Raw genomic sequence first — 108,726 nt, forward strand, 5'->3', positions numbered from 1 at the left:
CCACGGGTATGTGACAGACTGGTCCTCATCCACTGGTGCGTGACAGGCTGGTCCTCATCCACTGGCCCCAACCAGTGCCTCTAACCTAGAGCATAACTAGTAAGGTGTTCAGGGACTTTCAAGTTAGTCACAGCTAATCAGATTGTTTCAACATTATGTTTTGATGTTGGAATTAAAATACTCTGACAAATTTTTCTTTTGTCAAAGAAGTAGGAAAATCACAAGAATAAAAATTCTAGACATCTCTATAAATTACAGAGCTATGGCTCAAAATCTTTGAAACAATTTCTCTATAAATGAAAGAGTTAAAGTATATATTTCAGTTAAAAACCGACATGTGCTCTTTTGTGTAAACAGCAGAATTATGAGGAAGATGTCTTATTTTGAGGAAGTTTATTGTTACATTTTTTGCAATAATAGATGAGGCACGAATACCTCCTGCTTCTTCGACATTGCAATTAAAAAAGACAACAGTCAAGGGTAACAGTGAAATTAAAATAAAAAAATACAAAAGCTTAAGGTTTTGGAGACAAAAAGAACTACAATCTATGTGTAGAAAAATTGTAAATGATTTCAGTTTGGCCTTGCAAACAGTTATCTCCTTCTCCAATGACAACACTTCACAGAGTTCATAGTAGGGATGTCCTTAAAGGTGTCCTAATCCACCCCAATTAGAAAGAGAAGGCCGTCCAGGCTCAGCTGGCGGGGGCCGTAGCCAAGGTGCCTGGACAGAGGCTGAGCTGCATGAGGACCCTGGCCTCTGGCTACCCATGGCTTTCTGTTCAGTGAAGCAAAGTTGCCCGTGCTATCACTCACATGTTTCCAGGTTTGAAAGTGACAGGCACACATACTGACTGCTGGAAGGGAACAGCTCTTGCTGCCCAGGCTGGCTATGGCGATGCCACTGGTTACCCTAGCCACGGCGGCAGAAGCCTTCAGAGCCAGGGAGAGCACCCCAACATCGTGGAGAATGGCTTGCTCCCCTCCTGGCTCTTAATCCTAATAGACGTGGGGCACACAGAGAACTGAGAAGGTAAGGAAAGCTCTCTGTGCCATGGACCAGGCCCTTCTTCACTGTGCCCAACTGAAGATGTGACCTGAGTCCATCCTGATGAGCCCTACCAAGGCTACTCATCTCCTTTAAATAAGGCCATCTGCACTATGTGACCCTGAGGTCACATCCTTTCAGCTTGAAGAGTTATAGAAAGCAGCACAAAAAAAGCAACTATTTCTTTTCAGCTAAAGAAAAGAGCCCAAACCCAGCAGACTCTGACACAGACCGTTGAGCACCACAAGGGAGAGTCTCATGTGGTATCATAATTGAAGTGTGGTGATAATAGGACGTTTCAAGCAGGCCTTCCCTCCCTTTCTGGTTTAGCATCTGCCACAAGACTCATATTATCTGGTTGCTGAAATGAGCCAAGCGTGAGAGGCAAAAGGGACACACGGTCAGGAGCAGCGTGGTGTCAGGACAGGGCTCTCAGCTATGTTAGTAAACCCCAGCAACGCTGGTGCCACTTTCACCTTTGCTTTAAGTGCCAAGAAAAGCTGTCCACCCCACCCCGACTGATGCTCAGAGGGGCAGTTTGGAGTACAGGGCATTCTGAACACAGTGAGTCACCGGGAGGCCCCTTAGATGTACCAGCCCGTCAACATGGCAGTCTTCTGTCCTCCTGGGCGAGTGTGCACTCTGAGCACTTGCTGCTCTGTGTGCACAGTCATAGGAGCTAGAGGCCCGGCAGGAATGAGGCAGAAAGAAGCCACTGCCCAAAGATGCTGGCGGACAGGCCATCTGCAGGGTCTGGGGGTTTAGGGGGGCCAGCTGACAGAACTCCCCGAGCAGCTGCAGCAGGATCAAAGGCTGCGGCTGCAGCTCGTACCTTTGCCAGCTTCCAGAAGGAGAAGAAGATCCCCACTATTTCCCAAAGAAGGAAACTCACATGCTAGCAAATGTTGGGTCAGAAGACGACTTGCAAGTAAGATGGAAAAGCCATCTGCAAGGCCACTTGGTTTATGTGTCTTTGTGCCATTAAGTGGGGAAGAAGGGTAAGGAGAAAAAAGCACCACTGTGAGCATGTGAAGGGAGTGACAGCCATGGCCCAGGGCTGCCCCCACTCCACACTGCTGCTGGGGCATTAAGGCAGGTCCATGGCTCTCAACCTCGTCCTCCATGGAAGGGAGTGGGGACCCTGACACAGATCCTCGGCTCAACCTAATATACCTGGACTGGGGGCGCTTAGGACATTGGCACAAGTTCTAAAGGCAGTGAGTTCACTTGGGAGGTGGCACTCAGGCCCTGCGCCAGAGATGGAGGGCCAGCAGGCACTGTGCCCAGCAGCACTGGCAATGCATCTCTACAAGCTACCACTAGGCGAAGCTTTTGGGTTAGTCTCAGTGAAGACTCAGAGGTTAGAGAGAAAAGCCATGTGCAAGGCCAGCTGGTTTTTGTGTTTTAGTCATTAAAGAGAGAATGTGTGCGCACACACCATCCTCGATTAAATTGTGTCAGGAAAGGAATGCAGTTCCTGTAAAAAGAAGGTTGTGTTATTAGGTATTGCAGATTAACACCAATGTGAGCACTGGGATTTTCAGTAGTTTCACTAGTCCCCAAATCAGTAGCTAACATGGAGTTCCCACGTCCTCTTGCCTAGAGCTCGTGGCTGGGCTGGAGCCCAGCGTTCTTGAGCCAGGTATTCGACGGCATGGATCTGAGAAGCCCTGCAGGACCACACAGGCCACAAGTGCCAACAGCCACGCAGGCTGCCTCAGAAAGGCACGAGGGGGCTTCCTCTCACTGCAGCATGATGTCCTTCAGGTTCTCCTGCAGGATCGTGTCTTTCACAGCATGGAACACGAAGCGGATGTTCTCGGTGTCTATGGCAGTGGTGAAGTGGTGGAACAGAGGCTTGCTGCGGTTCCGTCTCTTTCTGTCAAAACACTGGACCAGGTAGCGCTGGACATCCTCCAGTCGGTGAGGGTCACCCTTGAAATCTGGGAAGTGCTTCTTGATGCTGACTGTCTTCACCTTCTCCACCAGGAGGTCCATCTTATTGAGGAAAAGAATTATGGAGACATTGAAGAAGAGCTTGTTGTTGACGATGGTCTCAAAGATGTTCATGGACTCCACCAGCCGGTTGGTGCGCCTGTCCTCCATGAGGACCTGGTCGTATTCGCTAGAGGACACCATGAACAGGATTGATGTGATCCCATCAAAGCACTGGAACCACTTTTGGCGCTGGGACCGCTGGCCACCCACATCCACCATCTTAAAAGGGATTTTTTTAATAACGAAGTCATGTTCCACAATCCCCTTGGTGGCCTTCCTGGCCAGCAAGATGTCTTGCTTACTAGGGAAGTAGTTCTGCAAAATACAGGATGAGGGAGACATTTAGGAGAAAATAACAACAAAAACACAGCAAAAGGAAAAGGAGAGAAAGTTACGTGGACTTTGTAAGAAGTTTAGCCAAATATCAGAAGCAAGTTTCATTTACAGAGTTATGAACTTACTGTGCAACAAGGTGAAAGAATCAAATGCCTCATTTCAGAATGAATGGGGTCTCATCAATCTGAGGAGGAATGATCAGAACTCCTACTGCCAGGCCCCGGGGGAAAAATCTCATCCAGTTTCTTCTCCAGAGGAAACTATCTTTTTTTTTTTCCCCCCTGTATCATAGATATCTTTTATATTTTTAAATTCCAGAGTATAAAAGTTCTAAAACCTTACTATGAATTAATTTAATTTAGGTTTTACAATAGCATTTATGAAATGAAATCAGATGTATATGTGATGTGTTCTTCTTGAAAACCTTTGTTTTGGGTGATGGGATGGAATCCAGGCTGTGCACATGCTAAGCCTGTGCTGTCCCACTGAACCACACCCAGCCCTTGGAAGTCTTCGGCACCACAGACAATGTGGCTACTTAAACCACTGTGGTCCTGCACTGTGACAAGCCCTTCAGTGACTTGGGCACACTGCCACCCACACAGCTAGCCCAGGACTGGGCAGAAAGTGAACAGGCCTGGACCTGGAGGCTAACTACAGTTCACAGGGGATGGAGGCATCATTAACCACACGGGGGATGGGACAGAGAAGTCCAGACTAAGACCCTACAGGATGGATGATCAGTTAGTTCAGCCAGTAAATCAAAAAGAAAAAAAAAAAAAAAAAAGATGGGAGAAGAAACCTATAGATTAAAAGAAATTTAATCACATCAACTGATTGGGATGGTGGATAATATTAGGATGTTGATTCAAACTATTAAAAAAAAAAAACACCAAGAAAACCTTAAGGAGATGACTGAGAAAATCTCAGGGCTGACTGGAGACTGGCCGACAGGGATCCTTGCTAATTTTTCGGGAGTACAATGGTATCGTGATGATTTTTAGAGTCTTTCTATATAGGACAGATCTATGCTAGAGCATGACATTACGTGCTGTCACAGGACCCAGGCAGGACGAGCGGGCCCATCAGCATAGCCAGGGCCCTTGTTGCTTGCTTTGGGCTGCAGAGTCCTGCGGGGTGGTCACTCACCAGCTGGCCAATCCGGTCCAGGTTATCCAGGAAGTACTTCACTGATTCACCCTGTCACAGAGAAAAACATTCGCAGCTCAGTCTTAATGGAGGAACCCCAACTGGCAAATTAAAGGACTAAACAGGCAACAGCAGGGACACTTCACTGTGCAGACAGGAAAGCAAAGTAAAAAAGACAAAGAGTATTCATGTGATTTTTAAAATTAAAACCACAGAATTTCTACAACAATGCGGTTTCTGCAGCTCTAGCCCCAAGATACGAACTCTGTTTTGAATGCTCCTGCTCCAGGCCACACTGCCAGCGGGGGACAGGAGCTTAGTTCTGTCTGCAGTTCTGTCTCTGACAAACTTGGCCCAAGGGACCCAGACATTGTTTCTAAAGACAGTAAACCCTGAACAGAAGGGGCAGTCTTTCCAGTTTCCAGAAGCGTTCCATATGATTTCACACACTTTTATGACTTGGTGCAGAACAAGGAGCACCTTTAGGTTGGGTTTCCGAGGTGGATTGATACATCCTATGGACTGGGCCAGGTCCCATGGCTGGAGGCACACTTGAGGACACGCCACTTTCTGTTTCAGAATGTGCTTAGTGTCTAGGGCAGTGGCACTCACAAGGCACAAGGGGGCTCAGGGACATTCCAGTGCTGGCTTTGGCTCCAGTGGAGCTATTGGAGGAAGGAGTAAGTGAACAGGCAAGCAAAGGCCTCTCTTAGAAGGCAGAAATGAGTGCTCCCAGGTACGAAGATCTCACCAGAACCTCACTCTGAAAGCTGGGTGGCAGTGAGGCAGGCCTGGGCTTCACACACTGCCCCTTGCGGGGTTTGTGCAAGAGCTGCTCTGTTCAGGTCACTGTGCACCTTCCCACAAAGTGTACAAGAGGCAAGGTCACCCACACACTCGGCCAGTTGACACTCTAGATTCCCAAGGAGGAAAGATCACTGGAAAGGCACCAGATTACAGCTTGTGACTTCATAAGAAAAAGGGGGAGGACCGATGGGAGCCACCAGCTCTCAAGTTAGTTTCTTATGCTCCTCTGTCTCGGATGGCCCAAAGGCAGAAGAGTGACTTCCTTTACTGAAGAGTCAGCCTTCTGCTCCAGAATGTGAGGATGACTCAAGAGAATGTTTTGTTTAAAGGGGTGGGAAGGCCCCTTTCCGGCATTACAGCACTGATGATAAGCAGTAAAGGCGATTTTCCTCCTTGCTGGTTCGGGAACACAGGCTGCTCCAAAGTAGGAAGAGCCACCCCCGTGCCTCCTGGGGTGCCCAGGGCTCTACGCAGGGTGGCTCCCGCCCCCACTTCCCCTCCCACACCAGACCCTTGCATGAGAGGAAGCCATCGTCCAACAGAGTGAGGCAGCACAGCCCTTCTGCTGGCTGTTCTGGTCCTTGGCTTTGTTTGCAATCTGCCTCCCCCATGCTCGGACAGGAAACAGCTGGGCAGTGAGAAAGCTCTGCAGGGACCGCAGTGCACCTGATTAGGACATCCCGCTTCCCTGAAATGCCCTTCTCTTCTCCCTCCTACCTCTCACCAGAATCTTGGAGGTGTGGAGACCCTGTACCTCACAGGCCCTCTGCCACTGCTGGCCACAATGGTGCCCACCATGCTCTCCAGGCAGGTTCAACAGGGACAGCACCTCAGAGCCAGGGCTGCTCCTGCCTGGTTCCACTGGGGAAGAAGGAAGCACTGGGCAGAGGAGGGCAGATGAGCTCTCTTTGCAGGGGGGTGGCAGGTTAGGCATAAAAAGTCACAGCAGCTAGGCATGGTGGTGTACGCCTGAGATCCCAGTGACTCAGGAGGCTGAGGGAAGAGGACTGATTAGGAGTTTGAGGCCAATCTTAGCAGTTTAGTGATACCCTGAGCAACTTAGGAGACCCTGTCTCAAAATAAAAATAAAAAGGACTGGGATGTAGCTTAGTGGTAAAGATCCCCTGGGTTCAATCTCTAGTACCTAAATAAATAAATAAATCATAGCAACGCAAACCACAGCCCCTACCATTCTGGCCACCAAGAGATAGGAAGACCCGGGTGCAAGTGTTTTACCCAAATGGAAGTGCCCAGACACACAACCAGAGATGAGGTAAAATATAAAGATTTAGACGTAAGGACATTCTCCCCCAGTTTAAATTTAATTTAAATATTCCTTTTGAATTTGAAATCAAGTTCATCTAACTCCTGTAAAATGTATCAGATGCCAAGATAAAAAAGATCTTTCTCTACCAGGATGGCTTCTCCCCATCTCATGGCTGCGTCTCTTTGTACTTATTTGTGATCCTTGGCCATTCTGCACACGTGGAGACCTCTATCCTCCTAGGAAGAACAGCACAGGAGGGAGGGGTCAAATCCAGTTTCAGGCCAGGTTGCCTCGTCAGGATGAGAAGGTTGTTAGAACTGCGCTGTCGACCACCCTGCTCTTCAGCAAGGGGCTGGAGGAGAGGAGGCAAGGAAGGGAGCACCAATCAACCTTGCTGAAACCAGAACTTTGGTGACTGGCATCCACACTCTGTGATGCTGTGCTGGGGCAGATCTAATTGCTTCCAGGGCAGTCATTTGCAACAGACTTCTTAGTTCCCACAGCATCAGCTCATTAACACGCCGGTTTAAAATCCCAAGATGGTCTCAACACACAGAGTGTTTCTTTGGAGAACTAGCGTGTGACAGCCATGGAGATGTTAAAATGAAATTGGCAGACAGAAAGTGCACACGGGCATGCTGAACAGGACTGCTCCTCTCAGGACAGCAGCTGAATTCATGGCCTCGCAAACAGGAGGAAGGCCCAGACTGTTTTTTTCATTCATTTGAAAATCTAAGTCACTTAAGGTGAGTAAGAACGAGGATTCATGGATTAAAACAAGAGGAAACAGTTCATCAGGTTGGGATCCTAGGCCCTGGGGCCCATGCTTGCTGGGGTCCTGCCTTCCTGAGTCAGCCCTCTCAGTGAGGCCTTCCCCTCCTAGCGCTGAGACCACTGGGTGGAGAAGCGGGTGGCTGTTTCAGGAAGCACAGCAGGTATATTTGGGGTTATGCACCTATGATAGGCACAGATAGGCGAATGGAATGAAGCTGGCTGCATCCTTCATAAGATCACCTCGGGAATAACCTGCCACCTACCCTGCAGTGGGCACATGCCCAGGCCTGCCCTACTGCAGTCTGTGGCCCCTGCTTCGATGTTGCTGCACCAGAGAAGCTGCCGTCCATGCCATCTGCTGGCCTCACACAACTCCCTGGGGCTGCAGGACCAAGAGAAAAGAACCAAGAGGGCCCTCAAAGTCAACACACTAGAGCTGACTTTGGTTCCCCCAAAGTGTGGATGGTCTACAAGGTGGTGGTAAAGTGGCTACAGAAAGCACACACCAGCTTCTAGCCTGGGGCCATAGGTTTTGAAGTCTGAATCCTATCTACACGTGTGAGTCCTCTTACTGTTAGTGACTTAGTAAGCACAACTCTAAATTCTCAAGTGGGGCAGCCTGCCAAGGTGAGCCAGGATCTTCTACTGGAAGAAAAAAACAAAAAATCCCCCCAAAACCTAAAGGACAAAATCAACTCTTCAAAACTGAAGCCAAACTGAAATGAATTAGCTAAGAACCCTCAGGTTGGAAGTTCTCCTCACGCTTTGGGCCAGCACAGGGGCAAGTGTGGAGGAAGCTGCCTCTTTTGAGCTTGAGGGGCCTCGTGTCTGTGCTGTGAACACCCCAGGTCCGACTTAAGTCCTCGACCCTCCATCCACAAGCAGCTGTCCACGGCAACTATGGGATCCCCAGGAGAAGGGCCCACAGGGCCTCGCAGAGCTGTACCTCTCCACACCTGGGAACCAGGGTCTGCCAGTCAGTTTCCTATTAAAATTCCAATGATATGCTTCATAGAACTAGAAAAAGCAATCATGAAAATCATTCGGAAAAACAGACCCAGAATAGCCAAAGCAATCCTAAGCAAGAAAAGTGAAGCAGGAGGCATCACAATACCAGATCTTAAACTATGTTACAGAATAATAGTAACAAAAACAGCATGTTATTGGCACCAAAATAGACATGTAGACCAATGGTACAGAATAGAAGACACAGAGACCAACCCACATAAATACAGTTATCTCATACTAGACAAGGGTGCCAAAAATCTATATTGGTAGCCATTTCAACAAATGGTGCTGAGAAAACTGGAAATCCATATGTAGCAAAATGAAATTAAACCTCTATCTCTCACCATGCACAAAACTCAACTCAAAAAAGACCAAGGACCCAGAAATTAGACCAGAGACCTTATGCCTAATAGAAGAAAATATAGGCCCAAATCTTCATCATGTCAGATTAGGCCCCGACTTCCTTAACAAGACTCCTAAAGTACAAGAATTAAAATCAAGAATCAATAAATGGGATGGATTCAAACTAAAAAGCTACTTCTCAGGCAAAGAAACAATCACTGAGGTGAAGAGAGCCTACATGATGGGAGCAAAATTTTACCACATGCACATCAGAGAGAACACTAATCTTCAGGTTATATAAAGAACTCAAAAAACTTAATACCAAAAAAACCAAACAACCCAACCAATAAATGGGTTAAGGAACTGAACAGACACTTTGCAGACGAAGATATACAAGTGATTAACAAATATATGAAAAAGTGTTCAACATCTTTAGTAATTATAGAAATGCAAATCAAAACTACTCTAAGATTCCATCTCACTCCAATCAGAATGGCAGTTATCAAGAATACACGCAATATTAAGTGTTGGAGAGGATGTGGGGGAAAAGGTACACTCAAAGATTGCTGGTGGGACTGCATATTGGAAAGCAGTGTGGAGATTCCTCAGAAAACTGGGAATGAAATCACCATTTGACCCAGTTATCCCATTCCCCAGTCCATACTCAAAGGACTTAAAATCAGCACACTTAGTGACACAGCCAGGCCAATGTTTATAGCAGCTGAATTCACAATAGCTAAACTGTGGAACCAACCCAGATGCCCATCAATAGACAAATGGATAAAGAAACTGTGGTATATATATATACACAATGGAATATTACTCAGCATTAAAAGAGAATATAATTATGGCATTTGCAGGTAAATGGATGGAGTTGGAGAATATTATGCTAAGCGAAGAAGCCAGTCCCCAAAAACTAAAAGCCAAATGTTTTCTCTGATTAGTGGATGCTGATCTATGATGTGGGGGAGGAGGGCATGGGAAGAATGGAGAAAATTTGGATTGGGCAAAGGGAAGGGTGTGAAGAGGTTATGGGGGTAGGAAAGATGATGGAATGAGATGGATATCATTACCCTAGGTACATGTATGATTGCATAAATGGTGCATCTCTACATCATGTACAACCAAAGAATGGAAATATTGCACTCCATTTGTGTACGATGAATAGAATACATTCTGCTGTCATGTATAACTGAGTAGAACAAATAAAAAAAATAAAAAGAGCAAGTCATGAGCTGCTTTAGGCTGACAGACCCGATATCCACGAGGATTTGGACAAACAATTGTTTAAAACTCAGCTTGCCATGAGCGATGGTACATGCCTATAATCCCAGTGGCTCCCTGGTAGCCCCCCCACCCAACAAAACCCTCAGTTTACCTAAAGTGGCATGCCAGGAAACAGAAAATCTGAATAGAACTATATTTATTCTAAAAAATGAATTTGTTATAAAAGAAACCTTCCCCAAAGGTAAACTCCAGGCCTGGATGGTTTCCATCAAACACTGAGAGAAGAAAAAACACTAATCTTCTGCAAAGTTTTTCAGAAAAATCAAAGCAGAAGGGATAATCCCAGCTTCTTTTACGAGGCCAGCACAATCCTGACACCAAAACTGACAAGAATGTTACTGAAAAAGAAAGTATATTCCAATATCCCTCTTGAACATAGACACAATCAATATCCCTAAAACACCTTAGCTAATCAATCCCAACAATACACAGGAAGTATAATACATCAACAAAATAGAAAACAAACACCATTTTAACAAAATAAGAAAGAACATATAAACATTTTAATAGATGCAGTAGAAAGTACTTGAAAACTTTGATGTAAGCTGGGCACAGTTGCACATGCCTGTAATCCTAGTGATTTGGGAAACTGAGGCAGGAGGATTACAAATTTGAGGCCAGCCTCGGAAATTTAGTGAGGGCCTAAACAATTTAGCAAGATCCTGTCTCAAAATAAAAAAATAAAAAGGGCTGGGCAGGTACCTCAGTTAAAGTGCCCCTGGGTTAAATCCCCAGTATCAAACCAAACCAAACCAAAAACCTTTGACCTACATACATGGTTAAAAATTCACACCAAGCCACACATAGGAAGCTTCTTAGTCTGACGAAGGGCGTCTATGAAACACCTACATATAACATCTTAATTAATGGTGAACTTCTGAATTCTTTTACCATAACATTTGGTAGAAGGCAAGGGTGCTCACTTTTATAGCTTCCAGTCATTACTGTATGGGCAGGTTTACCGGCACATACAATGGAGACAGTAGGCAGGCGACACACAAAACAAGGAAAAGACGTGGGGACAAGGAGCAAGAAACAAAACTGAGTTTGCACATCACGGAACTGTGAGTACGAAATCCCAAGGAAGGAACCTATAAAATAGCTAACAATAGAACCATAAATGAGTTTAGCGTGTTTACAAGATAAATGGCCAGTATACAAAAATCAAGTGCATTTTCATATACTAGCAGTAAACAACTGGAATACAAAGTTTAAAAAAAGCTATTTCAGTCAGGTGTGGGGACACATGCTAGCATTACCAGTGACTTGGGAGGTTGAGGCAGGAGAATCATAAGTTTGAGGCCAGACTGGGAAACTCTCTCAAAATAAAAAATAAAAAGGGTTGGGGAGATATGTAGCTTAGTGGTAAAGCACCCCTGGGTTCAACCCCCAGTACCAAAAACATCCCCCCCGCCCCCCCGCAATTCTATTTACAATAGCACTAAGAAACAAAGTATTCAAATGAGAATAAATTTTCTTATTTGCTGTATGTTTTGTATTTTAAAATGGTTACATCTTAGAAACACTTAGTACAATATCAAAAGGAGGAAACTTACTGGATGACCTGTGCATTTTATGCACTTTATCACCTGTGTGAGCTCCTGAGACACCACTACAATCAAGGTGAGCTATCCCCTACCACAAGGGGCTCCCTCGAGCTAGAATTTACAGGCACACGGGCCCCTGCCTCCACCCTCCCTGCCACTGCTAACCTGATTTCCATCTCTTGTGTATGGTCTGTCCCCTGCCTTACCGTTTTGCCTTTTTCTAGACTGTACTTTAAATGCAAATATACAGCTTTCCCAAACTGGCTTTTTCTCAACTCAGCGTAATGCCCTTGAGGTCCACCCAAGCTGTCAACAGTTTGTTCCCTTCTGTTGCTGAGTAGGGATCCACCGTTAGGATGTGGCTAGAGACATCATAAGTAAAGCTGCTCTTGATATTCAAGGACAGGGATTTGTGGAATACGAGTTCTCATTTCTCTAGCATAAATGTCTAAGAGTGTGACTGCTGGGTCATAAGTGTATGTTTAGTTTTTAAACAAAACCACCCAACTATTTCGCAGAATGGCTGTGCATTTTACACCTTCACCAGTAATACATGGGGCATTCAGCTGATCAGCATCCCCACCAGCACTTGATATTTCACAAATTTTTATTTTTATCTGTTCTAAAATGTATGTAGTAATATTTTGAAAAGGCCTAAGTTTACATTTCCCTTAATTTGCAAAAGCCAGTAATGCTGAGTGTCTTTATTTATTTGCCATCTGTGCATTGTCTTTGGTAAAACTCCTCATACCTTATTTTGTACTTGGACTTTAGTGCTCCTGTGTACTACTTCAGTACAGTTCTTGGAGTTCTTAAAAGATTCTAGACACGAGTCCTTTGTCAGATATGTGGTTGCAAATATCTTCTCTCAGTCTCTGGATCATCTTTTTCAATCTTGATTTCTTTCTTTAATGGGTGACACTTTAGATGTTGTGTCTGAGAATTCACCAAGGTCTAGGTCCCAGGGAGTTTCTACTACATTATCTTCTCAAAGTTTTAGAATTTTACATTTAGATCTATGATTCAGTTTCAGCTAATTTTTGTATAGGGTAAGATTTAAGACAGGGCTTAGCTTTTTGGCCTGAAGATATCAGACTGCTTAAGCATGGTTTGTTCAGAGGCCTGCTTCCTTCAAGTTTGCTTTGTCCTTGTCAGAGATCAGCTGGACATGTGGAGGAGCTGCATGAGCTGCTCCACCCACCTGGGAGTTGTCCTTCACCAACACCACATCTCCAGTGCTATAGCCATACAAGACCCGAAGTCAAGGGGCGGGCTCCTCCTGCTGGTTCCCTCCCTCCCTTCCCTATTCCAGTGCCTTCCCAGATACATTTTTGAATCATCACATCTACAGCTACAAAAAATTTTGCTGAGATTTTGGTGGGAATTGTGTTAAATGTGCCCATCATGTCTAAAGAAATGATGTCTTTACAATGTTGATTTTTCCATTCCGTGAATGCAACATGTTTCCCCATTTGCTTGGATCTTCTTGGATTTCTTTTATTGTTTTTAATCATGCAAGTCCTACACATCTTGTTAAATTTACACCAAAGTATTTCATTTTTACATGACTGTTAATGGTGTGACATTTAAAATTTCTTTCCATGTGTTCATTACCAGTAAATAGAAATAAATTTTACTTTTGTGTATTGGTTGCATATCCTCTGTAACCTTCCTAAACTGACACTAATCTACTACCTTCTTGCTGGACTCCCTGGGATTTTCCAAGCCATCTGCACCAGGAACAGTTTCATTTCTCCTTTACTGTAGATTTCCAATAAGGCCCAGGCCTTACTGCATTAACTAAAACAGGATGTGTTTTTTTTTTAAATGTGACAAACCTCTTCACAGAAACTATCTGACCATTTGTGTAAAAAACTTAATACCTAAAAATTGGAGAAAGATGTCATGTTCATGAACTGAAAGAGTCAATATTGTTAAGACATCAACCCCCAAAATTGATCTACTGACTTAGGAGAAACCCAAGCAAAAATTCCAGCAGGAAGTCTTTTAATATACATGGATAAGCTTGTGTTAAAACATATCTTTTTAGGACAACACAGAAGAACTCAAACAATTCTATAAAAGAATAGAGTTTTTATAATGCCTGATTTTAAGACTTAATATAAAGTAATGCTAAGAGATTTTGGTACCGGTGGAAGAAAAGCTACATAGATCAACTGAAGAGAAATGCGCGTCCACAAAGTAGCCCAAATATCTATGACCAATATGAGTTTTGAAAAGTTGTCAGAGTAATTCAACGTGAAAGGGAAGTTACATGAGAAACCCAGGAGATCTTTATGGACAAAATGACAAACAAACACACACACACACACACACACACAAAACAAAGTCCCCAACCACTTCAGACACAAAACAGATGCAAAATGGACCCCAGATCTAAATGTACAAACCAAAACTCTTGATTGTAAATAGGAGAAAATCCTTGTGATTTTTCAGTTAGGAAAAAATTCTGTGCTGCAAAAATTCTCAGATGAACCTCAGTGATACATGCCCTGGTACTGTTTCATCCTCCAGAGTGTGGGAGGAGCCTGTGAACAAAAATCACCTTGACATTGTGCAGTCCTTGAAGGAGTCCTGGGACCCCAGAGCACACGCAGAGACCACTGTTATAGGGAGATGGGCACACGTGGACCAGACTGCCCTGCAGCAGGATCACCATGGTCCAAAGCAGAAGTGACCACTGTCTACCTCCAAGTGTGACAGATGAACTGCAATCCTGTACAACAGAACTGTAAAGAGCCAATGAGGAGATCATGACCACTTGTCCCAGTGTGTGGAGTCTCAAAATGCCACGGAACAAAGAAATGAGTCAGAATAAAAATTTCAAGTGATTCTTTATTTACATTCTTTATTAACTTTATTTATATTTAAAAAACAGACAAAGCTAAACACACTAGTTTCATTATAAGAATGAAAACACATACAGTGCTTCCTCTGTGGCAGATGCTACTGCAAGTGTCTTCTGTTACTAACTCTGCTGTTCCTCACAACACCTGAGGCAGGTGTCAGCCCATCTTGCAGAGGAGAGGAGACACAGTGGTCATCTGGCTCCTTAGATGACAATTTAGGTATAGACAGATGGCAAAAATACAGGAAAAGGAAAGAAATAACTACCCCAGTCTCAGAACAGTGGTTCTGCTGGGTGGAGGTAATGGGTACAGGGGTGTACAAGTTCCTGTAGAAGTTCTAAATCTGAGTGGTGGGCACTGACATGTTTGGTGTTTTTTTTTTGGGGGGGGGGTACTGGGGATTGAACTCAGGGCACCCACCCACTGAGCCACATCCCTAGCCTTTTTTTTTTTTAATTGATTTTTTAAAAATAATGACATGGGGCTGGGGTTGTGGCTCAGTGGTAGAGTGCTTGCCTAGCATGCGTAAGGCATTGGGTTCCATCCTCAGCACCACATAAAAATGAAATAAAGATACTGTGTCCACCTACAACTAAAAAATAAATATTAAAAACAAAGAAAGTAGGGAGTATCAGTGAGCAGTGTGTGATGATTGAATAAATATATTAAAAAAATGAAAATAAATGACAGTGGAATGCATTACAATTCATATTACACATATAGAGCACAATTCCCAGCCTCTTTTTTGTATTTTTATTTAGAGACAGGGTTTGAGTTGCTTCATGCTCCGATGTTGCTGAGGCTGGCTTTGAACTTGTGATCTTCCTGCCTCAGCCTCCCCAGCCTCAGGATTATAGGTATGCGCCACTGCGTCCAACCTTGGTTTGTATTTTAATCTGTGCATGTTTCAAACCCTCTTTTGTAGTCATATAGGATATGAGGAACACTTATATATTGTAATTTAAAAAAAAAGCAAGAGGTGGGGAGGAAAAAAATAACCCCAAACAAATTCAGAGTGAAGGCTATTAAAAACAAGTCCTTTAGGCCAGGCAACTCCTTCCAAGCAGCTTTTCAGAAGTGTGTGCAGATCTCATTAAACACAGTCCTTCCGCCTCTTCTCAAAGCCCCTTGATCGGCGAGCTCCTTTTATAAAGCCTTGCTCCTGGCTTTCTGCCACTCTCTCCACTAAGCACACTGCCCAGGCCAGAAGCAACTAGTAGCTTTGTCATATGACTGGGAACACATCAAAATGACTTATTTTTTTAAAAATAGAAAACCACCTGGTATCTCAAGGTCGAGGAATTAAAAGTTGACAAAATCACACTTGATCTTAGCCAAAAGGCCGAGAAGCGATAAAAGTTGACAAAATCAAAGACCTCTGTGTGCACCACGTAAACTGGGCACACAAGTGACTGCGGCAAGTCACTAGTTGAACAGAGGACTGCTCTTTCTTATTGCTCGTGTCTCCACCTTGGGCAAGGGGAGAACGCGGAGAGATGACTAAAGAGCCAGAAAATCACTAGCGGTTCAAGACTTCCAAGTAGGAGAAAGGTCACTTTCTACCAAAACAAATTGCTTGGGCTCACTTCTAAGCAGCCTGCCTCTCAGCATCCCCACACCGTCTGTTTGTGCCAGCCCCGAGGCCAGGCCAGGCCAGCATCGCATCAGCACAGCCCCACCAGAAGCAACCTGTCCTGAGCACGGGAAGCACCTGGGGCTAAGCCCCCCCCCCCCCCGCCAGCGTCAGCACTGGGTTTCCTCACTGCTGGGCACAGTGTATTCTTTAGTCCAGAGACACCAGGAATGACGGCACAGTGTCGGATCTGTGGGGTGTCCAATGGCCCTGTGGAGCAGCCCGTGCAGGCTCACACACACTCCGGGAGCCATGACAAACCTGCTGCTGTCCTTTTAAGCCTTCCCAGCCCCCTCCCTGAAATCCGTCTGCACTTCCTTCTACAGGCAGCTTATCCCCAGAGCTAAGTTTAGCTACTACCATTCCTAATCTTTCCTCCAGGGACCTGGCCGAGTTCCGCCTCCCAGAGGCACCAGCCCCTAGTTCACTCTGGGCTGCAGCTGCAGGTCCTCCCAGCAGCCCAGCTTCCTCGGGTGGGCGGGCGAGCTTCCAGCTGACCTCCCTCACCCTGCATCCATCCTGCCTGGAACCAGTCTTCACACTTTTTGGGAGAGCTTGTTTAGACCCCAGGCAACCCAGCTCTGCTCTTCCATGCTGTGGATGGCAGGTCATCTCTCCAGGCCTGTTTCCCCTTCTGTCAGGTCAGAATGACACCCCTGTTCACAAGACCCTCTTCAGGCTGAGGGTGCAGGGTGACCCGGGGCAGGCACTGGAATGGCGGCCCCACCATTTGACTGAAGCCACTGCTTTGGCTCCCAATTCCAGGATGGCAGACTTGATGACAGGATTTGGGACATTACAAGAGGAAAGTAAAGTAAGAGAAAGATCCAGGAAACTTTTATTTTTTAAATTTTTATTAACCTAATGTTACTCAGGTCAACTGGAAAGAGAACACAGGCAAATTGTCCTTCATGCCTACCGGAGCTGGCACTGTCCTCTGGAAGCACCGTTTTCTATTTGATTTCTAAGGACAGAAACAATTCCCATTTTACAGAGGATCCTGCTTCCAAAACCAGCCTCCAGCCCCAAATGCAAATTAAATTTCACTTGATTTACAACTTGCAGCTCTTGGGTCTGCTTTCACCATATGCTTGGATTTGCTAAAAAACAACAAAATGAAATGCTGCAATGAATAGTTGCCAGAACGGGCTGCTGGAAAGTGAGAAGCCTGCGGCACTGCCCTCACAGAAGAGAGCGCGGCCGGGAGGTGGAGGCTGAAGCCCCGGGAGCACCAGGCCTGCCTGGAAAAGAGAAGGTGGAAAAGGCGCTAAACCTTCTCCACCTTCTTTGAAGGTAATTAAGGCCAAGTAGCTCTTCAGATCACACCAAGTCCACGTTTTCCCACCTGTCAGGTCAACAAAATGCCAGGACCTGAGAAAACAACCTGCACGGATGCCCACTCCTCTCCACCTGCCTCTCTCCAGCCCCTCCACAAACACGTGAAAACAAGACACCAAAACACCAACTGGAGACACCAAATGGCTGTGGCTCTAAGGGTGGGGAGGCAAACAGGCTTCTCTTTAGGGAGTTCTGAGGGCTCTGTGCCAAGCCCTGCTCACAACAGACCTTGGTTCATGAAAGATGGCAGAGGGTAACAGACAGCTCAGCTCAATGGCAAAGTCCAATATTGGCTGCGAGGTGCCAGGCACTGGGAGTTTGCATACGGGACATATTTTCTCTCTTTAAATCCAATGGAGCACAAGGATTCTTATTTTCCTAGTTGAAGAAACCAAAGCTTTAGAAGTTAATTTGGCCAAGGTCAAAGTGCCTCTGGAGTCTGAGCTCTCGGCGGCTGGGGCACCGGGCTGCAGGGATGAGCAGAGGCTGTCAGCTACCAAAGACCACACGCCAGGCTTTCGACTCAGAGGCCAAGTGCAACTGTATTTCCTAAACATTAGACTACAAAATCCAAACAAGGACAGCCCTCCCCCTCCCAATGGGACCTGAATGCCACACAGTGAGAGGGAGCACAAGCTGCAAGGTGTCGAGAGGAGCAGGCATGTGGAAGGGACCCCCCAGCAGTGGAGGTGCGCCAAAGGGAAAGGGTCACAGTGCCCTTTGGCTGGAGACTGACCAGGCCTTGTCCTCCCCCACCACAGGCCCAACAAAAGGAAAAGAAAAGCGTTCAAAGCGGCTTCCGTCTGCCAAACACTGAGTCATCTGCAGTGCGGGGCGGCGGGCTCTCTGGAGCAAGAACAGGCAAGCTCTGCCCATGGAGCCACTTGTGCTGTGGCCACAGGGAGGTGAGGCCAAAGCAGGGATGCCCGACTCCGCTGTGGGCGCCAGCTGGGGCCTCCGCCCCTCATAAAACACCCTGAGCTGTCCCCCCTGGCCAACAGGCCACAGGGCACAGGAGCACAGACTCAGTGTGCCAGCTCTCCACCCGCGCTCTGAGCCTGGCTGCGAGAAGACAGGGGCCAAAAGTTCCTTCTTCGTTGCTGACCAGAGTTGGCAGCAGCCTGGGAAGTCCCTTCCTCACAAAGCCATCTCTTGGATTTTTTGCTGACAAGAGGTTAGCAGGATTTCTTCAGAGATCTGCCTCAGTACACACACTCAGGAATGGAAGTTCATGGAGAATTTGTGTCCCCACACCTGAAGGAGGAATGGCACAAGCACTAAAGGGGATGCTCAGGCTCAGCACAGGTCGCCCTGTGAGAACTCATCCTCTGCCTGACTAATGGGGGGGGGGATCAAAGCCTCCTCTGTACAGCTGCCTGGGTGCCCTCAACCCTGCCACCAAGCCACTCCAGGACACAGCTCTATGTGCATGTACCCCATGTATCAAGAATTGTTTCAACTTGAAAGAGCCCCAGAATCAAAGCTAGCTAGAAGATAAAGAATTATTTCAAGGTCTAAAATACCTTGATAGAGCTGCAATGAAAATATTTATTTTTCCCAATGACAGACACCAAGAAGATTCTGGATGTAGGCACCCCTGGTACCTGTGTGGGTTGCTTATTGTGCCATCATATTCAAAATTTGGCATTTTCACTAACTACTCTGAATTAACCTGAAATAAATCACACTGGTAATCTCCAGTCTTTTTTTTAATATTTATTTATTTTTTTAGTTATCGGCAGACACAACATCTTTGTTGGTATGTGGTGCTGAGGATCGAACCCGGGCCGCACGCATGCCAGACGAGCGCGCTACCGCTTGAGCCACATCCCCAGGCCCGTAATCTCCAGTCTTTAAAAAAAAAAATTGCCTTAGAAGGCAAATTAGACTGAACAAAATGATCTTTATGGAGGTCCTGGTGTGTCACCAAAGGAGATGACTTCAGTATAGAACAACCTGGCCAAGTCATCTGGCATGTCTAGACAGTACACAGGTCCAGGCAGAAAAGCAAAGTTTGAATGAAATTTCTTACGTGAAACCAATTTGCCAAATGATTTCGTGCTCAAACCTCAATCAGTAACCAAGCTTCATTTCCTTCCTTCCCTGCATTAGAAAATGAGATGAGAAATAAATATCCAGCCAGCTTTCCTCCCATGAGAACCGTGCCAGACACGCAAGAACTCAGGCTCCTGTAAGTGAAGTGCCACCTGGAGCCAGCCTTCATGGGACAGCCGCGGAGCCCATCCAGCCATGCCTTGGCACCGCCCAGAGCAGTGCCCAGCAAAATGTCAGCCACCAGCTTCAGCAGGAGCTTCTTGGACAGAGGGGACATTTGAAAGGTGTCAATAAATCACTTCTCAAAGCAACATGTTTTCCACCTTCTCAGAGAATTTTGCTTGATATTTCTAAAAAAACTCTAAATCTTAGTAAATAGGAGTAAATTGTAGGATTTCACAAAACTTTGCTTCTTAAAGCTGTTATTAGCTGGTATGGGAAGATATGACGTTCTCTTCTAAAAGAGAACATTCATTGATAAGTCAAGAATAGATTAAAACAACAACAGCACACCACATTTTGTTTTATCTATTCAGCAACTGTGGGTGAGCAGTTGGGTCTCCATTTTAGTGGAGTCTGAAATGTACAATCGCTGCAGGGAGGGGGCATTACCAGCACTGTGGTGGCAACTCTGCTCCCTGCTCACTGTCTTCACAGTGTCCCAACCTTTACTTGGAAAGACAAACTCACTCCTCTCCAAAGATCATTAAACCATCATTAAGAGACCCTGGTTCTGGTGCAATGTTAGATAAGAAGGGAAGAATGGGAAGAAAAAAACATTATTTATTGCAACACTCACCTCCAAAGAGTAAAACTTCAGCTCTCTCATAAGCACCATTAATATATTTATCTTTCATTTTAAAAGGGTGCTGAATAATATCCACAGCAGTATCATTTGTAATAGACAAAAAGTAGAAATGATCAACTGCTCATCCCACAATTGAAGAGATAAAACAAACTGTGATTTATCGGAGCCAGGGAATACCTTTCAGCAGTAAAAATGAATGAAATCCTGATACCTGATGATCAGTACAATCCAAGTGACCTGAAAGACATTCTGCAAAGGAAAGAAGCCAGTCACAAAGGCTATCTAACATACAATTCCATTTATAGGAAATGTCCAGAAAAATCTACAGAGTGGTTGAGTGGCTCTCTGGGGCTGGGAGCTGGGGTAAGTGCAATAGGCCTGGGAGACCTCAGTGGGATGATGGAAATGTTTTAAAAACAGGTTTATGACTGGGTATATAGCTCAGTGGTTCAGTGCTTGCCTAGCATGTACAAGGCCCTGGGTTCAATCCCCAGAACTGGAAAAAAAATTAAAAAATAAAAAATGGGTTAATGGTGATATCTGAACAATTTGGTACCTGTACTTCAAGTTATTGAATTTTGTACTTTAAAAAACTGCATAAAAAGAAAAACGTTTCTGTAAAACCAAGTTATTTACTTAATAATGGTCCTGTTTTGCTCACACTGAGAATTAATCATCCCCCATTTAGTAACACCCAAGTGGCTCAACACTGCTTCAGGTCTAAGATCCATTTCAGAGGCTCAAAGCGTTCGGGCAGGAAAGCTCCCACTGTAAAGTCTGTTACCGGCTGTTTTCATCTTTATTAAACCACAGATATTTAACCAAATAGCAGCAGGAAGTTAAACAGACCCCAAATGTCAATTAAAAGAAAACTGAGTAAGATCCCTAAGTGGAAGTACAGGCTCTGGCATGTCCCCTTCAAAGGTCCTTGCATGCTCCCAGTACAAGGAAGAAGGGGAGGAAGCGCCCAGAGGATGGAGCGGCCCCTCCTGTGCTGAGCCCCTGGAGAGAAAGGTGGGCACAGAGTAGGCTTGGTGCTGCTGGAGTCCAGGATTATTCCCCAATTGGGTCTGCAGAGGCACATTCTCAAAGAGAGGCCTGGAGAGAAGGAAGTGCACATCTCTCCTGGAGAGGCCCAGAGCTGCAGTGTGGGCCGGTGCCCAGAGGTCTGTTCTGCTTCCATTTGACCCATTTTCTCAAATTTATTTACCATCTAAATCCTTTTTCATCTAAGACCAAAACTACTCTACTCCTTCTTAAAAGCTAGACAGACAAACAAAAACAAAGAAACAAACAAAAAAACCCCAAACCCTTTTTATAATGTGCCTTATGAAAAAAGAGGGAAATCACTGTCTTTATAATTTACTGAAACACTTTAGTGCCTAACAGGAAGTCCCTAGCTTTCAGCTTTGACTTGGGACAAGGCAAGAGTTAAGAGAGACACCAGTCAGAAACAATCCTATTAAAGAGAGGGGTGGGGGAGAGGGAGGGAGGGTGAGAAGGAGGAAAGGAGGGGGTAGGGAGGGAGGGGAGGGAGAGGGGGAGAGAGAGAGAGAGACAGACAGACAGACACACCAAATACGCACATGCACAAATGAGGTAGGTGGGAAGCAGACTGCAGTTCTCAGTACTCTTACAACTTTTAGTGTGAAATTATTTCAATCTTTTTTTTTAAACAAGAGACATTATACATTCATAAACATGAGCATAAATATGACCACAAACAATATTTCAAAAAAGGAGTCAGTTAAGAGTCTGCTCCATGAAATCCTTGTACCAGATAAGGAAGCCCAGAATATCCAGTCCTGAAAGTGGTTTTCCCACACCAGATCTCCCTTCCAGTCTCTGCCTTCCCTATCGGAGGCTTGGGTGACAAGCTCCCTGGACTGGCCAGGCAGGGGCTTTGCTGCCAGATCCTACCTACTGACTTCCATGGATGATGCGCTCTGATCTGAAAGGTGAAATGGATCCTGTCTGCCCGGCAGAACACCCAGCTTTCCAATAAAGACATCACAGGAGGATGAGCACGAAGCTCTCCCTTGAGGGAGAACTGCAGGCATCTTCTAGAAGGCTCCCAGGCCCACAGCACTGGTGTCCTCCATCTGGCTTATTACTGACTGAGAAGTGTAACTGAATGCAACCTGGGATTTTTCTGACCAGGTTACAGTTGAGATTCTGTATGATGCTATTTGTTCAATTACTTCCACCCTCCAAACCATCCCAATAACAATTTGTCTTCACAATTACCAAGGTGGAGCTCAGCTTTGACTTCATAATGCAGACTTTTCTCTATTGGTATCTGGGTAGCAGGTTTGGCTTTTTTCCTAACAGATAAACAAATCATTTCTTAATCGTGGGTTAGGGATCCAGGCCTGCCAGCCAACTGAATCAAAGACAGGGCTGCTCTTGGGACTGGGGCACCATCCGAGTGCACTTGAGTTTTTCTTTGTTTCTGAGCAAGCCCTAATGGTTTCAGCCCCAGCTGAGCACTGGGGCTGCCTTGGGAAGCTGCCTCTCCTTCCTCCCAGCATGTGCCAGCGGGTCCTGTGGGGAATGCAGAGATTAATTACAGCTGGACTTGCTCAATCCTCTTAGAGAATGGAATCCTTAGAGACTTAAGGAAGTGTTAATTATTTTAAATGCGTCTGTCCAGGCAGAATGCACAGTGTGGAGGTAGGTGGACTGTATCTTGTAAGGCAGAAAAAGAATCCTCTGGTTGCTCTGTGTCATGAAGAAAATGAAAACCCTTCCTTAAGGAAAAGAAGCAAAATCCCAGAAACATGAATCCCAGGATCCCAAATTACTTCCCCAAACTCTAAGCCTGGATCTTTATAATGTGTTAAAATTTAAGGGGAAAATAACTTCTTGGTTTTGTCAAGTTGATGGCAAAAGTCAATACAATTAGACTTGTCAAATGAATGGGCAGAGAATAGTGGGTACTCTGTAAACCTGAGACTTCATTTCTGACTCAAATATTCAGTTAAAGGTCAAGAAAGCCAGCAACAAGTAGGGAGCTCTGCATTCTGTTTTCATCACGGTGATGTCTTTCCTGTGACCTGTTTCACATCTCCACATACATACTTTTTTTTGTGTGTAAAAAACACGTTGACATAAACTTCACCATCTCATCCACTTCTATGTGTATGTTTCAGTAGTGTCAAGTACATTTGCATTGTTTTGAAACATCTCCAGAGCTTTTTAATCTTGAAAATCTGAACCTCTATGTCCATTAAACAGAAACTCCCCTTTCCTTCTCCCCCAGGCCTTGGAATCACCATGAGCTTCTATCTCCATGATTTTGACCAGTTAGATACCTCACGCAGCTGGAACCCTATGGTATTTGTCTTTCTGTGACTAGTGTATTCCCCTCAGTATCATGTCCCACATATCCACTCCTGTTGCAGCATGCATCAGTACTTCTTTCCTTTTTAGGACTGAACACCATCCCATTTTATGTATAGACCACATTTTGTTTATAAATTCACCTGTCAATGAACACTTGAGTTGCTTCCGCCTTTTGGCTATTGCAAATAATGCTGTACAAAAAATGGACGTGCAGGGGCTGGGGTTGTAGCTCAGTGGTAGAGTGCTTGCCCACTACATGTGAGGCCTAACTAGGTTCAATCCTCAGCATCATGTAAAAATAAATAAAAGTATTGTGTCAATGTACAACAATTTTTTTAAATGACATGCAAATATCTCTCTGAGATCCTCTTTTCAATTCTTTTGCATATATATCCAAAATTGAAATTGCTAGACCATATGAGAGTTCTATTTTTTATTTTTAATTTTTTGAGGAACCTCACTATTTTCTACAGTGGTTGCACCATTTTTTATTCCCCACCAGTGGTGCACAGGGCTGCAATTTTTCCAGATCTTCACCAACACTTGATATTTTCTGGTTTTCCATTGACAGCGATCATCCTATTGGGTGTCTGGTGGTATCTCAATGTGAGTTTCATTTGTACTTCTCTGATGACTAGTGATGTGGAGGTCAGTTTCATAGGCCTGTTGGTCATTTTTAGATCATCTCTGGAGAAATGTCTATTGAAGTCCTTTGCCCATTTTTAAATCAGGTAATTTGATTTTTTTTGTATGGTTGAATCACAGGAGACTTTGTATATTCTGGATGATAATCATGTGTCAGATCTACTATTTGCAACTATTTTCTCCCATTTCCAGGCTTATCTGATGTAGTGCCACATTTGTCCTTGTTTGTTGCCTGGGCCTTTAGACTCACATCCAAGGAATCACTGCCAAATCCAGTAACCATGACACTTTCTCCTTTGGTTTTATTTTTGGAGTTTTATAGTTTTAGTTCTTATTTATTTAATGCATTCTGAGTTAAGTTTTGTAAGTTTTTTTATATGATGTAAGATAAGGGTCAATTTTTTTTTTTAAATAACTGTCCAGTATTCCATTGAATTAAGTGTGCAAAAGTTACTTGCCCCTACCAATAGCCATTTTGGTGAACTATTTCCAGTGTTGTGCTACTATGAGCAATGATGGCTTGATATCCTTTGTAGAAGCTTCTCATGCTTGAGAGCAATCATCTCCCAATCTGTTTAGTAGTTAAAAATCAACTTTGGTGGGCTCATTTTTAACTTTATTTTGAAATTTTTGACTGCTTTGTTGTATTGCAATTCCTTGCCTTGAAACCCTTGGCTCCAGGTAAATTTTGGAACTCAGAATTTCAGAGTTTGGAGAAGTAATATGGTACATGTGATATACATTACAAAATATCACCAGGTGGTTCTGGGGTAACAGCTCCAGTCAAATACTTCAGTATGTCTACAGTAACAAACACATGACTTCTGCTCCTACCATCAATGCCCTGGCAGCTACCCTCATGCAGCTGTATTTATGTGCCTAAGCTCGATACCTGTACATAGAACTGCTGGGTCAAAAAGTATGCACATTGAACTGGGTGCAGTGGAGCACACCCATAATCCCAGAGGCTCGGGAGGTGGAGGCAGGAGGATCATGAGTTCAAAGCCAGTGTCAGCAACAGCAAGGCACTAAGCAACACAGTGAGACCCTGTCTCTAAATAAAATACAAACTAGGGCTGGGAATGTGGCCCAGTGCCCCTGAGTTCAATACCCACTACAACCGCGACCCCCCCCCCAAAAAAAAAAAAAAAATTACACACATTGAAATTTTAAATATTTTGGCCAAATATGTCTCTCTCAAAATGGTGTGCTGATTTATATATCCCAAAGAACAAACGTTTAAGATATCTGTTTCCCCATACCCTCAGTACACTGGTATTATCTAATTTTACCCCAATTTGATGGGAGGCATAGTTTTTTTTGGATTGTTTTGTTTTTATCTTGGGGGTTAGGGGCCCATTACTTTTTAATATTTCCTTCACTTTTATAAATAATTTATAAGAAAAAGTCACATAAAAATGAATGATGGTGACATGCAGAGGTAAGATTCAATTCAAGTATTGTGTGGAAAATATGTTCTTGAGATAGATACCACAAAATAAATAAAAAATGCATGACTTTGCTGATGTTCATTGCCATACATATTACAAATGGGATAACCATTTGCCCTGGTGAGTTCCACTTTAAGCTTATTCTCTTGGCATAATTACTGCTAGGCAAATTTACTAAGTAATTTTGCTTAGTAACAAACATGCTATGATTTGGGTATCAAATGGTCACACAGAATTTAAATTTAGATCCAGTGTGCCTACACAGACTCTGAACTATATCAGGGAAGGGGAGTTCAAGGCTTGACAACTCAGCTGGGCCAGTTATAAGCAATGATGTTCCCTCCCACCTGGTTAAGTGTTATATTCAGATTTTCTGAGTACCAGAGCTAATGGGATGTGCATTTGTAATTTTGTTTCTTCATGCTGGATCCATACGAATAAGAATTGTTGAAGACACATGTCCTGCTGTACCCCCGAGGAATGGCGATGCCTATAAAGTGCTAAGACTTAGTCAACGTCTTAAGATCATAGGAATGTGGACCTGGTGGGACAGCAAGTGTTAGGTCCTGATAAGTTCCTGCCACAGCAATGAACAGTGAGAAGAATAAGTAAACCAAATAATTAAAAGCAAAGGAAAAAATCTAGAGGGCAAGATGTTTCAACATGCAACTGTGCTCTGCTCAGTTTTCTAGACAAACAAAACAAAGCTGATTCTCCTCTCCACCGGCAGCCCCCTGTGACAGGTTTCTTGGGTGTCTAGGTTTTATTTGAACAGCACTGATCAAGGCATCTCTTTTCTGGTGTTGGTCTACTGCTTTTTATTTCACAATCTTATTCAGTTAAATATCACCACAAAGTTGAGAATGAGAACCAGCCAGAATTCACCAGAATGAGAACCAGCCTGAACTGCCTTGGGAGATGAGGATCTAAGTGACGGAGTCTCCGGACACACCAGAAGATAAGAAGCAGTGAAGAATAACAGAGCACAGGAAAAACACTGTGAAAACACAGGCTTGACTCTCCATCTCTCCTTAGTCACCAGAGCTCAGCAGAATCACTGTGTCCAGTGTCTCAGGAAGCTCCGGGAGCCGAAGTGCTCTGCCAGCTCTATTAATAAACATGGCAGAAAAACAGAACTGCCTGGTGTAAGAGACCTGGGGAGCCTGGGGCACTGAAGGCCTGGGTCAGATCTGAACAGCCTGTTCTAGAGTGGGCTTTCTTAAGAAGGACAGCTCCCATCACCCTGCCTAGAGTTACAGCAGAAGGAACCATGCATCCAGAGGTGCATCTGTGGTCCTCCACACTGGCTAGGCATCCCAACCACCCAAGGAGCTTCCCACAGAGCTGGCTGGGCAACTGATGCCCAACTTCCTGAACCAGACTGCCCAGGTGTATATGGCCCAGCTCTGTACTCTGAAGAGTCTGTGCAGCTGAGCTTTGATGGCACTCCTAGGTGTGGGAGCTCTGACCGTGGCTGCCCAGTAAGACTGATGCTGGTGGCCTGGGATTACAGTGGATCTTGACTGAAGTGGACACAGACTCTGGAATGGGCTTTGTTTACCCAGTGGTGGATGCACATACTCAGTGCAATAATGAACCAGAAGAGGAGACAGTTCATGGATCTGGAGGCCGACCATCATTTCTTCAGAGAAAGGATGCACTGTGCAGCCTGTGATGCCCAACATGGGCAGAGAGGCTCCTCAGAGTAACACAAGGAGAAGCAGGGCAGGCGATGGAAACACTGGTCATCTAAAACAGGGAGACAGCAGAGGGCTGGCTCACACACCTTCCTGAGCATGCACACACTTGGTGTGGTGGGGACTGAGGGAGTGTCCCCACCAGACTTTCTTGGAGTATGCTGTGTGACTGCAGGTCTTGCCCAGGGAGGAGCATACTGGTTTATGATCATAACTTTTCTTTCTTCCCCTCATTACTTCAGTCCCCCCCCCCCACCTGGGGCAGTCACAGGGCAAGGGCTGGTTCCCACACATGAAACCTGGCTACCTTTTTAAACCTATGTCAGAATTCCTCAGGGTTCTGGCTTGTGTTTGGCCATCTGGCAAAACTGGGATCAACAGTGAGTGCTACGTACTGCCTGGTGGCAAAAACAGTTCACTAGTTCTGTCTCAGGTCACCCTATCTGAATGCAAGTGGACCGAGGGAAGACCCCTCTGCTAGATCACACTGCTGCCTGGAATCTGAACCAGCAGAGTGGCCCATCTGGATGTCCCAAAGGTGGAAATGTTTGGGTACAAAGGAAGAGAAAGAGCAACAGTAGCTGAGGGTAAAGTAAGGAAGAAGTGGGCTGGGCAGAGGAACTTCGACAGTCCATGCCCTGGAAAGCAGCTCCAAGCTAGAGGTGGCTCTGCCCATTGGCTTAATTATATCAGCTGCCTGAAGGCATGAGGATGTGTGTCTGGAAATGGGGATGAAGACCAAAGGTATATTTCACAACATCGCAGCAGTTGGATGGACAGAATGTTTTGTCCTCCTAGAATTCGTGTATTATAGCCCTTATCCCCAGTGGGATGGTATAAGGAGATGGAGCTTGTGGCAGGTTACTAGGATTAGATGAGCTGGGAGGGTGGAGCCCCATGATGCGGCCAATGCCCTTATAAGAAGGGACACAAAACAACAACAAGTGCTGGAGAGGATGTGGGGAAAAGGGTACACTTGTACATTGCTGGTGGGACTGCAAACTGGTGCGGCCAATCTGGAAAGCAGTATGGAGATTCCTGGGAAAGCTGGGAATGGAACCACCATTTGACCCAGCTATTGCCCTTCTTGGACTATTCCCTGAAGACCTTAAAAAAGCGTACTACAGGGATACTGCTACATCGATGTTCATAGCAGCACAATTCACAATTGCTAGACTGTGGAACCAACCCAGATGCCCTTCAATAGATGAATGGATAAAAAAAATGTGGCATTTATACACCATGGAGTACTACGCAGCACTAAAAAAATGACAAAATCATAGAATTTGCAGGGAAATGGATGGCACTAGAGCAGATCATGCTTAGTGAAGCTAGCCAATCCCTAAAAAACAAATACCAAATGTCTTCTTTGATATAATGAGAGCAACTAAGAACAGAGCAGGGAGGAAGAGCAGGAAGAAAAGATTAACATTAAACAGATACATGAGGTGGGATGGAAAGGGAGAGAAAAGGGAAATTGCATGGTAATGGAGGGAGACCCTCATTGTTATACAAAATTACATATAAGAGGTTGTGAGGGGAATGGGAAAATAAACAAGGAGAGAAATGATTTACAGTGGATGGGGTAGTGAGAGAAGATGGGAGGGGAGGGAGGGGGGATAGTAGAGGATAGTAAAGGTAGCAGAATACAACAGTTACTAATAGGGCATTATGTAAAAATGTGGATGTGTAACCAATGTGATTCTGCAATCTGTATTTGGGGTAAAATTGGGAGTTCATAACCAACTTGAATCTATTGTATGAAATATGATATGTCAATAGCTTTATAATGTTTTGAACAACCAATAAAAAAAATAAATTAAAAAAAAAAAAACTATTCCTGAAAAAGTGCTTGATAGATAAAAAAAAAAAAAAAATTATATTGTTTACACGTCACATTTTTAAGGTGATATTTCATTCAAATATATACATTTCCAAATTAGATGATTAAATGTATAGTTATTATTGAAAAGTATTTGCAGATGAACTATTAAGAGCCATATTATTGTTTTCTGATTAACTTATGGAAAATAGTTCATTTACTATTCACCCATCGAATGATTAATTTCCTTTTGGTATAAAGGCCCCAAATAAAATTTTCTTTTTGTGAGTAAAAAAAAAAAAAAAAAAAGAAGGGACACAAGAGCTTTCCTTCCTCCTTGAGGACACAGGGAGGGCAGTGTCTACAGGACAAGAACATAGCCCTCGCCAGGAACCCAATCTGCTGGACTTGCAGTCTCCAGGGCCGTGAGAAAAAGACACCTGTGTCCCAGGCACCTGGCCTGTGGTGTTCTGTTATAGCAGCACAAACTCAGAAAACATTACCACTGTACCACTGCACAGTTCAAAAGGCTCATAAATAATGAATCAGATTTTTTTTCTAAACTTTGAACTTACAAGCAAGGAATTAAAAAAAAAAAAGTTGATAAAAAGGTTTGAGGCATTCCTGACGATCCTAGCAAAGATGTTGTCTACTTCCAGAAGACAAGGCCCTCCAGTCCCTTGACCAATTTATCAAATGGTAAATCACAATTGCATTCACATTCACAAGGAATCCCATAGCAAACACTCTGTGCAAACCAAGCCCCACCACCTACACAGCATTTTTCCAAAGACCTTAGCTTGTTCAAATGTTAATGCTGGTCTACTAGAGAGGGTTAGTGGCTGGACATGTAAGAAAAAGGCATATTTCACCACAGTTTCAACAAAGAAAAAAGCTACAAGTCAATAAATATTTAATTTGGCTTAAATGCAAAACAGAACAGCCTCCTAAGGACAGCCAGGAGAAAGCAGCCCTCACTTTTCCTAGATGTTCTTCCTGGACTAACAGCCTTTCAGAGGTGAATTATCACTCAGTTTTTCTTTACTTTTCCCTTTCAGTACTAGAGGTGGAACCCAGGGCCCTATACATGCTGGGCAAGTTCTCTACCACTCAGCTACATTCCCAGGCTTTTTAATTTTGACACAAAGCCTCCCCAAGCTGGCCTTGAACTTGTGATTCTCAGCCTCCTAAATTGCTGGGATTACAGGCGTGCACCACCACACCACACCCGGCTACACACATTTAAACTCCAGCAATAATACTGATCTGTTTTCCAGAGCAGGCACACAGACCACATTCCATCAGCACTGGGTGTGTGAGAGCTCCTGCGTCCTTGCCACTCCTTGGAATTAACTGTCAGATGTCTTAGTGCTTGCAAGTCTGGAGAATGTACAAGAATATGATTTCTTCCTCCCAGAAGTGCCTATTCAGGGCTTGACCTCATTTTTCTCTTCAATTGCCTATTTCTTGCAGAACTGTAGAAGTTCCTGAAACAGTCTGGGTACTTAGGCCTTTGTAGGTCATGGATTTCAACCAAGTTTCTCACTCCCATAGCTGGGGAGGCCCCTGGCTGTGAAGTTCTTAATGTGACGGTACCCAATGTACTAGTCTTTTCCTCTTGGATTTGCCTTTTTAGCGCCTTAAGAAATACTTCCTTATACCAAGATCATGATTATTCTACTATATTGCCTCCTTAAAAATACAGTTTTGCATTTCATATTTACATCTCTGATCCATTGAAATTGGGTGAGTGTGCATGGGGTCCAATTTCAGTGCTCTCTAAGTAATTGTACTATTGACCTAATTTTATACACTTTGTGTGTGTGTGTGTGTGTGTGTGTGTGTGTGTGTGTAGTGCTAGGGATTGAACCCAGGGTCTCATGCATACTAGTTGAGATCTCTACCACTGAACTACATAACCAGCCCTTTACTTATCTAATTCTGTATCCATATCCCCATTGTATTGATGATGATGATGATGATGATGATGATGATGATGATGATGATTTGTACTGGAGATTGAACCCAGGGATACTTAACTCCTGAGCTACATCCTTAGCCCTTTATATTTTTTTATTTTGAGACAGGGTATTGCTAAATTGCTTAGGGTCTTGCTAAGTCACAGAGGCTGGCCTCAAATTTGTGATCATCCTGCCTCAGCCTCCCAGGCCACTGGGATTACAGGCATGTGCCACCATGCCTGGCTGATAATTAAATAAAGTTTTTAAAAAATGAATCTTTGTACCTGATTAAGAAGCAAACTTTTGGGTGGGGGTAGAGCTCAGTGGTAGAGAACTTGCCTACCATGTGTGAGGCACTGGGTTCGATCCTTAACACCATATAAAATAAATCAATAAAGTTATTGTGTCCATCTACAACTAAAAATATATTTTCTTTAAGAAAGAACAAACTTTTTGGTAAAGAGCCAATTGATAATTGTCTTAGATTTTGTGGGCCACAAATAGTTATCTGTACTGCATATTCTTTTTTTCCAATCCTTTAAAAATATCAAAACATTCTTAGTGGGAATTGAAGAGGCATAGAAAAATATGCCACATGACATTTAGTCCATTGGCCACAGTTTGCTGACCTCTGTGATAGAGCTGGTCCTGCCTGTTTTATTCTTTAAAATTAACTTGACATCATTAGTCCTCAGGGGAATGAAGATCAAAACCACAAGGGGAAAAAGAACACAGAACTGGAGACTCACACTTCCGGATTTCAAAACTTACTACAAAGCTACAATTACCACTGTAGTGTGGCACTGCGTAAGGAAGGACGCACATGCCAATGGAAGAGAACTGAGAGTTCAGAAACGGCTCAAACCCAAACATCTGTGGGCAACTGCTTTTTGACAAGGGAGATGGGACTGTTAAATGGGAAGGAATTGACAGCCAACAAATTGCGCTGGAAAAACACATGCAAAAGAATGAGTGGGATCCCTAACTCCCTCCATATACAAAAGGTATCAACAAACTAAATGTAAAAAGAAAACACGGGAGTAAATCCTAGTGACCTTACGAGTTGGCAAGGAATTCTTGGATTTGATACAGCAAAAGAAAAAACAGAAAAGTAATGTCATTCCTTAGGCCTCAAGCCTTCTTTCTGGAATTGCTGTCCTCCTGCTTTAAGTCTAGTCCTGATGATTCCTTCCCTGAGGACTGTTGCTGGCCAGCAGTCTCTGTCACAGTTTGAAAATGTCAACTTTTTTTTTTTTTTTTAGGTACTAGGAATTGAACCCAGGGCCTTGTGCAAGCGAGGCAAACATTCTACCACTCCACTGAGCAGTTGGTACAGTGCTTGCCTGACAAACAAAAAGCAAACAAACAAACAAAAAAACTTTTGGATACCCTTGTCTAGTATGAGATAACCATATTTATGTGGGTTTGTCTCAGTGTCCTCTATTCTGTACCATTGGTCTACAACTCTATTTTGGTGCCAATACCATGCCATTTTTGTTACTATAGCTCTGTAATATAGTTTAAGGTCTGGGATTGTGATGCTTCCTGCTTTACTTTTCTTGCTAAGGATTGCTTTAGCTATTCTGGGTCTCTTATTTTTCCAAATAAATTTCATGACTGCCTTTTTTATTTCTATAAAGAATGTCATTGGGATTTTAACAGGAATTGCATTAAATCTGTATAATGCTTTTGGTAATATGGCCACTTTGACAATATAAATTCTGCCTATCCAAGAGCATGGGACATCTTTCCATCTTCTGAATTTTTCCTCAATTTCTTTCTTTAGTATTCTGTAGTTTTCATTGTAGAGGTCTTTCACCTCTTTTGTTAGATTGATTCCCAGGTATTTTATTTTTTTGAGTCTATTGTGAGTGGAGTAGTTTTCCTAATTTCTCTTTCAGTGGGTTCTTTGCTGATGTATAGGAATGTGTTTGATTTATGGGTGTTGATTTTATATCCTGCTACTTTGCTGAATTAATTTATTAGTTCTAGAAATTTTCTGGTAGACTTTTTTGGATCTTCTAAACATAGAATCATGTCATCAGCAAAAAGTGTAGTTTGAGTTCTTTTTTCCTATACATATATCCCCTTTAATTTCTTTTGTCTGCCTGATTGCTCTGGCTAGAATTTCAAGGACTATGTTGAATAGAAGTGTTGAAAGAGGGCATCACTGTCTTAGTTCAGTTTTTAGAGGAAATGCTTCCAATTTTTCCCTGTTTAGAATGATGTTGGCCTTGGGCTTAGCATAGGTAGCTTTTACAATGTTGAGGTATGATCCTACTACTCCTAGTTTTTTCTAGTGTTTAGAACTTGAAGAGGTGCTGTATTTTATCAAATGCTTTTTCAGCATCTATTGAGATAATCATATATATATATATATATATATATATATTTTTTTTTTTTTTTTTTTTTTTTTAGGGGGGGTGCTGGGGATCGAACCCAGGGCCTTATGCATGCAAGGCAAGCACTCTACCAACTGAGCTATATCCCTAGCCCCTATCATTCTTATCTTTTAAGTCAATTGATATGATGAATTACATTTATTGATTTCCATATATTGAACTAACCTTGCATCCCTGGGAGGAACCCCACATGATTGTGGTGCACTATCTTTTTAATATGTTTTTGCATGCGACTGGATGGGATTGTATTGAGAATTTTTGCTTCTATGTTCATTAGGGATATTAGTCTGAAGTTTTCTTTCCTTGATGCATCTTTGTCTGGTTTTGGTATCAGGGTGATATTAGCTTCATAGAATGAGTTTGGAAGGGTTCCCTCCTTTTCTATTTCAATGGATACTTTGAGGAGTATTGGTGTTAATTCTTCTTTGAAAGTCTTGTAGAACTTGGCTGAGAATCCATCTGGTCCTGGGCTTTTCTTTGTTGGTAGGCTTTTGATGGTGTTTTTCTATTTTATTACTTGAAATTAATCTGTTTAAACCATGTATGACCTCTTCATTCAGTTTGGGTAGGTCAGATGTCTCTAGAAATTTGTCGATGTCTTCGATACCTTTTATTTTCTTAGAGTATAAATTTTCAAAATGGGTTCTAATTATCTTCTGTATTTCAGACATGTCCATTGTGATATTTTCTTCTTCATCCTGTATTTTAGTAATTTTTATCTTTGGTAGCATGGCCAGGGGTTTATCTATTTATTTTTTTCAAAGAACCAACTTTTTGTTTTGTCAATTTTTTCAATTGTTTCTTTTGTTTCGATTTCATTCATTTCAGCTCTGATTTTAATTATTTCCTATCTTCTACTGCTTTTCATGTTGATTTGTTCTTCTTTTTCTAGGGCTTTGAGATGTAGTGTTAAGTCATTTATTTGTTGACTTTTTATTCTTTTAATGAATGCACTCAATGCAATAAACTTTCCTATTAGTACTGCCTTCATAGTGTCCCAGAGATTTTGATATGTTGTATCAGTGTTCTCATTTACTGCTAAGATTTTTTTTATTTCATCCTTGATTTCTTCTACTATCCATTCATCATTCAGTTGTGTATTATTTAGTCTCCATTTGTTACAGTAGCTTCTATTTTTTATTTTATCATTGATTTCTAGTTTCATTCCACTGTGGTCTGATAGATGCAGGGTATTCTCTCTGTTTTTTTTTTTTTTTGTATTTATTAAGAGTTGCTTTGTGGAATAATATATGGTCTATTTTAGAGAAGAAGCCATGTGCTGCTGAGAAGAAAGTATACTTGCTCGTTGATGGATGAAATATTCTATATATGTCTGTTAAGTCTAAATTATTGATTGTATTATTTAGTTCCATAGTTTCCTCATTTAGTTTCTGTTTGGAAGATCTGACTAGTAGGGAGAGAGGTGTGTTAAAGTCACCCACTATTATTGTATTGTGGTCTGTTTGACTACTAAAATTGGGAAGGGTTTGTTAGATGTACATAGATGCTCCATTGTTTGGGGCATAAATATTTATAATTATTATGTCTTGCTTATATATAATTCCCTTAAGAAGTAGGGAATGTCCTTCTTTATCTCTTCTGATTAACTTTGAAGTCTACTTTATCTGAGAAGAGAATGGGAACCCCTGTTGTTTATACAATCCATATGAGTGATAAGTTTTTTCCCATCCTTTCACCTTCAGCCTCTGGATGGTTTGCCCATGAGGTGAGGCTCTTGAAGACAGCATATTGTTGGGTCTTGCTTTTTAATCAAATCTGCCAGTCTGTCTTTTGATTGATGAGTTGAGGCTGTTAACATTCAAGGTTATTATTGAGATATGATTTGTATTCTCTGTTGATTTATTTCTGGTTTTTTAATTTGTCTTAGTTTCTCATTTGGTTGAATGTCCCTTTAGTGAAGATCCTCCCTTTGCTGGTTTTCACTTTTTTTTTTTTTTTCCCCACATCCTCATGGAATATTTTGTTGAGAGTGCTCTGTAGTGTAGGCTTTACAGTTGTGAATTTTTTTAAATTTTTGTTTATCACAGAAAGTTTTAATTTCATCTTCAAATCTGAAACTTAATTTTGCTATATATAAAATTCTTGGTTGGCATCCATTTTTTTTTTTTTTTTTTTTTTTTCAGAGCTTGAAATATATTATTCCAGGGCTTCCTAACTTTGAGGGTCTGGGTTGAGAAGTCAGTTGAGATCTGAATTGGTTTCCCCTATATGTAATTTGATTTTTTTTCTCTCACAGTCTTTAAGATTTTATCTTTATACTGTGTGTTAGTTGTTCTCTTTATAATGTGTCTTGGTATGGGTTTGCTGTAATTTTGTATATTTGGGGTCCCGTAAGCTTCTTGTATTTGATTTCCAATCCATTCTTTAGATTTGGGAAATTTTCTGCTATTATATCATTGAAAAGATTGTGCATTCCTTTGGTCTGTATCTCTGCTCCTTCATCTATTCTGATAACTCTTAAATTTGGTCTTTTCATGTTATCCCATAATTCTTGGATGTTCTGTTCATGGTTTCTTACCATCCTCTCTGCATGTCCAACTCTACTTTCAAGATTATATATTTTGTCTTTGTCTGAGGTTCTGTCTTCCAAGTAGTCTAGTCTGTTGGTGATGCTTTCTATTGAATTTACAGTTTGGTTTACTGATTCCTTCATTTTGAGATTTCTGTTTTATTTTTTCACAATCTCTAACTCTTTATTGAAGTGGTCTTTCACTTCCTGTATTTTTTATTTGATTTTACTCCTTATATTATCCTTTACTTCACATATCAATTTAATGATATACAATCTGAACTCCTTCTTAGACATTTCTTCTACTGTGTTATCAGTAGCTTCTATTGTTGAAGCATCTTGGTTTGTTTGTGTGCTTTAATCCCTTGTTTTTTCATGTTGTTAGTGTGTTTTCCCATCTAAGGCAGGATAAATTCTACCCTGTAGACCTATAGTGTCCCTGAAGGTTTCCAGCGCTTTGCCTTTACTGGTGAGACCAATATCAACAGCACCCAGTGTACACAATACATGGCCTTAAACCTAATAGCTCCCACTAAGGTGTCTACTGCTTTCTCACATTAAACCAAAATGATGAGTTCAATAACTATCTACGGTACAAACAGAATATTTGTTAAAACGACTTATAATTCCAAATGGTGGATGAGAGAACAGAGGTAGTGTAGTATGCAATATTCACGAGGAAGGAAGAGAGAAGCTAGAAGTAAAAATTTACAGGAAGCCAACAGAGATTGGCTGTTGGTTGGAGAAAAACTGGAAAGAAAATCCAAGAAAACAGATGAGAGAGGAAGAATATGAACAAAGAGAAAAAATTAGACATAAGAATACAACAAAAATGCAAAATGCCATTCATATTTCATTGTCCTCCACACACTGATGCATAAAAAACATCCTATTCCAAATATGGTAGAGAGATTAGTGAATCAAAAAATAAAATAAAAAAATCTTTCTGTCAGTGTTCAACAGTTTCTCAGCCCTGTTTCTGAAGTCTCTCGGGATCACCAAACCTAAATCAGCCCTCTCAAACCCAATCTGTATCCCACCAATCTGGGCCTCATACCTCAGGCTCAACCACATTGCAGTCCCAAGATCTCAATGCTGCTCCTTGCAGAGGGACCATCAGGGATACACTCATGCAAAGGAGCAATTCTGAGATACAGCAACAAGACAAGGGCCACCAGCACTCTCAGCAGGAAGACCCCAGGCCACTCCAAATCTGCAGGCACCCCCACATTGGACCTGCAGGTCCCAGCTGGAGTTCCCAGACAGAGGCTCTTGTGGTGGTAAACCTGCTGGCACTCGGGCCCCAGGCCCTGGCTGGTGTCCCAAAATGGTGCAACCTTGTGCAACCAAACCTGAAGTCTCCCCTGAAGCAGTCCTCAAGGCCGTGGTAGCAGGCTAGTAGTGGCAGTGGTTGTTGGCAGCAGATAGTGGGTCAGCAATAGAGGTGGTTGCAATGGCAGCTGCAACTGCAGCTATTGGGGCAGCGTTACCATACGATCTCTGGGAGTCAGCAGCAGTGTCGGCTTCAGTTGCACCCAGGGCAGCAGTTCTTTTGGGGCAGCGGCACCCAGAAAGAAGACCTCCAGGGGATCTCAGGCTGGCAGCAGTGGAATCAGAGGCAGAAGCAATGGTGGTAGTGGTGCAGTTGGTGGCTGAGTGACAGGAGACTTCCGGTTAAGCTGCAGCGACCACGGAGGTAGCGTGGGCATTTGCACCAGAGGTAACTGAGGCCGGGCACAGAGAAGAGACCTCTGGGTGCTGCAGTGGCATCTCCGTCTGTGGCAGCGTTGTCTGCTGGGGTCACTTTTGCTGCTATTGTTGTTTTTGTAGTTGGACACAATACCTTTATTTATTTATTTATTTATTTATTTTTATGTGGTCCTGAGGATCGAACCCAGTGTCTCACACGTGCTAGCAAGTGCTCTACTGCCCAGCCACAGCCTAAGCTCCTTGGGGTCCCTTTTAAACTGAATCTATAGCATGGAGGTTACATGGACTGCTCTAGTGTGAATCCAGCTGACAAGTCCCCAGGGGAGCTAGCCCATGGGTCTTTTTTTGTCTCCCACCCCGCCTTGCTCCCACACCCTGACTCTCTACTTTTTCTCCTTTTGTGAGTTAACTTTTTGTTCATCCTTGCCTTCTGACGTCTCAGGTCACTACAGGGGAGTCTCCAATCAGATCCCCCAACTTTGACAATCTTCAATTTCTGTCCCAATTGAGACCCAAAAAGATTTATCAAAAAGCACAGCTCGGGTTCAGAGTTTCAACCGCCAAGTGTCTCAGGAAGGCCAGTTGCCAGGGCTCCACCACTTCTCAGGGCTCTCATCCCTTATAATCCTGCTGGTGTTTAGTGGCTTTTGTAAAGTTATTTTTAACACTTTATCTAGCAGTTTCAATTATTTGCAGCAGGTCTTTGGATAACCAGTCCACTATAACTAGAAGCCGGAAATCTTACCATTATTGTTTTAGATAAATTTCTTGGGTGACAGATTACTGTCAGAGGATAGGACACTGTATGTTTTGATGCACCTGGAGAACTTGATCCCTGCTTTCTCCTACCACTTGTGTAGGACAGGACCTACTTCCTGCAACCCAGTCAGCCTGGAGTAGGACTCTCTAAAATCCCTGCTGTTTGAATTGATAGAAGGTTACATCATTATTGCTTCAATTTGAATTTCTGTGACTAGGGGCAAGTTTGGGTATCTGACCTCTTCTTTCCCTCAGTTTTCAAACTGGGGGCAAACCCCTCACTTACTGATTCGTAAGAGCTTGTCCATGCAGCCAGCTGTTGTTTCACACACACTTTTAACATACAAAACCCTCTTTTTTATATGTTGCAATTTCTCATTTGCCAGTTTCAAGCTGACTTTTGCAACACAAATTAAAAATGCTTATGAATCAAGTCCATTGTTCTTCTCCTTTGGGTTTCTGGCCTTGTTATCATGTAGGAGATTTCACTATCAATTCTACTATGTATCCCATTCCCACCTGGGCCACTGTGTCACTGGCTGACAAACCCTCCAGTGCACAGATTAGAGCAATGTGTCCCACAGGACCTGTGTTGAAATGCACATGCTTCCACTGCTTTGTCCAGGAGGGGACTTCTGGCTTGCAACCATATACTCTTGGAGACTAATGAAAAGAGAAGAAAGGCCAACAACGGGATAGATGCACAAGCTTCTCACCCATGTGAGCACAGAGAACAGCACACACCTCTGGAGCCACTCATGGGAGGGCATATGTCCCACCCCTGCGGGGCTGGCTCAGGACCCACATGAGCACCTGACTTTGCAGCTGCTGGAAGCTCTCTGGGTGCTCATGTGTCACGCAGGCTTATATCCTCATCTCTCAGATTCGAGGAGGTCTCACATCAGAAGACTTGGATTTTCAAGTCCTTCTGACCTAACAGAAAGTTTTAAGAAAGCTAAGACCTTCCACTATGAATCACTAATTTAGTTTGAAGGTTCAAATTTTAGGTTCTAATTTAGTTTGAAGGTTCACATGAATACACAGCACAAAACCAAGACAGTAATTTTGGACACCTGACTATCTGAAATATAACTCCATTTTCTCTAGAAATTATTCACTAATTCTGATATTTCTGACTGAACTTCTGAGATAAATGCATATGTGTGGGTGTGTGTGCACGCATGTGTATAAAGGATGAACTGTGGTACCGCCGCTCCATGGACTACTATTCGAAAATAAAAAGGTAAATGATTGATAAAGATGACAACCTGGAAGCTCTCCTGTGTGGCATCACTTACATAACATCCCCCAAAGGAGGAGACCTGGATAGAATGGTGGGAGTGGCCACCAAGGGGGAGCTCGAGCAAGTCTTGGTGGTGGACAGCTCTGTACTCCATCTATGGGCTAATAAAACAACACAGAACCACATGCTGGACCAATGTCAATCTCCTGGTTTCCTATGATACCATGATCACACATGATGTAGCCAAAGGGTGGCGGGGGGCTGTGAAGGAAACTGGAGACTGTCTTTACAACTTCCTCTGCATCTATAATTATTAAAAAATAAAAAAGAAGAACACCTGGTGTTCTGGTGACAGACTGGCACAAAGCAAAGGAAACTTGTTCCCAACAGAAAAACAAGAAGAGAGTGCCAACAGCCAATGGCCAATAAACGCATGAAAAGAATCTATTGATTCATGGGAACTTTTCTGATCAAGACAGTAAAATTTTAGGGTGAAAGAGCCTGGAAGGCTGGGGGCTGGCGTAAAGGGTGCATCTGGAGGAGGTGTGCACTGGATTGGTCCTATTGGTTGGCTTCAATTCTTGCTAATCAGGGAGGAGTTGGTACTTCAGGCCTGGGCCTCTCAGCTGCTCTAAACTTGCAACCTCCACCTGAAGCCTCTGCTCTGAGCATTCCCAACCAACACCCCTACTCGGGACCTGAAAGTCATGGAGACACTGGGAACATTAGGTCTAGAGCGTGTCTCCAGGCAAAGAGTGAGCTATGCCCACGACATGGTATGATGGTATGAGCTGGGGTTCAGCTCCATATGCTCTGCATTCTGGGGGCAGTTTCCCAACACGTGAGGTAGCTGGGAGCTGCTCACACAGACCTCTTCATTAAGTGTCTGAAAGTAAGAACATAAGATAAAAAAACGGGGGCTTGAACCCACCATCAGGGCTGGCGCCAGGGATCCCTAACCCAGGTGAGCAGTGAGCCTCAATGCCCTACAATCCCCTCTCCAAATCTGGACTCCCAGAAGCAGGCCACGCCCAGTGCTTCTGCAGTGCCACCTAGGCTACTGCCACCTTCCTAGTGGCTCTCCTCACTTTATCATTGGTGAAGCTGCAAAAGCAGTCCTATTAAAACGTAAACCAGACCACATCATGCCTCTGCCCGAAGTCCAAGCCTTTCTAGGACCATCCAAAGCCCTCCACAACACACAGCTGCCACTGGGACCTGGCCCCTCTCACCGATGTGCTCCTGAGGCCCCATCTCCACTGGCTCTTTGCTGTGTTCTGGCACACCTGGCCCACTCCCAGCTCAGGGACTTTGCACTCGCTATTCTCCCCCTGGGACACCTCCTCTGCAGCCTTCCAGGAAATCCAACGCAGAGGCAGGCTGGGCGCTCTGCCACACGCCATATGCCACTACCACGTGTGGGTTCGAACTGACTACCCAGACCTTGACACTGGGCAGGAAGGGGCAGAGAAGCTGGGGCAAATGTGTCTGGCATCTTTTTAAGAGCAAGTCCCAGTAATTAGTCCCATGGCTCCTTCTAGCTGTAGAGAAAGCTAGAAGTAGCCATGGATCTGGGGCTGTATTCTCAACTCTGTCACCACGAAAGAAGAGAAAACTAAGGTGCAGGAGAACCAGAGACCAAGAACCTGCTGAAGAAACCTCTCACGGCCACCCTATGTGTCCACGTGTATACTCCCAGCTTCTCCCACTCCACACCCTTTACCCCAGTGCCTGCTTTGATTTTCTCTAGTGACATAATGCACATGTAGGTGCATGCACATATGCGTGCCATTACTTTATTGGTGCATGCACGTGTGCGTGCCATTACTTTATTGTCACTTGCTCTCTGCTTACCAGAAAGTCAGCTCCACACAAGAAGGGGTCTTGGTTTGCTTCTATTTGCCCAGCACCTACAAGAACACCAGATACAGGAGAGCAGATCCACAAAATTTTGTGGAATCAATTCCATCAAACTGAAATAGGTGCACAAAACTGAAAGTACACTTGTGATTTATCTCCACTAGCCCATATAAGAGTCATAGACTATGACATGAGATTAGAATTTCCTCCTTACCCAATAAAGAGTTAAAAGGACTTTACACGGCCCAACTCTGACCTCCTTAGTGTGGGCTCCACATGATGTACTGGTTTGCCAGGATGGAGGCAGGAAAGGCCCCAAAGCACTCTGGCAGAGAGTGCCAGATGCCTTTCCATCATACTCCCCCTCCTCCTGAGTGACAATCTGCCCACCAAGATCCTACATTTCAGGCTTCCTTGCAGGTGTGACCAGGTCAATAAACTCCAGTTGAGACTTGGGAGGAAGTGTAGGGTGGTGCTTCTAGGAAGCAACCGTGAGAGCAGAGGGTACACCTTGCCCCAGCCTCCTTCTCTCTGTTTGGAATATAGTCTGCTGGCTACACCTGAGAACAGAAGCCATGTGACAGGACACTGGAAAAGGCCTAGACAGAGACCCCCACATGGTCCCTGGACTGGCTACCTCTGGGCTTTTTTCAAGAAAGGGAAGAGACATTCACATTTGAGTCGCACTGCTATTTTGGGTTTTCAGTTGCATGCAGCCAAAATCCATCGTAAGAGCACAGACATCAGGGAGACTCGCCATCTGCGACAAATGGCAGGAGGCCACATAGTCGCTAAGCAGAAAGATTCTTTGAAATGTTCCAGCTGTTTCAATGTATAAGAAACATGGGGGGTGGAGTGGGCGAGGCTCTGTCCTCAGCAGCACTCCTGCCTTCTCCTTTCTTCCTCTGGTCTAACCTTGGATTGCAACATGTGTTTTTAAAAGTCAAGTGTATGGGACATCTTTATAACAGAAGAAATAGGAAAAGGCAAAGAATTAAACTTGTAAAGGACTACAAGTGTTCCCAGGTGCACCTAAGACAGAGACAACTGGACCAACAGAGCCCACAAGGGTACATGCAAAACACTTATGCTGTCCCTAGATGACCCCAGGACACCTCCTGTCACTTGGCAGGCATTGGAGTTCCCTTAGGTATTATTCCTAATGGAGCAGCTGCAATGAGACTTCCTCGAGCATCCACAGCAAGCAGCTCATCACTCACAGATCTCTCCTGGAAGGACAAGGTACTCACTCAGGGAGAATGCACAGACTGCACTGTTAAAAGTCACTGCTTCCTGTGGCCTCAGAGAACACTGCAAAAAGTAATTGTAGCCACAAACCTCCTTCTCTATTAGCCAGTCTACTGGTGTCCCACCAGGCTTACCAAGAAAGCTCAGGAAAAGTATGTGAAAGTCAATTAAAATAATATCAGCAAAAGTGTGGGCAGGTTTCCAAAGGAACACACCGTCAAGCCGTCTCCATAAGTAATTCTTTTCTAAAATGATGTTGCTACCACATAGGACAGACAGATAGTTGTCTCAGGAATGCAAAAGCTTTAAAAAAAAAAAAAAAAGCCCTGGAACTTGTAAGCCATGTTTCTATGGCCCGTGGCCCCTAAAAAAGCACAAGACCCCAGGTGAGAACAGGAGGGGAGGGAAGAGAGTCAAGTTTGATGACATGGACCCCAGCCTGTGTGCTACTGCCATTCATCTGGGGACACCTGGGGGCCCAGACTTCTCCAAGTGAAGGTAGCACGAGTGGCTTTCAGGGAAGGATGAGGCTGCTGATGCCAGGGATCCCTCAGCTCAGCAGGTTTTCCTTGGCAGTGCCATGCAGATGTGTCCTCCTGCAGCAGCATCCACACTGCCACCTGTCTCTCCTCTACCCCTGAAACGCACCTTGCACCTCCAGTCTTTTCTAGCAGTCTCCAAGAATGTTACAAAGATTTGATTCCTTTAATTATGGCAGAAAAAAAGTCCCTGTATCAGCCCAGTCACTTGATACCCAGAAATCAAGAAGCAATGCGCTGCAGCATCGCCTGAGTCTTTGGAGTCTCTCCCTGCATCTTCCAACTCCAAGATGTGAACACATTTTGAGAAAGCACAAGACCCTGCCACTCTGAAACAAGAACAGAAAGGTAGTGAAAATGATTCAGGGTTCAGGACTCTTCCTGACAGCTGAGAAGAGGGAAACAAGAAGTGTTTGAGGCGAGGACAGAAGAGATGGGCCACTTGGTGTGTGGCACCTCCACCCGAGAAAAGGCCCCAGCTTTGGACATGAGCACATGCTCAGCGTAACTGGGCAAAGTGCAGAGAGGACTCTGATGGGTGCGCCACACTCTGGGATAATGTCCCATGCTCTGAGGGAGACGGGGCACACCTAACCTATGGTAACAAGTTGACCCTTGCACTTGGTCATCTGGCCACAACTTCGATAGCACATTATGAAAATCAAACCAGGTTCCTTAATCCAGGTGGTTAGTCCCATACCTAGCGGTTTCCCCAGTCTGTTCACGTGGCCTGTGTATAGGAACGTATGGTGACAAAGACTAAAATTCACTAGAAAAGCAGCAAAGGATTATACTGAAGACACTGAAGCCACCTGCCCTGGTGCTGGCTTCTCAGAGCCGTGTCCCGCCCTGCCTCCCTCTGGCTGCCTTTCACAATGCTTGAAGATGTTCCTGGGAAAACTGCGACTCACATCTGTTATTTTCTGCTTTCAAAACCCCAGCGATGCCTTCTGCCTACAGATCATTCCATGCCATAGTGAGATTCCCCTCCCCATGGTGTGGCATAGAGTGAGGGACACCCCACCATTCTCATACCCTGTCCAGAGACAGAAAGTTCTGCCACACCTAAACCTACCCAGGCCCAGTGTTTCCCTGGCCACATGCCTAGTCCCTCTCTGTTCCTGCTAGTGGCAGGTACATATGAGTCTGGGTCCTGCTGCTGCCATTTGCCAGCACAGGAGGAGCTGGGCCAAAAATGAGCAGCACAGACAAGTGTGGGGACAGCTGAAGAAAGAGCTGAGAAATGGTTCCAACCACACACAGTGCTCCTGCCTCACCCTTGGTCACCTGTACTCTGTTTACAGCCAGTAAAGTCCCTTTATGGACCATTCTCTGTCCTTCTGCCACCTCACTCCAACTGTTCCCTGGTTCATCCCTACCTACCTTTGGAAAAATCTCCAAACACATCTCCCGGACAACTTCCTGCCAGGTGGCGTCACCTTCTTTCCCCTTTGTGGCTGGCATGGCCTGCACACTCCTCAGCTATGTTTCTCACCATATTTCACTACTACTGGTTATTTGCTTGCACATCTGTCTGTCCTACCAGCTCTTCGAGGGACTTGGACTTGACAGCACAACACAGTATCTGGTGTTCAGAGAGAACTCAGGTTTAGAAAGAATCCTGAGTACCCCAGCAAGGGGGCTCTGATGTGCAGACTGGTGGCCACCTTCAGAGCAGGAGTCACACACCAGAAAACCCAAGTGCCCAGGTCAAATCATTTTAATAAACTAGTCCCCCAGAGCAAGAGGTATAACAGAAAGTAGACACTTCCTGCTACTATCAACTGCATGCTATGCTATAAGCACATTCGTTAATAAAACATGCTATGTTTTAAAAAATTTTAAATTCCTTTTATTTAAGAAGAGGGCTTTTAGAAAGGGCTGGGGATGTAGCTCAGTGGCAGAGTGCTTCCCTTGCATGTGTGAAGCCCTGGGTCTGATTCCCCAGCACCACAAACAAAAACAAACAAAGAGGGCACATAAGAAGACATTCGTGGTAGTTAAGACAATCCCCCCATCGAGGGCCTTGCTGAGTCTTCCTTCAAGGGGCTTAGCAGGCGAGACTGGACAGGGCAAGGTCATCTTCCCTTCTCTGTTGCTGGGCCACAGAATGGACATCAACCCTGTGTGTAAGTGGCGGTGAACACAGTGAGTAGTCCCCTGGGCTCGTGGCAGGAGATGCAGGGTTGTGTCCTCTTTGGAAAGGGAGCACCCAGCCCCCACGCTCTTCAGAGGAGAGAGGCTGTCACAAAGTTGTCACCAGGCCCAACCCTCTGTCTTCCTCTTTTTGTTTCTGTCCCTGGCTGGAAGGATGCCCAGGATGGTGGAGGGGCAGGAAAAGCCACCACCTGGCCGGGAGCAGCTCTCTGAGCAATGGGGTCACAAGACTGTCAGAGGCTGTGGGTTCTGTCAGCAGGGAGAGGAAGAACAAAAACCAAGTCGCTGAAACATCAGCCAGAGAGGTTCCGACACCAAGGAAAAGAAGTGGGGGACAGAAGCTGGGGCTACTCAGGAACACATATGACTAAAGACAGTCACCCTCTTGCACTTTGGCTGTAACTGTATATTTTGACAATAATGACTATTAAGGGCCTACTGTCTAGTTATTCAATAAAATGCTATGATATTTTAAAAATAAAGAAAAACATAGAAATGTACAAAATGTAGGAATAACACACACCCATGTATCCAATACTCAAAAAGCAAGAATTTAACACTGTCATGCTTGCTTTTAGTAACTATGGTCTTTAAAAACACATAGTTGTGGGGCTGGGGTTGTGGCTCAGTGGTAGAGTGCTTGCCTAGCACATGTGAGCTCTATCCTCAGCACCACATAAAAATAAAGATATTGTGTCCACCTAAAACTAAAAAATTTAAAACAAAACACATAGTTGTCTTGAATAGCAGACTATTCAGGTGGCCACAGCCTCAAAAGTCACGCTGCCTGAAGCGAAAGACGAACAAACAGGTGGCTGCAGGCCCCACGGCAGCCTCACCTGGCCCATGCCAGGTTGATGGCAAGACTAAAAGCTCTCTGGGGACAGACATGTCTTGAGTCTTACTTGCTGCTGTATCCCTAGCATGGAGCACAGTATCTGGCACACAGTAGGTGCTCTAAAGTGTTGAGGGAGTGAACATAGGGAGAAATAAGTGACTGGGCTTTTGGGCCCCAATTTCTCAGAATGGTTACCAGATATGACCTCAACCCAGCCACAACCTCTCTGGGCTTGTGTCCAAGTCTGAAACAATTCGAGACCTTGACTTCCTAAGCTGGGGGTTCTTTCCAGCTCTAAAACACTGTGTCCAGAGGAACGAGGCAAATGATAAGTCTGAGGAAACCACCAGCGCACACACTGACTTCCTGGGCGGGTGCTTATTGGACATGCGTTGTGAATAATCAGCTCTGGATGTTTACATTTCCTTCTTTGGTAAGTCCTCAATCGACAGAAGCAATTTCCTTCCAATTCCAGTTCTGAATAGACTAGAATCATCTTTCCCAGACCATGTGAGCTTATGGGGGAAAAGACTTAACCCCCCAAATTCCACATTTGGACGCTAACTTATGTTCTCCCAGCTGATTCTTATGTTCCTGCCCTTAACACGATTTAGATTTTTTGTTTCTATGGTAACCAAATCTTTTGCTTCTTTTCATGCTTTTACCTTAATTATTAAATTAACTTGAGAAACAATATGCAAATGAATGAGCATTAGGACAATGTCATCCTTAAGGTTCCCTTAAGATGAAAATTAGTGGGCAAAAGCTTGATGAGAAACAGGATATGTGCATTGTCTCAAACACCTCCCCAAGTCATAGCAACACAGAGAACCTGCCAGGCACCGCCTTAACCAAGTAACCAGCAATGGACACATCCACACCACACACCTCCTGACATAGTACTCTAGGAAGGGCACAAGTCACTACCATGGTGCTCTTGCTAATGATGAGAAAACACCAGACAGACCCAACAGAGACATTCTACAAAAGCAACTGGCCAGTGTTATTTAGGTCTCCAGGTCATGGAAAACAAGTAAAGATCAAGTCACAAATCAAAGGAGACCAAGGGCACAGACAACACACTGAAGATCCCAGAGCTGGTTCTGGCACACAAGAGACATCAGAGGACAAACAGGTGACATTTAAACACTGTACCAGTGTGCGTTTCCTGGTTCCAGGCAGTGGACTATGGTTGTATAAGATGCTAGTGCTGCAGGAAGTGAGGTGAAGCATGCAGAGACTGAACTGCAAGGGTCATCGGTGCACTGCAGAATCTCTTGGCTGAATGCGGAAATTTAAAAAACTCAGAAAAAAATGGGCAAAAGAGCTGGGCAGGGTGGCGCATGCCTGTAATCTCAGCAGCTTAGGAGGCTGAGTCAGGATGATTGTGAGTTCAAAGCCAGCCTCAGCAACGGTTGAGGCGTTTAGCAACTCGGTGAGATCCCATTCCTAAATAAAATACAAAATAGGGCTGGAGATGTGGCTCAGTAGTTAAGTGACCCTGAGTTCAACCCCTCCACCCCTGCTCCCCAAAAAAGGGCAAAGGACATGAATAGGCATTTCCCGGAAGAGAAAATGCGTATGTATTTTGTTTGTATAAACAAACTCAGGGCAACTTCAACTAAGCTATAATGAGATACAATTAAAAATTGGGGGCCTGATAATTCTAAATATTGGCCCATCTGAACTCATGGAACCCTCTTCCACTATTGGCAGAGGCAATAACTGGTACAGCCACTCAGGAAAATATTCTGGCAGTATCTTGTCTACGTGAAGATGCATGTGCCCCAGGATCTGACAGTTACACCGAGGTATACATCCTAGAGAAGCCCTTGAACGCAGCACCTGGAGACAGACAACAATGATCACAACAGTTTGTAACAGCAAAACACAGAAAACAATTAAAAACATGATGACACGTGGAACATCCTCACATGACAGTGGACAAACAAAGATCACAGTGGGGGGACTTCCACAGGTGGAAAAAAGCTATTGCAGAATGGCATGCGCCCTAAGAAATAGCTTTTATAGTTTGAAAATCAGTAGAACACAAGTCTGCACTGTCTAAATACATATTATAGCAAACTATGAAGAAAGGCCAGGGACAAGGGATCGGGGAAGGCATGAGGAGGTGATCCTGTACCATGGACCCTGGGTGCACAGATGGCAGACCTGGTTAGAAGGGCAACCCATGCTTCTCCTTACATACTGTCAGTATTAAAGGGCAGTTGAGGAAAAACCAAAGGGCAAAAATGCAAAGCATCTCCAGTTCTCTGGTTACAGTTTCGCATGGTAAAGCAGTCTAAGTGACTAAAATAGCTAGGCTTTGTGACACGTTTAGCCTGTAAAGTGGAAGGAACGAATCTGAGGAGAGCAGGTCGAAAGGGGTCAGAGATCAGCTCCCCAGATTGATCTGGAAACACCCACCCCCATCTCTATCTCCCACACATCACAGCCAGAAAGCTGTGTTAAGGGGATGTTGATTTCCTACAACGGACGAGACCTTCTTGATGTCCGAGTTCCTGGGTCGCACCCCTTTGCATTACCTGGATACAAACATGCCTCTGGCCTGAGTGCACTGTGCAGCACCCTTTGGTGGCTCCGTTAGCCTCTGCCAGGATTTATAACAACAGACAGCTCACCTATATTTTCACATAATTTATAAGGAAATTCTGCTAAAGGTCAAAACGGTCTTGTCAAGTGAGAGGCCACTCACCAGCTGGAACTCGCTCCTGCGGCTGAAAGCCTCCCTGATCCCCGAGTCCCTCCAGAGCGCGCTCAGGGCTGGCACATAGAGCTGGAAGGTGGCAGGCTCCACAGGCAGCCCTGCCTTGTTCTCAAAGGCCATCAAGAACATCCCATGCTTCTCGTTTTCAGAGTGCTGCCAAGGGATGCCAAGCTTGTCCCGTGCATCAACAAGCACCCTTGAGCCCTAGGAAATAAGAGAAGGGAAAAAGGATTTAATTGTGCTCTGAGACGACATCAAAATACAGAACCTTAGTACAGGCGCTGACTGTCAGAAAGCAGAAAACTCACGAGCTGTGGAACTTGCAACCAGATTTGCCTTTGGTTTGTTCTGTTGTGGAACCAATGTCTCAACTCCTAGGACCACACCCTATGAGACAGGTGTGGACACCACCACCCAAATGGGCCACCGTTTCCTACATGCATATGAAAAGCACTGAGAGGGAGGAGGAAGCAGTGCAGTCAGAAATCCAGCAGCTCCCAGAAACCAGAAGGTTGCAGTCACTTGTCCCAACTGGGTGAGAAAACACACTGGCAATTGGCAGTCATGCAGCAGGGAAAGACTAACCCCACCTGGGCAGGAACTTCGACCACATCCTGGGGATGATGCCACCACTGTTTGGGGTGAAGAGAAACTGCTTTCCATATTTTGCTTATTTCTTCACTGTTAAAAAACCAAAAGTGAGTATTTTCTGCCCCTTCTCACCTCACAGGGCAAAGGGATGGAGAAGCAGCCTACATGAAACAGTACTAGGGAAGGCCTCTGGCTGTGGGGTCGTCCATCTCTGCTGCCAGCTGAGCTGGATTGTTTCATCATTCTTAGAGCAGAGTCCAGCAAGACGGTGTCTATGGAGGTGGAGTTCTCTGAGGTCCCCAGAGTGCTCTCTTACATGGTCGATACCCTGCAGAGTAGCATAGGGCACAGAGTGTCTGCCTTTCCAACTGGAAACCAAACAGGTGACAGTTGGGTGGGACCCTGACCTCCAGTCCAGAGGACCCCAGGGTCAACACCAGGCAGAATGGCAGCCATCAAGAATACAAAGAATAACAAATGCTGGAGAGGATGTGGAGAAAAAGGAATACTTCTACATTGTCGGAGCAATTATAAATTAGTACAACTACTACAGGAAATCAGTATGGAGGATCCTCAAAAGACTAGGCATGGAACCACCATATGACCCATTCCTTGGGGTTTATCCTAAAGAATAAAGTTCACCTTACTATAGCGATACCTACATACCCATGTTTACAGCACCACAATTCTCAATGGCTAAACTATGGAACCAGCCTAGGAGCCCATCAACAGATGAAATGATAAAGAAAACGTGGTATATATACACATTGGAACTTTATTCAGTCATAAAGAAGAATTAAATTATGTCATTTGCAGGAAAATTGGTGGAACTGGAGACCATTATGTTAAGTGAAATAAGCCAAATTCAGAAGGTCAAGGGATGGGTAGTTTTCTCTCATATGTGGAAGCTACAGAGAAAAAAAGGGGAGAAAAAGGTATGGGTGGGATCAGGGATATAATGAAAATCAAAGGGAGATCAGTAGAGGAACAGGACTGGAGGTGGAAGGTGGGGAGGGAGGGGAGAGCGTTGGGGAGTGACACTGGCCAAATTATATTGTTAAATTGTGTGCATGTATGAATACGTAACTATAAATCCCATCATTATGTACAATTATAAGGTACCAATAAAACACATGGAATGAAAAAACAAAAAGAAAACTGGTGCTTAGAAAGCAAAATAAATTTTAAAAATTCAGCTAGAAAACAGGCACAGGACACTTAGAGATATCTCTGCAGGTAGTGCAAGCAGATGACAAATCAGCAGGTGAAGAGGCTCATGCTTGCTAGACGCCAGGGAAAAGCAGAGAGGGCCGGACCTCCAGGAGCCATCTCCACACGATGGGAAACAGTGGGAAGGAACAGCAGTGACACCACCAAGTGGCAGTGAGGACGTGGAGAAATGGGAACACAACCAGCACAGATCGTGGACAGAAGTAGACAGTTTCTTTGAAAACTAAGCACATGGTTATGACACAGTGCCGCAACCTCAATCTTAAGTGTTTGTGCTGGAGAAATGAAAACTGAGGTCCACACAAAGGCATGTGCAGGAATGTCCACAGTAGCTTCATTTCCATGAGTCCCAAACTGGGAACTACAATACATTCATACTACGGAATACCACTTAGTAATTAAAAAGAATTATTGACACGCAACAATCTGGAGAGAACTACAGCACATGATGTCAAAAGAGAAAAGTCAATCTCAAAATGTCACAACTATGTGATTCTCTTAAAGAGATCTCTGAGGTCTTGACTGTTGGTCACATCAATCTATGCAGGTGATAAAATGGCACAGAACCCCTCCTACACTGTACTGGTGTCAGTTTCCTGGCTTTGATATTGTACTGTAATTATGTACGTCATAACTATGGGGGAAACTGGATGATACCTCCCTATACCATCTTTGCAACTTCCTATGAACCTATAATTATTTCAAAATAAAGTTTTTAAAAAGCTAAATAGCAGTCACAGTAATGTATGCCCTGACTATGTGGTGTGGAAAGGGAAGGTTACTAGAGGCCAAGGGAAAAGAGGTAGTAGGAAAAAGCAAGGCTCAGAAAACTCCTAATCCGAGCTGGGTCTCTAACCAAGCTTTCTGAAGAGTTGATTCCTGAACTGAGGGCAACAGTGGGTCAGAACCCATCCTGGGGGAACTGAGCCAAGTCCTCCACTTTCCTCCCTTCCTGTTCCTCACTCTCCACATTGCTGCCTCTGGAATGCTCCCATCTCACCTCTTTCTCTGACTACACCGTGATCTTCAGCCTTCCCCAAAGAGCAATATATTCACAGGTCCGAGAACTCAAGAAAAAAAGATGATTCAAATTTTCCACGTCATGCACAGCAAAAGTTACCTGCACATGCAGAAGGCAGCACTGATTTCTCTGATGAGATTTGAGCAAAGGGTCTTGAAGCCTTTGTCCAAGTCAGAGAAAGGACCCCTCTTGTCCTGGTGGATGCAGTCCCAAGACTGGCAAATCCTAGACAGGATTTCAGCCTCTGCCTGTCCCCGAGTCAGGAAACCAGCCCACCTACCAGCCCTGCCAATGCACCTCAATATGCACACTATCTGACCCTTAAGGTACCCTTTCAGGTGCTATTTTTATACAACTGTTTAGCTTCATAAGGAGTGTGACCTCACTCCCAGTGAAATCTACAACCCCTGGGGAGTATCATTTCTATATGTCAGAGATGAAATCTGGGGTTGACCTCGGTTTGGCTACACACACATAGTAGACACCTGACAGTAGCCTGGTACCCCCCTGCTGGATGCCACCTGAGTAAGCCACAGTTACTCCAACCAGCTACACTTAGCCATGAAGAACAGACTCCTTACTTTATAAAAAATCATGGCAGTTGGCAAAATTAATGATGAACTTTGAATTACAACAGTTAACTGGAGTCCACTTTCTGTATCTTTTTCACTTAGTTTGCAGGAAAGGCATCAGGAGAAAAGATGGCTCTCTTTGGCCCACTTAAATTATTCAAGTCAAAAACTGCTCCCTGCCAACTTTATTCTGAAATTCCCAAACAGACTTCTAGGTAAGTTTTCTGCTGTGGGACATCTGCTCAAGTTCCAAGTCCACTCTTTCTCCTTCTTAGAGGGACATGTGGACTACCTCTGGGGCTTCAGGTCTTTGGTGACATTGTGTTTATCTTGCAGACTCATAAGAGTTGCTAGTGTCTTCAGTCAGATACTAGTATAAGAATAAGCTATGATTAAAAAAAAAAATCTAGCCTGGTCTTTTCCAATAAAAAACCAATTTCCTGAAAGACAAAAGCCAAGTAAATCCTAAAACTCATATATACCTAACGGAAAATAGAAAACAAACAAAAAAACCCAAAAAACAAACAGGCCAGAAGACAACAGACTTAAGTTCCTTTACGACAAAGGAGAGCCTTCATCAACAGTGTTACCCAAATCCTAACTTTTTTGATAATCCTATACTTTCTCAGTTGTGCAAATACAAACAGTTAAAGTCTCAAGCAGTTTGATGACTTCATCTCAATACAATGTAACACTTTAAACAGCTCAAAGAGCATTTTTAAGACAACTTATAAATCCAGCAACTTGAACTTCCGAGTCAGAGCATATATCCCAGTCTGCTGGGGAATGTAGATGGGTGGTGGTGGTGGGGGGGATGTTGGTTTTATTGGAAGAGGACCAAAAATTGTAAAGCCTATTATTTCACTTCCAAATAGATTTTGTTAGTTTAGCTCCTAATCAAGCCAAATCTTTTTAGAGTAGCTACTCCCCACTAAAACCTTCCCACAATAAATACTACAGCTAAGTTGGATATAAAATGCAAGTAAATAGAACAAGCCTTTTCTATAGGACGAGACAGTTACATTGAGGCCATTTTCTGGTTTTGAGCATGCACTTGGACGAGGCCTGTGTACTTGGAAAGCTCCATGCTTTAACTCCATCAGGCTGGCTTGTTTGCCTTTGGCCACCATCCAAATCAAAGAAAGGCTGCCAGAAATGTAAACAGGATACATTTCTTTAAATTAATGAATTCAACAAAGACAGACACTCCTCTCGGTTTCTCTCTGGAACTGAAGTGCAGGGTACCTTCTATTCAAAGGTCAGAGAGAGTGAGAAAGGAAAGCTGGAGGCGAGGAGCCTGGCCCCAAAGTTTCTAGCAGCTTCCAGTGGGAAGCTGGCTGCAGCCAAGCTGGCCACCCCTGCCTGCACCTACCCTGGCTCTCCGAGGCTGCTTTCTGGGACAAATGCATACTGCTTTGCCAGGAAAGCCACCCACAGAGTGCTACCAACTAAAGCTCAAGGGCTCTCCTTGGGCAAAGCAAAGTGCCAGGTGGCTTCTACATCGAGCACTTTCAAAACACCTCGGCAGCAGGACAGAGACAGCAGATGAGCCACAGGCCATCAGATGCAGAGTCCTGAGATAAATGCTGCAAGCGAAGGTCAGAGCAAGATGGAGGACAGCCAGAAAAGTCACCACTCTGGTGAAAGAAGTTTAAAGACAAACTGGGGTGAGCTAAGAAATCTGGAACTTCTGTAGGAAATGGGGGAAAAACAGGTTTTGAAAAAGGGCAAGGTTGGAGGTTGGAGGGCTGCCTCCAGACTCATGTGGTAGGTGGGGCTACAAGACACACCAAGGCAGGGCAGCACCAGGTGACACCACGTGTCCCACCTATCAACCCACACAGAGCTAAGAGAACGGCAGCCCAGCACAGTCTGTGCAGGCCACAGTCACCAGACAGCCGCTACCAGTCCCCAGAAAGGTAGCTCAGGAGCAGGGACACCTGGGTCAGTTACTGACAAGCTGAATTTCACAAGGCAGTGAGAAATCTCAGAAAGATTTTCAGGAAATAAATGGAACGATGGGAAAACTATAGGTTCAGGATGTGCCCACGGGAAGCTACAGTCATCCTTAGATTTTTTTTTTTTCAGATAACTAGCACAAGTTTTCCTGAAAGCCAGAAGGAAAAAGGAAAAAAGGAATTCAGCATCAGTTCAGATTTCCTCAGAGCTTCCAAACTGGAATGTGGAAGAAGAATGTGTTTCAGAAATCCAGGGCTGGCATTCAGGGGACTTCTGAAATCACGTCCGGGAGCCATACATAAACCAAGTTTTTTCCCTCCCGTTCTTTCAGGTGTCAGGCTATAACCCTTGGACCCTTTTTAAATATTTCACTAAATGTTATTTGGATGAATGCTGGTACAAGAAGGAAATGAAGCCTTTTGGTTAAGAATATAAAAAATTAAAGAAACGTGAGGAAAAAAATGCTAAAGATCATTCCGAGAGAGAAAGAAGCCTGCAAATACAGGTATCTAGTTTAATGTGCTAATTCAGTGTTTTCAAATTCAAGCCAGGATGCCCACTGTGAAATAGTCTAGTAGGCATTTTAAAAAAATGAATTAGAATATAAGGGCAAATCTAAATAAACTGTACACTGCAAAGGTAAGTACTGCATAGAATTTTTGTTTTGGTTAAAATAGATACCCTATATAAGGAGAGCTAAATCTGGATGGACATGTACACACATCTGCATGTTCATATGCGCACGCGCGCGCACACACACACACACACACGCTGGGTCCCAACCATAACCCTTTCTCCCCCTGTGGGTAGTGGGCTGAGAGTCATGGGGCCAGACTCTTGTAGATAAGCCTGCTACGAGACCCTTTCCTATGTCCCACTCCTTCAAATCTAGCAGACTGGCTAAGAATCAGAGTACAACTGTAGCAAGTTGGGTTTTGTGAGGCACTGACAAGAGAGTGGAAAGGAACAATGTGAGGTGTGAGAAATTGTGAAACCTTGGTTCTTTGGGGGTAGCATCACTAGCCCCCTCCCTTTTTTTTTTTTGGATACCAGGGATTAAACCAGGGGCACTTCACCCTTTCATTTATTTATTTTTAAATTTTGATGTAGGTCCTCACTAAGTTACTGAAGCTGGATTCAAACTTAGGATCATCCTGACCAGCCTCCTGAGTTGGGATTACAGGTGTGTGCCACTGTGTCTGACAACTAGGCTGGTTTTGATGAAACCCAGCCATGTCCCATTACTCAGCGCCATCTTGGATTGCAAGGTGAGGCATGGCCCATGGAGCTATCACATACTTTCTTCCACTTAAGATGCTGAAAAGAATACACAGTTAATATCCACTTAGAAAGACAGTCTCCTGACTTAGCCAAACCTCATCACTTTCAGCCCTAGGCATATAATAGTAAATGTAGGTGCAGAGGTCACAAAAGTACCTGCAAAGCCTTCCCACAGAGCCTTTAAGTACTGATGGAGATGTCAAGTACACAAGCAAGTGCGGGTGTGCATAAACTGCATGCTAGTCTAACAAACAAAGGGCTGGTTCAGAGAAGCTATAAAAATGCACACCATTCACATACTTGGTGCTTGCCCTGTTAATGGACTATGCCACATCTGTTAGCTGGTTTAATCTTTATAACTCCATGAGGTGAATGTTCCTTATAGATGAGAAAACAAGTGCAAAGCAGCCATCCACAGCCAGAAAGCATGATCTAATCTGAAGCTAGGATTTTTAAAGCTACATCTATACTGTGAGTGGGTATGCCTGGGGAATGAGAGGAGGGAGAAGCAAGAGGCAGAGGTGGCCCATACTGCTGCTACCACACAGCCAACAGCAGGCGCTGAGACTAGACCAGATCTGAGTTGACCTTTGAATCTGCAGAATGTTTTTACAAAACAGTAATTAAAATCTAGAGGTATGGGATATGCTGTAAGCCTGGCTCAGTCAATAAATTCTGTGAGTTCAGATTCTACTTCTGTCTAATCTCCAGAGAGTAGAACTTCCCTGTCCCGGAAGCACTTTAGAATATCCCTTGACTGCTCCATCATAACCACAAGTGGCCACCAAGAGGTGGAAATGTGGCCAGTGTGAATTGAGATTACTGTAAATACATAATGGATTTCAAATTCACTATGAAAAGTAAACAAAACATCTTTTTGTTAATATGATTACCTGTTGCAGTGATAATATTTTGAATATACTGGGTTAAATAAAATATAATATTAAAATTGATTTTTTTCTGTTTCTTTTTGTTTTTCTTAAAGGCTACTAGGAAATTTAAAGTTCACATGTGGCTCACATTTGTGGCTTACATTATATTGCTATTGGACAGTATTGCTGTATGGTAACATTTCTAAAAATGGAATCTGCCTCTTTCTGATTATACACATAATACATTTTTAGTGTAGAAAACATAGGAAATAGAGAAATGCATAAAAAAATCAAATCATCAAAATCATCACTACCTAGAAATAGCATTTATTAACATGTTGGAATGTTAACTATCTCATTCTTCCTAGAAATCCTCTTTGTGAGTATATACTTTTTTTTAAAAGAGTGTATAGATCTGCATCTTTTAAAAATATCTTTATTTTATTTTTTTATGCAATGCTGAAGATTGAACCCAGAACCTCCCATGTGCTAGGGAAGTGCTCTACCACTGAGCCATGACCCCAGCCCAATATATACATTTTATAGCCCTAGAAGAACATTTCTAGCAATACATCACAATCACTTTCCCAAGCCATTAATTACTTCCATCTTTTCAGGATTGGAATTGATGCACAGTAGGTCAACACATGGGACATGTGGGAGGCATTTCCAATGTATGGACCATGCAAAGCCTCCTGCACATATCGGACTATTTTCTTGTGGTGAGTTGGTAGAAACTGCATTACAGAAGGTCAAGGTCAAAACCCATACAGTTTTGAGACTTTTGATAACTAGTACTAAACTGCTCTCTGGAAAGGTTGTCCCAATTTACACATTTACACTTTTTTTGTATCTTATTTTCCTTTAACTTCCCCAATTTGTGTTTTGAATTGATTTATTTGCTTTACTAAAGTTGTTCTCCAGCAACATCTAGGCAGGCATATCCTCAGATGGGAGCCCAGAGAAAGAGCATGCTAATTGACTTAAAATGAAAAAAATTTAGCAAATACATCCCAACAATCCACAGTAGGAGGAAAAAAAAAAAGGAAAATTGATAGATATTTGGCTTCTATACTTCAAATAAGCTTTTATATTCACTTTTATATTTTATATGTTAATTTTTATCTCATTCCTATTTATAGTAAAATAGCCATTATTAAATAATAAAATAGATAATAGATAAAATAAAAAAGTAACTACTTTGTAGCCAAAATACCTAAATTTCACATGCATCTTAGATTTCCAATTAGAGAATCTGATTCAGCCAACTCTTCCAATGAAACTTTTAATGCCACAGCATAAAGAACAAATTTAAAACACTTAGCCTGAGTTTCTAGAGGTTTTAAAATCAGGAGAGTCTTGAATTTGATTGAAGAGTTAACCTTAATTATTGTCTATATGAACAGAAATCCCTTTGAAATAATGAAGCTTTCAAGTAAAGTGTAAGAGGCAAGGATTAGCCAGAATAACAAACCAGCCTGCTCATTATACTCCTTCCTTGCCCCTAAAACCATCTGGAGGGGACCGAGGGAGGCTTGATGGCAGAGCACTTGCCTAGCATGTACAAGGCCCTGGGTTCCATCCCCAGCACTGCAGGAAAAAAAAACAAAAAAACAGCAAAAAATTATCTGGTGGGGTTTTGGGTTGATGATAAAACCAACTGGAGAGAAGCGTAAAGAAGATAAAACTACTACTGCAGAAAATAAACTCAATGGGAACGTAAATAGTGTCAGAAATGTACTTGGGCATGTCAATAAATTTAAGTATCAGCATCAGGCAGATGCGTTCCCAACTGTCACACTGCAGCATTTCAAATTAAGTGGTAAGTCTGAGGCATAAACAGACTCGGGAGAGAGGATGGCTACTCTGCTCGTTAGAAAGAACTTCTGGGAACAGTGCTCCTCTGCCGGGTGGGGGCTCTGGCGGATTATGAGGTAAAGCACTTAAAAAGGCTCTTTTTACTCAGTTGCTTCCTTCCTTTTAGGTCTCAGGCTGCCATGCAACAACCCCGTCCTTCAGGCTTCTGCCCTCCATGGACTGGACGCTGAAAACAAGCGTCCTGAATGAGACTTCATGAGCACGTGTTTACAGAACAGCAGCATTGGGCTCTGCAGTGTTCAGTGTCTGATGCGGGAATCTGTTAATATATTTTCTTCTGGCTCAGCCCCTGCTCTTCTTTAGGCAGAGAGGCTGTTGTGCACAATGGTTTCCAGCAGTGTACACAGCAGTCCTGTTGGGCAGCTAATCCCGGCTTTGGCTGAGTTCGACCCAGGAGTCCAGGACCCTGTCACCACTGTGTCTTTGGAAAAACTACATCAGAACCCTCTGCAGATCACCAAGAGCAGTGACTGAGACACCTACTGTGCCCCTGTGGCCTGTGCCTCCCCTGCAGACTGGCCATTGGTGGCAGTCTGAATTAGCCACCCAGCAGGACTGGAGTCAGGAGGTCAAGAGGGCCTGTCCTGGACAGAGGAGGCCCATGCTCCTGCAGGCCTGTACCTGTGGGAGCGCAGTAGTGGCCTGTAGCTGGGAGTGGCACATCCCACCCATCTGGCATGCACCTGTAGCAATCCCTGGCCCCTGACTACTTCTTGCCACTCCTAGACTGTTGCTTTGGCCTGGCCACCATCTTCTCTCACCTGTGTTACCACCAAGTCTTCCAACTGGTCTCCTCATGTCTACACTTGCCCCTGTCCGACTGTTCTGAAAGCCCGCAGCCAGGTCGGCCTGCTACACCAAATCAGTTCATAACCTCAAAGGTCTGCATCACATCAAAGCAAAAGCCCAGGGCCTCACAAAGGCCCAGAAGGTCCACAGGACATGGTCTGATACCTCTGAGTTCTCTTCCTCCTCCTCAGCACTGTGATTTGCTTTACTCTAGCCTCCCCAGCCTCGTGTCTCTGCCTCAGGGCCTTTATATGTCTGGTTTCTAACAACTGAAATTCTCAAGCTCAGATCTCCATAGGGCTCACTTCCTTAGTCTCCCTCCTGTTGTCACCTGAGCAAGGTTCTCCCTGCACGGAGTATGAAATCACATCCACACCCATGCTATGCCCACCTTCCCACACACCTTCCCTGCTTTTTGTTTCTCTTAGCTAACACCCGTCACAGGTCACTCTGTCTTGTTTATTATTTCTTCCCTCACTGGACGGTCAGCAGGGGCAGATTTTTTTTCTTTTTTTGCTGCTTCCTGAATTCTGGGGCTGGCACACAGTGGATGCCCAGTGTGGGGAGAAGAGTGAGGGCTCCTAGGGTCCCCACCTGTATTTATTTTTTAGTTTTTTCGGCGGACACAACATCTTTGTTTGTATGTGGTGCTGAGGATCGAACCCGGGCCGCACGCATGCAGGCGAGCGCGCTACCGCTTGAGCCACATTCCCAGCCCAATTGCAGGTATTTTTATATGAGATATTTAGAGCAATTAGATCGCCTTGCACCAACGCTGATCAATGGTACATAAACTAAACACTATGAGTCACTTTATGGGGCATCCCCCACATAAGTACTCAATAATGAGCTTAGCAATATGGGCTCATCCTAGATTTTGAAAAAGTAGCTGTATAGTGGATCTGGAAGTTCCTTTTATATACATCTCCTTTTCATGTCAAAGAAAAGCTCAACCAAAAAGAAGACAGCTTAATTTGCTGTCACAGGTAGATTAAAACTGTGAAGTGACTGACTGTATTTACAGAGAAGCGATTTCCTACATCTGTTTTACTTCTTTTCAAAGTATACAGATGCTTTTATGATTAATAAAATTCAGATTCTCCTTTAAAGGCATTGCTGAGTCGGGGGCAGCCCTCCAGTGCCACGTCTCTCAGCTGGCAGTCACTCTCACTGGGAAATGGCTTGATACTAGAAAGGGGTCACGGTGGAGCAGTGGGACCTCTTACAAAGCATCTAAGTTTTCAGAGTTTGCTATATACCTTACCGCATTTGGGCTGCTAGAGCAAAGTACTACAGACTGGGAAGTGATAAACAGAAATTTCTCAGTTTAGAGGCTGGGAGTCCCAGAATGAGGCACAAGCACACGTGGTGAGTGGTAAGGGCTGCTTCCTGGTGCACAGACAGTGCCTTCTGGCTGTTTCCTCACGATGGTGAAGAGGTGAATGAGCTCTCTGGGGTCCCAGTAGAAAGGCACTAATGGCATTCATGAAGACTCTGTCCTTCTTACCTAATCACCTCCCAAAGGACCCATATCTGCTAATATTGTCACCTTGGGTGTTAAAATTTCAACGTAAGAATTTTAGGAGAACATATTCAGGCCACAGAACCCTAGATGGGCACAATAATACCACTAGTATTAGCAATACTACTATCACTCATCATGTCATATTCTTTAGGAGCAACTTAGCTCTAGATGACAATAATTTTATGTTGGATCCAGCAGTTGCTGCAAGATAATGAGACGAGATGTGGAGGTGGGGCCCCTGGTCAGCTCTAATTCAACAAAACACCCACCCAAACCAGCAGCTCAGCCTCTAGGGAATCATTAGAAACACATGTTTCCTGAATAGTCAGTGAGGGGATTTCATCTTCCAGCAGCAAAAGATCAGAATTTGAAAGAAAATACAAGCTTACAGGAAACCCAGTCCAAAGACCCTGGGCCAGGCCCTGGCAGGTTCAGGATTTGACTTCACACCCAGAAGGAGCTCAGTGCAGCACTGGGCAGGGCTAATCCCTCCCTGTGCTGACCTGAACCTGCTCTCTGCATGGGACCACATGCCCCTTCTCCTGGTCCACACAGCACAGTGCCCACGTTGTGCGCAAAACACACACAAGAGGCTGCTCTCACACCAACTTCCATAGAGCAAAGGCAATGCAGGAACCCGGGTTTCCCAACTGTGCAGAGAAAGCCCAGGACAACTAGAGGAGCCAACACGTTCCAAAGGTACAGGAGCATACATTTGCTGCTTCTTATTCCTCAGATAAATTTGTTTGCTTGTTTTGTTTTTAGAGACAGGGTCTGGTTGTGTTGCCAGGCTGGCCTTGAACTCCTGGGTTCAACTGATCCTTCCACTTTAGACTCAGAGTAGCTGAGACTACAGGCACATGCCATTGTTCTCGGCTACTAAGATGAATTTTATGACAAAGTAACTTTCTTGTTTACTATAAAAACTTCTTCCAAAAATCACTTGAGACAAGACTGCAATGCAAGATCAATTTAATTCAAAGTGCACAATGCACACTGCATATTTATAATCATAGTATGGAAGGGACAGGTTTCTTCTGATAGCTCCCAGTGGGCACGCTCAGCAAAAGTTCCCAGACTACATTGAGCTCAGCCATGGTTTTGATCACTAGGTCACGTCAGCAGCATGTTGTGCTGAGATTGAGGCTCCCTGCAAGGGATTGTTGACCACTGGGAAATCAGTCCAGCAGCCTATACTGGACACCAGGATCCACTCATCAACCAAGCACCTTTCATCAAGAACTAGGGAAAAGCCCCAGCTCACCTCCTCATGAAGTAGGAAGAGGTCCATTATTCAACAGACGAAGCACCAGTTACTGGGGTGTGCAGATGTCCCGGCAGCACAGAGAACACCAGGATTTCAAGTGCACACAGAACCAGCATTGTGGACTGCTTGCCATCAGAAGCCTGAAAATGAGTGAGTCCCCCTGCTACTAATTCTATGAACAAACCCACTGGCCATTTCCAAGACATTAATAGTTCCTCCTTTAAAGATTCACATTTGCTTTCCTCAAAATTATGATAAATCATTGAGACCCGGCTTTCCTTAGCTTACTTGCTCTTTCTACAGCTGCTCAGATGCTGGTGCTCTGCCAACATCAGGGCTTGATGTCCCACTCGGGCAGACCTTTCCATGACTGTGCCTGACCAAAGCCACTTGAATGCAGACACTTACTACAACTACCAGGAAAACTCTACCTCTAACTAAAGGCAAAGTTGGTAAACAATGTACACTTATTTGGCTTTTTTAAAAAATGGATTTAAGGATAAATACATATATAAAATCAACAGACCTGAGTGACCTTTCAGATATAATCGCTTCACCCCCAATAGTAAGAGGGCTCAGTTTATGCTTTCCAGCTCTATCATGAAACAAGGTTTCAAAATTATAAATATTTATAGGATTTGGTGAAACAGAATGCTCCTTCTCCGCAGAGTGATGTTTTTATTTTTAAAGTTATCTAAAAAAGGAGTAGGTGCCACAGTATAGACTTTATCAGGTTTCCAGTGATGCCTCCTTCCTGGCCTGTCTCCTGCCTCCTCTTCCTCCCTCCAGAGGAAGCGGAAGTTCCCAGTCTGTGAGGTTTGTTGCTGGGATAGACATAAAGAGACCTGGAATAAAGGACACCTGCAGGAAGTGAACTGGGATGTCCTATGCCTCAGGGGTAGAAGCTGGGGACAAAGAGCTCTCAAGTGGGGGGGTGGGACAAAATATGCCTAACAAGAGACAGACCAACCTGGGAAGGAAATGAAAATGGAGATGCAGCAAGTGTCCAGTGCAAGGAACTCGATGGACCCAGAGAGGGGCAGGGTGCTGTAGAGACAAGATCTGGAGTCTGTGTCTGTGCCTGTGTCGCTTGTTTGCAAAGGCTCCTTGTCCATAACACAGGGACAGACTGCAATGTTAACTGCACGTGTCACATGACCCGCCAGAGGTGCCCAGCCAGGATGCTATCACTGGGTGTGTCTGAAGAGTCCTTGTTCATGAGATGGGAACAGACTGTGAAGCTAAATGCACATGTCACATGGCCAGGCCCCAAAAGACACTGTTTCTGGGTGTGTCTGTGGGTTGTTCCTCAACTAGATCAGCAGTAGAATCAGGGGTCTCAGCAAAGCAGACTACCCTCCCTAATATGGGTGAGTCATGCAAACCAACATGTGTCTTTAAGAATTCCAATAACCTGGACTAAAGACAACTGAAGATATGGGAATAACCCTCACCATTTTTATCCAAGTTCACAAATAACATCAAGTCCATAAGCCAAGACTTTGGGAGGATTTCTTTTGAAACTATGAGTATTTATTCAAAAGTCCTCCTCAGTGAGGCCTATCTTATTTAAAACCACATTCCCCAGCACAAAATTCCTTATTCTCTCTCTCTCTCTCTTTTTTTTTTTTTCTCCCATGGCACAGAATTTGAGTTGGAAGGAATCTAAAAGGTACTCTGTCAAATCTCCCTCCAGATGTGAATTCCTTATATGTAACAGCCTTGTCAAGTTTATCAGCTGTGCCTGACACTCTTTCTGGAAAGGATCCCTGACTCGCCCGCTCCAGCACTGTGTGGACCTGTCCCCTGAACTGGTAGGGAAACCTGAATTGGCTTCTCAGCCTCCCTAGCAGGCTGGGTGCCTCCTAAGTGTAGTACCTGTGACGCGTCCACCTTTTTATTCCTGGTGTCTAACAACAGGCACTCCCCGCAAGGCACGGGTGACCAGGGCACTGCTGCAGTCCTGTAGCAGTTTCATAATTCAATTCAGTGCACCCCCAAAGTCACCACGTGCCCAGTGCTGTGGCAGCACTGAGACCACAGTGAACAAGACAGATGTGACCCAGGCCCTCCTGAAGAGTACGTGCTTGGGGAATAGCAATACAAACAGCAAGTCAACAGACAGGCAGGGCGGCCCTGCTCCACAGAGAACCACCCTGCTAGAGGAAGGAGGCTGCTGCAGGGGAGGGCTGTCCCTCTAAGAAGGTGACCCTTAAGCTGACCTTCAGAGGAGGAAGAACAGGCCATGCAGAAGGCAGCAGGAGGAGCTTTCCTGGTGGGAGGAATCTCGTGGGCCAAGGCCCTGAGCCTAGCATTTCTGAAAAACTAAACACCACATCAGAGTGGCAGGAGCGTGTGCAGAGAGAACTGTTACAGCAGAGGTGGGCGCAGGGCGATGGTGGTGGCTAGGCTCCACGTGGCTCTTTCAGATATACCCTAGACTACTGTTGGAGAGCACTGTAAAATAATTTAGGATGGGGAGAGGTTTAATGTCAGAATCACTTTATCAAAAAAAAAAAAAAAAAAAAAAATCTTAGAGTGCTTGCCTGGCATGTGTGAGACACTGGGTTCAATCCTCAGCAACACATAAAAAACAAATAAATAAAATAAAGGTATTGTGTCTGTCCATCTACAACTAAAAAAATAAAAGTAAAAAATAAATAAAATCTATGAAAGTTTACCAGAGTAGACTCAATTTTTGCATTTGGGAGCTTGGCATTCTTAGTCATTTGTTTACCCAAGTATGAAAGACAAAGTTGCTTTCAGATTTGTCCACAGTTGGCCCAAAAGACAATACAACAGAGGTTCCATTTCCCCATGACCCCAGTACCAGACCTTGGGAAACCAGATGTTGACTGCCAAGCAAGATGGGCTCTTTAGGGGCGGCTCCTTCCCTTGCATACCCGCCACCCCCTAAAGGTGGTCAATATACTTTCCAGCTTCTTTCTTTTTAGCTAAAACTCTGGAAAAATCCAATAGGAACCATCCAAGGCCAAAGCCACTGTGACTCCTTTTAGTTGACCTGGAATAAACTTGACTCATTAGAATACTGAACTAAGTATGCCCAAAAGTGCTCCTGTCCGCCATGTTTCCTGAATAGGTACTTGATGACCTCAAACTGGGCATGCTCAGGAGTATGCCCATCCCCTCCTGTGCTTTCCTATATGAATACATGTAGGCTCCCTGATAAAATCTTCAGCCTTCTTTGATCAGGGAGATTGTGGCTTTCAAGGACTCCAGCGCTCTCCTCACTGGTGTAATAAAGCCTTTCTCCATTCTTCTGTCTCCTGGTCGTGATTTTTGGTTTTACACTCACCAAGATATGAACCCAGTGCATTCGGCTATGGAGACCTTAAGAAATTAATTTTTCATAATTAATTTTCAAATTCAAAGCCCTGGCATTCACATTTGCTCTGGGTCATCTGAGACGGTCTTCTCCAGGGCTGAATTTTGTTACACAGCCTATAACTCAGTCTGAATCTGAGGGTGGAAGCCAGCAAAACTTCAGACCAGAATGAATGGGTCTATATTGTACTCTCACAAAACCGAAGACCAACATCAAGTCTCTCCCCTCACCACCCTGGGCTAAGAGCTGCCTGGGACAGAGAATAAGGAGGCTGATCATGCCCCCCCTCAGACACTCTGACTGCTTATCTCTTGGGGGGCAGGTGGGCCAAACCCATCCTATCTCTTGTCTCCATCTGGCCTGTGAGCTGGGGATTGTTTTTTACTGATTTCATGGTCAGGAACACTAACTTTGAACTACAATGAACTGAATGAATTGAAATGTTATTCCCTCCAGAAGGAATTCCCCACTTCTTATCAGTATACCTGTATTACAAAAAGCTGTACTCTAAGCCAGGTGTGGTGGTGCACACCTGTATCCCAGCAATTTGGAAGGCTGAGGCAGGAGGATTGCAAGTTCAAAGCCAGTCTTAGCAACTTAGCAAGGCCCTAAACAATTTAGTGAGACCCTGTGTCAAAAGAAAAATGAAAAAGGCTGGGGATGTAGCTCAGTGGTAGAGTACCCCTGGGTTCAAACCCCAGACCCCCCCCCCCCCAAAAAAAAAGAGCTTTGGGGTCAGTTTCAAATTCCTTGGGGGAGATGCAGCTAAGGATGAGAAGCCCTGAGGGGGGAGAGGGGCCTCGCCTACCTGCTCCTGAGGGTTGCTAATACAAGGTGAAGGCACTCTAAGAGGAAGAAGCTGAAGCACCAGAAGTTCTCATTTTTTTTTTCCTGTAAAGGTCAGATAGTGAAGACTGCAGGCTCTGCATGCCAGTAGGCACTATCAAGAATGTTACATCATTACCTTCACAATAAGAGAGAACAAATTTTTATATTGATGAAATTCAAAATATTGCTGGGATCACAGGCCTGGTCACTATGCCTGGTTACCCCAGAGCTCTTGAATCAGCATCTCCAGGGTTGAAGCCCAGGCTGAACACCTCCAAGTCCCCTCAAGTAGCTGTGCTTTCCAACTTCTGCCCAGCTGAGCCTGGAACAGTGCAGTTTGCAGAGAAAACATGATTGCCCTCATGTTTCTCAGCTCTACATAACTGTGACATAACTCTCTTTGAATAACTTCTGGTATTAATCATGTTTTCTACTTTCTGCATTTATGGTGCTTTGACATCTGGGGCCTTGCTGATCCTGGAGACACCACCCCGTCCAGGAACAGGAAGAACCGACTCCCTTATGAGAAGCTCTTCACGTGTAGCCAACCAATCCATGCCCAAACTCAGGACCCTCTTCCACCTGACCCTTACACTGCAGGAGGTGATGTTCCTCTGGCCCAGTCACCCCAGGCAATCAGGACCACCTCACAACCACGGCAGGATGTAAACTATCTGATGCAAATTACCCAGCCCCCAACTGTTTATCCTGCCTTGCTCATTTCTTCTTGACCACATCTTCCCCGTGCTCCCCTGCCTCCTATTTCTAGGGACCTATGAATATAAGCTCCTTCTTTCATGATGGTCATGTCCATGTTCTCCAGTCTTACCATGCCTGATTAAAACAAATCCCAGGTACATTTCATGTTACTCCTCTCCTCCTTTCTGTAGCACATATATTTGCTAAGTCCCAATAATCTATCTATGGTGAATTTTCCATTAATCTAAAATAAGTAATGTGGTTTTCCAGGTTATTTAATAGCTACATTGACTAAGACCTTCCTTGAGAAACTGTGTTTGGCAGCACCTAGGAGCTGGGACTGCCTGCAGCTCAGAACCAACATCCCACATCTAAGTACACGCTCCAGAGAGACTGGTCACAGTGCACCAGCAGATGTGGACAGGGACACAGTGCAGCACTGTTGGTCACAGAGAAAACGGTAAACAACCCAGCTGCGCATCAGTGTGGGAATGAATCACAAACTATGGCAAGCTATGTGAGGGCTGGAACAGACTGGACCCACATGTATCAACGTGGACAGAATGAAAATGTAAGGCTAGGAAAATAATTTATTTGACACCATTTATATGAATCCTTAGAAACAAATTATATGTGAGTATGTAAATTATATATCAAACAAATTATATACAAATTATATAATAGATATTAATTATATAAATAAACAAAACATATACATATTTTGTTTATGGATGTGCACATAAGTAACAGAAGCATAAAAACGTGGATTGAACAAATATCAAATTTGTGACAGTGGCTGTCTCTGGGGGAAGGGTGGCAGCCATCATAGTAAGAATAATACTGGAGGGGCCAGGCATGGTGGCACATACCGCTAATACCAGGTTCAAAGACAGCCTCAGCAACTACGCAAGACCCTGTTTCAGAATAAAATATAAAAAAGGGCTGGGAATGTAGCTAGTGGCTAAATGCCCCTGGGTTCAATCCCTGGTACCAAAAAAAAAAACCAAAAAAAACCCCCCAAAACCAAAAAAGAATAAGAATAATAATACTGGAGCTAATTCTAATCGGATACTTGCTGTGTCCAGCAAAAGTCTTGGATGTTCTCAACTCATTCCATTGTAAGGGCAACCATGAGAAAACAAAGATTATCACCACCATTTCACAGATGAGAAAACAGGCCTGTGGAATGATGAAGCGCACAGAACGCATCCCTGAGATTTCTTATTATGCACTCCTCCTCCCAGACTGAACAACCCAGGGGGTGCATCTGCACCACTGTGTCCCCCAGGCTGTGGCTCAGCATTGCAACTTCGTGGAGTCCTCCTTTTAAAGGCCTAAGTTGGATCATTTCATGTCTCTACTTCACCTAGACAGCGGCTTCCCATCCTGCTCCATTTTAAGTGAGCTGTGGCCAGCCCACTGCCCCCACATCCACTGGCTGGCTCTTCCCTTTCTCAACCTGCTGGCCTACCCCGGCCTCTCCACTGGCCACAATCCCCAGGCACACAAGACCTGAGCATCCCATCGCTGTTCCCTCTGCCTGGGGCACCTTCCCCAGAGGTTAGCACGTGGGTTCCTCTGCAAGTCCTTGCTAACACAACAAGCACAGCCTCCTAAGACAGCACATAACCACACCCACTCCGCACGAGTCTACCTCCCTCACCCTGCTGTATCGTTCTTCAGATGGCTTATCATCTAACTTTACATATTTCTTTACTTACTTGTCTCTAACCTCCCACCCCCAAGAGTACAAGTTCATGACAGCAACGACTGTGTTCCCAAAGCCGAGGACAGCACCTGGCACTCAGGTGTTGTGAAATGAATGATCCTGAGCTGGAGAGGGTGAGTTGAGTCCAGGCCAAGCAGGTTCCAGTGCTAGAGTCGGAGAGGAAAGGAGCATGGGAGAAACACTGGATGCAGACAGAGGGGAAGACACACCTGAAGCAAACATGACAGATATTATCATGTTTAACTGTGGGCAATGAACGGCTGGGATGGTTATTATATTCCCTCCTTCCTGCCCTCTAGTGACTAGTAAGTTACTAGTTTTAAATGTACTAGAACACCATAAAATAACCCTTAACATTTCAAATGGCACTAAAATTCAATGCAATACATTTAAATTAATTCATTGAACATGGAATGACTATTCAATGACTTAAAGGGTATGTCAGGGTTCAGCAGTTTCTGGGGGGAAGTTATTGTTAAGGACATTAACATTTAACACACAGAGCCATCCTGCCATGCAAAGATTGTTTGATCATCTGACACAGACGAGGATCGGCCTTGGCACCCACCGTGGGCATTTTGGGCTGGGTAGTTCTTGACTCGGAGACTGTCTTACGTACCAGAGTGTTTGGCAGCATCTCCACTCACTAAGTGCTGATACCTCCACCAGCTGTGACAACCAAAAAGGTCTCCAGACAGTTCCAAGCATCACCTGGGGAGCAAAAGCACTCCAACCAAGAACTAGTGGACCAGAGGCTAGACAAACTGACTCTAGGTGCAATAAGAAAAAAATTAATTCATATATATAAAAATAGGAGAGGTGCATCAAACCAGCCTTGCTTGTAGGTTTGATCATCTGTTTGTACTTGTTCTCTCTGAGCAGTCCCTTAACTTTTAGTGGCCCTCCCCCACAAGGCCACAAGGTGGGCCCACACTGCTGGGTGGGGATTCTATAGGTAACCTCAGTTACTCAATCTAACACTATCTAGGCACTGAGATGAAAGGACTGTGCACATGTAATTAAGGTTGCCCCTCAGCTGGCCTTAAAATAAGGCGTTTATCCTGGATCACCTTGTGTCCTGATATAATTGCATGTGTCCTTACAAGTCAATGAAGAAGGAATAGTCAAGCAGATTCCCAGGACGTACAGCATCGCACATGCCCCTGCTGGTTCTGAGGTACAGGGGTCCTGTGCAAGGCTGGGGAGAGGTCCTGGCCCTACAGCCACAGAGGGTGGACATCTGCCACAATCTATGTGAGAGTGGAAGCCGGTTCTTCCCAATAGTCTTCAGAAAGGAACGTGGCCCAGCTGACACGATCATTTCTGACTTGTGAGACGCACAGCAACTGACTGAGCCGCACTGTGTCCAGACTTCTTACCCAAGAACTGTTGAGTTAACTAGTAAGAGATTCAAGTCCCTAAGTCTGTGGTGAGTTACAGCAGCAACAGAAAACTCAAAAGGCCATGGAGACTCCGCCTACATGCTACAGAGAGATTAATAAGTGAGACACAATAATCAAAAACAGCCCCCTTAAGGAATTCCCCAGTCTCCATAATAAAAAGACAAATAAACAATGGGCAAAGGCTCCATATAGACATTTCTCCAAGGAAGAAGAAATGCAAAAGGCCAAAAAGCACATGAATAGAACCTCAGCCTCATCAGCCATCAGGAAAACGCAAATCAAAACCACAGATGTCACCTCACAGCCACCAGGAAGGGTAAATCTAAGGAAGAGCGCAAGGGCTACAGAAGGCTGCACCACGGGTACAGCTGATTTGGAAAGCAGTACAGTGGCAGCTCAAAATGTCACACACGGAGTTACCATGTGACCCAGCAATCCCACCCCACGGGATACACCTAAGAGGAATGAAAATCTGTCCCTACACACCCTGGCACACTAAAGCTTGCGGCACATTCTTAATAGCCCAAAGATAGAGACAACCCAACGTCCGTCACCTGAGCTCCATGAAATGGGTCTATCAAAATGGAGCCCTCTTTAACCACATAAAAGAATTCTACAAGGTGCATGAACTTCAAAAGAGAGAAAAGCATCGAGTCATAAAACAACACATACTGTATGATTCTAATTATCTGAAATGCTCAGAGAAACGAGTCAATGGAGATGGAAGGCTGTGGGTGCCTGGAGCTAGGAAGGAAGCTGGAGGGAAACAAGGAGACCCTCAATGGGTACAGGGTTTCTTTTTGGAGTGACAACAATGTTCTAAATATGACTATAGTGATAGTCACTCAACTCTATAAATACACTAAAATTCACTGAATTGTAGACTCTAAATGAGTGAATAGCATGCAGTGGCAGTTATGTCTCAATAAAACGGGGTTTTTTTTTTTTTAAGTTGAAATAGAAAGTCCTCTCCAGTGATGTGAAATGCAGAGTAAGAAAATGACACAAAATCCATGAGCTGCTGCTTCTCCAGACCTGCTCCCACCAATCAGTTACCATCTCGTGGCCAATGGCCACCGTGCCTCTGCCTTATAACCTTACCGCCACCACCTGTCAATATGAACAGACTATGGGAGCCACTCCTGTAGGCTCTACAGAATATTCTAAGTGAAAGATGCTAATCTATGACTTTCTGATGCATGTTCTGCTCATCCTAGGCTTAAGGGTTCTATGTTCATGCTTAAGTTACAGATGTTCTACAGAGATGTTGAGAAAGGCAGCTGTATCTTGAGAAGATACTCCCTCTTCTCAAAACAGTGGGGACACACTGCTTCCTGCAGCCTGGTGCCCCTCTTGATGCTCCACAGGAATGAGCCAAACAACTTACAGGGTGTGAGAAAATGGATGTCAGGCTCCAGCTGACAGTGGAAAAATTATACCCGTGAGTAGTCAGTTCCAGAGAGTAATGGATAGAGAACTGCTTTTATCATCTGCACATGAAACTCCCAAATTGTGTGAATGACTCTATATAAGGAAATTAGGCTTGCAACTCCCAACGCACTCACTGGGTGGCCTCCAGCAAAACAATTCACCCTGAGCAATTTTTTCAACGGACAGTGAACTCCTACAGGGATTCTCTGTCTTAGCTCTCTGCTCCACTGTCCCCTCCACCTTAGCAAGACAGCAAAGCACAATACCAGGTGAGCTCTCTCTTTCTCTTCCAAGTCTGCCAGCAAAGAGCTAGTTGCCAGGAAACCCAGGCTAGCCTAGACTCCTTCTCATAGAACTCCACATTCATGTTACTAAAACGTGACAAATACTTTGTTTCAAGATAATCAATATTAAAACTGGTTTCTAAGTTCCCTCAGACTTTTTTCTCTAAAAGTATTCATTTATACATCCAATAAATATTTGAATGCCTATCCTGTGTGGGCACTGAGCCAGGTGCAAGGCCAGGTCCCTGCATGCTGCCAAGGACTGACATTCTGGGATGCATTGCCTAGAACCATGTAAAACACAATATGCGCGTAAACAGAGATGATTCAGATAAACACAGACATTTCTTGATAAAGCTTAAAAAGGTTAATATGTATTTACTTGGTTTTCCCAATCTCTGTTTTATAACTTATTGCTTAGTTGTGGGAAGAGCGCTTGCCTACCATGTGCAGGACCCTGGGTTCAATGCCTAGGAAAAAGATGAAAACGGGGTGCAACCCCCTAAAACCATTATACTTAAAGCTGCCAATCCTGAAGGCTACTCTTCCTTTGAACTGTTTCCTTGGTAGGTTTTCCTGTTTCTTTCACCTACCAGGTTTCACTGGGACAATTTCTTCCGAATTGAAAGATTTTCCTGTTGGAATGACCATCTGTCCATTAACTGAGAGTGGGAATCTGGCCCATTCTGACCTCCCAAATCTAAGATACCTCTTAAGCAAGTCCCTTCCTCAAACCCTAACAAAGATTAAAGCCAGGCACTTGCAAAGGAGTTGAACAAAACAAACATTCTGAAGCCCCCAATCCCAAGATAGTCTGCTAAAGCCACTCCTCAGAACACTAACTGAAAAGATGCTCCATGAATTTGTCATCCGAGTTCCTCTGCCCACGCTGTGACCTCACATTTACTGGAATCCAATATGGTTTAAGAGATTAGAGATAAAATGTCTATCAAGAACTGCAGTTACCAGCTACCACTATGGCCTTGAGAAAAGTAACTGTTCATACAATATTTGTAACAAAAAAAGTCAGGGTTGAGACATGTACAACAGGCTTTGGGGGAAAGACCTTTTCCACACTTTGGGAACAGTACAGGCCTAGGTCCCAGGAGCTCACCTCCCACTTCACACAATACACAAATAAGCCCAAGGGACCTGTTTTCTAACTGCAGAGACAAGAGGGAACTATTTATATAAAAAGGCTACTTATCTAACCGAAAGAACTGCTAGCAGTGAGGGCAAATGTGTGTTCCGATATTACAACTTCTCTGAGCTCAAATAAGCCTCTTTTGGTGGTGTGGGGCGAGCACCTGGGGCAGGTGATAAGGAAAGAGCACAGGGGGAAGAAGAAACTAGACTCTTAAAGAGGCAGACATTCATGCTTTGGTCTTTCAGCCATGCTAATAATAAACCTCCACAGATTTAGAAAAACAAAACTGTTTTGGAAGAGGCCAGGCATGACTCAAAATAATTAGAACAATTCATTCAATAGGCACTTAGGGAGGATCTGTCACAAGTTGGAAAAGAGGCTGGCCTCACCCTCAACCTGCTCTGTGCAGCACACAAGGCTTTGTGACCACTTGGATCATCGCATTGCTTGCTGAAGAGAGGTCATGCCAGTCTACCCTCTAAATCACTCTGGTGCTCAACAGGAAATAAACACACACTCAAATTAGTGAATTATAGGGGGGAAGGTAGAGGGGGCATAGAAATAGTATCAGAAGGAATCTGTCTCTCCCTCTGATCTCCTTCCAGGACTCCCCAGTGCTGCCTCGCAGCCAGAAAGCAGGAAGCTTACTGTTCTCATTCGTATGGGCAGTCCCCAGGCCCCAGGAAAGCAGACCCAAGCAACCCACCCATGCTTGCCCCTGCAGTGTGCCAGGAAGCTCGTCACCCTCTATGGGGTGTGTTTTCATTTGACTTGATGACATTAAGAAGCCAAGTAATGGAGAAAGAGTAAAGTAAGAAAGAAGGCACTGGAGGGGAGGGGCCAGCCTATCAAGGAGTGTGCACACTTGTGCCCAAGGGTAATAGAACAACTGTGGTCATTTCTGGCTTAGAAATTACTTGATCTGATAGGAAATCAAGGCCTGCTGTCATTTCTTAAGGAAGAAAGCAGACTTAAAAAGAATGCCTGAGAAGTCTTATGGGGACAGCAGTCATGCACAGGACACCCAAGGAAGTACACAGAGGATAAACATCAGCAAGGGTGCCTGTGGAGACGCAGGCATACAGCAATCGAGACAGTCAGAAGGACGAGTCTTGGACAGACTTTCATTCCAATTATACACTCGCAACATTTTTCCTCTTCTTCTTCCTTATCATCATTATCATAATAATAATGTAACTCCCTAAAATCACTGGATATTTTCAATTCCTTGGTGCCCAAATTGCCATTAGGTCTACATACATCTTTATTATATATAAAATTTAATGAGTCTTCACATAGGTTTGATTAAACAGCAAGGAGTTAAACTCAAGAAGTCAAAAAGAGTCAATCTTTGACAGAACAAACCAATAGGCTTATGAAAAGTTTTCAACACTATTAAGGAAATGCAAATCAAAACCACAATGGCTTTTAAACACACACACACACACACACACACAAAACAGGCAACAGCAAGTGTTGGCAAGCATGTGAAGAAACTAGAATCCATGTTCATTGCTGAAGCAAGTGTTAAATGGTGTAGCTGCTTTGGAAAACAACTTGGCAGCCCCTCAAAAAAACATAAGAGCTACTGTATGCTCCAGTGATTCCACTCCTAGGCATGCGTATAGTTTGGATCTTAAATGTCTCCCAAAAGCCATGTGTTAGAGGCTTGGTCCCCTGGCCTCTGGCCCTACTGAGAAGTGGTAGGTTAGGAGGTTGGGGCTCGTGGGAGATCTTCATGTCATAGCCAGTGTGCCCTTGAAAGGGACTGTGGAATCCAGGTCCCTTCCTCTTTCTTTTTTTCTCCTGACCACGAGGTGAGCAGTTTTGCTCTACCACATGCTCCCCACCATGATGGGCTACATTATTGGTAGACTATAAGCAATGTGGCCAACTCATCATGGACTGAAACCTCCCAAACAAGCCAAAATAAACCGTTTCTCTTTAGAAGTTGATTTATCTTGGGTATTTGTTATAGTAATGAAAAACTACCTAACAGAATATAGCCAATGAAATGAAAACAAAACATATATCACACAAAACACATCCCACATATGAATGTTCACAGCAGCATTATTCACAATAGTCAAAAAGTGGAAATGAGGGCTGGGTTGTGGATCAGTGGTAGAGTGCTTGCCTAGCATGTGTGAGGCCCTGGGTTTGATTCTCAGCACTGCATATAAATAAATAAAATAGAGGTCCACTGAAAACTAAAAGAATATTTTTTAAAAAGTGGAAATGACCCAAATGTCCATTAACTGATAAATGGATAAGCAAACTCTAGTATACTTGTACAATGGAATATTATTCAGTCATAAAAGGAATGAAGTACATGTGAATGCTGAACACATTATGCTTGAGAGGACAGAAAGATAAGCCAGAGACTGGAAGAAAACCTCTGCAACATATATCATGTATCTAAAATATAAAAAGAACTCTCAAAATTCAAGATTAAAAAAAAATAATGGACAGGGCTGGGGTTGTGGCTCAGCGGTAGAGCGCTTGCCTCGCTCCTGCGAGAACCTGGGTTCGATCCTCAGCACTACATAAAAATAAATAAGTGAAATAAAGGTATTGTGTCCAACTACAACTAAAAAATAAATATTTTTTAAAAAATAATGGACAAAAGATTTGAACAGACACCTTACCAAAGACATACATATGGCAAATAAACCTATGGAAAGATGTTCAGCACCATGCATCACTAGGGCACTGCAAAATAAAACAACCACCGCAAGACACCACTACATACCTACTAAAATGGCTAAAACCCCCAATACTGACAATGCCAAATGCTGGTGAGAGCATAGAGCAACAAGAACGCTCATCCACTGCTGCTGGGAAATCAAAATTTGGTGGTTTCTCACAAAACTAAACATACTCTTACCATGTGATTCAGCAGTAATGCTTCAAACAAGATGAAAACATGTCTATTCTAAAACTTGCACACAGGTGTTTAGGGAGCTTTATTCACAACTGCCCAAATTTAGAAGCCACCAAAAATGTTCTTCAGCAGGTAAAAGAAACAACAAACTGTGGTACAGCCACAAAGGTGTATGATTCTACAATAAAAAGAGATAAACTATCAAGCCATGAAAACTCACAGAGCAACCTTAAATATAAATTGCTAAGTGAAAGAAGACAATCTGAAAAAGCTGTATGTTGTCTGCTTACAACTATATGTTACTCTAGAAAGGTACAACTATGGAGAAAGCAAAGGATCAGAGATTGCTAAACTGGGGATGCACCTGCCTAGCATGAGTGAGGCCCTGGGTTCAATCCCTAGGACCCTCCTCCCCCCAAAAATCCTAAAAAAGACCAGTGGTTGCCAAGAGTTGGAGGGAGGGAGGGACGGACAGGTAGCACACAGGGGATTTTTAGGGCAGTGAAACTTTTCTGTATGACCTGTAATGGTGGATACATTTGTCAAAACTCACAGAACTGTACAACAGCATGAACCCTAATGTAAACTAGGGACTTTAATTAATAAAAATATGTCAATGTTCATTCACTGATGGTACTGAATGTACCACACTGCTGCAAGATGTTCCTAACAGGGGAATCTTGGGATAGGGAGGGACAGGGGAAATGTTACCAAGAATTAAGACAAGTTTCCAATTAAAAAAAAAAAAAAATGCTGAAGATGCTGTGGTCTGTTTGGCAAATATTTATGCATTCTGAAAATATTCAAGATTACAAAAATTCTAAAGTAAGATTAAAACCAGAAATTAAGTTACAACACCTACAATTCAAAATGAAAATTTCCGGGTAACTGCAGAGGAATTAACGTGGGGAGAAAAGGTTTAATCACTAGTGGATAGTTAAATTATATTCCTAGGGATTCATACTACAAAATTGCTATGATCAATGCAGTGTCTAAAATAATGTTTACCGTAGAAAATACATTTTAAAAAACAACATGTCTATAATTGTATCCTAGAAATAAGCACTTTTTTCTAGGTCTGGTTACATATATTGTTACAACAGAATCATGGTATTTGAAATGTTTTGTACTGTGTGTGTGCATCTATGAGAGCAAATGAGTGTGAGCGTGTGTTCCTGTGCTTCCAGGTTTTGCACTGGATTCCACAAAAGACTCAGCCTGGCTCCTTCACCTGTAGCAACTATCACACATGCACAGTTCCCACATCTACTCCTAATGCAGGAAACACTGTAGCAACTTCTAGCACCATTGACACAGTTCTCCCATGTTTTAAGAAGACAGCCTAGGTGGCTCAGTCCACTGTCACCAACTTTCCGACAGGCTGAGTCACATGTTACAAAGGGCCGTTGTCCCTGTTTTCTCATCTGAAACCTGATCCCTGCCTTGCCACTTACTGTGAACAGGGAACTGTGCAACGGAGGGTGGACAACTGTGCAGCTGAGCACCAAAAAGTATCCAAGGAGGCAGCTGAGAGAAGGGCCAGAGTTGCTCTCAAACCTGTGGCAGGTACCTGGACTGCGTCTCCCACTCCCATTATGTGTGGGCACTGGTGAGACACCAGAGGAAAACTATTCCTGCTCTTGGGACCTTAGTTTAAGAGGTGGCCTAAGAGATAAACGTCCCTCTGCCCAAACAGGCCCTTCTTTAGTGGGAGTACCCACACTGCACTGCAGTGCAGGACAAAGGCCATGGCAGTGCCAGCAGAGATGGGCTCAGAGGACAAAAGGCCATCTGTAGCCCCTGGCCCAGGCCCAGGACGCCGCCTGAGGCAGTGTATACTCAGAAAGAAGAGAGGAGAACTGGCAAAGCCGCCCTTATTCCCCTCTGTAGGGACGGACTGCAGAGCACCAAGCCTTCTCTGGACACTGACACCAGATCTGTTTCACAGGCGAGCATCCAAAGGAGTCAGGTGTCCTGCGACTCCTGGCTCTACAACTGTGGGGACACCAATGCTGAGTGGGATTGGGGCACAATCCCACACACCATTAATTTACTTTTCTGTGGTAGCTTATCTTCCTTCCTGTTTTTAACACATATGAGATCTATAATGGTGTTATCTGGATTTTTAATTTATCTCATTAACTGTGCAAATCTCCGTTTTTATCTCAGCTATTCTTGTATGATATCCTGAAGCTTTTGTTTCATAGAATCTATATGCTTGGTAATGTTGCATGATGACAAGCACTTTTGAGCAATGCTTCTATCTTACAGTTTGGCTTTTTTTCAGATTTGGTTTTATATTTGCCTTTTGCATGCTGTTCCCCAACACTACTACTAATTTGGCTACAGTACTTCAGAACTGCCACTTCATTTCTTTAAAAGTTTCTCAAGCTTAGTTCTCCAAGCGCTGAGAACCTTTCTCAGCAGTTCTCCAGGTCAATCTCCCTGATACCATTTCTACCTATTTTCTTCTCAGGTCAGAACTGGAATGTGACAGACAGAGGTTGCTTTCAAAGCATGTTTGAGGAGGTGAACAACAGCTGAAACCTGGTCTGGGCTCAGTGAAGTCCTATTTGGTGACCTAGACCTCAAGCTCACTCACTAGCCCCTGAGCCTGGCTCCAGCCCAGGGCTCTGGAGATGGTGCAGTTTCAGCCTGACATGGTCCTCTACTTCTGAGGTCGCCTTCTAACTTTTCCCTGGGCTTATATTCCAGATCCTGGGTCTACTTCTCCCCAGATCAGAGGGTGTTGGAGAGAATGTTCGGGAAGTGCGAGGTCAAGAGGTACCACCGCACTAGAATAGTCTCTCTCCATCCTTGGCTGTAGTGTGCATCCATCCTCACAGGAGTCTCCTTTCTACTCCTGCCCCCAAGTCTAGAATCAATTTGGAAATCAAAACAGGAGTCAGATAGATGGAGATCAAAACGCTGGCTTTCTGACTACAGAGCTTGGTTTCAGATGTGCAGCCAAGTAGGGCTTGCTCACTAGCACTGCTGACAACACAGGCCGGGGGCCCTGCGGCTGGTGCAGGAAGAAAGGCACACTCCTGGGGGCAGGATGGCTTTGAAGAGGGTGCTGAGCCCTGCCTGCTCACATTCTCCTCCCGAACACACTAGACTACCAAGTTGCTCCTCCTTCCCTGAGCACAGGGGCAGAGGGATGGTGAGAGAAGGCAGGAGAATCCAGGCAGCTGAAATTCCTGTCCAGGACACAGGAGGCCAGGAAGATAAAGAATCTTACCCCAATCAGCGGAGGGCCCCCGCCTACCCTGGCAGGGTTACTCCCAGGGTCAAATGCAGTAACAGACAAGGTACTTTCAAAATGCATGCTCCCTACATGGGGCGGTTTCCCTCCCACTGGCCGGCTGCCTTCCCTGAAGTCTCAGAAGTGTCTGTCTGCACATGGACACTTAATAGGCAGTGGGTTATTTCCTTTAATGACACATCTGCTCTAACTAGTATGTTCTGGTGGTCCTGGTTTGTTTGTTTAAAAATAGTTTCACTGCTTTATAGTCATACCAAACACGTACTGATAAGAAGGTAAATGACCAGATTTCTATTTCTCAATTTCAACTTGCCAATCTCCCAGGAAGTTTCTCGTCTTGTTCCACATTACTCTGCAAGGTTAATGCTTTTTGACTTATGTCTATCTCATCAAGTCATCAGAACCCTGGGAAAAAACATTTCCTTTCCCCATCCTCAAACTAAAATTATGGAACTTCATTGCCTTGAAGGAAAAACATCTAAGTGGTCACAAAAATATAAAAAGTTACTAGTCATCTTGTGTGTGCTAAGAATTGTAGGTAAAAACTGAGTATGAGGGTGCGTGTGGTGGCACATGCCCACAATCCCAGCAACTTGGGAGGTAGAGGCAGGAGGATTGCAAGCTTAATACCAGTTTGGACAACTTATCAAGGATTTGTCTCAGAATAAAAAATAAAGAGTTGGGGATGTAGCTCAGTGGTAGGGCACCCCTGGGATCAATCCCCATAGCAATAATTAATTAATTAATTAATTAGTTTTAAAATGGAGTATATATAGATTTTTTAAAATCCTATTAATGGGGGGGGGGCTGAAGTGTAGCTCAGTTGTAGAGTACTTGCCTAGTATGCATGAGACCCTGGGTTCTATTTCTAGGACCTCTAAAAAACTAAAAAAAGAAATAAATTCTGCTAATAAGTATTATAGAAATTGTAAAAATAATGTTTGCAGCGGCTAGTCCCTCTAAGTTAGTCAGCAGCTAGTCAGAAGTTAAGGTGAGGCTTTAAATAACAACTCCCTTTCCTTCCTTGGTTAATGTCAAGTCTTTGGCTTGGAATACTGTGTATCTTGTCTACAAAGATGAATAATATTTTCCCCTGAAAATTAATGCAACTATGTCACTTGGAGCTTTGTCAGTGACTGTGGAGGCATGCGCACCTTGACCAACACCCAGCACTGAGCTGTCCTGTAGAGATTCCTCAGCAGTCTGAACCTGGACTGGCCCTGGATGCTGCTAGCATAGCCCAGGAGAATCTAATCACACATCCAATAGGCACATTTACAGCCAGGCAAGGGCTCCCTGTCCTGCCAGTGGTATAACCAGTGATGCTTCACCCCCCCACACACATACACATTGCCCTCCTCTGTTGGGCTTCTGGTCTCAAAGGAGCTGTTTAGGAGAGGAAGCTCCAGGAGAGGAGGAAGTGTCTCTTCCACTCAGGCTGCACACATACAGAGCCCTAAGTGATAGGGAAGGTCTTCCTCCACAGCCACCTGGCCCTTCCTGGTCACAGCAGAAACCCACCTGTCTGTTCCAAACAGAAACTGGAGGGCTTGGTACAGCCACAGTGCACAGTCATGGGAATACTTCCTCAGGATAATGACAACAAAATCCAAATTATTTGCACATGAGTGTCTCCTCAGCTTCTGGTTCTGCTCAACTCAGTTCCCACAGTCATTTGATTACCTAATGCTTATAGCACTGGCTCACGCCAGTGATACTAAGATTAGTGGTCTGATGCAACAGGGCTGAAGCTTTAGACCAGATAGTAAAATAGATGCCAAAATCTAGACAAGGATGCTATTCAGTGGGCATCAGCAAGGGTCGGGGACTAATTCCCCTGAACTCCATAACAACCCATGTGCTGCTCTCTGTCTACACCTTCCTGCTCACAACCCTCCCAGGAGTAAGGACTGTCCCTTTACTGCCATATGGATGCTGTATATCCGAAGTTCAAGTTACAAACCAGCTGATTCATGAAATCAACACAGAGGCATGGGCACTTCCAACAGACAAACTATGCAGAGGGCAAGTTATGCCTTCTATTCTCGAAACCAATGTCCCTGGGCATACCTGAATATTCAATCCTGAAGTAGACACACACAGTTCTTTTCTTTTGTGGTGCTGAGGATAAAATCCAGGCCTCACCCATGCTAAGCACATGCTTTAGTACTAAGCCACATCCCCCTACCCCAGTTCCAACAACAACAACAAAAAGAGAGATGTCTCGCTGTGTTGCCCAGGCTGGTCTTGAACTTGTGGGCTTCATAAATCCTCCTGTCTCTGCCCCTGAGTAGCTGGGTTTACAGGTGCCTTATCACACCTGGCTCTTCAAGACAAATATCTTAACTGGCAAAAGAAACATACAGAAAAACTATTGCACAGGTCAGAAACTTTACACTCTGCTTTCCCTTAAAGGACAGTTGACACTATGTAGCTTTGTCCAGCCATTTGATACAAGAGGAAAGAAGACTCAAATTAATTGTTTGAATACAAATAAATAATAATAGCTACAGAATAAAATGAACCAGCCTGTCTCTTAAGCAAAGTACCAGGTCTATTACACTATATAAGTTTCTTGGATTTAAAGATAACCCTATAATTACATCTCTAGAAAAGCCTCAAGTTTAAATCTTCAGCTACATTTTAAAAAAATGATACCATCCATGTACCCACTCTCAACTATGTAACAACAAAATGATTATGAGCTGTCAACAGAACCTTGTTAAGCATCTAGCAGCTATGTTCCAAATCTCACCCTACAGGTGACTAAAGGCCAAAAACTGCTCCCTGATATGATTGGTTACAATGTAAACTTGGAAGCTGGAGGGCATTTAGGGCTCTGAATCTCAACAATGGCCAGAGGGGTGTGTCTGTATTTCTCTCAACTGATGGAAAAAGATGCTTTTGGTTTCGGGCATTTCTAAAAAACCAACCATGTGTTTCCCAGTGTAAAAGTAAATTTGCTTACTTAAATGAAATTTTCCAACAAGGCAATAAAAACTCAACTGTGCTCCAGACCCCAGAAGCAGCTTTGTGCTTCTGCTCTCACGAAAACCCACTGCAGCATCGAGTCCCAAGCAGTATTTTGTGAGCCCAACACATGCAGAATCTTGCAGGCAAGAGTTGCAAAGTGATTAAAAACACAAATTAGCAGCTGGGCATGGTGGCTTACACCTATAAGCCCAGCAGCCTTGGAGGCTGAGGCAGGGGGATCACAAGTTCAAAGCCAGCTTCAGCAACTCAGTGAGACCCTGATTGTAAAATTAAAAGAAAGGGCTGAGAATGTGGCTCAGTGGTTAAGCGCCCCTGGGTTCACTCTTCGTACAAACAAACAAAACAAAACCCAACAACAAAATACGAAAACCAAAAACCAAAAAATGCAAATCAGCAATGTTGGTGTCTTCAAAGTCTTAAACACAAAAGCAACAAAATTCTAAAACAAACAAACAAACAACAACAAAAAAAAACACCCAAAAAGTAAAAGAAAAAGAAACTTCCAAAAAGTTAGCTTAATCTTAACTATTCTACAATAAAAGTTCTTAATAATAGTTCCTAGACCACTTGTAGGCCCACTCTTGGAACTTAGGGCATTCAGAAAACCCCTTGGAATGATGTGTATATACATGAATTTTCCAGGGATCAAACCCACAGCTTTTAGCTAGAATGTGATGAATACAGGGTATGTCACAATCTACCACAATCTGACCAGTTGCTTTGACTAGGAAATTCCATCCAGCTCCTGTGCTGAGTCTCCTTTTAATATTGCTCCCTGTTAGAGTTTTCTTCATTGATATCTGAGTGTGGTGGTGTACATCTGTAATCCCAACAACTCAGGAGGTTGAGGCAGGTGGATCAAGTTTGAGGCCAGCCTGAGCAACTTAGTGAGACCTTGTTCCAAATTAGATAAAAAGGACTGGGGGTATAGCTTAGTGGTAAAGCACCCCTGGGTTCAATCACCAGCACCCCCAATAAATAAATAAATAAATAAATGAAAATAAACAACAATAACAAAACCAATTTCACTGGTAGACTTCTGTAGCACTGAGATGGTCTCATTTGTGAATCCTACTATACCTGTTGAAATCTTGTAGAGCCTCCCAAAGCCAGCTCAAATCACACCTCCTGGACAAGGCCTTTCAGCTTCTTCAGCCAGTGTTAATCTTCCCTGTTCTCCCACCAACTCACTACTTCCATAGTGGTGCTTACAGGGTGTACATTCACACTCTATGTTAAATATATTTGTGCAACTGTCTTTCCAGTTTAACAGATGAGGGTTGAGAACAGGCACTTTTCATTGACTACCCCTTCTGCCACTAGCGCCTAGCACAAGGCCTTGCATATTTCTTGAATGTAATTTTTTCATTTCATTATCAACAGTATCAACAATTCAGTTGTCAATTATTTTGTTTCAGAGACCACCCATTCTAGTAATCAAATCTTCAAGAAGTTTCTAAAATCAGCAACACACACACACACACACACACATACATATACATATACATAAGGTGGAACTATGTTGGAGTGGTTAGAAGAGATACCAATGCAATTATGGGCATGGTATTATGTATATTCAACAAAAAACCTTCAAACAACTTATTTACTTCTAACTGGATATGAAATTCAGTCATTAAAAATGTTCTTGAGCCAGGTGCAGTGGTATACACCTATAATCCCAGCTGCGCAGAAGACTGAGGCAGGAGGATCACAAGTTTGAGGCCTACTTGGCAACTTAATGAAACACTGTCTCCAAATAAAATAAAAAAGGGTAGGGATGTGGCTCAGAGGTAGAGCACTTGCCTCACATGTATGAAGCCTTGGGTTCAATCCCCTGAACTGCAAAAGAAAACAGAAAAAATAAAAACCCAAAACCCTCTTGTAATGCATGATATCACACACAAGAGGCTATGGAACCACTATAAATCAAATCCAAGCTGGGTTTGAGCTTGTGCCAAGTAGAGGTATTAATTTGGAGCAAACTCCAAATATCAAACACACGAACTTTAAGGAAAGCCCACTAAGGAAATGAGAGAGTTTCATCTTTAAGATTATAAAAGAATGAACCAGTCTTACTGGAACTATTTATAGCAAGTCAAAGCAACTAGTAGATTCACATAATTAACTGCAGAGGATGGTTGGAGGTAATGAAGTTAAAGAAATCACATATTTAAATTCAGGCACACCTGTGATCAAGAGGGATGAGCCCCACATCTAGAATCAAAGAACAAGGGGGATAAGACTGCCATACCATCAAGATGGAGTATCTCCACCCCTAAAAAGTCTTGGATATAACATGGCAGGCTATGGGGCGTGACAGCACATGCCTGTAATCCCAGCTACTTGGAAGGCTAAGGTAGAAGGACTGCAAGTTTGAGACCAGCCTCAGCAACTTAGCAAGACCCTGTCTCAAAATTTAAAATAAAATAAAATGGCTGGGCAGAGCACCTGGTTCAATCCCCAGTACTGCAAAACACAATATCAAGAAAACACAATAAGCAAATGTGGGAAAGAAGGTAGGCTGCCTCGGAACCTCTGGACTTGAAGGACATGCTGGTGAGTCCCCTGGGTATCCTGTTACCTCCTACCCACACAAGTCAGGTGTTGCAGAGGGCAGCTGGAAGAGACAGGAGGCAGAGGAAAAAAGAACCCCAAGATGAGCCAGTTCCTGGCAAATGCACCTAGGGAGAGGTGGGATTACAGCAGGAGACCTTGGCAATGCCTACTGTTATGGTTTGGATATGAGGTGTCCCCCAAAACTCACATGTGAGACAATGCAAGAAGGTTCAGCGGAAAAGTGATTGGGCTGTGAGTCTTAACCAATCAGTGAATTAATCCCCTCATAGGGATTAGCTGAGTGGTAACTGAAGTGGTAGGGTGTGGCTGGAGTAGAGGGGACTTGGGGGCGTGGCTTTGAAGCACATATTTGTATCTGGCAACCAGCGACTGACCTCTCTGCTTCCAGATCATCACATCACGGCCTTCCCTCTGCCACACTCTTGAGGAATGGAGCCTGCTGTCTGTGGACTGAGACCTCTGAAACCATGAGCCCCCAAATAAAATTTTCCTCCTCTGCAATTGTGCTGGTCCGGTCTTTTAGTCACAGCAGTGAAAAAGCTGACTAAAATACCCACCCTACTCCAGCCAAACACCAACAAAAACCCCACATATGCCACCCATTGAGGTTTCAGCAAAGTTGTGAGGGGAGGGAAGTTGGTTTTCCGTCATCTTCCTGCCCCGAGGAAACAGCTGGTCCTCCCAAGTGGCCCAGCAGGTAGTTCTGGCAGGCCAGACAGGAATCCCCCCTCTGCCTGGAAGAGCACGGGTGTCCAAATCCCCTACAGGAATAATGTCAGCAGGGCCCTGGGGGCCTGAACCTTGGCCTCAAACAGGACCCTAACCCAATGACTAGGAGGTGGCAGGAGGCTGATGCTACAACCCCACTCAAGAAGGTAATAGTCTTGGTGACCTGGAGGTCAATAACCAAAGAGCAAAGAGCTCAGCCATCAGTTCCAGGAGAAGAGAAAACCAGTGGGACTGAGAAAGTATTTGAAGAAATAATACCTGAAAACTCCCCTGTATTTGGCAAAACACATAAAGGCACAGATTCAGTAAATTGTATAATCCCCAAATAGAATAATCTGAAAGAAACCTATGCTAAGATGAATCATAATCAAACTTCTGAAAACTAAAGATGATGGAAAAATCTTAAAAGCAACCAGAGAACAAAAAAAGCATTAATTTATAGAGGGACACCAATTCAAATGACATCTTCTCATCTGAAACTGGGTAAGGCACATTCTTCAACTACTAAAAGAACTGACAGCTTGAACTCTACAGCTGGCAAAAAATGTCCCTTAAGAATGAAGAGAGGGCTGGGGTTGTGGCTCAGTGGTAGAGCGCTTGCCTAGCACATGCGAGGCCCTGAGTTCGATCCTCAGTACCACATATAAATAAATAAAATAAAGGGAAATATATATATGAATGAAGGGGAAATAAAGAAGTTTCTTGGATGAAAGAAAGCCTGGAGAATCTACTGCAAGCAGACTTATTCTTAAAGAACAGCCAGCAGCAGTTTTTTTAAACAGAAAGGGAATGAGAACAGAAGGCTGTGAACTCCAGAAAGGAGAGAGGACGACCATCAGAAGAGTAAGAAGAGGTGCAGATATAAAAGGTAAGAAGAGGACATTAGTAATATTCCACTTTTATATTTATATTTTATATTTATATTTACTTTCTATTTAAAATACTTACATTTATATTTAAAATATTTATATTTATATTTAAAATATTTATATTTGAAAAGTGGAGAGGGTAAACTAAATGGAAACTTAATGTAGTAAAACACCCTTGTCAGGAGACTGGGTAAGTTACTTATGTATATTGTAAATCTAGAACAACTACCAAGAAATTGATTCAAAATGCAATACTAAAAAATCAATCAAAATGGAGTCCTAAAACATGTTCAGATAGCCCATAAAAAAGTAAGAACAAAACAGAAAAACAACAACAACAACAAAAACCCCAAAGAAGAGAATTTCATTGGATTAGATAAAGGGGAATGAAGGGAAGGGAGGGAGAATGGGAATAGAAGGACAATAGAATGATTGGACATAACTTTCCTATTCATATATGAATACACAACCAGTATAACTCCACATCATGTACAATCACAAAATGGGAGATTATACTCCATGTATGCATGGATATTTTTTAATATCTTTTTTTAAGTTGTAGATGGACATAATACATTCTATTGTCAATAGAATAAAAAATTTATACAAATAAAAAAATTTCAAAAACCCCAAAGTATTCTCTAAAAAATTTTCAAAAATCCACATTATTGGGGCTGGGGTTGTGGCTCAGTGGTACTGCACTTGCCTAGTATGTGTGAGACACTGAGTTTGAGCCTTAGCACCACATAAAGATAAATAAATAAAGCTATTATGTCCATCTACAATTAACACATTAATAATAAATTAACCTTAACTTAAATGCAAATAATCTAAATATTCAAATTAATTAAAATTGGAAGATTGGATTAAAAAATCCACACAAAAGTCACTTCAAAACAATATGGGTAGGTTAAAAGAATGAAAAAACCAGACACCCTGAAAGCATTAATAAAAACAGAAGTGGAGGGGCTCAGAGGTAGAGCACTCGCCCAGCATGCATGGGGCACTGCGTTCAATCCTCAGCACCACATAAAAATAAAATAAAGGTATGTGTCCACCTACAATTAAAAAATAAATATTAAAAAAAACCCAGAAGTGGGTATGTGACAATAACTGATAAAGACACTTTCAGCACAAAAAAAAAAAAATTACTATAGATGATTTCCTGACTTACTATGTTTCAGCTTTTTTGACTTTATCATAGTGCAATAGCCATCCACATTCCATACAAACCTACTTCAATATCTTAATATTGATCTTCTCTGGTCTAGTAGAATGCAGTAAGATACTGCAACAGCTCCAGCTTAGCCTCACGTCCTCAGGATTAAAAATTGAACACAACAGTGTACTGTGTTGCCAAGCTAGGATGTTCAGTAGGTTAGGTATGTATTAAATGCATTTTGACTTATAACAGTTTCAATTTACAAAGAGTTGCAAATTGACAGGATGAGTAATCACATTGTAATTTAAGGGACATCTGTAAAGACAAGAGGGGACATTACATAATGGCAAAGGCTCAATCTATCAGGTAGATAATAATCCCAATTGTTTATGTACCACATAAACACTGACAGAACTAAAGAAGAAATTGGGAGCTTTCATATCCAACCCTCAGCAAGTGATAGAACTACTGAACAAAATTTCATCAAGGATACAGAGTCAACAGCCGTGTTAACCAGTAGCATCAACTGACAATATGTAGAACACTCCAACAAATAACAGAATACATATTTTTTTTCCCAAATGCCTATGGAATATTCACCAACATAGGACCACAAAACATATGACAGATAGACCATATTCTGGGTCATAAAAGTAACCTCGACAAATTTCAAAGAACTGAAATTATACAATGTGTGTTCTCTAAACATACTAGAGTCAAACTAGAAATTAGTAACAGAAAGATAACAGAAAAATCTCCAAACATTTGTAAACTACAGCATACTTATAAAAATATAATCCATGAGTCAAAGAAGATATCTCGAAAGAAATAAAATACCCATGAAACTGAATAAAAATGAAAGTAGAACATTCAAATTTTGTGGACACAGCTATAGCCGTGCTGACAGGGGAAATTGCAACACTTAAAATGTTTATATTAGAAATGAGAAAATATCTCAATAAGTAATCTAAGTCTCTAACTCAAGAAAATGGGGGGGGGGGGGAGAACAAAATAAATCTAAGGTAAATGGACAAAAGAAGCAAAGAACAGAAATAAATTAAATTGGAAACAAGGAAATGAAGTGAGAGTGGAATCAATGGAATCAAAAGCTGGTTCTTTTTGGTTAGGGGGCAAAAAAAAAATCAATAGAATGGTAAGCTTCTATGAAGACTGACAAAAATACAGAAAGCAAAAATCATCAACATCAGATCAGAAAGAGAAGATAATCAGTACTTTAATCACTCTTACTGAACATAATACTGGAAGTTCCAGCCTTTGCAGTAAGGCAAGAAAAAGAAATAAAATTCCTACCAATTGGGGAAGAAGTAGTAAAACTCTCTACTTGTAGCTAACAAACTAACATGATGGTCTATGTAGAAGGTTCAAAGAATCCACAGGAAAGCTCTTCTGATGTAATTTTCAGCAAGGTCATGGGATGCAAGACCAAGATATAAAAAACAATCACATTGTTTTCATTAACAATGAGCATGTGGAAATTGAAAGTAAGAGGACAATCTCATTTACAATTGCTTTAAAAAAATATTTAAATATTTAGGTGTAAAATTAATAAATAATGTACAGAATATATATGCTGCAATGTGGAAAAGGCTGATAAAAGAAATCAAAGACTTAAATGAAGGCATACCATGTTTAGGGATTGGAAGACTCAATTTAGCAAAGCTATCAATTTTCTCTCATTTGATTCATATTAATATAATTGCTGTTAGCAGACCAACAAAGTTTTTAAAAACAGACACAGACAAAGCTGATTTCTAAAATTTATCAGAAAAAAAAGGCACAGCCCTGAAATAAGTAAAGTGATCTTGAAAAGACAAAATAGGAGAAATCACCCTATCTGATATTAAAATTGAATTATGTAATAATCAACATAATGTGATAGTAGCACAAGGATGAACATACAGATCAATGGAACAGAAAAGAGAACTCAGAAACAGACCTACATAAATATGCCCACCTGGTTTCTGACAAACGCATGAAACTACTCAATAGAAGGATGGCCTTTTCAACAAATGGTACCTGAGCACCCGAATATTCACAGGCAGAAAAAATGAACTTTGGTCTAAATCTCATACCTTACACAAAAATTAACTCAATGTAGATCACACACTAAAATGTAAAATGTGAAACTACAAAACTTTTAGAAAAAAGTAAGGAAAAAATCTTTGAGATTCAGAGCTATGCAGAATTCTTAGACTTGATGTCAAAAGCATGATCTATAAAAGAAAAATATTGGTAAACTAGACCTCATTGAAAGCAAAAATTTTGCTCTACAAAGGTGCCTGTTAAAAAAATAAAATGCCAGCCCACAGACTGCAAGAAAATATGTATAATTCATCATCTATAACAAAGGACTAGTATTTAGAATATATAAAAAATTCCCTAAACTCAACAATAAAAAAACATACAACCTAATAAGAAAATGGACAAAAACAGGGAAACACTTTCCCAAAGAAAATAAATGAATGGCAAATAAGCACATGAAAAGATGTTTATCATCATTAACCATTAGAGAAATGCAAATTAAAACTGTAAGAATCTGGAGGCTAAGGCAAGAGGATCATGAGTTCAATAGCCAGCCTCAGCAACAGTGAGGTGCTAAGCAACTCAATGAGACCCTGTCTCTAAATAAAAATACAAAATAGGGATTATGCTCAGCCATAGAAAGCTTGCCTAGCACACGCAGGGCCCTGGGTTCGATCCTCAGCACCACATAAAAATAAATGAATGGAATAAAGGTATTGTGTCCAACTACAACTAAAAAAAAAAATATTAAAAAAAATACAAAATAGGGCTAGGAATGTGGCTCAGTGGTTGAATGCCCCTCAGTTTAATCCCTGGTACCAAAACAAAACAAAAAGCCCCCCAAACTACAAGAAGATGTCATTATACACCTATCAAAATAACTGAAATAAAAAACAGTGACACCAAATGCTGGCAAAATGCAGAGAAACTGGCTTTCTTATACATTGATAATGGCAATGTAAAATAGCACATCATTTGGGAAATAAACTGGCAGTTTCTTATGAAACTAAATGTGCAACTACCATATGAGCCAGTAATTGTATGCATGGGAATTTATCTCAGATATATGAAAAATTATGTAGATATAAATGTATGTACATGAATGTTTAAAGGAGATTTATTTGTAATAGAAACTGGAAACAACCCAAACATCCTTCAATAGGAGAAGAGTTAAATGGTGGACTACTCAGCAATAAAACGGCAAGATGGGCTGGGGTTGTAGCTCAATGGTAGAGTGTTCACCTAGCATGTGTGAGGCACTGGGTTTGATCCTCAGCACCACATTAAAAAAAAATGAAGGGCTGGGGATGTGGCTCAAGCGGTAGCGCGCTCGCCTGGCATGCGTGCGGCCCGGGTTCGATCCTCAGCACCACATACAAAGATGTTGTGCCCGCCGATAACTAAAAAAAAAACATTAATAAATAAATATTTTTAAAAAAATGAAATAAAGATACTGTGTCCACCTACAACTAAAAAATAAATATTAAACAAAGGCAAGAACTATAAATACACGCAACTACTTGCACTGAATCTCCAAGGAATTATGCTAAGAGATAAGAGCTGATTTTAAAAGATCACGTTCTGCAAGATTCCATTCATACAACATTCTTCCAATGACAAAATTATAGAATTGAAGAATATATCAGTCACTGATAGGGTCTGGGAGGGGAGCATAAAAAAAAGAGATTGCAAAAGGGCAACTAGAGAGCCTTTTAGTGATGGAACTGGTCTGGGTCCTGCCTGTATCATTGCCAATATTCTGGTTGTAGTGTTGTAGTACAGTTTTACAACATATTACCATTGAGCAAAAGTGGGTAGAGGGTATATGGGATCTCTGTGTTATTCTTACAACTGCACACGACTCTGATTATTGCAAAATTAAAAGTTTGATTAAAAAAGACCAGATTTGGTTTCCAGCTCTGCCATCTGCTAATTAGATAGCCGACCTTGAGATTTTAAAACTCTATCTTCAATTTCCTTATTGGCTAAATGGGACAATACCATTTGAAAGTGTTATGAAAATTAAATGCCATACAGAAAGGGTCTGGCACAATATGCATAGCACAGATTGCTTTAAAAATAGCCTCTATATAAATATTATTCTGAACAGTATCATTCAAATGTCCACAATTGAAGCTACTACAAAGCCATTTATTTAAAAAGTCTCTTTCTGAAGTTATTTTGTCCAAATAAAAATGGGAATGGGGGAGAGGAAAAGTTTTTTGTTGTTTCAAATTAAAAGATGAATTTCTAACTAGCTTTTAAAATCCTCACAATGGATAAAATGAGTTTAATACAGAACTACAATTAGTCAAAAACAAATTGGGGCCAGGCACGGTGGCACACACCTATAATTCCAGTGGCTTGGGAAAGTGAGGCAGGAGGATTGCGAGTTCAGCAAAAATGAGGCACCAAGCAATTCAGTGAGACCCTGTCTCTAAATAAAAGACAAAATAGGGCTGGGGATGTGGCTCAGTGGTTGAGTGCCCCTGAATTCAATCTCCAGTATTGCCACCCCCCCCCCCCCCGACAGAAAAAGAAAATTGGGAAAGAAAATTTAATATTATTTAACAAATCTTATTTCTCTTGATAAGGAAGCCAGTAAAAGTTAACATTTATATGCATTGGGAAAAGGTTAAGACTGAGTTTTCTAAAATATGCTTCGGGTACCAAGTTGGATTTGAGCCCTCTGTTTCTGAATATTTTTCCTGCATCCTGAACTGAAAGAAACCAGGAGACAGTGAACCAGCCAAATTTGCCTGTTCCGAGGTCTAGGAAAGCAGCAAAAATTAAACTAGCCTTTTGAAGAGAAGTTAAGAGAGCAGGTTTTGAGAGATACTCAAGTGCACTTTACCCCAGAAGATGAGGAGATTTTTGAAGCACACAATTGATCTCTAGTGAGCTGCACTGGGCACCTCCTCTTTAAAGTTCATCCAGTGTTTGGCCAGAGCCCTGACTGGATGGGCTTTTGAAAAGGCAAGGGATGTTTTATCATTCAAATTATTTTCTTCCCATCACAATCCCAAATGACCTATTTGTGTTGAAATGAGATATTTTAGTAACAAAAATGTAAAGTGGGAATACCGGCCTGGAATTCTGGGGCTCAGGATCCTGGCACCATGGCCAGAGGGGAGCTTCCAGGGTGAAGTGAAAGAGATGTCCCAGATTCGATTCTCCTGCCCTTTGCTAAATTTAAAATCCCTCAGGCACCATAAAATTGAGTCTTCAGGCAGGTTTTCTGGTAGATAAATGTCTCTCCACGTCTGCTTGGAGACAACTGTTCCTCAGACCTGTAACTTGGCTTCTCCAAAATGGACTTGGGAAAAGTTGAGGAGTGGGGCATGAAAAGTGTATAGATAAGAAACTCAAAAAGGAAATGACCCAATCTAAGTGCAGGATTGACTCTCTCCTCTCCCCTTCTCATCAGTTTTCTCCAGATTTCCTTTCTCTGGGGCCTTTTACACAAGCTCACAGTAGTGAGACACTGGAAAGTGGACAGTCAACTCTACCGTTCCTTCCGCAAACACAGCAAAGATATAAAGGGAGCAAGACACAATGTAAGGATTTTATTTGTATCCTGGTCAAACAAATAAAACTTATAATGAAACAATGGAAGAAATATGGACACTGACTGGATATTTGGCAACATTAAGGAGTTACTACTTTTAGTAATAACCTTTTTCATTAATGGTAATGTGTTTTTTTTTTTTTTTTTAAACAAGGCCTTTATCTTTAGCGATCTTATGTTTTCTAAGGCCACTGTACAACGTCTGGAATTTGCTTGGAGATCATGGGAGCATAGGTGAACCGGGCTGGCCTGGACATGATCGCTGTTGAAGCTGAGAGGTGTACATTACAGTTCTTTCTACTATCTTCGCTACTTTTGTATATGCTTTAAATTTTCCTACTATAAAGTTAAAACTTAAGATTGGTGACTGGTTCTCCTCCAGACTTCACTGCTCTTCAGGGCTTGCTGCTGGCTGGGCAGGGCAAATTCAGCTCCCTCACCCAGCGCAGCTGCAGGGGAAACCCCGGACTCCATCCTGCCAGGGTGTGTCCAGGGGGGCTTTCTCCATCACCAAGCACCCCTCCGCCCCCAAGTCGCCAGAAGTTGGCCAGCTTCTACTCTTAACGTCCCCAAACACCGGAGAAGGGGCAAAGCCACCAGGCCGACGGGGACTAGGGGGTGTGCAGGAGAGCCCCAGGTGACCCAGGCTAGTGGCCCTCTCGACTCCGCGCAGGGGTACCTGGTCGCGGGAGCAGTGGACAACGCTGCGAGCCAGGCGGCGCCGCAGAGCGGGGGACAAAGCGCGCGGCCGTGGCCCCAGCTTGCGCGCGCCTGGCCGCCGCTACCAGCGCCCACCTGGACACAGGTGTGCGGGCGGGGCAGGGCGGGCCCGCTCACCTTGAGGATGTTGTCGAAGATGGTGTCGCGGAACTCCAGCAGAGCCTTCTGGTCGAATTCGCGGCCGTGAATGATGCGCATCTGCTTGAGAAACGTGGACTTGCCGCTCTCGCCGGCGCCCAGCAGCAGGATCTTGACCAGGCGCCGCACGGCGCGCCGCTCGCGGGCCAGCAGCGCGTCGATGTCGCGGCTGCGCCTCCGGGCCTCGCGCTCCGCATCGCGCGCCGCGCCCGCCCTGCGCTCGCGGGCCCCGGCCTCGGCCGGCAGCAGGCAGCGGCTGAGGGTGCGCACCACCCCGGACATGGCCCCTCAGGCCGCGGCCGCGCCCCGCCGGGGCCCGCGCGCCATGGACGCCCGCGGCGCGCGCAGGCCGGGCCAGGCGCCGCCCGCCGCTCCCCAGGCCGCTCCGCTGCCGCCGCCCGAGGCCCGCACTCGCCCGGCCGCCGCTCAGCCCGGCTGCGGGGCGGGGCGGCCGCGACGGGCGGGTGGTGCCGCGCGAGGCCCGCAGATTGGGCCGGTGGCTGTCCATCCGGCTGAACGGGCCCTCCGATTGGCCTGGCTCGCGCCGGGAGGGCGGGCGCCCCTGTCGCCCTCGGGGCGGGGCCGGCACCGAAGAAGGCGGGATCTTTGGGGTGGAGGCGCTTCTCATTGGACTCGCGAGCGAGGTTCTTTCTTTCAGAATGAAAGGGAGGCGGGGTCGTTGAGGAGGTGGAGCGGCCGTCCTCCATGGCCAATTATAATTGCTCTGAGGACACGTCAGTCATAGTGAATGGGCTTGTTATTGGGAGTTTCGCGGAATGGGGCGTGACCAGAAGTGCCAGGTGTACAGAAAGAGTCTCCCTTGGTTCCCAGGTTGGGTCAGCCCCCCAGACGAGGACCTTAGCGGAGCGAACGGGGACGTGGCCCGAAAGCTGGAAAATACCGATAGGAGGTCCAGCTACTCTTGCTATATTTAGGGAGAAATCTGCTTCTGAACCATCTTTTCCCCAGAAACACTGGAAAGAGATAGGCCATAAATTTCAAGCAAATATACCTTTAAGAGTTGCATGGGACTCCTGGCGACTTTCGAAAAGCTGGCTAATCATCATAATCACCTGAAATTCCTCAGGAAAGTCTTTATATAGCATAGTGATCGAGAGAGGGCGACCTGGATTTGCTGAGCCTGTGAGTTAAAACCTATACTAAACCAAGTTACTGGTTATACTGGTTGCGTTACCTTTTCAGGGACTTGTGTGTGTGTGTGTGTGTGTGTGTGTGTGTGTGTGTTTTGTTCTTAGCAAGTACCTCCAGTAGCTGTGAAAATATAAACTGAGAACATGAACTTGCAAAACAGTACAGTGTTTACCCCCAAATAGGTGCTTGAGGAATGTCAGCTGATTTTATTAGATTCCTTATGCTCACCAGATCTACTGATCTGCTGGAAGGAGCCCAGGTATCCAGGTGATTGGTTAGATTTGGGAACAGTCTTAAAGATTATTTTGTCACCGACTTGCCTTTCCACCCCGTACAGGAGAATACAATGAAGGGGAGCAGGAAAAACAAATAACCCATGATCACACAGGGCAGCTGGAACTCTGTTCTTTTAGAACATCTGTCTGCTTCTAATCAGAGAGGGATATGATCAATAGAGAAAAAAAAATGATTAGTGAATGTGATTCCATTATATTCTATGAATAATTTTTGCATGATCCTTTTTTTGCATCAAGAAACTTATACATTCGTTAGGAAGCCAGACTGTTCAAATTACTGGGCAAAGCAGAGTCTAAAGGCATCCCTATTTTCTGCCATGGAGCCATGGATATTCAAGATTTAATTGAGATTTAAACTCTCTGAGGACCTTAAGTGGCCATGATTTATAGCATTTGTCACTTGCTACAAATGCTATAAATCATGGCATGAATTTGTATTCCTTTTGAGTCAACATTATTCAGTAAAACAATATGGATAAAATTCATATTATCTTTGAATAACGATTAAAAGGAAATCTTGTTTCTTTGTGAAAAATCATCTCCCGCAAAAAGCCAAGCACCGCTATTACAACAGAAGTGAAGAGGACTAAGAAAGCAATTTTCTAAAACAGAAAATAGGGAAATTTCAAAGAGGGACAATAGTATTCAAGTCAGAGTTCATCTCATATTCAGTTAAAAAATTGAAGTAATTCACAAAATAGAATCACCAAGTGCTTCAGACAACAGGAACAAATAACTTTATATCTTTACAAATAGCTTGATGTCTATGTTTATATAATCATTAAATATTTTAAAGGGTCACTTACATTTTTTAGTGACACATTATGGCATTTTATGGGAGAAATTATATGCTGTTAGTGGTATCTAATTTGGGAATTTGACAAGGTCCCTGGACATATCCTTCACGTTGTCAAGGGGCTAAAGTGCTTCAAATAAACAAGCTTATCTGTGTAGTCAATAATAATCTCTTAATTATCCCCTATATTTATGGCAAGCTATAATTTTCAAAGTGCTTCCACATACATGATCTCATCTGTCCTTTCCACACTGCTGGGAGGGAGGCCAGTCAGAGGCACTGTAATAGAATAATCTGAGTCCTGGGCAGCTATCATTGCTCATCAGGAGAAGTCTGCTGGTAATTGTAGGACCTGGATGGGAAGCCTAACCCAGTGTGTTCATCACATACAATGGAGTTGGAGGAAAACCTGAGAGCCTGGTTGGGAGCCTGGTTCTACCACCCATTGCTCTGTGACCTTGAATGAGTTACTTAATGCTTTTGAGGCTTAGTTTCCTTATCTGTAAAGTCAGGATAAAAATAAGACCTTGATAAGTATTAAATAAGTTAACCTGCAAGGCTGCAGATGTAGCTCATTGGTAGAGTATGTCCTGATTGCACATGAGACCATGGGTTCAATCCCCAGGAAACAAAACAAGAGCCACGCGTGGTGGCAAGAGTTTGTGGTCCCAGTTACTTGGGAGGTTAAGGCAGAAATGTCACTTGAGTCCAGGAATTGAAGCCCAGTCTGCGACATAGTGAGATTTCATTGCTTCAGGAAAAAAGGAAGAGAGGAGGAAATGATCTGGTTAAATTAAGGTACATTCATATAATGCAATAATATGAAGTTCCTAAAAGAATAAGCAAGACTGAGATTTGCAAACAGATGGCCCACAGACATGCTGTCTGTCTGAGACCACCATGTGTTTAAAAATTGGTTGAGGGGTGGAAGGGATATACTGAATGCTCCTCCCAATTTGTGTTCAGTTCCACCTCCTAAGCCAAGGAGCACCCAGCAGGGATTGGAACATATGTGTGAAACAGTGGACTCATCTGGAATCTCTAGAAAGGGAGCAGCCACAGGACTCTCGCTCCCTAGCTGGGTGGAAGTGAGAGGGCCTGGAGGCCTGGAATTGAGCTCAGTTTTCTGGGATTCCCCAGAGGAAGAGGATCCCTGGGATCCCATGCATGTAACTCCCTTGTGATGTCCTAGAAGGGTTTTTGGCCCTGGGGAAAATGTGGGAGAGCTACATGGGGTGGGGGGACATTTTCTCCATCTCTGAGTGAGGGAGCTTGCCAACAACTGCATTTGCTTCAACTGGTAGTCATCAGAGGAGCAGCACCTTGTCCATTACACCATTTTTCTCTACTGCATGAGAGACCTTAAAGGCTTTCTCTGAAAGGCCAAGAGCTGTGAGTACAAAAAAAAAAAAAAAAAAAGAACACAAACTTAAGGAGACGCATGTACCAGAGAAAAGCAGATAAAATAGAATATTTCCAATAGTGGTGAGTAGAATTTCACATCATTATCACCACCATCATGACCATCACCACCATCATCATCACTACCACCACCACACAGTCATCACCATCATTGCCACCTTCACTATGACCACCATCACCACCACTGTCATCCCACCTTAGGAAAACTGTTCATGGCATAAAATGAAAATAGCAAATCAGGATTTACAGAAGGAGGAGAGGGAGGAGGAGGAGGTAGGGACACAGGTAAAGAAATAATAAAGTTTCTTTGGCTGATGGTGTATCGGACCAAATACTCAGTAACCATTAAAAAATATCACACAAACAAATCAAAACTTTAAAAAAGTGTCACTGAGCAGAGCAAGGAAGGCCCCTGGCCAACATCAAAGTGAAAGCAGAAAGACAAAGAATTGAACTGATAAGTTGTGAAACTCCAGCTGCCTGGGGGCTCCTGCTGAAGCCTTTGAATCTGGCCTTCTATCTCCCTGGCTGTGCTGGGGACACAGGAGACCAGAGGGCAGGAGTAGAGATCATCAAAGACAGAGCCTCTGATGGGCCACTGGATAAACCCAGGGTCACAGAGATCTGTGCATACAGGGGAAAGATGAAGTAGCCAAATCAAGAGTATGACAAAGTTTATCAATACATTAGGTTTCTCAACGCATATTTAAAATCCCTGAACAGGCAAACAAGACAACATGAGTGAAAACCAGCTCAGATACAGCCAGAAGAATCACCCCCACGAAAAGCTGGGGTACTGAAATTATCAAGTATAGATCACTGAATGAATGTATTTACTTCTAAAGAAATAAAAGAGGCAATTGAAAGTCTCAGTAAGAAATAAGAGAATATAATCAATGCCTGAAATGTGGAAGAAGAACCAAACAACATGTAAATATGAAAAGCAAACTAAATAGAAACTTAATGGATGGGTTAAATTGCAGATTAAGACACAAAAGAAAGACTGGACTGGATTATAGGTCTGGAAAAAATTACCCTGAATCCAACACGGACCTGAGATATGGAAAGTGTGATAGGAAAATGAGAGAGAGAGAGAGAGAGAGAGAGAGAGAGAGAGAGAGAGAGAGAAAGAGGAGAAAATATCTAAAATATATCTAAGCAGAGTTCAGAAGGGGACAGAAAGAATGAGGAAGTGAGAATTTTAAATTGGCAAATAACAAGAAATGCTTGGTTTGGTAAATAAAAAGAAATGCAACCTATAACACACTAAAGTGTATCAAAGACAAAGGGATTTTAACAACAGCTAGAGAGAAAGTAATAACAGCTACAGCGCAGGTAGTAGTTACTAGGTTCTGGACTTTGTCTGACCCTCTGCACTTACTGGCTCTTGCAACCCTCTAAGGAACTGGGTAAACTGAGAGCCGACGTCTCCATGACAGAAGTGAGGCCAGATGGAGAAGTGGCATGTTCAAAGTGCCAAGAGAAAACAGTCACTAACCTAGAACTGGAAACTCAGTGAAAATATCTCCTGGAGAAGATAAAGATGCTTCAGATAAAAACAGGGTTGGCTGGGCATGGTAGTGCATGCCTGTAATCCCAGCAGCTTGGGAGGCTGAGGCAGGAGGATTGCAAGTTCAAAGCCAACTAGGCAACTTAGCGAGGCTCTAAGCAATTCGGGGAGGCCCTATCTCTAAACAAAATATAAAAAGGCTGGGGATGTGACTCAGGGATTAAGTCCCCATGGGTTCAATCCATGGTACCAAAAATAACCCTCCCCCCCAAAAACAGGATTATTTTATACTAACAATTTTATCCTAATCCCTCAGTGCCTCATAATGTGACTATATTTGGAGACAGGACCTTTAAAGAGGAGATTAAGGTGCATTGAGGTCATTTGGTTTGGCTCCAACCCAGTCTGACTGGGGTCTTCATAAAAAGAGATCAGGGCATAGACATACCAGAGGGATGACCCTGTGAGGACCCTGGAGAAGAAGAGTCAGACCTGTTCACACCTTAGTGTAGGACTTCTAGCCTCCAGATTTGTGAGAAAATACATTTCTATTTGTAAGGCACTCAGTCTATGGTACTTTATCATGACCACCTAGCAGACTAATATTGCATGCTATAGGAAGAGGGAAAAATAATATCAAAAGGAAGGTCTGACAATCCAAAATTTATGGCAGACATTTTGTGAACCTGTAGATAATTCTTATTTATTTATTTATGGTACTGGGGATTGAATCCAGGGGCCCTTTACTTACTGAGCCACATCTCCAGCACTTTTTATTTTTTATTTTGAGACAGAGTCTCATTACGTTGCTTAGGACCTCCCTAAGTTGCTGAGGCTGGCCTCCAACCTGTGATACTCCTGCTTCAGCCTCCAGAATTGGTGGGATTACAGGCAAGTGCCACCATGCTGGCATGTGTAGATGATTCTTATCGTTGACTGTATTAACAATAATAACTTTGACTTATAAAGTTAAGAAAAAAATGGAGCTAAAGTATTGGACACAAAAGACAATGTGGAAAAAAAAGCTGTGATAATTAAAGAATTCAAAGATCTTCTTGAGAAGAGGATAAATGTTTTGGTTAATGCTAAATTTTGTCAACTTAAATATTCATGTTAAAATTTATAGGGTAAACCCATGAAAAAAGAGGAATAGAATTTTTAAATTCTACTCTAGGAGAGGAGAAAATAATGAAATAAGGGAAATAAAAATCAGTATATGATTTGAGAGAAGTGAAGAAAAAAGAAATATGAGAATTAAAAATTGCACAAATAGGACAAAATAAGAGGGTGGGAATAAATCCAAATATTTGACTAATCAAGATAAATGTAAGTAGATTAATAAAGAGTTAAAAGATGGCCTATCAGACCGGATAAAACAAACAAGGTTCAACCACAGGCTCATGAAGGACACACCTAAAGACCCAGAAAAGATAAAAAAAAAAAAAAAGCAGAAAGATTTACCAGGCAAATACTAACCAAAAGAAGTCTGGAGTATCAATATTAATAGGAGAAAAAAATAGATTTTTTTAAGTCCAAAAGAATTACTAGTGAGAAAGAGGGCTATTGTATATAGTAAGAGATTTAATTAAGTAGTAAGATATGTAGCAATTCTAAAGTTGTATGCACCTAATAACATAGCCTCAAACACTTAAGGCAAAAAAATGGACAGAACATCAAGGAGAATCTCAAGAGTCCACCATTATTGTGGGGTGTGGGTTAAGCAATTTTGTTTCCTTCTAGTAAGAAAATAGTTCAGGCAGTTGAAAAATGTAGTTATAGTGGTCTGTGATGTCAGTAACCTCCACATGAACCTCTCCTGGTATCCATGATGTTCTATAGCTATTCCACATGAATCTGCATTGGGTCTGGAACTTATTTTGACAAATAGAATTCTGCCAGTTCTAGTCTAAGCCTTAGGAAAGCCTGATAACTTCTGATTTTGTGATAGTGAAGTCCTGAGCTGTTAGATAAGAACTCTAGCTACCCTGCAGGAGAGACTATGGGCAGAGGTAAAGGCCCTGAGAGCACCCGCTGAGCCATGCCCTCTGCCAATCCACGGGCTGCATGTAGTCAGAGGAACTGAGCCAAGCTAAGCTCAGCTCTGGTTGCAAAATCGTGACCAGATAAAACGTTTTAAGCCACTAAGTTTTCGAGTGGCTTGTAATGATAAGTTTGACCTATTAAATGTACATGAACAAGAATTAAAGAGTACATATTCTGTTCAAATAAAAGGAATATTTTAAAAAAAACTGACCAAATACTAGGTCTGAAAGCAAGTTTCAACACATGTCAAAGGACTAGTATCATATAGACCACGTTTTCTGAACCAGGTTGCCATTAAATTTGAAAGCATTAACATAAAGATGTATTCCTTTTTTTATTTGTTCTTTTTAGTTATACATGACAGTAGAATATATATTGCCATATTATACATACATGGAGTATGACTTCCCATTCTTGTAGTTGTATATGATGTGGAGTTACACTGGTCATGTGTTCATATATAAACATAGGAAAGTTATATCAGACTCATTCTACTGTTTTTCCTGTTCTCATCCTCCTACCCTTCCCTTCATTCCCCTTTGTCTAATCCAATGAACTTCTATCCTACCATAAAGATATATTGAAACAACTGCATAGTTATAGAAATTAAAAATACACCCCTAAGTAATCTCATCAAGTGAAGATCTAATTTAGTGTATTTAGAACTAAACCATAGTTGAATTACTACATATCAAAAATGCATGATGAGATTCGGGAGGCTGAGGCATGAGGATCGCAAGTTTGAGGGTAGTTTCAGCAATTTAGCAAGGCCCTGAGCAACTTAGCGAGATCCTGACTCAAAATTTAAAAAAAAAAAAAATAATAAAAGTGTCTGGGGATGTAGCTTATTGGTAAAGCACCCCTTGATTCAATCCCTAGTACTGCCCCCCTAAAAAAACACCCATGATGAGCTGGGAATATGCCTCAGTGGTAGAGCACTTGCCTCATGTGCATCAATCCCCAGCAAAACACACACACACACACACACACACACGCACACGCACACGCACACACAGCATCTAAAATAAGGAGCAAGAAAAAAAAAAGTACCAACAAAGTAAACCTTAAGAAGAATGAAAAATGGCACTAACAGGTTAGCAAGAACCTCCGAATCCCACAGTGAGTTAGACGTGAGCTCTCTGATGATGGACCGGAAGGCTGCAGATTAAACCCTCTGCAGGATGCTGGCCAAGGCTGGGACTGACCAGGTAACCACACCACATCTCCAGCGTGGGCTGTACTTCTCACACGCAGAACTTCTCTGGCCCTCTTCTTGCTTGGCTAGCCCAGCTCCAGACGTCTTTCTTTCTGCCTGCGGCAGTTGCTGTTGGATGATTACTTTGCATGGATTCGTCTCTTTATTTTCACCCAAAGAGGCCAGTGAAGTAGCCTTCAAAAACTGTGGTGGCAGAGGTTGGCAGTATGCTTGCCTGGGTTGGATTGGCCTCTTGTGCCCTGAGGAGGCACAGGACCAAAGAGGAGGAGTCATGGGCAGGCGACCTGGACCAACAGAGTCCAGCTGAGCCCAACTTTGATCCTCTGACTCCTGGCCAAACCAAACACATGAGTGAGAAGTACTAATTCTCTTTTGAAGCCATTGGATTTGGGATAGAGCATTGCTATGGTCATCAGTAATATAAAATCTATTAAATAATCAACTGATTTTTTTTTAAAGCTGTAGTTCTAGTGTTAAAGGGGCTTTTTGTGCTTTTATATGTGGTAGCTCTGGAACCACTTTATTATCCAGCCCGCATAGGAAATGGGAGGTTGTTTTGAATCAAACAGTCTGGTCTTGTCTGGATTGCCCTGGATTCACAGGTTGCTACAATAAACAAGATCACGTTGACCTCAGCTCTTGATTTCTGTTGCCATGGTGATCAGCACCTGGGTAATTGCAGGGTCTCAGTGCCCACAAGCTGCCCTCAGATGGCTGAGTGTCCCCAGACAGACAGTGTTCAGAAGCAGGGCCCCTTGTCCAGATGAATGTGCTGCAAGAATATCTGCCCGATGCTCCTTGGTGCATTAGCCGCGGTGGCTCCTCCCTCCCCCAGAGCTGCTTTTGTCCAAGAGCAAAATAACAAAAAGAAATACGGGGGGGGGGGGGGGGGTGGACAAAAACCTCAAGGAGCGGTGCTGGGCCCTTTCAGCCCTCTCAAAGGCCCATGTGGAAAATGCAGCCTCAGTTTTCTCATCTGTAAAATGCAAAAGCCTTGGATCTCGTCTCAGTCCCGGATCTGTGCTAGGACCCTTTTGAGGCATAGGCATTATTAGCACAGGGCTGAGCAGGTGCGGGGTCTAGGCAGGGGACAGAAGACTTTGGGGTACACCCCTCTCCTCAGTTCTGTTCTGAACTGCAGATGCCCGAGACTGGGTCATTTATAAAGAACAGGGATTTATTTCCTCGCAGTCCTGGGAGGCTGGGAAGTCTAAGACCAAGACAGTGGCATGGGGAAGGCCTTATTGCTGCCATTTCACAAGGTAAAAGACAGAGAAAGGAAACTGAACTTACCCTTTGTGATGACATTAACCCCACCACAGGGTGGAGCCTCTTGGCCTAATCACCTCTTCCAGTCTCACCTTTCAGCAAGACAATGGAATGTCACCATGAAGTGTAGAGGGGACATTCAACCCCAGTAGTAGGGCTCCCGTCCTCACCTGACTTCCTGTGATGAAGACAGCGGCTGTCTTGGTTGTACTCTCAGGGCCAGAGCACCATGACTTCGACAGTTCCACAGGCCCAGCAGTGGAGTGTTAGGATGTCTGGGACTCGTATGGCAGAGGTTTGGCCCAAGTGACACTCAGATCCAGATGCTCTGGTCATCTAATGGGCAGCTGCCTCACCGCTGGCAGGGAGCTGCCCTGCTCAGACCATTTATTCCTGACCTGAAGAAGCACCTGCCAGTGCAGCCCCAGCCCTCACACAAATGAGCGCACTTTTTCATTCTGTGGTGCTGGGGATGGAACCCAGCCCTTTCGATGGGGCCAGGTGTAGGTTACCCTTCAGAAGCAGCACCATGGAGTCGAAAGGACACTTTCCTGTCACTTTGCAGTTGGGGAAATTGAAGCCTCCCGGTGTGGAGTATCCAGATCAACGTCACTTACCCAAGCTATAGCAGAGTTCTGGGTCTTCAGGTTCTCAGGCCAACAAACTTCCCACTACAAGAAATCAGGCTGTGGAAAAGTAAGGATGTTGGGTTAGAAGAGGCAATAGCTGGGTGTCTTGTCTGTCTGATCAGAGACTCCTCCAGGCATCTGGTTCCTCCATAGCAAACCGTGTTTCTGCCTCCTCCAGATCCTTGTCAGCCAAAGTCTGATTTTATTGGGTTGGCACATGGCCCAGGGGAATGTTTCCATTCCAACCTCCCTTGCAGTGTGGGGGTGGCCAATTACATGTAGGTGGCAGTCTTCAGGAGGGACTTCCAGAAAACTGAAAGGGGCTGCCCATTAGGCAGGAGCTGGTCACTTGCCCCCTGCCCTTTCTCTCTCCTTGGGGAGCACTGAAGCCCCATGAGAGTTGAAATCTGTGGGTTCTAGAATAAATACATGTTTTACTTGAAGTTCTCCAAAGAAACAGAAACAATAGTGTAATAATGTGTGTGTGTGTGTGCGCACACACACACACACACACATATGTAGATTTCTGTTTTAGTCAACTTTTTTTCACTGCTGTGACGAAAGGACCTGATCAGAACAATTGCAGAGGAGAAAAAGTTTATTTAAGGGCTCATGTACTTAGATATGACTCAGAGGTCTCAGTCCATAGACAGCTGGCTCCATTCCTTGGGGCTCGGATTAAGGCTGAACATCATGGTGGAAGAGTATGGCAGAGGGAAGCATCTCACAAGATGATCAAGAAGCAGAGAGAGATTCCACTCATCAGATACAAAATATATTCCCCAAAGCTACACTCCAAAGACCCACCTCCTCCAGGTATAACCTCCTGCCTTCAGTTACCACTCAAGTAGTCCCATTAGGGGATTAATTCCCTGATGGGGTTAAGGCTCTCATAACCCAATCATTTCTCCTCTAAACCTTCTTGCATCGTCTCACACATGAGCTTTTGGGGGACACCTCACATCTAAACCAGAACAATTTATTTTAAGGAACTGGCTCATGCAATTGTGGAGGCTGGAAAGCCCAACATCTGGAGTCAGCTGGAGACCCAGAAGAGCAGGTGTCGTAGATGAAGTCGGAAGATGTCTGTTTTCTGAAGGGCCAATCTGTTCTCTGAAAGCCTTCAATTGACTGCATGAGGCCCCCCACATTATGGAGGTAATCTGCTGTATTCCAAGTCTACCAATTTAAACGTTAATCTCATCCAAAAATAGCCTTGTGGAATAAAGTTTGACTATATATCTGGGCTCTGTGACCCAGCCAAGTTGACACATAAAATTAACCATCTGAATGGATACCAGAAACACACTCCAGTCTTCCAACCAACTTTCTTGAGCAATCCCAGAGGGCACCCCAGGCTCAGCCTGCTCCTCATAGCTATCATTGCAGGAAGCTCTTCCTGTTGTTGCCATGAATGAAATGGTAACTGGGACCAGCCATGGTCAAGAGATCAAGTCACCCAGCTCTCCAAACCTCTAATTTGGTTCTCAAATTTCCTGTTAGTCCCCATAAATGTTCTCCTGGGGTTGGGGAACAACTAAGTAGAACCTAAGTTCCAATGGGGAAGGGAGGTTGGGGGTGTAGCTCATGGTAGAGCATGTGCTTGGCATGCAGGAGGCCCATCCCCAGCGCCACACCACTATGACAATAAAAATAAAACAGAAAACCCCCAAATATAGAAGTGCTTCGGAACTCAAGCCTGGGTCACATGACCAACCCTTCCTTAAAAATGTTGCTGACTTTGGGTGAGATAATCAGTCAGAAGACAGTAACTGTCTCTCCCAATGTGGCTGGCAGCATCCCAGAGGGTCCCCCGTCTAATTCCAGAGGTGTCGAAACCCATTGTAAAGAGAGGGCCTCTGGCATGGCTCTCAAGGCTCCCAGGGAGCCTTGCACTCATCATCCATCTCTAGACCCATTCACCCACTCATTCACTTATCCACCTACACACCCATTCATTTATCCACCTACCCACCTATCCATCTGCCCATCACCCACCCACCCCATACACCTACTCCTTCATCCACCCATCTATTTTATTTACCCAAGTTCTCATTGTCAACCCACTCATCCATCCACTCATCCATCCATCCACATCCACCCACCCATCCATCCATTCATCTACCCACCCACTCATCCATTCATCCATTCTTCCTCCTACCCACCCATCTATCCGTCCATCACCCACCCACCTGCCTATCCATCTACTCATTCATCCACCCAAGTTTCCATTGTCCACTCATCCATCCACCCGCCATCCTCCTACGAACCCTTCCTTCTACCATCTACCCCACAAAACAGTGCCAGAGCTCCTCCTGTGTACAGGCACCAGGCTCCAGCTCTCCCTAGCTGGGTGCAATCCCTGCTTCATATGTAAAACTGGGGAGACAGACATTAAACATAGGTTTTTATACATATAGTTGTAGTAAATGTCAGGAATGAGATGCTTGCAGGAGTAGGAAGGGAGATCCGAGGAGTTCTGGGCCCAGTTTGGTGGGATGGAGAAGGGTTTGGGGTGGGAAAAGACTCCCTGAGAAAGCTGAGCTCTGAAGTGTGAAGGAAGGGGGGCAGGCAGTGCTGTTCTGGCCAAGGTAAGAGAGGGAGCCAAGGCCCCAAGGTGGGAGCAACCTCTGGCCGGTGCAGTGAGCAGGGCTGAGGAAGTCCTGATGGCTTTGTGGGGAGGCACACAATGCAGAGGGAGTCCAGGGAGCCAGTTTCATGTTGTATAGGATGAAGATAAAAATCGTGATGACAACACTTTTTGAGAGTTGATTTTGTGCCAGTTGCTCTTCTTATGACTTTACATGTCTGAGTAACCTGATTTTGAATTCAACCCTATTGTGCTATTGTATGTATTATTTATTATTCCCACTTTATAGATGAGACATGGTGAGGTTCAGTAATTGCTCAAGATCACACAACAATTCCAACGTAGAGAGATGGATCCCACGTTCCACATCCTTAACCCTTAGACTGCAATGCCATGTGGAAGTTCTACCAGTAAGGATAAGTTAGGTTGTGATGCAGTAACAAAAAGCTTTTGTGGCTTTCAACAGCCAAGATTTCTTTCTGGTTAAGGACTCCCCTTTGTGTCACTTCACTCCAGGATTCAGGCTGCTCCAGCAGCCACACTCTTGAACACTGTTGAAAACATCTGAAATATTTGGTTACTGCTAGCAATTGCCCCACTGATACGGCGAGATTAGAGATCATGCATGGAAAATGCCAGGTCTGGCCCCCTCTGCCACTTACTTGTGGGCTCCAACAAGATACTACCTGAGCCTGCCTCCCATTCTGTGAAATGGTGGTAAACTCCTCGATCCTAGAAGGTGAAGGTTACCTGGGGTAATACCTATCGGGCCTGTCACACAATCTGCCATCTGCAAGGCTGGTGCAAAATGTAAACACGGAGCCTCTTGTTTAAAAGGGCTAAGAAGGGCTGGGATGCAGCTCAGTGGTGGAGCACTTGCCTAGCATGTGCCAAGCTCTGGGTTTCATCCCTAGCTCTGGAAAAAAGAAGAAGAGAAAAAAAAAAGTATTAAACACAGGGCCCTTCTGGGGAGGGGAGGCCATTGTGGAATAGCCAGTCCAGGATGTACATCACTGAGTGCTGGACGCTCCGACCTCTGTGGGAACACACAGGAAATGGTTCATCTTCTCCCTGCTGCTGACTCACTCTGTTCAGCCTTGGCCTTTCCAATCCCAGCTTCCTGTCCCTTCCCTGCGGCCTGGGCACTTTGGGGCAATAAAAAGCCCGGAGTGGTTGAATCTAAAACTTCCATCTCAGATCCAAGTTCATGATCATCTTGTTCCCTCCCATGGAGTTGGCGTGGGGGGGATAGGATGAGGGAGTGAGGGGGGAGGAGAGGGAGGAGGAAAGCTAGAATGTTTTACTCACCTCCAGCTATCACCCGATGCCACCTGCCTTTGGGTCACTGCGTCTGTCCAAGGCAGCCTCTTTGTGGTTAGTATCCAAAGGGACCAGGGGTGGGGTCCCCAGGACTTTGGTATTCCTCACAGGTCTCAGCTACCTTCTGTTGATAGGGCTGCTGGCTAGCACACTGGCTCTAGTTTGGAGTCCTACATGTCACTTTGGGGGCAGTGGGAAAAGGCATGCTCAGTAGGATAAGACAACAAGACACTCACAGCCTAGGGCCATGCCAGGCAACAAGCCAGCCCTGGTCTGGTGCTTTGGCCCCATGATGACATCCGTGGCACTAAATGCTCGAAGCATTTTCTCTGGGCCAGGAACAGCCCCAAGCATTTTACTGAGAAGTGTCTGAGTTTCACAACTAGGAGGTGAGTCCTCTTATGAACCCCATTTTTCTCTGTCAAGGAAATTGAGGCTGAGACAGGTTCAGAAATGTGCCCAAGGTTATAACATTAGGAC

General features: G+C 43.8%; 1 protein-coding gene across 1 annotated transcript; it reads right to left on the reverse strand.

Annotated features, from left to right (window-relative positions):
• Positions 1-376: 376 nt before the first annotated feature.
• On the reverse strand, positions 377-94,285 carry LOC114078715 (guanine nucleotide-binding protein subunit alpha-12). Its single transcript, XM_027919760.2, has 4 exons — positions 93,983-94,285; positions 49,191-49,406; positions 4,532-4,582; positions 377-3,361 (listed from the first exon to the last, which is right to left on the reverse strand). The coding sequence occupies exons 1-4, from the start codon at positions 94,283-94,285 to the stop codon at positions 2,792-2,794; spliced, it is 1,140 nt and encodes a 379-aa protein (XP_027775561.2). The 3' UTR covers positions 377-2,791.
• Positions 94,286-108,726: the final 14,441 nt, after the last annotated feature.

This window comes from Marmota flaviventris, chromosome 19, assembly GCF_047511675.1.
Source record: "Marmota flaviventris isolate mMarFla1 chromosome 19, mMarFla1.hap1, whole genome shotgun sequence".
Lineage (NCBI taxonomy): Eukaryota > Metazoa > Chordata > Mammalia > Rodentia > Sciuridae > Marmota > Marmota flaviventris.

Bases quoted from the DNA above. Each gene is read 5' to 3' on its own strand.
- LOC114078715 (XM_027919760.2), bottom strand. From the start codon at position 94,285: ATGTCCGGGGTGGTGCGCACCCTCAGCCGCTGCCTGCTGCCGGCCGAG. The intron at 49,407-93,982 runs GTGAGCGGGCCC...CTTATTTCCTAG, and splicing joins TCTTCGACAACATCCTCAAG to GGCTCAAGGGTGCTTGTTGA. The intron at 4,583-49,190 runs GTGAGTGGCCTC...TCTCTGTGACAG, and splicing joins GCAGGAGCGAGTTCCAGCTG to GGTGAATCAGTGAAGTACTT.